Genomic DNA, 122,384 nt, shown 5'->3' with positions numbered 1-122,384 from the left:
CCCCGGCCGCCGGGGCGGTGGCGCTGTTGCAGCCGCGGTCTGAGAGGCAGTAACTCTCCTCCGCCACAGCCCCGTTCCTCCGCCTTTCTCTCCTCTCCCTCCCTCCTCTCTCCTCCCCTCGCTCGAGTGAAGGTGGCGCGGCGGTGCGGGACGCAGCCTCGGCCCCTGCCGCGGCCCCGCGAGCTCGTGAGGAGACCGGGCAGCCGCCGCCCCCCTGTGCTTCTCCGTTGCTGGAGAGGAAGAGCGAGGAGGGAGAGACGGCGGCGGGAAAACGGCTGAGGGTGGACACAGGGTTCCGGGGACAGTGGAGAAGGCGGGGAGGGAAGGACGGACGGTCCGACGGACGGCGCGGGGAGGGGGGCTGCCATCGCGCCTGCCCGGCTCCACGGCTCCGGCTCGAGGCGACGACGCGAACGAAGGGCGCGGCAGGCGTTCTCGAGACAATAACCCCGCCGCCCGGCTCTGGGGGTGGCGGCGAGGAGGAGGAGGTGGCGGCCTAGCGCGGCGGAGGCTCGCCGAGCGAGCGCCCCGGCCGCGTCCTCGCCCCCGCCAGCCCCGTTCGGTCGCCGTCGGGTGTGCCCGGCGAGGCGCGGCGGCGGCGGTCCCGAGCCCGCGGCTGTCGTTGGACGCCCCCTCCCTTCCCCCTCCGCGGCGCGCGCACAGCTAGTTTTCCGGGTTCCCCTGGACCGAGCTGGATCCTGCCGTTTGCCAAGGCAGGAAGTGAGTTTCGCACGGCAATTCCGGGCGGTGTCACGAGTGAAAAGTTTTTTTTTTCCCTCTTCTGGCGGAGGACCTACTCGGGGCTGGGAAACTCCTGCAAAACTCGAGACCAGGAAGCCAGCCCGCTTCCCAGCCCCCACCGGAGCCACCTACGCGGGCACCGCGGGAGGCCGCTCCACATCCGCTCTGCCAGCGCGAGAAACTCAGCTGGACCCCAAGTGACTCGGGAAAGGGGGGGAAATCATGTCCAGCGGAGCCCCGAAAAAGCTGCCCTGAGACCCCGTCCGACCGAAAGGTAATGTCCGCAGAAAGTGTCTCCCAAGTCCTAAAGTTGACGGGCCGGAAAACACGAACCTGTTCCGTGTGGCTCTCGTTCTGCCCAAGCGGCCCTGAATTCTTTTCTCGTGTCACCGTGGATAGTGTTTCAGGAGCTAAATCGTGGAACTGATTTCTCTTTCCCCTTCTCCCATCTGGACTCCGTTTTGTTTTGTTCCCCCCCCCCCCGTAAGAATGCGGTGGGACGAAAAGTTCTGAGGCATCGGAAGAAAGCGAGCCTTTGTTGAGCATCGGGTCCACAAGTTCTAGCTTACAGGACGTGTACAATGCATATGTCGTTGCTGAACCCGGCCACTTTTGTTTTGGGAGAAAGGTCGCTGCCGCGAGTGCTTTGCTGCTGATGAGATGGCTGCCACATTGATGTCGTGGCCGATTGTTTTGGTTTTTTGGAGTTGATCGAGTGTGCAGATATTTTTGTTCCAGCCGGTAGACATTAGGGACAAACCTTGATCGTCGTCGTTGTTTCTCCGGGCGGGTTGAAGCGTCTTTAGCTGTAGCAGTTGTTCTCTTCAGACAGGCAGCACGTTGTTTTTGAGGCTTGTTTTGCACCTTGGTTGGAGCCAGGTCAGCTAGGCTTCCCGTGTGAGCGGCGTGGGTTAAAGTCAGCGAGCACCTGTAAGGAGCCGGCTCTGAGGACGCCGCAGCTCGGGACGGTGTGGCGGAGGGGACGTGGGGCGCGGACCACGGTTTTCATGGGAGTCGCACTGGCTGTGCTGGGAGGCTGTGCTTTTTGGGGTGCGCGGTCTGCCAGTTGTGCTGGCCCATCTGCTGTGATGTGGCGGCTGAGCGGACCCGAATTCGGGGTTCTGAGCATGGCGGGACCAGGTGTAGTTTTTACCCAGCAAGCCAGAAACCCCAACTTCTTCCAGTGGTGTCGTAGCATCTTTTCAAGTTTACCTTTTTTCAGTGCTTTTGTGAAAAGGGAGGTGAAAGGTAATACTTGAAAATAAATAGGTGCGACATTCTGATGGAAGGTAGAACGTTTAGTTTAATCAGATGGTGTCAAGGCAGTTACTAGAAACCCGAGGAAAAAGAGTTGACTTTCTTTAGTTAAAAGAGAAAGGTAGGTTTTAAAGGTCAGAATGAAATATTGCACAACTTGTTCATTGCTGCTTCATTTTTAACTATTACTGTATACTTTAACTATTACTGTATATAGTTTTGTTTTTGGATTTGATTACTCTCTGGAATGGCTTTTTTTGTTGTTGTTGGTAAGAGTTTTGAGCCAATCAGGTAACTCCTGTTGAGTCAAGCTAGCTTTAGCAAGGAATTTAAAACGCATAACTGATCCATTTTATGATTTTGAAACATTTCAGTAGGCAGCAAGAGAGGTTATTCTTGGGCATCTGAAAGAGGGGAACAAAATAAATGACATTGAACTTAAGTTTCCTTATATGGCTTATACTTGGCCTTAGAGCAACAAAGCCTTAATAGAACAAGTCTTTTACAGAGAATTAACACTTTGCAAGGAATTCTCTGTTAGTAAATTTTATATGAAAAAGTATCTCAGCTCTTGAAAATGATTATTTAAATTCCTGATTTTAGAGGTACTTCTTGGTTTTTTTTTTTTTTCCCTTGAGGAAAGAATCGTTTTAGATTTTGACAACATATTTTTTTAAAATGAGGTGTTCACCTAGATAGTTGTCTTGTATATTTCTCCCCCTCAGCAAGGCATAATTTACTTCGTGGTTTATGTCAAATTATGTTAATTTAGCACCTAATGAGCTATTGTCAAATTAAATATTTTCAAAGCCTTGTTTAAAACGTGAGAAAGGTTTGAGTAGAGGTTTAAAAAGAGAGTAAGTTAAGATAGTTTTAAATTGCATCAGGATTTATATATTCATAATATTTTTTAAGATTAAATTGGCTAATATAAACTCCTTCCAAAGCGTTTGTGCATATTGTTTTTTTTAAGGGCTCTGTTTACTGAAAGTAATCATAAGTTTTCAGAGCTTCAGCTAAGTTAGGAAGTTTCCTTGCCACTTAAGATCAAGCTACTGGGAACTTCATGTATACAGAGTTCACAGAGGTTCAAGTATAGGAACTAAGTTTATATTGTTTGCCGTTTTCTTAATCAAGTGATACCAATTAGAAACATTTTACATATATCATTAGTAAATTCCTAAAATTTGGTTGTTTTACACATTGTTGGTATTGTGTTATTATTGCTAGTCAACAATATCTTCTAAGAAACATGCTAATATTTCCAAAAATAGAGGTGCATATTTAGACATTTATATGTAGTAATTGCTTAGAGATAATATGATCTCATGTTTAAGCTGCTTTTATCTTAGAAATAGGTTATGGCAGTACTTACAAAGTGGGATTACACAGAATTTTAATGATGTTGGATAGCAATGTAATGTAATTGTTACTTACCCACATTCTCTTTAAATACCTTTATTTAACTGTTCATGATAGGTTATTCAGTTTTTGAGTGCACACTATTTGGTGACACTGGGGTTTGAACTCAGGGCCTCATGCTTACTAGGTAGGTGCTCTACTACTTGAGCCACACCTCCTTAAATGCACATTATTTGTTGTTGCCATAGAAAATGTATATATGAATATGTTCTATAGTACCTGCTTTTGAAGTATCTAAAGAAATTGTTCATAATTTCTGCCTTCCACTTTTTTTTTCCCCTCCACAATATTATTTTTTCTTTCTGGGTGCCTAACATCCCTAACTAACTCTTTATACTACTCTCATTTTTCTGATTTATAGTTTCTCCTCTCTGTTTGGCTTCCTAATTTAAAAGAAACCCAACTATTATTTAGCTTTCTTCTCTAATTCCTTTGGCTTCCTATTTTTATTTTTTTGCTTTATTTACTTCTCTTACTTTTCTGTGTTTACCAATTATTTCTTAATTATGTTTTGCCTTTCTCTTCTTTCAAACATCAGTGTGTTTATCACCTCAAAAAAACTGTCCAAAACATGTAGTAGAAAAAATTTATTTGATCAGCCCCATTTAGTTCTGAGTAGCTCTTTTGAATTCCAGCTCAGTACATGCCAGTATTTTAATTTGGTACTCATTAGTATACTGTTTTGTTTTCATTTATTCCTTATTTCTTCAGTTATCTTGTTCCTCTTTAATGCCCCCAGAGTTAACTGCTGATATCATGTCCGATTATTATACAGTATTTTCTTATATCTTAGCACTCTATGAACCCCTCTGCCTTCTTGTGTTAGTATAGTTTTGGTTTCTCTACACATACAAACTCATTTTTCTGTATCTTTTTCATTTTGTTCTTTTCTCTCCTGTCTTACCTGTCAAGTTAGATGTCTTTTTTGTTAGTGTCCCTAAAATTTTGCAGTTCTTTTTTGCTTTCATTAAATAAGCACATTGGAATTCAATCACACATTTTATTTTTCTCACTTCAGATTTTGTTCCAGACACCGTTGGGTGAAGGGTTTGCCAAGCTTTATAAATGATAGCATATGAGACAATAGTGAAAAAGAATGTCTAAAAATTAATAAAGTAAAGCTCTACTTATCTTGAGGTCATCCATGAATTTAGGTGTATAGAATGTAAAAATGACATCTGTGTAATCTTCATAGATACAGTAAAGCATGGGAATTTTATTCATAAGGATATCATTATTCATTGAATTTTGTACATAGTTAGCTATTTCTTGGCTTTGTGGTATTGCTCGAAGGGATGAGAAAGGCAAATTGACAGTATACTTGAATTATGATCTGTGGGTAGTACAGTGAGGGAATAGAAAAATGGCAAAGAAGACTGAATAACTTAGAAAATACAGATGCTTCTCAATTTATAGTGGGATGACATGCTGATAAACCCATCATAACTGGAACTAAATCAAGAATGCATTTAAGGATTGGGAGTGGCTCAAGTAGTAAAGTGGTAGATGGGCCCGTCTAGTAAGCATGAGGCCTGGAGTTCAAATCTCCAGTGTGGGGATGGGGAGGAAATTGCATTTAATACACCCTACCAAACATCATGGCTTAGCCTAGCCTACCCTAACTGTACTTAGTATACTTACTAAGCCCACAGTTGGGCACAATCATCTAACACAAAGCTTACTGTATAATAAAGGTTGAATGCCTCATATAATTTACTGAATACCTGTATCTAAAAAACTCTGGCAACCCACTACCCTGTACAGTATTAATTAGTTGTTACCCTCATGATACCTTTCTGTGGCTTTCGAGAGAGTATCATACTTTGCATTGTGGGGAAAAAATAAAAATTTGAAGTACAGTTTCTGATGAGTGCACCATTGTAAAGTGAAACAATTGTAAACCTAATCATCTAAAGTTAGGGACCATTGTAAGGGTCCCTACAATGGGATGACTTACTTTGGGGCAGAATGCCTTACACATTTCATTTGTCTGTTGGAGGAGTTACTCTGTTATAATATGGTATAATTATGAGAAATAGTTAACAGCCCTAAGGCTGCTGTTCTCCAACTTTCTGGTTGTTGAATCCCTTGATATGCTTACACATTATTGAGAACCCTTAAGTTAGTTTGGGTTTATGTGGATTATTTATTATATTTCCTGTATTATAAATTAAAACAAATTGGGCTGTGGGGACATGACTCAAGTAGAAGTGCATCTGCCTAGCAAGCAGGAAGCCCTGAGTTGAAACCTCTGTACTGCTTAAAAAAAAAAAAAAAAAAAAAAGAGAGAGAGAGAGAGAAAGAAATTAAAACAACTTAAAAATTAATTTACTCAAAAATAACAGTAAATCGTTGCATGTTAATTTGAAATTGTTTTAATAAAAATATAAATATTTTTCAAAACTAATACAGTTGTGTCTTGGTATCCATGGAGGATTGTTCTAGGCCCTTCCCTTCCATACCAAATTCTGTGCATGCTCAAGTCACTTATGTAAAATATTAGTACTAGCATGTAATTTATGCACATCTGCCTGCTATACTTTGAAGCGTCTCTAGATTACTTATAATACCTAATACAACGTAAATGCTGAGTAATAGTTACTATACTGTATATTTTAGGAAATAATGACAAGAAAGAAAAGAATGTATATGAATATGCACAGATGCAGTTTTTCCTCGGAATATTTTCAGCTTGGAATTGGTGAATCTGTGGATACGGATGAACATATCTGTCCAAAGAGTGTCACTTTGATTCTTTTGCAAATCTCTTATGTTTGGCTTAATGGAAGCTTAAGTCTCATATCAGTTTCTTCATTCCATCTGTTGCAATATGTTGTTTAGTTGAAGTATGTGAAGAAAATCCAGCCTTACACAGACACATGGCTGGAAAAGGGAGGAATATTTTCATACCCTTTTTATATATTTATGAATATTCTTTTTTTTCTTTTTTGGTGGAACTGAAGTTTGAACTCAGGCCTTCTTGCTTGCAAAGCAGGCTCTGTACTGCTTGAACCACACCTCAAGTCTATTTATTGCTCTGGTTACTTTGGAGATGGGATCTCATAAACTATTTGCCTAGCTGGCCTGGAACTGAGGTCCTCCCATTCTCAGCCTCCCAAATAGCTAGGATTAGCTGGTGGAGTGTCTCAAGTGGTCAAATGCCTGCCTAGCAAGCATGAGGCCCTGAGTGCAAGTCCAAGTATTTGACACACCAAAACTTAACAAGTATAGTAGTTTTTTTAAAAAAGATTTGTTGTAATGTTGTATCTGAAATTGTATCAGTGAAATTTTCATTTCTTGCTTTTACTTTAAAGTCTTTTTGCCTACCTTTTTAATTTTCGTAGGACTGGGATTTGAACTGAGGGCTTTGCATTTTGAAAGCATGTGCTCTACTGCTTGAGCCATACCTCTAGTGTATTTTTTGCTGTGGTTATATTGGAAATGGGATCTTTTTAACTGTTTGCCCCACTGGGCCAAACCTCGATTATCCCTGATCTCAGCCTCCCAAGTCACTAGAATTATAGGCGTGAGCCACTGCGCCTGACAACCTTGTATTTTTGATAAGTCTTTTTACCTTTTATTTATAACATCATGTATTGGTCATTTGGAAAATACTGGTTCATTGATGTTCACTATGCAGTTGAAAACATCATAAGTTTTTTTTTTTGCCATTTCATTACATTTATTTTTTATTTTCATCAGTATTTTGTTTTGTTTTATTAAATACGCTTTTAGAACAAGTGGCATTTAAAAATAAATCTGGACTGGGTGTGGTGGTACACACCTGTAATCCTACCAGATGCAGGAGGATCTTGAATTCAAGGCCAGTCTGAGGTACAAAATGAGACCTTGTCTCAATAAAACAAAACACATCTGGGAATATGTAATAGTGCTACATATGGCACTGGCTTTGTTCTTGCTAAGGTACTGGCAGTTTTACTCACTGTTGCTTTTGTACTGTCAGTGTAAAGTGTTATGATGGAAATAGTTTTGACCTTGATGATTCCTTGAAGGTGTTTCACGACCACAAGCTGTGAACTTTCAGGACCTGTGGACCACATTTTTTTAGGTCTTAAGTAGATGTTGAGATTTATGGAGCTTTCATTATATCCTTTTAATTTTTTTTTTTTTTTTTTTGTCTTTTGGTGTTGCTTTGTGGGAGAATCTGGAGGCTTGACTTCCTTGGTTTTCAGTTCTTTTATTATTTTCTTTTAACACCTTTTTTTATAGTACTTGATTTTTATTTTTCAGCAGTATTTTTGGTTTACATCAATCTAGAGTTAGTCTTTGAGGTATTGGTTGTTATTTTAGCCTTGCTTTCTATTTCCTACCTCAAGTTTGATCTTACTGTTTTTGATATAATTGTTTTGTTATAATTTAATTTTTTCTTTAAATGTTGGGTTTTTCCTGGTGGTCCAAGTTTTATATTATGGCTTAACCTTTTCTGTGTTGGTCATTTAAGTATTTTCCCAGCTCAACTGAATACTTGTTTTTCTTGTTTTGGTAATTGTTTAGAAGAGGAAAGGTGTGTGTATATGTGTGTGAGGGGGTAACTAATGGGTTTCTCTTTTAGGTATGTGGATAGCTTGATTTCTTGGTACAGGTGTTTCTTTGTACCTTAGGAGATACTCTCCTATTTTCACAGTTAATGCTGTCTGTCAGATCTCCTACAATACAGAGAACGTACAAGAGGCTCTAATCATGCAGTGTTCTACTATAGTTTCATTAACTAGCTGACTGACTGACTAGGACACAGTTCTCCCCACTCTTCTTGTTAAAAAGCTTAGGATTTTTAGAAGTCACACTTCATACTTGTTTTTGGTGTCTGTGCCCTCCGATGTATGAGTGCCCTCTTATCCTCTGTGAATAAAAGTTCCAAGACTCCAGTGGATGCCTGAAACCACGAATGGTAGCAAACCCTATAATTTAATGTGTTTTCCATCTTCACCAAGCATTTGCTACACATTGTGGTTGTAACTTTTTTTTTTTTAAGTGCTGGGGATGGAGCCCAGGGCCTCACACCTGCAATGCAAGTGTTCTATTACTGAGTTATAGCCCTTTGCCCATAACTTGCATTTTAAGGTATGATAGTCAAACTAACACAAATTTATATTTTTCTTCTTTATGATTTCCCAGGTAGAAAATGCTTTATTTTTATTTTTTTAAGGTTCTGGGGATTGAATCCAGGGCCTCTGGCCTGCTGGGTAGATGCTCTGTCTACCCCACTCCTTTTGTTTGTGTTTTTTGTTTTTGAGATAGGGTTTCACTGAACTCTCTGGGCTGGCCTGGAACTCACCATTCTCCTGCCTTTGCCTACTGAGTAGCTGAGAACGCAGTCATGCAACACCATACCCAGTTGAAAGATACTTAATGTAGAGCTTAGCACCTTCAGGGTACATTTTTTTCTAACTTGAGTCTGAATCTGTTACTAACGTCAAAACCTGACCAGTTGTCCTCATGTATTATATTTATCTCTTTATGCTCCTTCAATCTGGAACAATTTCTGTCCTGTCTTTACTTTCAAGATTTTGACACCTTTGAAAATTACAAGCCTAGTTATTTTATAGAATACTCCTTAATTTTTCACTTTTCTGGTATTTTTCATGATTAGCTCTTTCATTAGATTTCATAATTAGATTTTTGTGAGTAAGTGTTTGGCAGGGTCCACATGATACTTCATTATTCCCATTGCATCTTAGCAGGTGGCAGGTAATTTTAGTTTGTCCCATTTCTGGTATTCACTTCCAGGGATAAAAGTTGGCACTACTAGACTTCTTTTTTTCAAGGTGTTTTTCCATTTGTAATTAATTAATTACTTGGTTAAGATGTAAATTTTTTTCCTCATTTTTAATTTATTTATATCTACATAGACTCATGGTTTGCTATTATATTTGCAGGGCTACAAATCCATTATCATATACTTTGTTGCTCAAATTATTTTGATTTGAAATGTCACAATGAAACCCCCTGTACAACTAGTAAATACTAATAAAAATGTTAAAAATTTGTTCCTTGTTTTGGCCAGTGAGAACCCCTTCCAGCTGGCATATTTTCTTTTTGGCATATTGTTTTTTAGGACTCCCATGCTTTTTAAACATAAAGATGTTGCAAACTCATGTTCTGTCTTGCCCAGCCCTTCTCTGTTTTGAAAATCATTCCCAAGCCAGTGACCCTAAGAGTTCTCTATCTTCTTGAAAGAAGTATCATTCTTACCAGTTCTGTCTTGTATCTATAGAGTGAGATACTTTAGGATAGGATAGGAAGGCTGCAAAAGGGACAAGCATTGAAGGACTTTGAAAGGCAAAGGACAATTTAATTTTTTTTTCTGATTGTAAAAATAATCTTGCTATAAAAATTCAAATACAGAAATATATAATGTGGGAAATAAAACTTCTTCACAGTCTTATCTCCCAGATATTCCTGTGTGTCTAGTTAAAAAATGAGCATGCCTGGCATGGTAGTTCATGATGTAATCCTAGTACTCAAGAGGCTGAGACGGGAGGGTCATGAGTTCGACGTCAGCCTGGGCTCTCTAGTGCTACCCAGTCTCAACAACAAAACAACCATACAGAAGTTAGATCAAATCAAATTCCCTTGAAATAGTTGGTATCAGTTCAGATTTCTACCAATAGCATATATGAATGCTTCTTTGTGTCCATTTTTTATTTTTAAATTTTTATTAGGATATATTAATTGTACAGGGGGAATTCATTGTGACAATTCTGAGTAGACTTACATTGTACATTGGTTAGATTGCCTCTACCATCTCCCCTCCTCGACTCCCTCCTCACCCCACTTAAAGCAATTGCAAGCTGTTTCTCTTTGTGTACCTTTTGATCTGAAATGGATATTATTTAATGAACTGCCTGAAATTGAGTACTTTAAAGAAAAGAGGTTTTTGGAGGCTGAAATTCTAAACAGCATAGTGCTGATTCTGTTGAGGGACCCTCCATACCTACATTGCCTTATGGTGGATGGTACCACAATGGCAGGAGAGTGTGCCTGAGGGAAGGACCACACGGCAGACAGGAAAAGACTAGAGTCTCCTCAGTTTCCCCAGTTAGGGCCACACCTCTTTTGGGTAGGGGAGGGGAAAAGGGAGTACAGTGAGATTGAACCCATCATATACTCTGGGCAAGTGCCCTAACACTGAGGTGTATCTCCAGCCCTCAGCCCCACTTCTTAGACATTTCACCCTACCACTCTGGAGAACAAGTTTCTAACACAGGAACCCTTGGGGGACAAACCACATCCAAACCATAGCCACTGTCTGTAATAGTTGTGCAAATCTGAGGCCACATAGTATGTGAGAACATAGATTTTGGAGGCAGAATGCCACTACTAATCATGATATTAGCAAGTGAAATACAAGAAGTTTTTAGGTATAATATATATTTTATCTTTTCTTTGTTTCCCATGGTTTTTATTAGTTTTTTGCTTATCCTTATAACTTCATTGTGGTGTTTCCAATATATAGAAGTTTAAATGCTGTTGTAATCAGTTTTGTCAGACCTTTTGTATTTTGAATTTAATTCTATTACTGGAAAGAATTTGCACTAAGATATAAAAGTAATAGTCTTTTTTGTATGTGTGTGTGTGCACTGGGGGCTGGTGTTTGAACTCAGGAGTTTGATCTTACAAACTTGGCACTCTACCACTTGAACCATACTTCCAGTCCATTTTGCATTGGTTATTTTGGAGATGGGGGATCTCAAGAATTATTTGCATGGACTGGCCTTAAACCTTGATCCTCCCAATTTTAGCCTCTCGAGTAGCTGGGATTATAGATATGAGCTACAGCTCTAAGTTTTTTGTTTTTTTTTTAAATTTTGGTGGGAGGAAATAATCATCTAGCTTTACTTTTCCTAAATTTCTTTTATTTTTAATTTCCCCTAAATTTCTAACTAGTTGTAAAACCATTTGTTGATTAGATCTTTTTACAGCTAAAATTCTGCTTTCCTCAGTAGTAAACTCCCAATACTTTTAATCCATGCTAAGATTTTCATTTTTATTTTGTTGTGTTCTTTATGATTCTGTGCTATCTGGATTTCTTCCTTTTATAGTACTTAGCATCTACAAATACTGCTTTATTAGTCTGTTTTAAAAAGAGTTTCCAGGTGGAGTTACATCATTTTTATCAGTTTCGAAAAATTTTACTGATATATTGAGGGTAAGTTGAATTTATAGATTAGTTTAGGAGGTAATTGGTGAGTTCACAGTAGTGTACATCTAGGAACATAGGTTTTCTTTTATTTAATATTTGATGCCCCTCAGTGGCATTTATGATTTATTCTCTCTCTCTCTCTCTCTCTCTCTCTCTCTCTCTCTCCCTATCTCATTTGAACATAGAGCCTTGGATTTAGTAGTCAAGCTTTCTACCATGTGTGAACCATACCTCCAGTTCTTTTTGCTTTTTTAGTTGTTTTTTGGATAGGATCTTGGGTTTATTCCTGAACTGCCCCAATTGACCCTCCTCTTTTTGCTTTCTGAATAGCTGGGATGACAGGCATGCACCATGCCACCCAGCTTTTTTATTAGTTGAGAACTTCTTGCTGCAACTGATCTTGAATTTCAGTTCTCCCTGATCTTCAGTAGCTAGGATTATAAGCCTTATAATCCATCTTTTTGACTACAGAAATCTTCCCTTGCTTGATAGAGTCCCCATACATTAGGATAGCAATTTGAGTAATGTAATCTTCAGTAAGAGACTAGGGAATTTTTATTGCCGCCCAAGAGTTTACATTTAAATCATACTGTACTTGTTTTCTCTAGCATTGTCTAGCTATGAAAAAAAGAGAAAAAAGGAGATTTGCTAAACTTTGAATGTATATTTTTTTTTGGTTAGAAAGCAAAAATCTTTGAATTGTTTGTTTCCAACGTTGGTCCCTGCTATTCTTTTACCCTTTAGCTGTCCCTTGGATGTATCTTTAGTCATCTTGAACCTTGTTGTTTCTGTACTGCTTTTTTAATTTATCTCTAAGAAAATAATAATTATAGACAATTTCATTGAACTCCTAAATAAGAGTCTTTTTTTGTTTGTTTGTTTGTTTGGCAGTACTCAGGACCTCACAATTGCTAGCCAAGCTCTCTACCAATTGAGTCACTCTGCCAGCCCAATGAGTATCATTAAATACAGTCATTTTGATCCTTTATTTGATTTTAATAGTAAACTCTCTATGTAATTCACACATTATGTAAATTTACATAAAGGGCTTTTGTCATGCATACCTTAGTGTTAATACTTGTCAGTTTACATGTTTTATTGACCATGATCTTAACCTTCTTGTGATATAGCTAATGAATGATTTGGAGTAAGTGAAAGGTGTGTTCCTCAGAATGTTGATTATTTTCCTCATATTCACTGTATCATTGTAAGTAAATGACTTAGAAATACTCCAGTTAGGATAAGCGTTCTTTTCTTCTTAATTAACAGAAAAGGAAACTATTAGCACAGAAGGGGAAGTAAAAATTGTAATGATAATTTTTATTGGTGACATTAAGTGAGATGAGAAAAATAAATCCAGGTTTCCAAATTCTGTTCATTTTCCCCTTAAATTAGCATTTTCCTATGTATGTTTTAAAGAATATAACTTCCTAAGAACAGTGCTATTTCTCATAGATTAGAGAGAGAGAGGGAAGAGAAGAGAAAAAGTTATCATTTACATAAGTAAGTATATTCTTTTTTATTCCCTTTTTGGCTGTTGCCAGTTTGTTATAGATGATTAAAAATTTTTTTTTAGAAATAACTGAAATACAGCTCAATTTACAAGAATGTCGGTATTAATGTTTGACCCAAGGAGTTAAAAAAAAGATTCATCCTAAAGCAGGGACTGGAGGGTGGCTTAAGGTGGTAAAGCACCTGCTTAGCAAGAGGGAGACCCTGAGTTCAAACACCAGTTTTACTGATAAGAAGAAGAAAAACCTTTTGGCTAAGATCAGGGTGTAGTATCCTAAAGCAGTTTGCAGTTCTGCAGCATGATCTCAGATTTTTTTTCAAATAGTTTTCTCCAAAACTATTTTTCAAATAGTTTTTTGGATTAGTTTTAGGTTTGGGAAAGAAATCTAGCAGAAAACTATACAAACTTACCATGCCCCCTTTCCCATTTCCTCTATTTTTAACATTTTGTATTCAGGTGGTGTATTTGTTACAAATTGATGAACCAATCCTGATACATTATATTGTTAACTAAAGTCTATTCTTTATATAAAAAGTTCCCTCTTTGTGCTGTATAATCTGTGGGTTTTGACAGGTGTATAATGATATCTATCCATCACTGTTGTCAGCAACAGTGTATTCAGTGATTGGGAATAAGTGAAATGATTGATAGCATTTTTATAAGGGATGGGAGGGAGGAATTAGGAATACTCTAATACACTTGTATTACCTGAGACCAGATTACTTTTTTTTTTTGGCACATATGTGTGAATAATGTATTACTAATGTGAAGATTATGTATATGGAGCATTTGGAAACTGGTTTTTTTGGAATTAATTATTCTTGAATTAGCAAATATTAGCATGAGGAGATTTCATTGTGATAATTCTATACATGCATACAATATACAGTGAATAAACTTACCCCCTCAATTATACTTCCATGCCCTAACTCTCTTTTTCAAACAGTGTTTTGTGGGTAGAAACACTTTTGTTGTTTTTTTGAGGCAAGCTCTCATTGTATATCCCAGGCTTGCCTCAAACTCATAGTCATCTCCCCAAGTACTAGGATTATAGGCATAAGCTACCATGCCTGGATTGAAAAAAATATTTTTAAACAAATGATAAACATTTGGTAATTTTTGTAGTTTCTTGAAAATTGAAATTTGGATATTAGTCTTCTTCAGTTCTGAGAAATAGACTAATAGGCAAATGATTATAGAATAGATGCAGTAAAGAATGCCCCTCACTGGGGGATGGAACCCAGGGTCTGAAGCATGCTAGGCTCTACCACTTGAGCCACACCTGAACCCTGAAAGCTCAATGTTTTTCATCAGTCTTTTACAACTGCTGGTTGACCTCCTTATAATCCAATAAAATTCAACTCAAATACTTTGTTTTCACTGAAGCTTCAACCCAGTATTTAAAATTTCTCTTTGGATTTATAACTTGCCCAATTTTCTTATTGTTGTGAGATACACAAAATTTACCTACTTGATCATTTTCAAGTGTATAGTTTCAGTGGCATTGAGTACCTTCACATTGTTGTACAACCCTCACTACCATCCATCTTCAGAATTATTCATCTTGTGAAACTGAAACCTCTCATTCAGCAATCCTCCCAATCCCTGTCAGTGACTGTTTAATGTTCTCTGTGATTTCTCACTATTTTACCTCATAAGTAACTTAGCATAATATCATCAAGGTTCATCTACAATGTAGTGTATGTTAGGATTTCCTTCCTTTTAAGGCTGTATAGTACTCCAATGTTTGTATATACCATATTTTGCTTATCCATTCATTTTTTGATGTACAGTTGGATTGATTTCACATTTTAATCACTGTGGATAATGTTGCTATGAACACAAGTGTACAAATACTTGGGAGATACTGCTTTCAGTTCTTTGGGGTATATACCCAGAAGTAAAAATATGTGGTAATTATGTGTTTAATTTTTGACAAATTGCCATGTTATTTCCCACAGCAGCCATACTATTTAACATTCACTCCAACAGAGCACCAAGGTTTTAGTCTTTCCATATCTGCACCAACATTTATGTTTTGTTTCTTTGAGAGTAGCCATCCTGATTGGGTGTGAGTGGTGTCTCATTGTGGCTTTGATTTACATTGCCTTCCCTACTAGCTGGTGATGTCATGCTGCTTTTCATGTGTTTATTGTGTATTCAGGTATCTTTGGGAAAATGTCTGCTTAGGTTCTTGGTTCCTTTTTTTTTTTTTTAAGTGGTGGTGGTACTGGTGCTCGAACTCTGGACCTCGCATTTGACCCCTTAGTTCATCCATGCCCCCAGTCCATTTTGCTTTAGTTATTCTTTGAATAGGGTATTGCTTTTGTGCCCTGGTAGCTTGGACAACGATCCTCTTATTTAGGCTTCTGCATAGCTGGGATGACAGGCATGCCTACTGTACCCAGCTTTTTTTATTGGTTGAGATGGGGTCTTGGACTTTTTTAGTTTGTTAATGTTTGATGGTACTGGAGTTTGAACTCAGGGCCTCATGCTTGTAGGCAGGCACTCTGTCACTTGAGCCATTCCACCAGCCCTTTTTTGTGTTGGGTACTTTTGAGATAGGGTCTTGCTTGTTTTTCTCCAGGCTGACCTCAAACTGCAGTCCTTCTATCACTGCTTTCTGAGTAGCTAGATTATAGCTGGGAGCCACTAGTGTGTCCTGCTGTGTCTTGGAATCTTGCTGGTTCTGGCTTCAAACCATAATTTCTGCCTCCTGAGTAGCTAGGATTATATGTGTAAGCCACTGTGTTCAGCTCTTTGCCCAGTTTTAAACCAATTTTTTTTATTTTGAGTTATAGGAGTTCTCTATAAAAACCAAATATTTTCTCCCATTCTGTGGGTTGCCTGTTTATTGTCTTTGATACACAAAATCTTTGAAATTTCAAGAAATTCAATTTGTTTTTTGCTTATTGTTGTTGCTGTTTTTGGTGCCATATTTAAGAAATCATTACCAGGGCTGGGCATGGTGGCTCTATACTGTAATCCTAGCTGCTCAGGAGGTGAAGATCAGAAGGATTGTGGTTCCAGGCCAGCTAGAGCAAAAAGTTCAAGAGTCCCCATCTAAACCAATGGGTGAATGTGGTGGTGCCTGCCTGTCTTCCCAGCTAACTGGGGAAACACAAATTATTAGGATCAAGGTTCAAGCCAGGCCAGGCATAAAGTCAGAGCCTATCTCAATAAGTAATCAATACAAAAAGGGCTGGAGAAATGACTCAAGTGGTAGATTGCCTGCCTAGCAAGCGCGAGGCCCTGAGTTCAAACCCCAGTACTTCTGGAAAAAAAAAAATCATTACCAGGGCTACAGGGCTATAGATCCCTAGCATGGTGGAGAGTCTGGGTTTAATTCTGGTATTAGGGGAGAAAAAAAAAAAAAGAGAAAGTCAAATTCAATGTTCTGCAGCTTTTGCTTTTTGCTTTCTTTTTCTTTTCTAACTTTTTTTTTCTTTTAATAATACAAGGGGGTTTCATTGTGATAATTCCCTTTATGCACAGAATGTATTTTGGACAAGTTCACCCCCTCCATTATATTCCCATTATCCCCCTCCTTCCTCTCGCCTGTTACATAGTGTTTGGTAGGTTTTGTTATGCTATCTTCATACACACACCATATTTTCTTTATCCATTCATCTGTTATTTGTTGTTGGGCACCTTGCTGATTCCATAGTATAGCTACTGTGAATAGAGCTGCAATAAACAGAAGTATGCAGGTATCTCTTTTATATGTTGATTTATGTTCCTTCCAATACATGCCAAAGAGTGGTGGAGTCATAAGTTAGGTCTATTTTTAGTTTTTTTTTTTTTTTGAGGAACTTCCATACTGATTTGCATGAGTTTACATTTCCGCCAACAGTATATGAGGTTCCTCCCCACAATCCTCCATAGCATTTATTGTTGTTTATTTTCTTGATGATTGCCTATCTGACTGGGGTGAAATGGAATTGTAGTGTAGTTTTGATTTGCTTTCCTTTATGGCTGAGGATGTTGAATATTTCTTGATGCATTTGGCCATTTGTATTTCTTCTGAGATGTGTCTGTTCAATTCATTTGCCCACTTATGAATTGGGTAATTTGTTTTTTAGTTTTCTGAGCTCTTTGTGTCCCTTTATGCATTGAAAAGTTGGCAAAGATTTTCTCCCATCGTGGGCTGTCTCTTGATTCTGGTAATTGTTTCTTTTGATGTACAGAAGCTTGTTAATGTGATGCAGTCTCATTTGTCAGTTCTTGCTCTTATTTCCTGGGCAATTAGAATCCTATTCAGAAAATAATTACCTATGCCTGTGTCTTCCAGAGTTTCCCGTAGTAGTTTCAGAGTTTTTAGGTGTTACGTTAAGGTCTTTGATCCATTTGGAGTTGATTTTTGTACAGGGTAAGAGATAGGAGTCTAGCTTCAGTCTCCTGCATGTACATAACCAGTTTTCTCAACACCATTTATTAAGGTTTTCTTTCCTCCAGTGTATGTTTTTGCCTTCTTTGTCAAAGATCAGATAGCTGTAACTTTTTTTTTTTTTTCTGGGACTTCTGTTCTGTTCCATTGTTCTTCGTGTCTGTTTTTTTTTTTTGTTTGTTTTGGCCGTACCAATGTTTGAACTCAGGGCTTCACACTTGCTATGCAGGTGCTGTACTACTTAAGCCATGCCTCCAGCTTCACGTCTGCTTTTGTGCCAGTACCATGTTGTTTTTGTTACTATGGCTCTGTGGTATAATTTAAAGTCTGGTATTGTGATACCTCCAGCATTGCTCTATTTGCTTAGAATTATATTTGCTATGTGGGGTGTTTTGTGTGTCCATTTGAATTTTAGGATTGATTTTTCTATTTTGGCAAAGAATGACAGTGGGGTTTTGATGGGCATCATATTGAATTTGTAGATTGCTTTCTGTAGTATCACCATTTTCACAATATTCTGCCAATCCATGAACATGGGAGGACTTTCCATCTTCTGGTGAGATCAGTGACAGAGCGTATGCTTAGCATGCTGGGTTGGACCCTATGCCCTGTGGTTCAGTCCCCAACTTTGAAAAAAAAAAAAAAAAAAAGCCAAGAAAAAGCCAAATTCAATGTCTTAAAGCTATTGCTCTTTGTTTTCTTTTAATAGTTTATTTTTATAACTCAAACATTGTGTAGCCACTCAATTAGAATTTAAATATACAAACTGTTTATATTATTTTCTAATTGCTACTGGAGATTTTGGTTACTTAACTTTCTTTTTTAATTTAATAAGTAAAAATTATAGTATTTTCTCCTCTTTCAGTTTATAAATGTTTCATTTCAGGCATTGTTTTGGGAATTAAACTGACGTTTTCTTTTACAGTACTGGAGTTTGAACCTTGGGCCTCACATTTGCTAGGCAAGCACTCTACCACTTGAACTACTCTGTCAGCCCTTTTTTGTGTTGGGTATTTTCAAGATAGGGTCTCTCAAACTATTTGCTGAGGCTGGCCTTGATCTGGGATCCTCTTGATCTCTGCCTCCTAAGTAGCTTGGCTTATAGGCGTGAGCCACCAGTACCTGGCTCACTTTTTTCTTTTCACAAGTGTTACTTGGGATTTGATTTTGTACTCTGGAGATTCATTGAACTTGTTTATAGTTAGTTTGTTCATTTTTATTGCAGCATAGTATTCCATCGCATGGATATCCCACCAGTTTATTTTACCATTTCACATTCAAGAGCATCTCAGTTACTTCTAGCAATGGAGAGGCATGTAGTTTTTGTGGTGGGGGTCAGGGGAAGGATGCATCGTTCCTTTCTGCTTCTTTATGCAGTTAGGTTGCTGTGTTAGCTTTCTGATGTATTTTTGTGATGTTTGTAGATCTTTTCAAATGATACATTAAGGATAGTTTTTTAATTTTTATTTTTGGTGGTATTGGGAGGTTGAGCTCAGGTCCTGTGCCTGCTAGGCAGGTGCTTTGCCATTTGAGCCACTCTACCAGCACTTTTTGTGTTAGTTATTTTTGAGATGGAATCTTACTTTATGCCCTGGCTGTCCTGGACTGAGATCCTCCTATTCGTGCTTCTCTGCACACCTGGAATGACGGGTGCTCAATCATTGGTTGAGATGGAGATCTCACAAACTTTTTGCCTGGCTGGCTTCAAGCCATGATCTCCAGATCTCTGCTTTTCAAGTAGCTAAAATTCCAGGCTTGAGCCACCACACTGGGCCCTCTTTTATTCTTTATCATTCTTAGAATTATTCAAAGCAGGATTCCTGTATATTCAACTTGATTATTACTATTTGGAGGGGGTTGATTATTACATTTAATATTTTTTCTTAAAGATAAGATTTGGGATGTCTTTTTTTTTTGGTAGTACTGGGACTTGAACTCAGGGCCTACACCTTGAACCACGCCACCAGCCCTTTTTTTGTGAAGCATTTTTTCAAGATAGGGTCTTGTAAACTATTTGCCTAGTCTGGCTTCGAACTGTGATCCTCCTGATTTCTGCCTCCTGAGTAGCTAGGATTACAGCTGTGAGCCGCCAGCACCCGGCCTTGGGATGTCTTTTAATATGTGGATACATAGGTATTAGAAATAGGAAACAAGATTCCAGAGAAGAATTGAAGAAACATGTAATTTTTAAGTAATTTAGCATAGTTGCTGTGATAGAACATTAGGCTTATCTAACATTCCTTGGAGCACTACCCTAAATGAAGATATGTTAATTTCTAAACTGAATTCCCATATGTAAAAACTAGTGAGTAATAAATGGACAGTGCTATTGGCAGTGATCTTACAATACAGATTGTATAGTTCTCAGATCTTCTTTATTGTGATTTCATAAAATAAAGAAGGGTAAAATATACATATAAGTAGGGAACATGATTATATGAGGGAGGTTAGTGTGCTTAACACGTGTAGATTATTGATTTGTTGTATTCTTAACTTGATCTGAGCATGGATACAATATTTCTTACTCTCCTCTAAACATTATTGTTTAGATTTAAACTTTGGTAGGTTGGGTAGCTCACAGGTTCAGAATTTTACTTTCTGATGAAAGGACGGCGTATTATCTGAATTCTATTTGCTTGTAGATGTTCTGGCAGTCAGTCGTGGAAATATTTTGATACTACATTTAGAAAGTTGAAGGGGCTGGCAAAATAGCTCAAGTGGTAGAGCCCCCTGCCTAGCAAGCATGAGTAAGGCCCTGAGTTCAACCCAAGTAACACCAAAAAAAGTTGAGAAGTATTCGTATCTGAGTAGAAGTTTACTTGTTCTCCATAAGAGAACCTGTAACTACTTATAATGTTTGTATTTCCTTAGGAATCAAGTTCATATTTGTTTCTTTCACTTAATGGAAGTGATTTAATTCAAAGAATGTGATACAGACGATATTGACTTAGATTTTCAGATGTTCAGCTAGTGTTACTGGTCACATGTCTGTGCTATTGAAAAAAAAAGTCCTTAATAATTACAGAAAATACCTAATTTTGGACAAAGCCGTGTTCCGCTTTGCTTGACTATCCAAGTTAGCTAAAAAGCAGACAAGGAATGATCACACTTCCAGGTAATTGAAGGGGATGACTTGCAATGAAGTGTTATTTAAAATACCAAATGATCGAATATTGGAGCATGAGTACTATAAATAGAGTTTGTAATTTCTGTAGTTGATGTTTATCCACTCCTTTTTTCACAAACTTTATTTTGAAATAATATGCATTTACAGAAGAACTGCTGAGATAGTTCAGAGGGTTCCTGTATATCAACATCTTAAATAAGCATGATATAGTTAGCAAAACTAAGAAAATAAATAGCTTTGGTACAAAACCATTGATTAATTTACAGTGTTTATTTGAATTTCACCAGGTTTTCCAGTAATTTTCCTTTCCCTATTTATTGTAGGATCTAATCCAAGATACCATGTAACATTTAGTTTTTGTGTCTTAATCGCCTCCAGTTTGTAACAATTTCTTAGTTTTTCCCAACCTTGACTGTTAAAGCATTCTGCTTAGGTATTTTGTAGAATGTTTCTAAATTTAGGTTTATCTGATTTTTTTTTCATTATTAGACTGAATTGGAGAGTTTTTCAAAGAATACTACACAATGTGAATTTTGATCAGCTAGGTAGTATCTGTTAAGCTTCTCCCCTATAATGTTAACTATTTTTACCTTTCCATAATCCATTAGTTAGAAATCCAGTGTACCTTCTGGGGAAGGGAAACTAAATTATACCGCCTAGAGAGAGAAAATATCAAGGCATTTGTTTAAACCACAGCATAGGTATTTTGGAGGAGACACTTTGACATTTTGTATATATACTGTTTCTTCTTAATTTTAGCATTCACTTGTAATTTTTCCCCTGTAGACCAGTTACCTTTTAAGGAATAATATATCATTGGTATAAAATGAAAACATGGCATAGCAGTAGGGCTTATATCTAGTTAATCTAAAAACTTAAACCAGGAAAGAATGAATTAGCGAAAAAAGGGGCAATCAAATATAGTCAGTTTATACTTTTGTAATTAATTTGACCTTTATGATGATTCTGGGTCCTGATTCTTGCTATGCTATTACAGTAGAATATGGATTTTTCTGAGGGTACTGATTATAAGTCAGGTGTGTGTTGGATTTAATGTAGAGACTAATGCCAGTGACAATCCAGTGGAAACCCTGAGTTTAACCTTCTTCACAGGCATCTTTTGTCAGTGGCAGTACTGGATATTGAACCCAGAACCTCACACTTCTTAGGGACGCATTGTACCACTTCAGCAATGCCCCCAGTGCAACAACCTAAAATTGCTGAAATTAAAGTGGAGGTTTTATCTTGACTGATTTGTATTTGACACATATATATGCTATTGAGTACATTATGATAATTTTCCCGTGTTACAAATTTTGCAGATAGGTGGTTCTTTTTTTTTTTTTTTAAAGTAGTACTGGTGTTTTGAACTCAGGGCTTCAGGCTTGCTAGGCAAGCCCTTTACCATTTGAGCTATGTCTCCAGCCATTTTTGCTTTACTAATTTTTCAGGTAGGGTCTTGGGCTTTTACCCAGGCTGGCCTTAGACTGCAACTCTCCTATCTCTGTTTCCCAAGTAGTTGGGATTATAGAGGTAAGCCACTGTGCTCAGCTTGAGTCTTATTTATACCCTTTCTACATCTGTACATCCTACTGCTTAGAGTTCCAATCTTCAAAACTGTGAGCCAAATAAACTTTTTTATAAAGTATCAGCCTCAGTCATTTTGTTACAGCAATGGAAAATGGACTAATGTAACATTTTTAATGCCCCTCTTTATTATTTGAAATGAAATTCATAGGTAGTTTAATCTTCCAACCTACACACAGGGTTGAAAAAGATAAAAAGCAGCATAAGTTCCTACTGACTGGAACAAAGACTATAAACAGAAAATTGTTAGAATACTTCTTTGTCATGACCTCATTAGAAAATGCCACTAAGTATTTTCAGGTTGTACATTGGTATTACCTGGAGAACTTAAAAAAAAATATTGATGCTTACTCCTTTTAAAATTAAACTAAGTATGTACTAAACAGAAATGAAAAGTGTCTCCAAAATACACTGGAAGCTGTAGAGTCTCCAAAATGAAGCAACTCAACTATTTTTTTTAACAGAAAGAATGAATAAACAAATTACAGTATAATCTAACATGGAGATGCCACTTGGCAATCACAAAGAATGAGTTTTTGATAAAAATGGACAAATCTCAGGAACTATATTTAGTGAAAGAAGTGAGATACAAAAGAACACATACTCTATGATATTTATATGAGGTTTAAAAACTGAGTTATCAGAAATATGAGGAGTTACTGCCTCTGGTGATCAGTGCCATTAACTGGATTGAGGGCATGAGAGGACTTTCTGGTAAAGGAAATGTTTTGTACCTTCACTGGGGTGTTTGTTATCCTTATACAATTGAATCCTTAAGACCCGTGCATCTCACTATACATAAAATTTGTTCCAAAAAATGAAACAAAACAAAGCAAAAACATAGAAATTGTACATTCCAGAAATTCTAATTTAATTTGCCTTGGCTTGAGCATGGAACCTCATGTGCGGCCAGAGTTAAGAACTCTTGAGTTCAGAGTTAAGAATCACTGGTGGGATGCTTGCCCTTCATTGTAGACCCATCATGAATGCAATTGCTGCACATGCAAATTGATGTAGATATGTTGTATTAGCAGCTAAATCATAATTAGAAGAGGCTTTGATGTTTGTGACAAGTTTTGACGAGATACAGCATCAACTCTTGGTAAAATTTTAAGCAAAAAATGTTGATCTTTTAATTTATTTGATATTTGCAGTCTATTATTAAAATAGTTTGCAACCAACCAATCATCCAAAAAACAAAACATGCTTTTGCATATTTTTTTCTAGCTTCATAACTGAAGGACCTTTCAAAGTTGGTGGGATTGATTCCTCTATTATAGGACAAATCCATTCACTGTGACAACTGTGAGGATCACTGTTGGACTGAAGTCCTTGCCCCTTGCTATATCTATATGTGTTTAATTTACATTAAATGGAGGGAATGGGGTGAAAACTAACTTGAAACATCTGAAATCCACATCTGCAATCCCTTCTGTGAAATTCTGGAATTCAGAAAGTTCTGAAGAATGAATTTTTCCTGTAATTCACTTGGTAGGCAAAATCTGACCTACCCTGAATTATGATGTAAGCCTGACTTTAGTATTTATTTATTATCATTCTCATTAGAGTTCACATTTGCACATTACACTTCTCTGCAGATATATTCTATTAAGTGAAAAATTACAAGTTCTGAAACATAGCTACTGTCCTGCAGGGTTTAAGTAAGAGATTATAGAGGTTAGAAGTTGTTAGGTGGTTAGCAGTTAGCATTAGTGAACATGTTATTTTTGGGGTGGTCTGATGCCCTGTATCTAGAATTACTTTGCTAGGAAATACCAACTTTATCTCATAAAATTACAGATGACTCTTGACGTTTTTGTCAGTTCTTTATTATTCAATGTACTACTTTTTCATTTGAGTGAGAGAATGGGTTGTGATAAATTTTAGGTATCTTTGAGAGAGAGAGAGAGGGTACTTTCTGGGTTTTAAAGCAAGCAGCTAATTTGACACTCTCTCTTTGCTGATATTGAGAGATAATGCGGATTAGAGTACTGAATCTTTATTGTGTTGCAGAAAGCTAATTACTTGACATTTGATTAGAGAGGAGTTGTAAAACCAAGAAAGGTTTCTTACAAGTCACCTGTCTATTCATATATATGAATGAAATGCTGGTTAAAGTAATTAGTAATGTTCTTGAATATGTCAAATTTATTTTTAAAGCCATGTGGATGGAAGAACAGTTATTTTGTAATTCTGTACTATATATTAAAGATGATATCTGAAGAAAGAAATTAGCATCAGTGATTCTATATTTGAATGAAAAAAGTTCTGTAGCTCAATGACTTGTTTCCTGACTTGTGTCCCAAAATTTATTTAATAAGTATTTGATTACAGCATATCTTATTTTCTGAGTTGTCATTTGGAAAATATTATTGGGAGACAGGAAAAATTGACTAAGCTACTAGAAAAATGTCATATCCATCTATGAGGCTTCAGAATTTAAAACACAGTTGGTGTGAGTGTGTATAATTTGTGTGTGAATGACTAAGACAAAATAATAGCACTTACACAAAATGAGAGGAGACAATTAATTTTTTTGCTATGATTCTGTTTAAATGTCTGTAACTTTTAAAATAGTGTAGTGTCTTAAGTCAAGGTATATTTATTTAGGCATTTCATAAATGAAGGTGTTCATATTCATGAATATATATTATATATTATTTTTGTAGAAATAGTTTTAGACATTGTCTCCCAAGTTCTGATATCCTAAGCTTTCAGTTCTGTTTGTTCAAAAGTGGTCATATATTGTTATTTTGCAGTAATCAGATGTAATTGTTTTACTATTCTTGCTAGGGAAATACTGTTTAAAAAAATTTAATGTCATCAATGTTTAATATTGCATTGTTTTCTTTTTAAAATCCTTGTTCTCATATTTTGAGTATCTTGTTTTGCCCAAAAGTAATTGAATTAGCAACAGAAGAAAACATGGCATTTTAATTGCCCACATCAAATTACGTAATCCAGCACAATATGAAGCTTTTGCTGTAAGATGAATATATTAATGATTTTGTTTTATTAAACCTAACAGTGGGAGAGATAGTATAGGGAAGCAACAGTGAATTTTGGAGCTGGGAGAATTGAATTCTAATGTGAGCTTTCTAATAGTAATCTTGGTAGAGTTACTTGCTGTGTTGGTTTCATCATCTTTTCTGTGAAGCATGAGTATGGTCCACTATGGGGATATATAAAAATTTAGTACATGAAGATGTCTGCCTTGGGGTAGGGGAATGAATAAATTTTTATTGAGTCTGTTGAACAGATTTTTATCTTCTTTGGCTTTTTGTATTTGTATGTGATAAGAGTGTGATTATAAAGTACTAAGTAACAGATAGTCCCCTCATGTTTTATAAGTCATATTATTGGCTAAATAGTACCAGTTTTGTTTTAGCTCTACACTGCTTACTGATTGACCTAAAACTTAAATTGGACTGTGCCACGCCTTTGCCTTTAACAAGCTTACCAGTTAGAGTATACATTACTTGGTATGGTCTTCCCTACTGACCACCCTTAACTCATTCCTATATATTTCAAAATCTACCGCACATACCTAATTTCATTTGCTAGCAGTACTAATTACTTTTTTTTCTTGTCTGCACAGAGCTGTAACAGATGCTATTTCATGTTTTTCCTTACCACCAAAATAGTAGGTCTTTTCTTTTCCTTTTTTTTTTTTTGAAACAGGGTCTAACTATATGCAGCCCAGGATGGCCTTGAATTCACAATCCTCCTGCCCCTTCCTCCCCACCACCCGTTCCCCACCCCCACTGCTGGGATTGCAGGGTTTTATCACCATGCCAGCTGTACTTTTTTTTTTAATTGACTGATAAGTCACATTATATCTTGCCTGTTTGTATCATGTTTTAATTAGAATTAAAAACTCCTTACAGGTGCTCTTACATCTTTTTTCAGTTTTTTTTTCTCCTGAAACAGGCTTTTGATATGTTGCCCAGGCTTGGCTCATACTCTTAATCTTCCAGGGTGAGCCTCCTAAGTAGCAGGGATTACAGATGTGTACTACCATGCTCCGCAGGAGCTATTGTATCTTATTTATCTTTATATCTTCAGTGCTATGCATAGGCCTCAATGCTTAGTAGTAACTTAGCAAATGTACATTTTCTTTACTTTAACTTTGCTATGTTTATATTGTTGCAATTAGCATCATAAAACTAAATGTAGTCATTCAACATTAATCTGGCTGATTCCGTTTATGATTTTAATCCAGAATTGCTATGTATGTGTTTAGGTTTGACCTTGTGCTCATGCAATCTAGTAACTTTGACAATAATTGTAAACTGGTTGAGGTATAATGAAAAAAGCAAAGTCAGTTGTCTAGCAGTACTGTGACAATTACAGATAATATCTTGTTTGTGTGTGACCTTTTTTTTTTTCCAATTTCTAAAATTTGTGTCGTGTCAAGTTGTCAGGTTTTAGTATCTTTTCTCTGGAACAGAAAACTCCCTGTTTTTAGAAGAGTAGGTGGTGAGCCCTTCAGGATGGGTGGAAAGAGGGAAACAGTGATTACCAAAGTAATTAATGATAGTATTTCTATTTGATTTTCCATTTTTTTTAAAATTATTTTTCAGATTTTCAATTCAGAACCCTTGGTATAAGTAAAGTGTATGAATGGGACTCCTTGAATGAAATCAGTAAAAACAGAGTAGTAGGAAAGATGTACTAGTGTCCTGTGGACACTCAAGGGCTAGAATGCGATTGGCTTGAGAAAAGAATTGGAACAAATGATTAGGACCATCATTCTTCTGTATTTTTCTCTTCAGAAAAGCAATCTCATTCTATGTCCGTGTAGTAAGATTCTGGCTTCTGATCCTACACTTTTGCTAACTGCAGAAACAGGTTTGCTATCTTTTGGTTTCACTCATACTGGGGAAGAGAAAATGATTTGAGTTTGGTACCCCCTTTCCCTCTTGTAGTTGGTATCATTACCTGGTACTAAAATGGATGTTAGGGGGCCACCATTTTCAAATAGAATAACCTTCAGGGCAGGGCTGCTATTTGGGAAGGCTGCTTATTGCTCATGTTTACTTGCAAAGCCACATAGCTGTACAGCCTTACATGTGTTTTAAAATTTGCACAAAGGTACTTTATGGGTTTATGGTGAAAAGAGAAGTTGTGGTGAGTTAAGAGGCTATTCTAAAGGTGTCTGCTATGTATTTTTTTTTTTTTTGGTATCTATTGACTATTATGGTATAGCCAAAATCTCAGTACTGAAATTTTAGAATGGCTCCTATTCATGGACTATAGAGTTTAATTGCAGAAAAACAAAAATCTGGTGTTTTCTCACCAGAAGTATTAAAGGTGGAATTATGTGAGTTCTTGTCGTTACTGGACATTTTGTAAGATGTCCTTGCACTCCTTGAGAACCATTGAGGTTATGGAAAGACCATTATATTTCAAATCTTAAGATTTGTCATCTAAGACCTTCTATTTGCCTATGACCTTTGCTTATATTCATTGTGCATAAATACCTAACTTAAATGATGTCAGAGTTCAGTGTATGTCAGTGAGTTTGGCACCTTGAAGTTTCTAGAGACATTTAAAGAATATTGTTACTTAAAATACTTTTAAAATAATGTTTTTCTGATTAGTTGATTGGTTGTTTTTGAGACAGGGTCTTGCTGGTATTGCTCAGGCTGGCCTCAAACTCCTGGGCTTAAGTGGGTCTACCACTTCAGCCTCTCTAACTGGGATCATAGGTGTGTACTGTTTGTCTAGCTCAGAATAATGTTTGATTAGTATGAGAAGCTTAAAATGTTTTCTTCTCTTCCTCTCTACATCTGTGAATTCTATTTTACTTAGAAAATTAATGAGCCTTCAGCCTAAGGGATGTTTTGAATGGTTTATTAGAATTAGTGGTATTATCAGCCTAATTTAGGTCTGAATCTAAAGATGATGACAACTCAAGGTGAAACTTAAAAATAAGATTTTCAACAAGTGGTGATATTTTTAAGCTTTACTATAAATGTTAACAGATTACCTTTAAAACCCTTTTGCAATATGGTGTTTAGTGATCCAATTTTCTCTGAAAGTTTGTGATGTTTATAATAATTCCTGCATTTGTGAGTCCCTACACAAATGTATTGGTTTACAGAAAAATGAGGATTTCTGCTTTTCTAATTCCTGGCTTTTTTCTGTTGTTTCCTCATGGTTCCTTCTTTTCCTTTATCGCTTATCTTCTTTTGAATTTGGAGAAAAATACAAAGAAATTCACCTTAAGAAATCAGAGAGCCTGGTGCCCAGAGGCTCATGCCTTATAATCCTAGCTACTTAGGAGGCAGAGATCCAGGAGGATTGCAGTTCAAGCCAGCACAGGCAATACCCAATACAAAAAAGGGCTAGTGGAGTGACCTACCTGGTAGAGCACCTGCCTGCATAGGAAGCTCGAGGCCCTGAATTCAAACCTCAGTAAGGCCAAGAAAGAAATTAGAACCTGTCTTTTCCAAGTGAATTTACGGATAATAGAGGTTGTTTGAAGAGGTCCCAGAAGAAATAACTAATAATGGGATTTCATGCATTATGGTATACATCCAGGATTCTCAAATTAAGTCATGCAGTACACATGACCTAAAAAATATTTACAGTTAGCTTTATTTAAAATACCATGTAAAGAACCAAAGAAGTAATTAGTATAGTGAAGTGGGCAGGTGGAATGAGCAGTCTGTAGTAAACCTTACCCGAACAAAGTAAAGTTGTAAAAGTTAAACTAGGAATGTACTATGAAGTTTTGGAAATTAAGTAATTTTAAGTTTTTAAAGAAGCAAAGAATTTTAAAGAAAAGCCAGATGCTGACTGAAATAGATTAGAAGTCAGTTTGAAATCTATTGTGTTAATACATAAAAGTGACATTAACTGGTATCTTAATTTTTTATAAAGATTTAAGAAACAGATATAAACTCACAACCTTTTAAAGTTTACAACTCAGTAGTTTTCCATGTATTTACAAAGTTGGGCAACTATCACTGATTCGAAAACAATTTAATCAGTCTCTCTCTCAAAAAAACAAAATCAAAACAAAACCTATATTAGCAGGAACTCCCCATTCTCCCCTGCCCCAAGATCCTGGCAACCAGTAATTTACCTTCTGTCTGTATGGATTTGCCTGTTAAAGGTATTTCATAAAAATGATTTCCAATACAATGTGTGGCTTTTTGTGTATTGGATTTCTTTCTTTCTTTTGGTACTAGGGATTGAACCCAGGGTCTTGCAGATGCTAGGCTAGTGCTGTACTGCTTGAGCTATTCTCTCAGCCCTTTTGTTTGTATTTGGTTTTCAAGTTAGGATCTCAACATTTGTTTGCCCAGGCTGGCCTCAAACTCATGATCTTCCTGCCTCTCTCTCCTGAGTACATGGATTACAGGTGTGTACCATCATGTCCAGCTGTGTCTGGCTTCTTTAACATAGCATAATGTTTCCAGAGTTCATCCCCGTTGTATCATATGCCAACCCTTTTTATAGTTTGAATGTAGTATATGGATATATGATTTATTAGTTAATGAGTCTTTAGATTTCTACATTTTGCAGATAATACTGCTATGAGTATTATTTACAGTTTTTCTTTTTTTTTTTTCCCTGAGAATGTGTGTTTTCACTCCTGGATTCTATACCTGGAAGTGAAATTGTTGTATCATGTGGTGACTATGTTTAACCTTTTGAAACTGCTGTCCTATTTCCAAAGTGGCTGTATCATTTTACATTCTCATCAGTAATGTATGAGACTTTTAATCTATTCATGTCCTTCTTGATAATTGCTGTCTGTCTTTATTATAGGCACCCTAGTGGATATGAATGATGTGTCATTGTGGTTCTGATTTGTATTTTCACTAGTGACTAATTAAGCATCTTTGTGAGCTTTGGGCACTTTTTTTTTTTTTTTAATCTTTGGAGAAATGCTTTCTCAAACCCTTTGCTTACTTACTGTTGAGTTCATTATCAGATGTATGATTTAAAGATATTTGCTCCCATTCTCTGGGTTGTCTTTTCAACTTTCCTAAAATAAGAGTATCTTTTAAATTATTATTATTATCATCATTTTGCTGTACTGGGGCTTGAATTTGGCCTTGCACTTACTGATCAGGCACTCTACTACTTTGAGCCACTCTGCATTCCTTTTTTGTATTGGTTGTTTTCAAGGTAGGGTCTGGCTTTGAACCACCATCTTTGTGATCTCTGCCTCCTGAGTAGCTAGGATTATAGGCAAGATCCACTGGCACTCAGCTCTTTTTAATTTTAGGGAGACTGTCTCTAGTGTTTGTTTTACTCTTGCACATGACACTAATGGTTATTTCTGAATTGAGGAAATATCCTATTCCTAATTTACTAAGATTTTTGTTATGTCGAGTTTTATTTAGATAGTTTTCAGTCTTTGTTAAGAAGATCCATTTTCTTCCTTTTGCATCTAATTGTGTGATGTATCGTTATTAGAGTTTTCTCATCTTTATTCATCTTCACACTCCCTAAATTAATTTTTCTTAGTTATGTTTTAATATGTTTTATGTTGCTCAATATAATTTAGTTTTGTTTATTTATTTTTTTAGATGGGGTCTTGTTATGTTGTCCAGGCTGGCCTCAGACTTCTGGACTTAAATAATTCTTTTACCTCTGCCTGAGTAGCCCAGGCTGGCCTCAAATGTGATCCTCCTCCTTCAGCCTCTCTTTTTGAAGTATTCTTGAGTCTGATTGTAACGCAGTCACTTTTTGTGAACTTTGGTAGATGTTGGTCTGTCACACATCTATGGTGGTTCAAAGCCAGACCCTATCAAAATCATGTTAATAAATTTATAATAGACTAACCCACCCTTTCTTCCTCCCAGCCTGTCCCCCTCTTTCCATCCCCTTGAACTAACTGTATGGCTCCAGGCTAGCTTTGAATTTGGGATCCTCCTTTGTCCATTTCCCCAGTGCTGGGACTACACACATGCAACACCATGCTCTGCTGTCTTTCTTATGAGTATTGAACATTATGATCAAATTCTGTTTCTTGAAAGTTTGCAAACACTTAGGTGCATATTATCTTTTAGAGAAATACTTTTGACACACTTCATGATTTTATTTATAATTCTCTATTTCTTGAGAAATTTTTATAATTTACATTTTATAGATAAAATGGCATATTTTATAAACACACCACTATTTGAATGTATGTAGTAATTTTTAATTTTTCCAAAATACATCTTATCTGTGTTATTAAATTCCCATTCTCATTTCTACTTCCTCTTCTGGGAAATTGCCTATTCTGTAATTTTTGGGTTTTTTTGTGAGACTAGGTCTTATTATAAAGCAGCACAGGCTGGACTTGAACTCAAGATCCTCCTGCCTCTGCTGGGATTACAGGCTTGCACCATCATGCCTGGCAAACAATGTGAAGTATAATGACAAAACTAGCTCTGCCATTGAGCTACCTTGTCTATGTTTTTTTTTTTTTTTCTTTCTTCTTTTGGTGGGACTGAGGTTTGAGCTCAGGGCTTCATGCCTACAAAGCAGGCATTCTGCCACTTGAGTCACAACTCCAGTCCAGTTTGCTCTGGTTATTTTGGAGATGGGGGGGTTTCGTGAACTATTTGCCTTGGTTGCCCTCTAATTGTGAGGCTCCCAATCTCAGCCTCCCAAGTCTAGGATTACATCTGTGAGTCACCAGTGCCTGGCCCCTTGTGCCTTCTTATGTTTCTCTATTCCCACCAAAACCAGAACCATTAGTTATCTTTACTCTTTCTCTTTTCTAAATCATTTAAATCCCTTCATTAAATGGAGATCTTGGATAGAGGGTTGGATATGCAAGTTTAAGGTTCAGAGAAGTGGCTTATTTCAGAATAGCAGCACTGGGGACTAGTGGTGTAGGAACAAAACTAGAAGGATATGAAGTATCACACTAAATGCAGAAAATTTGTGAATAAGGAGAAGCCTGTTGTTCCTAAGTCAAGAGAGGTATAAACTTAGATTGTCAGTTAGATTTGGTAATGGTAGACCACTGGTGACCTTTGAAGAGTAGTTTTTATTGAAATGATGGGATAAATGTGATTAGAGTGGATTTAAGAACAATTGGTAGAATAATTGAAGACAGTAAATACAACTTGCTTGAGGAATTTTGCTCTAAAAGCTGGTAGCTGGAGAGAGAGATGTTTTGTGGAAGAGAGATGTTCTTTTTAAGATAGAAGGGAAAATATACCTGCTTGTTATAGCATATGGTCAAAATCTATTGTTCCTTTCAGTATTTTTATTTTTTTTTAATGTGTTGAGGATTGAACCCTGGTTTTTGTGGATGCTAAGCACAGGATTTGCCCTTGAGCTACATCCCAGCTGCTCTTACAAGTATTTTAAGCTGGACTTGCTATAGTTGTACATCTGTAGTCTCAGCACCACAGAGGTGAAGATAAGGAGTTGCAGGTCAGCCTGGGCTATGAGACCCTGTCTCAAAATAAATACATAAATAAAAATTTAAAAAGGTATTTTAGGCTTGCTCATTTATTTATTTAATTTTTAAATTTTTATTTTTTTATTGTTCATGTGTGCATACAATGCTTGGGTCATTTCTCCCCCCTGCCCCCACACCCTCCCTTACCACCCACTCCGCCCCCTCCCCCTCCCCCCACCCCCTCGATACCCAGCAGAAACTATATTGCCCTTATCCCTGATTTTGTTGAAGAGAGAGTATAAGCAATAATAGGAAGGAACAAGGGTTTTTGCTAGTTGAGATAAGGATAGCTATACAGGGAGTTGACTCACATTAATTTCCTGTGCATGTGTGTTACCGTCTAGGTTAATTCTTTTTGATCTAACCTTTTCTCTAGTTCCTGGTCCCTTTCTTCTATTGGCCTCAGTTGCTTTTAAGGTATCTGCTTTAGTTTCTCTGCATTGAGGGCAACAAATGCTAGCTAATTTTTTAGGTGTCTTACCTATCCTTACCCCTCCCTTGTGTGCTCTCGCTTTTATCATGTCCTCAAAGTTCAGTCGCCTTGTTGTGTTTGCCCTTGATCTAATGTCCGCATAAGAGGGAGAACATATGATTTTTGGTCTTTTGGGCCAGGCTAACCTCACTCAGAACAATGTTCTCCAATTCCATCCATTTACCAGCGAATGATAACATTTCGTTCTTCTTCATGGCTGCATAAAATTCCATTGTGTATAGATACACATTTTCTTAATCCATTCGTCAGTAGTGGGGCATCTTGGCTGTTTTCATAACTTGGCTATTGTGAATAGTGCTACAGTAAACATGGCTGTGCAGGTGCCTCTGGAGTAACCTGTGTCACAGTCTTTTGGGTATATCCCCAAGAGTGGTATTGCTGGATCAAATGGTAGATCAATGTTTAGTTTTTTAAGTATAGGCTTGCTCTTTATCAAGATAAACATCTTGTTTTGTTCCCATCAGGCTCCCTAGATCATGCTTAATGCATTGATGAAGGAAAAGAAATTGTTACTTAGAAGTTACTAGCAGAAACAAAGGAGATTAGGAATTATGCTGGCATAGATAGGAACACTTGGAAGTAAAGAGAAGTGAGGGAATGCATTTAAGGAAGTTAATCCTGCTACAGGGTTGTGTGTTATGGAGAACAGTTTAAAATTCAGTCAAGACTGAATAAGAAAGTTAGAGGCGTGAAATAGTGCCATGATTAAATATCCCTCCCACATTAAGCAACAATGCATTTGTGATACAAATTGCCTAAAATGTCTCTTTGTACAGTTTTTATTGACTGGTTAAAAACCCAACCAACTCTATGCTAGGAACAAGTAAAATTTAGATAGACCTTTCTTGTCTGCAGTGTTTTACCCTCCCCAAGTTTGGTTATAAGACATATTGAACTGTTTCTTTCCTCATTCTCTCCCACTTCTTTCCCTGTAGATTGTAGAATAGATTTAATGCAAGTTTTTAAGAATTAATTATATCTACAAAGTATACTTGCAGTCTTATTTCTAATTGTGACATGAAAGACTTTCTGTAAAAATAATGAGGCTTTCTTGTCCTTAAGTTGTGCAACTCCTAAAGTTGTCCTTTAGGAGGGTGGATAATTCCGTCCTCCTAAACTGAGACAAGAATTCCAGATTCCTCTTTTTTTTTTTTTGTGGTACTGGGGTTTGAACTCAGGGCCTCCCACTTGCTAAGCAGGTGATCTAACACTTGAGCTACTCTGTTAGCCCCTGAGAATTCCACAGATTCTTCTTCTACTTTGGCCAAATTTCCTTCGCAAGGGGTTAATCCAGACTAGATATTTTACATGAGAATATTTTTTCTATAAATGAAATCATTTGAAAATCTACTGAGATTTCTACTTAAAATTAGGATATGGGAGGACACAAAAGACCTTTGTGTCTGGGCTAGCAAAATCAGTGGACGGGAATGGATTCCAGAGAGACACTAGTCCTATAATTTCCCTGCCTGGGGTAGGTATCTTATGTGAATATAGGTAGATGGGGAAGTAGGAATGCCATAAATGGGAAGACATTGATGACATGATCATTCCATCTATCTACCCTTCTTGCCTTTTTTTTCCTGGGGGACTAACTTTTTGCCTCCCAAGTAGCTAGAATTACAGGCATGTAATAGCTTTTTTGTCAGGTCCTGCCTCTTCTTTCATTTTGTGAAAAAATAGTAGAGGAGGTGGTGGAAAAGTTATGTATTTATCAGTGATAGTTTGATAATGTCTATAAGATAATTCAGAACTAAGAACATACACCAGAAACAAAGTAACAAATACTATGATATCCATGATTCAACAAAATGATCTTATACAACCCCTGAGTACTATTTAATAACTGGGGCTTGCCTGAGGAGCCATTTTGTTTAGCATTTTTACTTAGGAACTCATTTAGAAAGACCACATCTATGTAAGATTTCTCTTAAATCTAGCCAACTATAAGTTGTGACCCACAGTGTTAGACCCTTGATATCCATAGGTATATGGTTCTAAGAAGACCACCATTGAGTTAAAGGTGTGAATGCTCAGTGCTGTAACTGTGGATGCTTGATTCATTTTCCCCATAATGCTGCACAACTTCCACTAAAGACATGCTGCCTTTAACAAATCTTAAGTTTTGCTTTATCACTTAAGTTAATCATACTACATGCCCCCTTTGGCTTGGGAGATTACCATCATGGTTACTTTGCTGTTTGGAGACCATTTGCATTTTGGGAGGTAGATTTTCACAAAATTCAGGACAGGAAAACAGCAAATCACAAGAATTTGATCACAACTGATGATAACACACAGGACTGGCTGAGAGCTTCTCTGCATCAAGTCAGCTGCATAATGCATGTGTAGGAATTAAAATTTTTTGGTTTTGAAATTTCTTTTGATTTTTAAAAAATTATCTTTTGACTGTGCTTGGCTAAAGCTGCATGTAGTAAATCTGTGACTAAGGCCGGCATGCCATTTCAATAACTAGAGTAATGTACTATTTAAAAAAAAAAAACAAAAAACAAAACAAAACAAAAACCTTTATAGTGATTTTACTTCCCAGTTCTTATATTTTTACACTGAGAGTTCAGCCAAAATAATCCACATTTGAGAATGAGGATGACTAAAGAATGGTGACTTTAATATAGATCAAATAAGAATAACCATGTATTAGTTATGTTGAAACTGTGTGTGGTAAACAAGAATCACATGGGCATTTGTTCATGATAAAGAATATTTAGTTTTATACCTAGTTTACTGAATCAGAGTATCTAGAAAGAGGATGTGGTAATCTGTATTTTTAAAAAAAATTCTCTAAGTGAATTTTATTCATGATACTGGGGTCTCATGTGTACTAGACAAGTGTTCTACCAATAAGCTCTACACCTTTGGGCCTCCTGAGTGAATTTTATTCAGCTAGTTATACAGTTGCACCTAAGGTTTATTTTGTTCTGTTTTCTTCTTCATTAGCAGCTTTTTTAATAATAGGTTTTACTAGGGTGATTTATGAATGGTTGCTCAAATCCAATTACAAAAATTTATCATTGACCTTGTCTCTTTTGTCTTCTAGATTATTCTTACCTATTTACATTTCCATTGTTTTATCTCTTGACTAATACTCTGCTCTGGCAACTGGTTTGGTTTCCCAATGTCCTGTATAGCAAAACTACATGAATAATCTTTTTTCTATGTTCAACTTTTCTATCTTCCTTTTTTCTGATTTCTCTTTTTCTATCTTCATACTTTATATTTTACCTAATTATGTTGCTTTAAATATTATCTGTAAGCAGCTGACTTTTACATTTATATCCCCAGCTTGGTTCTTTCCTCACATCTCTGAATGCCCATATCCACCTACCTACTCAGGATTCTACTCAGATCTCTTTTAGGTATTTCAAACTGAATTCTCTAAACACAAACATCGCATCCCTCTTATTTCCAACCTTCTTCTACCATGATACTATTCCCTTTTAGTTTACTGGCAGCTCTATTCTACCAGACTATTGCATTATATGTGGAAATACACAAAATGATAAAAGATTTAGTGATTATCTTTGCCTACTGTGTACAAGGTATTTGTTTGGGGCATGCAATATATGTAGAACTCATGGAGAAGGCTGAATAATTCAGCAGTCCTAAACCATTTGGCACAGAGATAAATAGCTTGATATATTAAGGATGACTGTAAAATTCTGAAATATATTTATAGATATCATTGAATTTTTAAGAAAAAGATTATTTTATATATATGTGTTTTTTTGGGGGGGATGTGGGACTGGGGTGTAAACTGAAGGCTTCATGCTTGCAAAGCTCTACCACCACTTGAGGCCGTACCTGCAGTCCATTTTGTTGTGGTTATTTTTTTTTTTTGAAGATGACATTTCCAAACTATTTTTGCTGGCCTCAAACTGATATCCTCCTGATCTCAGCCTCCAAGAAACTAATATATATGCTTTTATTAAGACCCTTCTTTTGGACTTCACTGTCTCAACTAATGTGTTGGTTGCAACTAGAGTCTGGTAATGGTTTAAGCATATAGGGGATTTGATTTTATCACATTATAGATCCAGAAGTAGGCAGTAGTTAGCATTAATTTAGGTTCTCAGCAGTTCTGTTAGAGACTGCCAGTTTGTTTTGTTTTCTACTTTGTCACCTTTCTGTATTGACAGGCTTTTAATCCTCCTTTTTGTTGACTTAATGGTACAAGGATGGTTGTTGCAGCACTGGACATCATTTACAGATTCAAGGCCAGAAAAATGAAAGACTAGTAGTTTCAGACACATTTGTTCCCATTTATCAGGAAAGCAACTGCCATTCAACCCTGAAAGCAGATAAATAAGTCTTTGATCTTACTATTACTTCTCCCCTGTCCACTCGTACTGATCTGGAAAGCTCAGAAGTAGGTGTTTGGCTGGGTCCATTATCATCCTGAATAGTCAAGAGTTCTTAAAAAGAGGAATAAATTCTATGAGCAGTTAACAGTTGCCTGTCATGTAGAGCCATTAAAAGCTACTAGATCCACATATAATTGAGGATTAGAATTTATTCGCATGGAAAATTTTTTTTCTCTGTAGCCTCATATACATGGCATTTTAATGGTAGGTAAAAGGGTATTTGTTTTTGATAGATGAGACTTTCAGTAGTTTATAAATGTATAAAAACAATTCATTTGTTACAGTCTTTTATTTAGAAGTTACCAAGTTTGTATGACCAGATATGCCCATGTAGTTTTAAGAAGCTAATATTTTGGTTTGACTATTTGGGCCTATTTTCAATTTATAGTGGTTAATATTTTAAATTTCAATTTAGCTTTTGGTGTAAATTAGAAATTAGAAGAGATGTTTCTTAGTTGTTAATATCCATTTTTATTGTTAATTTTGGTTCTCTTTTGCTTTCAATAGAATGTTGGCTCAATTAAGAAACATCAGGGAGATAAATTCAACCCAGTGGTAAGTAGCTTTAATTCCTTTTGTTAAAAAGTTTTCTGTTTATTATGCCCCTTTTCTAGGTTGGATCTTTTTTTTCCCATTGTGATTAGAAGATCTTCTAAAGTAGCTCTTCTTTTCCTAAAATCTTAATTAGCAGTCCCCGTGTTGCTCAGTTCTCATTAGACCAGCTAGGCTTTCTTCCTGTGGATTACTTTCTTGAATTTTGTGTTAGAGAGGATGTCTTTGTGTTTTTACTTTTTTACTTTTCTCTTACATGGTACTATTCCCTTCTGCCCTCAGAGATAAAGACTTTTTAAAAAAAGTCAGCAGTTTTTATTCTGTACCACTTCATCTGCACACCTTTATAGAATGGGGTCCATTTTTATGTTAGTTTTGTACCTGCTCAAGTTTAATCTGAAGTCTGAGGCAGGAGAATCATTTGAGGCCAGCCTGGGCAACATAATGAGGCCCTGTCTCAAAACAAAAATAAAAACACCTGAATTTAATCTGAGGTCTAAAGTGCTCTCCTCATAGGAAAATAGGAAGTTTTCCTTTGAGTTGTAAAGTTTGTGCCACTTCCTAGAGCACTAAGTATCCATTTAATTCCTTTTCTGAATTCATTGTCCTTTCTCAGAAGTTCTACAATTTGTGTCCCTCTGTAGCAGGATTAGAAAAATCTTGGAGGTTGTTTCATTTTCTTTTAACAGTTACTCTGTAAGTGGGCTAATACCTCAGGTGCCCTATATCACACATCAAATAAATATGCTCTTATTAATATATTTGCTAATAATATTTCATATCCTTTATTCTTAGGCATTATATTTCTAAATCCAGAATGGTTTCTGGGGAATGAGTTTTTTTTAGGTCACACCTTTCAAGTTCTTAGATAATATCAAATTATATTAAGTCCATACATGTAACTGTGATGATATGGTATGCCAGAAACATAATTTGAGATATTAAATTAGCTCTATGTAGTAGAACTTCCTGTAATAATGGAAGTGTTCTGTATCTGTTTGGCCCACTCTAGTCAGTAGACATATGTGGCTATTGAGCATTTGAAATAAAATGTAACTGAGGAATTACATTTTAAATTTTATTTGATTTAACAATGGGTATAAGTTTAAATAACCATATGTGACTAGTGGCTACCAAGCTGGTCAGTGCAGGCAGAATTCTTTCCTATTGTTCTCAAGTATCCTTCTAACTCAGAACCAATTATATTTTTTAAATGTCTAGAATGAGAACTACATGTTTTGTAATTTTGAAAATCTCAAGCAAACAAGTATAAGTTAAATCTCCCCTTTGGCAATTAAATTATTATTTTTTTTTTCTCTGTACTGGGGCTTGAACTCAGGGCCTCATGCTTGCTAGGCAGGTGCGCTACCACTTTAGCCACTCCACCAGCTGTTTTTTTTTTTTGTTGTTGTTGTTGTTTTCAAGAGAGGAAGGATTTGTTTTGGCTCGCAGTTTTAGACATTTCACTACATGGTAGGCTGGCTTCCATGTGGGCCTACGACAAGGCTGAGCATCATGGTAGGGAGCATGTGGAGAAGCAGAGCAACTCACCTCATGGCTGACAACAAGCAAAGTGAGCCAGCAATTCTATATACTTATTAGAGGAATTGTTTAATCCTTTAGATACTTATATAACCATAGATTGTTAATAAGTATTCAGTAAGCTTTTCTAGATATTTATTTGTTGACAAAGATGTTAAATATGAACTTCTTTTTTTTTTTGCAATGCTGGGGACCAAACCCAGGGGCTTGCATGTGATAGGCTAGTGCTGTACTTCCCAGCAACATCTTCAAGCCCTAGATAGAAACACTTGATGTTTGACTTCTTAGTTTCTTTTTGTAAATTCTTTAGTAGTATGTAGCAAAGACCTATTGATACACAAAGTATTTGAAGCTATAGTTCAAATACATCTTATATATTGAGGATAGTATATATGGAGAAATGGAAATATATAAGACATGCCTTAGAAAGTTTTAATGAGATTGAAATAAGAATATACGTATAGTTTATCTAAAGAATTAAGCACAGTGACTGTCATATGGTGATTGAGGAAAGTCAGATTTTTAAAAAATTGCATGGGAAAACTTATCCTACCTGTTGCCCAGCCTATTTAATTTGGAATAGAAGAGTTAGTGCAGTGCCTTGAAGATTGGATCCTGAGGCATAAGGAAAAATCAGTAATGCTGAACTTGTCTTTATTTTGAAGTTTGGCATTTTGCTCATAAATAGATTATTATTCAGTAATTAAAAAATTGTTGGATACTGTGGGGTGAGAAGGATGGAAGTATGCTACATACATATGAAGACAGCGTAATGAAACCCTTGAAGCATTGTTTGAAGAAGGGGGAATGGAAGTACAATGGAGGGGGTGAACTTGTTCAAGGTACACTGTATGCATGTATAGAGTTATCACAATGAAACCCCCTTGTATCATTGTATGATAAGTCAAAAATCAAATAAAAATTTAAAAAATTATATTAAGGTATTTATCTTGGTTACTGGGTTTTTTGATACTTCCTTATTTTTTGTGCCTGAAGCTTTGCTAAATTTAACTTGAGCTTGGTCCTAGTTAGAAGTAATCTAATACCTTGGGTCTCTGGCTAGGGCAAGAATTTATCATTTATGTACCAAGAATTGATAACACTAATTATCAACCATTCTTACTTATTTTAGTAGGTCTTTCTTTGCTAATGTAATCTTATTCTAGTTGGAACTAACCTGTATACATACTTAAAATTGTATTTGAAAATTTTTACTAATTCAAAATTGGCTTGTTTTTACTCAGTTAATTTGAAGTCTATAATTTATTTAAGCAGGTTTATGATTGAGTGTGCAACCTTGAACACATTTAAAACCTTTAAGCTCTTAGAAATACTGTAAGGTGAATATTTGGACACTTGGATAAATGGGAATTTTTACGCAGGAGAATCATAGGAAAATTAAATGGTGGTTAATCCCTGATATCTGGTTAGGATGATCTAAAAATGTTTTTGCATTCTCATTTCTTACTCAAAACTGCACATAATGAAGTTCTTAGCCAAGAAATATAGAACTTTAGAGCCAAAAAAGATTTTGCTGTACTAGTGTGGTTTTTTTTTTTTTTTTTTTTTTTTTTGAGAATGAAGCAGTGGACTCATAAAGCATGTGTTTTGTAGAAGCATATAATTAGTAACTTCCTGAATTGTTTTATAACGTACTAAAGGACTTGAGTTTAATTTGAAATCCAGTAGCTACAGATACTGATACTAAAGCAATGTCAAATGGTTTCCTGTGGGTGTGTGTAGTAAGGGGGAGAGGTATTGTCTATCTGTAACATGTGATTGTGATAAATGAATTACACTAATTTGTTCTGAAAATTGTTATGTCTATGTTTTAATTAAATTTATTTTTATTTGAATATTGCAGTATCTAAAAATGACTACAAAACGAAGTTTGTTTGTGCGGTTGGTACCATGTCGCTGTCTACGAGGGGAAGAGGAGACTGTCACTACTCTAGATTATTCTCATTGTAGTTTGGAACAGGTTCCCAAAGAGATTTTTACCTTTGAAAAAACTTTGGAGGAACTCTATTTAGATGCTAATCAGATTGAAGAGCTTCCAAAGGTATGTTACTACTGTTGGGAATTACTTTTGGTGATTCCTATGCCTAGAAATTTTATATTCCAGATGTTGTTATAATGCTGTACATATGTAGATGTGTTGTTTCCATTTTTGGGGTTTCATTTTACCTTAAGATACACAGCACAATTAAAAAAATTTAAAATTGATTTTTAAACCTGTGTTCAAATTAATTACTTGGAATACTGTGCAAATAATTTAAAAATATGCATTTACTCCCATTATATTGTAGCCACTAAGGTATATAACTGACACTATGCAATTTCTGGAGGCAACAGATTTAAACTAGACAACTAAAATTATGCCATCTTTTTCTAGTTTTCACAAGACATTGATGTGCATTGTTGTAATTGAGGTAGTTGTCATTTTAGTTGATACATCATTGCTTATTGTTTAGCAACTTTTTCTCTATGCACAGTTTGTTTGGAAAGGTTTTGGAGAACTTATGTTTTTGACATCTCATAATAGTTGGAAGTAGAAAGTTTATTGGCATGAAATCCTTTCTTAAACTATTACCTTGTTTCTTAAAAATTTTTTAGCATACTTTTTTTTTTTGTTTGTTTGTTTTGGTGGAATTGGGGTTTGAACTCGGGGCTTCAAAGCAGGCGCTCTAATGCTTGAGCCACACAAGGGTACTTTTTCTTTTCCTTTCATTCTGTTTTTTTTTTTTTTTTTTTGGTGGTGCTAGGGTTTGAACTCAGGGCCTCGCACTTACTAGGCAGGTGCTCTGACACTTGAGCCACATTCCTTGCATTCCTGTCATTAGTTTCCTGTGTGTTATGAATAAAGCTGCAATGGCTTTAATTTAATTGTTAGGATCTTTAGCTACCCAAACAGTAGACTTTTTGAAGTTGTGAGCAGAGACCCATCGGTGGCCTATAAAACAATTTATGGCTGTGCATTCTAGCATTAAGGAGGCCTAGGCAGGAGGATAGTAAGTTCAAGGTCAGCTTGGGCTACATGGTAAGACCCCATTTCACAAACAAACAAATAAACAAAAATAAAATGATTGTATGTGTGACCAGCATTTTGAGAAATGAACTGCAATTTGCACTGTGAGAAACAGAAAATAAAAATGTAGAGCACTTAGTAAAGTAAGAATTTTCAGATGAACAAGAAATATTTCTTAATATAAATGTGTAATATGTAGTATATACTTGTACTAAAAATTATTCCTTGCTTATCTGGCATTCAAGTTTAATTGGGCATCCTGTATTGAATTTGACAACCCTAACTATAATATAATAGAAAATAGAGCATGTTGCATATAGCCTTTGTTTCATGAAATAATATTTTAGATTTTTTTATGTGTGTGAACACATTGGGTGACAGTGTGCAAGAGGCATTTTTTTCCCTGATGACCAGCAGTAAAAACATTTGAAAGCCATTGCTGTCCTAGGTAATTTTATAGAGAAATCTGTAATTGCTGTGGATAAAATATTAAAGGTTGTCAGCTGCATGTGGATTTCATAACTAGGTTGTGGTACAGTGTGCTTTGTCATTTGTTGTTTTTTTCTTGTGTATTTTTCTTCCACAAGTAATTTGTCTTCCATAGCCAGTTCTAGAGAATATAGAAGACTCTTCCTCCTTCCCTATCACAACCACTAGGGTCTCAGTCTGGAGGTTGTGTGAAAACAGAGAAAGATCGCTATAATAGTGCAAGTAATTGAATCATTTATTTATGTGATACCTAACAATTTTACATTTGTGGAAGAATTCTTTTCTTAAACATGACTTTGTTTTGGAATGAGGTTGCTTGACAGACAAGCTCCAGACTTTATCATATGTAACAGTTACTTATTTTTTGGCTGCCTCAATAGAGAATATAGCCATGTACTTATTCTCATTAAGTATAATTTGCTTAGGGTAGAAGTATGAGGATCTAAATCATCTTCAGTGATTCAGATGTACTCAGACCTATAATAGCATAACCAGAACAGTGAAAGATCTTTTCTGGTATTCATGTAGTTATATCTTATTTAGACTTAATATGACTAATAAAGGTCATTTGTATAAAATTGGCATATGAAAAACTTAAGGAAACTTAAAAGATAATCAAAATCTTTTCCTGTTTTTCCAATAGCAACTTTTTAACTGCCAGTGTCTACACAAACTGAGTTTGCCAGACAATGACTTAACAACGTTACCATCATCCATTGCAAATCTTATTAATCTCAGGGAACTGGATGTCAGCAAAAATGGTAAGGTTACCCCCACCTCACTGAATTTGTATATTTGGGAACATGTTTCATTATTAAGATTTCTATTATTTCCACAACTAGAAATGTAAAAGTAAATAATCAGATTTTAATGTATTATCATATTAGCTTCATCTAAGAATAAAACTTTTATAGAAATGTAAAAACTTTTTTTTTTTTTTTTACCATTTTAAAGGTTTTCAACCTGTTTTATATCAAATATAGTAAATTTTGGTGATATACTCTTGGCTTAGAATTTTTTTTTTTTTTTTAGAATTTGTTTATAATTATAAAATTTATCATAGCTCAAAGCAGGTGGAAAATAAATGTAAGTTTAAAAAAGATCATTATTTACTACAGTCACCATGATGTATAATAGATCTCTTGAATCTATTCCTCCTGTCTAACTGTAAGTTTGTACCCTTCTATCAACATATCCTAATCCTCCATCTTTTCTCCCCTTCCCCTGCCCCTGGTGACAACCATTTTACTCCCTGCTTCTGTGAGTTTGCCTCTTTAAGATCCTATGTAAGTGAGATCATGCAGTGTTTGACTTTTTGTTCCTGACTTACTTAACATAACGTACTCTAGGTTCATCCATGTTTCACAAATGGCAAGGTTTCCTTCTTTTTAAGGCTGAAGAATTTGTCTATATATATAGATATGTAGGTATATATGTAGATATATATGTCACATTTTCTTTATTCATTCGTTGATGGATACTTAGATTGATTCCATATCTTTATTATTGTGAATAATATTGTAATAATATGCTTATAAGAGTACATCTCCCTCCCTCTCTCCTCCCCCCTCTATTTCTTCTTCTTCTTCCCTCTCTCTCTTACTTATTTTGGATATTAACCCCATATAAGATGTGTGGCTTGTGAACATTTTCTCCCATTTAGAAGATTGTCTCTTCTTTGTTGACTACATATTCTAAAAAATGATTGTCTAGGTCATCGTCAAGCTATAGAGGGTCATGAAACTTTTCCCGTGTTTTCTTTGAGTGTTAGGTGTTAAAGTCTTTAATTCTTTTTGAATTTATTTTTGTATATTGTGTAAGATAAAGGTCTTATTTCATTGTTCTGCATATGGATATTCACTTGTCCCATCCTTTTTAAAGAGACCATCATTTTCTCATTGTGTATTCTTAGTACCCTGTTGAAATCAGTTGAGTACAAATGCATAGACTTATTTCTGGGCTCTCTATTCTGTTCCATTGGTGTGTGTGTCTGTTCCTAAGCCAGTACTATGCTGCTTTCATGATTATAGCTCTGCAGTGTGTTTTGAAGTTAGGTTATGTGATGTCTGCAATGTTGTTCTTTTAATTTAAGATTACTTTAGCTATTCAAAGTCTTTTTATCCCATATTAGGATTTTTTTATTTCTGTGAAAAATGTTACTAGAATTTTGGTAGTGAGTGCATTGAATCAATAAAATATTTTGGGGAAATATGGACATTTTAACAATCTTGATTCTTCTGATCTGTGAACATGATATGTCTTTCCATTTATTTGAACTTACTCAGTATCTTTAATCAGGGTTTTACAGTTTTCAGTGTATGGGTCTTTTACCTCCTTGGTTAAATTTATTCACAAGGTTTTGGTAGCTTTTATAAATGTGATTGTTTTTAAGTTTTTCTTGTTTGGATAGATTCTTGTTAGATTGTAGAAGGGTGTCAGTTTTTTTGTTAGCACATAGAAGTATATATATTCTGCAACTTTACTGAGTTTACTAGTTATGACAGTTTTTTGTGCAGTCTAGGTTTCCTATATATAAAATCATACCATCTTTAAACAAGGACAGTTTGGCTTTTTCCATTTCAATTTGAGTGACTTTTATTTCTCTTGCCCAGTTTTTCTGTCTAGGACTTAGTGCGTTTATAAGTTTCTTAGTGTCAGAGATATGCTCTGAGAAGCAGGTCATTAGTGATTTCGTTGTGTGAACATGACAGAGCACAGTTATACAAATTAAGATGATATAGGTCAGTGACTTGATGTGGCAAATATGAGATGTATGGGGCTGCAGCTTGCATAACAATGTAGTAAACTAAAAAAACAATAGGAAGGAGTGCTACATTAATTTTGGTTTCACTGTAATAAAAGACTTGAAAACACCATCTTACAAGAGTTCCATTGATGTCCTCAATACAAAGGAACTAATGCAGAAACTTTAAAGCGACAGAGGCCAATAGGAGAAGGGGACCAGGAACTAGAGAAAAGGTTAGTTCAAGAAGAATTAATTTAGAATGTAACACATATGTACAGGAAAGCAATGCGAGTAAACTCCCTGTATAGCTGTCCTTATCTCAACAAGCAAAAACCCTTGGTCCTTCCTGTTAGTGCTTATATTCTCTCTTCAACAAAATTAGAGATAAAGGCAAAACAGTTTCTGCCTGGTAGCAAGGGGGTTGGGCGGGGGGAAGGGGAGGAGAAATGACCCAAACATTGTATGCACATCTGAATAAAATAAATAATAATAATAAAAAAAGAGTTCCTTGGTTTTAGAGGTATATGGTTGCTTGACCCCATTGCTTTGGGCTAGTGGTGATGGAGTACACAATGGCAGGTACATGCGTTGGAGGAGATCTGTTTATTTCATGGCAGTCAAGAAGCAAAAAGTGAATGGGAGAGGAGAGTAAAAGGTCTTAATATCTCCTTGAAGTGCATACCCCAATTATCTAACTTCCTTCCACTAGGTTCTACTATCTAAAGCTTCCACTACTTCCCAATCCACAGACTGATTACCAAACCTTTAACATATGGACCTTTGGGGACATTTATGATCCTAACCATAATAAATGCTCTCTAAAATTGTGATAAGAGTATACCATATAGTATATTAAATACAGAAACATAGTCATTTATTACTGTTATGTAGTATTATGTGCTGAATATAACTGTACATTAGTAGTTTCATTTGATTGACGGCAGCACAGGGTTTGTTCGTATCAGTAACACCTCAAATGCTTGAGTAATGTGTTTTGTTCAAACATTATTAGAATGGCTACTATATCACTAAGCAGTAGGAATTTTTTAACTCCATTATGATATTTTTGGACCACTGTTATGTATGGAGTCCACTATTGACTAAAACATTTTGTGGTGCTTGACTAAACTGTGTGAATAGAAGTGGCAAGAGTGGACATTCTCTTCTTGTTCCTGATCTTAGAAGAAAAGCTTTTAACTTTTCACTGTTGAGTATTTTAATAGCTTCAGGTTAGTCCTGTGAGGCCTTTAGTGTGTTGAGATACATTCCTTTTATTCCTTTAGGTAGTCGGGAGTCTTTATTATGAAAGGATGTTGAATTTTGTCAAATGTTTTTTCTGCATTTATTGAGAGTTCCCCCCCTCATTCTCTTAATGTGCTATATCACATTTATAGATTCACAGATGTTGAAATTATTAACAAGAGTAAACAATCTTACTTAGTTTTATATACAATGAAGAAAACATAGCCTTTTCTCTGCTCCTGGCTGCATGATGGGAACTGCTGTGATCCACAACACCCTCCCCACCATGATGGACTGACACCTCTGAAACCATGAGGTAGAATAAATCTTTCTTCCCTTAGGTCATTTTTGTCAGATATTTTGTCACAAAGATGAAATAATGAGTACAAAAGAAAATATAGAAGGTAATCTAAAATTTTAAATCCTTATCTTAGAGAGACTGGGCAGGGGGAGTAACCTTTGAAATTTTTTAAATGAGCCTGTATTTCTTTTATAATTACAAAAAGAATCACATGAGGATACCTTAAATGCTCTGCCCAAAGTTATGATTTGAGTAACACTAAACTCTTAATAATTTTCAAATAATTATTTCTAATGTTTATAGAAAATTTGTACAAACATGTCCACCAACTTAATGTAGTAACATCAACACACACATAGAAATCATACAGAATTTGCTGTTTTTGAAGGCCTCAGGTCAGTTGGTTTTTGATTTGGGTGATTTCCTGTTGTGACTTTATTTAGCCCTTAATTCCAAAGTCACTCTTTCTCTTAATGACACAAGTATCTAAAAGTAAAGTATCGTTTCTCCTGAATTTCAGGGCTCATTATGAATCATTTTAGGACTGATTAAAATAGAATCGTTCTGTTTTCACAACAGTTAACTTTGACAAGTGAGTTAACTAAATATCTATCCATCTTCACCCCTCCAAAAAAAAAGAAAGTGTTAAAGTAAGAAGTGCATATATTATACATTTTCATTTATTAAATGCTACTTAATTGTAGTTTTAAAGAGCATTTCAAGTGGCTCAAGTGGTAGAGTGCCTGCCCAGCAAGCACCTTGAGTTTAAGCCACAGTATCGTTAAAAACAAGAAAAAAAAGATAGTATTTTATTTTTGTCTTTTGTCATTGAGTCATTTAACTTTAGGGCTAAATATTTTCTGTTACATATAAAAAATAATTTTTGTCAGATTGGATTCATTCATAGAGCTGACTGGCTTTTTTCCCCACTTTATTTTAAAATTTTTATACCCAAATGAAAATTCTTCATAAGTGTCAAAAGAACACCCATGGCTTCACTAATTGTTAGCATTTTGCCACATTTGCTTTATTTGTATGTGTGTGTGTTTATATATACACATATCATAGGTACAATATAAATAGTATAAAAATATGTAATGACTGTGTTGTGTAATATAATCATTATATACATCCAGGAAAAAGATATATACATTCTGTTGCTTATGTAAACTTTGTTTTTGCTAATCTATTTAAATAGATTGCAGATACCATGAACTTTCATCCCTAAATTTGGAATCTACATTTCCTGAGAACAAGGAATAAAGCTAACATCATTACCACTCTCAAAAAATTTTGATGCCACATTTTTCCTGTAACCATTCAGCTCCTTAGCCAACTTTCCATTCCCTTTCAAATTAAAGATCACATGTAGTATTTAGCAATTGTGTGTCATTGGTCTTTTAAAGTGAAGAACAGTTTGTCTGTCTCTCATGAATTTACTCATGACTTTTTTTAGTTTAAATAAATGTCCAGCATTTGAAACTTCTCTTTGAGGATCATGTGAAAAATTTGTGTTTCCATCTTTGGTGGTTACTGTTTGTGCCAAGTAGTGCTTGATAAATTCCAAAGTAAATGAAAATTTATTACCATCATATTTGTACATAAGTTGGCAGGTAATTTAAACTAAAGCATTAGAGAATTTTAGAATTACTGTGACTTTAGAAGTCATCAGATCTTCCCTTCCATCTCAAAGGAGAGGTATCTTTTCATCTTTTTTTGGGTTTTTTTTTTTTTTTTTGGATTTACTAGGGCTTGAACTCAGGGTCTACACCTTAAGCCACTCCATCAGCCCTTTTTTTGTGATGGGCTTTTTTTTGAGATAGGGTCTCATAAACTATTTGGCCAAACTTGGTTCGAACCTCGATCCTGCTGATCTCTACCTAGGATTACAGGCGTGAGCCACCAGTGTCTGGCATCTTTTTGGTCATTTAAAATGAGAGATGTTAAAGGATAAGGAAGGAGACTTGAGGTTATCTGGGTACTAATGAAATTATGTGCACCTTGAAGTGTATGTACTTAGCAAACTTTGCTACTAGTGTTCATGACATTTAAGTATTGCTTAATTAAGTAATAAAAATACTTTGTACGTACACTGGTTGAACACACAGCAACCTCAGGTTTATTACTCTAAAATAAGAATAGGATTATGACTATGTTCTGGCCCTGAACTGTCATTAAGTTATACTAGACTTTCATATAACTTTGTAAAGAGTTTCATATTTTACAGTTATGGCAACTTATTAGACCATAGAGGATCTCTTACATTCCTAGTTGTAGTAGTTCCTTGTTGCTAATATTGAAACCTGCTTCAAATGATTCTTTGATCCAGTGTTTTTGAGGAGTTGGAGATCCTTTTGTGATCAAAATATTGAGGATAAGTATTCTACCTTGACAGTGACATTACTTAATGCTGCCAATAAAATCTTAAAATTTATTTTGATGAAAATTTAAATTCATCTATTTCTATGTGATTGCTCATATTCCCTTGCCTTTTGCTTGTTTCTTGTATCTTTTTCACCTTCCCAGCTTTAACTGATACCTAAATAAGACTTCACTTCATTGTTAGTGAGAATAAAAGCAGGCAAGGTGAAATAATACACTATGATAGTGTCAGAACTATTCTCTTACTTAATAAGAATTACAGCAATCATCATTGGAGATGGTATAATTAACTTATACAGAGCTGAAGTTAGCCAGTCTGTAATATTTAACCTTAATGTGTCTGCTTTTACAAGTATACTTTGTTAAAGAAAAAGCCATAAGAATATAGTATGACTATTAGGCTGATGTGGCTGGTTGTGTGAAATTTGAATTTTGTTGAAAATTTTTCCCCAAACTGGGATTTCAGGTGAGGGCCTTGCACTTGCTAGGCAGACACTACAATTTGAGCCATCCTGCCCAGTTCTTTTTTGCTTTAGTTGTTTTTCACATGAGCTCATGTTTCTACCCAGGGTCAGCCTCAGACTGTGATCCTCCTACGTACCTTGGAACTGGGATTACAAGTACAACCCACCACACCCAGTTTATTTATTGAGAGGGGCCTCTTGCTAATTTTTTGTCCAGGCTGGCCTTGCGTACTTCCTAATCTCCACCTACCAAGTAGCTGAGATTATAGGTGTGTACCACCATGCCCAGCCATGGAATGTTAATTTCTTAAGAGTCTTGATTTACTGTTTTCTAACATTTGGTTTATTGTAAGCTTTTTTGTTTTTCCTCTTTCCCCAGTGCAGGTGATGGAACCCAAATCCCTGTCACATGCTAGGTACCCTTTCTGTCACTGAGCTATGTAGTTGTTAATGCTCTTGTGAGCATACTAAATAAAATGACAAGAATTACAAGACAGAGAAACCAGAAAGAGTTACTTAAATCTTTCTGTATGATATGGAAATGCTAGAGAGGTTAACCAAGACCTTTCCTTTTAATTGAGTCTAAAACCCAGTGTGAGAAAGTTTATGGGCAAAAACAGAACGTACCTACTTAAACCAGAGAAAAATCTAATGATGGTAACAGGCTGATGGGAAAGTCTTTTTGTCTTTAAGCTAAAAAGAAGTTAAATTGATTAAGAGAGTAAAACAAGCTGGCGCCTGTTGTGACTCATGACTGTAATCCTAGCTACTCAGGAGGTCAAGATTAGGTTAGGAAGATTGCAGTTCGAAGCCAGCTTGGGCAAGTACTTCAAGAGACCCTATCTCAAAAAACCCATCATAAAAAATTGGGCTGGTGGAGTGGCTCAAGGTGAAGGCCCTGAGTTCGAGTTCAAGCCCCACTACCACACACACACACACACACAAAAAGTAAAACAGGTTGCTAGGGAAGTCACTGTATTTTGTTTGTGTGTTTTAGATTTCTCAAATTACTACTTTGGTTTATACTGAACGTTTTTGGAGTTTGACTGTATATGTGTGTGTGTTTTGAGGCAAGTGTAGTCCAGGCTGGCCTTGTGCTTGCTGTTTAGTCCAGGCTGGCTTTGAATTCACTATCCTCCTTGCTCTGCCTCTCAAGTACTGGGACTATACAGGCATGTCTTAACATGCCTTGACGAGCTCAGCTGTTTTAGTATGTCAGTATAAAATAATGATAGAAGGAAGCCATGTTTCAAACTGATGTGGAATTTAAAATTAAGAATGGTTACCAATGGTCACTGCCAAGCAGTTTAATAAAACAGCAGGCTGTTACTGGGGTATACTCACTGCACCTTAACATAGGCCTTACCACTTACTCTGCTATACCTCCTCCAATACCTCCTCCAAGTCATATATCTATCATTTGTAAACTTAATAATCGTTTATGTTTGCAATTCCTAGTTTTGCATATTCCTAGTTTTGAGTTCCTGACTGGGACTCAATATTTTATTCTGTTATTATTTGTTAATAGCCTTTATAGTGCAAAAACATTGAAGGGCTACCATTAATTTCAGTTCAACAATAGGACATTGGAGGTGCTGATTCCCTCTAGACAAAGACCTAGGGAACTCACCTCCATCCATGATGATTCATGGGAATCTCAGAGTATGTTTTTAAAAAGACTGACAGGATTTGGGCATTTGTTTGGTAATTTAGGGGAAGATTTAAGAAGTGAGGGTTTATTCTAGATGTGATGCTTGAGAGCAGGGGTAGTTCTATAAGTGAGTATCTTAAATATGATCTACAGGAAAGACAGATTACAGCAAGGTTAAAGCTGTAATTGGTTAAGGTATTTATTAGATGAGAGAAGGAACACTATTGAAGTCATATCAGAATGAAAAAGATAGTTGGAATCATTAGAAAATTAAGAAGTAGGTTGTGGAGCTCAATCCCAAGTACCACCAAAAAAAGTAGTAGGTTGTGATAGAATTCAATGCTATGTACTTTTTAAGGGCAAAATGAGCCATTTTTGAGACTAGCTAACACTAGTGCTAAGGGTAAGTCCCTTTGAGTAAAGGACTTAAGAACTTGAGGAAGTTTACTACATAGATAGCTGAGGTAAATGTGTACCTAAAAGAGGGAACAGCTAGTGTAAAATTTTAGAAGGTATGCATGTGTGAAGAACATGGTCAGGGTAACCAAAACAGAGTGAGCAAGATAGGAGAGTGATAAGAATGAGGAGCAGCCTTATAGGCATTCATATATGCTTTGATGTTTAAGTTTAGAAAAAGTCTGGGTGCATGTGTGAAAATCAACCCATTCAGATGCTGTTTCAGTCATTTGAGATGATAGTGGTAGAAACAGTGAGATATGGACAGGTGGTGGATATACTTGAAGGTGGAATCAACAGCATTTCATGATGGATTGAATGTAAATGTGAGAGAAAAGCAAGGATGACCTCATTGATTTTTATCATGCAACTGGAAGGACAAGATTGCCATAAACATAAGATGGAGAAATCTGTGGCAGTTACAATTTTTAATGGAACAAATCAGTTTTTTGAGATATCTAGCTCATGTCCAGATATATGGGTGCGGAGTTCATTCAAAAAAAGCTGTGCAGGAGATACATATTTAGGCATGGTCACCATATAGATAATATGTAAATACTGAGATTATTTGTGTTCGTGAAGGGTATGAGTGTATAAAGAAAAAGCCCAAAGAGCCCTGGTTGTACCTCAACATTAACAGATCTAAAGAATAAAATAAAGGTACAAAAGATTTTGAGAAAGAACACTGCTGGGATAAGAAGAAACCAATATGATGGAAATACTGTTTTCCTTTCTACACTTTAACTTTCCACAGAGGACAGTGTCCTAGTATTTATACTTCATAGCATCGTGTCTGGCACTTGATGTGCGTTTGGTGCATACTTGTTGAGGGTATTAGCGTATTTGTTACAGAGTATAGAGATATGTTAAGTTTGTGGTACCCAAACAAAACCTAGTGGGCATTTGAAACTTCTTGGGTTGAGTTAAGGAAGTGATGAAAACTGGAATAAAGATTTTGGAGCCCAGAAGTACATGATGATAGGAATACAGTCAAAGCAAATATGTTGCTAGCAATTTGCAAAAACAGAAAATTGATAAGTATTTAAAAATTATTTGCCTAGGGCAAAACTATTATATATCTAAAAGCCAATGATGACACAAAGTTAGTAATTTCACTTTACTTTTTATTAACCACATGTTATGGAATAAAGTATTTTAAAATTTAATGAAAAATATGGAGTGTGTATTTGTGGAAGATGATAGCATTAATTTCTACTAAATACTAGACTTACAAATACTTTTCTCGCAAATAAATACAATATTTTTAACACAAGTTAAACATCACTAATAAGAAAATCAAAATCTGAAGTGCTCCCAACTCTGATTTTTTTTTTTGAGCATTGGTGTAACACCACAGGTGGAAAATTCCATTCTTAACCTCAATAGATTGCAGTCAAAGCATGCAAAATTATTTAAAATATTGTCTAAAGTTACTACTTAGTAACTTCATATACATGATTATCTGAGACATAAATGAATTTCATATTTAGATTCAAGTCGCCTTCCAGCATATCTCATGTGTGTATATATATATATATATATATATATATATATATATATATATGCAAATATTCCAAAATTTAAAAAAAAAAGTGAAATCCCAAACAGTTCTGGCCCCAAACATTTCAGAAAAGGGATGATCAACCTGCATTTATCCTGACAAGCATTTTTCTAAATGTTGGAAATAGATGAAAAGATTAAAAAAGCCAATACATTCTGTAGTAGGAATCTCCCTGCACCCATTAAGCAGTCACTCAACATTCTGGCCTCTGTCAACCCCTGGTAACCATTTTTTGTGTCTGTAAGGATTTGTTTATTCTGGATGTTTCTCATAAATGGAACCATACAATTCTAAATACAATACAAAAGGCCATTTGGTGGCCTTTTGTGACTGGTTCCTTTCTCTTAGCATAACATTTTTAGTATTCATCCATGTTGTACTGTGTACTGATACTCCATATTGTGGATACACTACATTTTGCTTATTCATTCTGTTTATTCATTCATTTGTTGATAGCCATTTGGATTATTTCTATTTTGAACTATTCTTAATAATTATATTATCAGCATAAAGTTTTTGTTTGTGAACGTTTTAAATTTTCTTAGGTATATACCCAATAGTGGGTCATAGGGTATTCTGTATTTAAAGTTTTGAGGAACCATCGAGCTGTTTTCCACCATGGCTAAATCATTCTATGTTTCTAAAAGCAATGTATGTACACAGTTCCCAACTTTTTCATATCCTCGCCAGTACTTGTTATTTTCATGTTGCATTTAGTTGTTAGTTCTCTTAAATCTTCTCTCCCAAGTAAGTAGTCCCCCTGTTTTTGTTTGGTTCTTGATAGTTTTGAAGAGTACTGGCCATTTCTTTAACAGAAGTTCTTTCAATATGGGTTTGTTTGGTGCTCGTGTATGAATAAATTAAGGTTTTGTGTTTTTGGCAAGTATATGACTGAAGAGATACTGCATGCTTTTTTAGTTGCCATGTGATGGTGCTAACTTTGAAGCATTTTGTTAAAGTGGTACTTGGCAGGTTCAGTTAATTTTTTTCTCATAATTTGTAAGTATCTTGTGGGAAGAATCTTTGAGACTGTATTAATATCTTTTTTGTACTTTTAACCCACTAATTTTGGCATCTTTGTGGTGAGACCTTTGGTTTTGGGTTTTGTGTGTGTGTGTGTGTGTGTGTGTGTGTGTGTGTGTGTGTGTGTGCGCTGTTTTAAAAGTTGGTTAGCATTCCTTTAGTCTAGGTGAGAGCAGTGCTACTTAAAGTTGATCCATGGAGTGGTGCTAGTAAATTACTTGTTACTGTATTTTTTGCAGTAGTAAGTTGAGGAAATGAGCTTGTGCTTAAAATCTTGTACCAAAATTTGATATTGTTACAATAATTATGTGGTATTTTTTAAACATAAAATCTGTAACAGATTGTAAATTTTTAAAAAGTTAATCCTCCACCTCAGTTGGTTTGAACAGTACTGGTCTAGTAGAACTCTTGAATATATACATCATAAAGTGCAGAAATTACTACATTCCTTACACAGTTATATTGTGAACATAGCACTGGGTCACATGAAGGAAAAAGGTTGAGAAAAAGAGAGGAATCTGGTAAAAGATAGAAAAATTGGGAAGCTACATGCAGAAAAGAGAAAATGTTTCATTTTATTATTTTGTGAGTAGATGGTATGTTTTCAGGCACATCTGAAGTCATAGCTGATACAGATTTTCCACCTCTTCTAGTGCAGCTTTGTTTTCAGCTTCGTTGTTTTCTGTATGTTAGGGCCAGCTTAATCTGAAGGCCAGCATTTAAAAAGCAATTATTCCCTTTATGTGAGAGAAATAGAATGTTGAGTGTTCTGTATTTTGTGTCCTTATCACCATCCCATTTCACTATAGAGAAGGTACTAATTTTCAGAAGCACTAAGAGAAGGAAAAGAAGAGCAGTAATTTAAGAGGTCACTGAAGGAAAGATGAAATTGCAAGGAGAAATTGTTGTGGAGGTGGTTCTCTTTGATTTGCATTAGTGGTGTCCTTTATCTAGTTCCTGCTTAGTTAGTAAACTGCTTTCTGAATCTACATTATCTAATCATTATTCATATCTTTGGCTCTGTTTTCTAGGAATACAAGAGTTTCCAGAAAATATTAAGAATTGTAAAGTTTTGACAGTTGTGGAGGCCAGTGTAAACCCTATTTCTAAGTAAGTCTTCTCAGTTGAATTATAATTTACTTTTTGGAAAAAAAATTATGAAGCAATAGCAATATTGCTTTACATATTTTAATGAAAAAGTTGTATCAATGTTAAAGCTAACCAATTCAGTTTTAGAATTAAAAAAAAAACCTGTTAATAATTTTTCTAACCCCACATATTACAGATGTAAAATTGAAGCTGAAAAGGACAATGCAAGTGTTTTTGTTTCAGATCTCACACACAGTTCATGTAATAAATGAGGCTAGAGTTTGCTAGATTTCCTTCTGTTACTTGTACCATATTGTAATCTTTAAATCAGAGATATGGCACATTCAAGCTTTTGAAAATGGTAAAAGAAACTGAAAGGTTAGGAAGGAAATGAAAAGAAAGAACCAGATGATCTTCTGTGGTTGATAATGGCTGTAGACAAAGTTTTCTTAGCACCAAGGTTGTTCAGTTTGTAAAAATGGAATGGCAGAGCTGAAGATGAATAGAGTGAAGCATAGCTTAATACAGCTAAGTTAAAAGTTGAAACCATCTTTCACATACTATAATACGTAGTTCTTTTTTTTGTTTATTTGTTTGTTTTTTTTTGGCAGTACTGGGATTTGAACTTAGGGCCTCTTGCTTGCTAGGCAGGTGCTCTACCACTTGAGCCACTCCAACAAAGTCCTGATATATCTTACTGCATGAGGATTTTATATTTGTTGAAATCTATGACAAATACACAAAAATGAAGTATATTCTCTTCATTTGAAATATTTTTCTAATATCAAATTCTACCCCTGTAACTTGTTTAAGAGTATGAAAAAATAGAAGTAAAGCTAATATAAATAGATTCTTACATGGCCTAAAAATATCTAATTTTTATATTATTTTTTATTTTCTTATTATAAAATTCTATAGTCTTAATTATTTAGAGACCAAATGTTGGAACTGAAAATAATCTAAACCAGTGGCTCTCAGCTGGAGGCTGTTTCATCCATGGGGATATTTGACAATTTTGGAAACATTTTTGGTTTTTACAGCGAGAGTATATGTGAGTGAGTGTGTGCACTCATACTGCTGGCATCTAGTTGGTAGGTGCCAGTGTTGTAGCTAAATATCCTACAGTGCACAACATAGATTCCTCACAACAAATAATTATTCAGCTCAAAATGTCAAAAGGTTAAGAAATTCTTTATGTAGTCCTTTGATTGATATGAATAAGTAAATTTGAAGGGTGCCTGCTAATTTCAACATTACATCTACATATATTTCTATGTGTCCAGGCTCATTCTTAGCTGACTACTTTGTGCATATTACATGTTACTAAGACATTATCTCATTTCCTTTCTACAAAGAGGTGAAGTTACATTTGAACAGGTAAGTTTATTACATAAGGTAAATCTGAATTTGAGGGTCCTTAATAAAAAGTAAAAAGGTGACAATTACCTATTGAGAAGTGACTTTATTACTTAAGTTCTTAGAGGGCTTTTGGTAAAAGACTTGAAATTCTAAGTGTGAGCTTAATTTAAATTCTATTATATTTTATACAGGCTCCCTGATGGATTTTCTCAGCTGTTAAATCTAACCCAGTTATATCTGAATGATGCTTTCCTTGAATTCTTGCCAGCTAATTTTGGCAGGTAAATTATAATTTCTTTTAGTCATTTATTATTATTTTTTGTAAAATTTACAAAACTGCTTTAGTTAACAGTATTAATTACAATTTCATAGGCTTTTAATTTGTAATTATTTCACAGCAGTATGAGTCTTAGTTACTTTGGATCTTTTTATTTTCACTTTGAATTTATTTTCCCAAGTAAACGATAAGCAGAGTTTAAAAAAAAAATTACAAATTGGTTTTTAAGGAGGCAAAACCAGAAGTTGTTTTTTTCATCATCATTATTATTATTATTATTGTTGCTGTTGTTGTGCTGGGTGAGGGGGTACATTGTGGCATCTACAAAGGTTCTTATAATATATCAAATATACTTCAATTCAACTCCATCCACCATTCTCCTTTATCTCTCCATTCCTCCATTCCTGGAATAGTTTCAACAGGTAACATTTTTCCATTTACATACGTGCGTACACAGTATTTGTACCATATCACGCTCCTGCACCCTTTTCCCACATCCTCCCCCATCTCACTGGTACCAGCCCCGCCCCGCCCCCACAGCAGGACATGTTCTGCCCACATGTTCTCCAATTTTAAGCCAGAAGGTTTTTAATGGAAGTAATACCTGTGTATTTGAAATACTGAATGTTGTATCCTTTAGTTTTATCACTTTCTAAAATGATTTTGCTATCTTCCTCATTGGAATCAAAAGTCTTAAGAGAACCTGTTTCTGGGATCTGTCTCATCTGTCTGCACTTTGCCCTAAGTCTCTGAGTAATTTTTAGAAACACAAATGAATGAATAATAGTTATCAAGTTATTACTGAATTTAAGTTAATTACTAGAAAAAGGGCTAGCAAATGATGTCTTTTGGGACTTGAACTGAGGACCTTATGCTTGCTAGACAGGTGCTCTACCACTGGGCCTCTGGTGCAGTATGCATTAATTTTATAGCCATCATTTGCTTAAAATAATTAGTATACTTGTTAGATTTCTCTTCTGTATCTGCCATTTGCATCACTCAATCTGCTTGTACCCCTGTATTTCATAGCAAAGTGCTCATCACTGAAGAGCCAGAAGTGTTCCTCTTCTCCTTGTCCCTTATGTCCTCCTATTTATTTTTTCTCAGAGCTGTACTCTAGAGTTGTATTATTATTGTTCTACAATCTGCAGTAGTAGGTAGTATTTGTGAATGTTTTTAGTGAAAGATGTGAAATATACTCTTGTATTAGTACTTAGGGACAATCTCTTTGTCCCTTTGAAAATGTCTACAAATGCTTACCTTTTTTCCCCCACCAGAATTTTGAGGAGCAGAAGTAGTCTATTCTTCCTTTATATTTTTTATTCCTCTGTAATATTTAATACATTACTCTTCACATAGTAATTATGGAATTAATTTTGGGTGCTTTAAAACTTTAGAATGATATTAATTTGTTAAATTCCTTGTCATGTATACTTGATTTGTTCTTTGTTATGCAGGTTAACTAAACTCCAGATATTAGAACTTAGAGAAAACCAGTTGAAAATGTTGCCTAAGTAAGTAAAGGTGCTATCCTTCTAAAATTCATTTTAGAATTTTTAATCCTTTAGCCCCTAAAAAGGTTAGAGAATTTTGTTTTGGTTTTTGAGACAGGGTTGCTTGCTTTGTAGCCCAGGTTGGCTCGAACTTGAAATCCTCCTGCTTCTGCCTCCTGAGTGCTGGAATTACAAGTATGTAACATTGTATGTGGGTTAGATTTTTTTTTTAAACAAAAGATCTCTTTTTATTTATTTATTTTTAATATTATTGTTGTGCTGGGGGTACATTGTGACATTTACAAAAGTGCTTACAATAGAGCTTAGTTAAATTCACTCCCTCCATCATTCTCATTTATCCCCCCCTTCCCAAAATTCTCAGAGTAGTTTCAACAGGTGTCATTTTTTTCCATTTTCATACATGAATATATAATATTTCCACAATATTCACCTTCCTACTGACTTAGAATTTTATTATCTTAAAATGTTAGTACAAGGTATTTTAAAATACTTAGATTTATGGTCATCACATTTTAATTCTTGATGTTAAATATAAAAATGTATGTGGTATTGTTTACCATGGTATTATGATCATAATGATTTCATAGCGCTCTGAAACATAGTCTTTTTACGTGACACTAGCTCTCTGAAACACGGTCTTTTTATGTGACACAAAAGTAAAAATAATCAGAATATAAAACCAACCTAATTCTCAAATAGAGGTCCCAGATTCATTTCAGAACTCATACATATCACCTATTAGATTCATAAGATCTGTGTGAAAACTTATAACTATACAACTTGATTATCTGCTTTTCTAGTCTATCATAAATAAATGAGGTGATTGGTCCTCTAATGGAAAGCTAATATCAAGAGAGGTGGCACAGCTGGGGATGTAATGTAGCTCAGTTTCACAGTGCTCACCTAGTATGCTCAAGGCCCTAGGTTCAATCCCCAGCACTGGGGTGGGGATAGGGAGTGGTAGCAGTTCAAGAGCAAAGAAGAAAATAAAACTATTTAAAACAAACTCAAAATGTATTATAGTCCTTGGCCATTTATTGAACATACATCTTTGGAACATCTTGGATACATTGCTATATTGTTTATAGTTTAGAGGTTGGCAGACTCATCTCTGATTAGATAATGGCCTGCTCTCTGTATTTGTAAATAAAGTTTCAGTTGAACACAGCTACGCTCACATTTACATACTGTTTATGGCTGCTTTTGCTCTTCAGTGCTAGAGGTGAATAGCACTGACCACATATGGTTTACAGAGCCTAAAATATTTGCTGTTTTGCCTTTTATATTAAAAATTTTCCAGCTTGGTAAAATTGGAACATGAAGACTTAATGTCACTTCTTGAGGAATAAAACATTTTTGGTTACCCCAGGAATTAGTAGTTTTGTTTACTCAGCTCCTGTAGCATTGTATTTGTATCTTTTATGGTACTTGTCACATAATTTAAATGTATCTACTTTTACATATGTCACTTTATTCTTCCCTGACTAATGTTTACACCTATATGCATGTGTGTACATGTTTACCCCTCTACCCCAGGTGATTGTAAGTCTTTGAGGACAGAGACCATTTCTACTTTTCATTCCCAAATGGTGGTATGTTTTAGCTGAGGAACTGAGTATTTAGTACAGGAATGAACTTTATAGTGGTGGTTGTGAGTATATATTAAGTGAGAATAACCCATCTTAAAATTTAAGGTCTGTATATTTTACCAGTTTTGACTTAGCTCAGAACTTGACTGATTTCTAAGAGATTTGAATAAACATATAAATTATTTACTATAATAGCTAAGCCTGTAACTAATGTGGTATGTTAGTCAAATTTCAGTCACTCTGACAAACTATCTGAGTTAATCAATTTATACAGAGGAAAAGGTTTATTTTGGCCCTTAGTTTTAGAAGTTTCTGTCATGATTGGTTGACCCTGTGGCTTTGGGGCCCATAGAGAAGCAGCACATCATGGTGGGTAGAACATGGTAAAACAAAGATGCTCACCTCATGGCTTCTGGGAAACAAAGAGAAAAATAGGAAGGGGCCAAGGTCCCAACAGCCCCTTCAGTGGCATAGCCTCAATGACCTCATTTCCATTTAGCCCTATTTCCTAAAGGTTTTACCACCTCCCAGCTGTGCCACAGACTGGGGACCAAGCCTTCAATATGCAGACTTTGGGCGACATTCAAAATCATAACTGTAGTATCTGATAACATAGAGACAAAATCTGACTTTTTGTTTATTTATTTGGTGGTGCTGGGGGTTTGAACTCAGGGCCTTGTGCTAAATTCATGGATTTTTTTTTTAACTCCTTTTAGAAATTCACATGAGGCTATATCAATGAATTTGCAAATATAATTCTTTTTAAATATAATTCTTTAATTTTTTTCTTTTTTTCTTTTTTTTTTTTGGCAGGACTGGGGTTTGAACTCAGGGCTTTTCCTGAACATATAATTCATTCTTTCTTTTTAAGATAAATGATTAAGACTTTTTTAAGTCCTCACAAACTATAAATATAGAGGTCACAATTTTAAATGTTAGGAAGGTCATTTGCATTCAGGTTATGTGTCGGTAGATTTTTTGATCAAAAATTGAAACAGGAAAGACCTGTTATTTTACCTACATAAATATGTGAAAGTTAATATCTTTTAAAACATTCTGGAGGGCATCATGCTAAGAATTCAAAATACTGTACTCTTCCTGTGAGACAGGAATGAGGGTAAAATGAGTTAGTACAAATGAATTTTATAAATGAAAGGGAGGAAATTTGAGGAATATTGTATGTACTTTCCCCTTGAATTAGGAAGTTAAATGATATTCTAAAATAAAATTTTATTTATGAGATTTCTGAAGTATATAAGTAGAATTAAACTTGCTATTAGCAACAGAACTGAGGTAGATACTTTGTTGTTGTCCCCCTTTTTATTACATACCTGTATTCACATTTTCCTAAATCTGTTTTAAAACATAACTTTTCTAGAATGTCATCTATTACTCAGTTTTTCCAGTGTACTGCTTTTCATTTTTTTATCCTTTTCTAAAATTTATTAGCTTTATTTTTATAAATCGTCCCATTGTTACGGTTTAATTAATATCTATTTTATTTGTGCTCCTTACAAAATTTTATTGTAAATTTTATGAGCAATGTGATAATATTTTTAGTATTCAAAATTAGTTTTCAGAGTTACAGTTATCTTGAAGGTTTATAAATATATAAGCAGTCTAAAAAAAGACCTTTTGAAATTACAGTACTGACTGTATATGGCAAGTAGTCTAATTCATTAACTGATTTATTTTCTGAAAATTTATTCTGTGAGAATGCAAGCTCATTATTCTTACTCTGGTTTGTGGATTTACATCTTTTGCAGTTATTTCTTAATAATATGAATGAAAATATTGATGAGAAGATAAAATTGAGAATAATTGATAGCTTAACTCATTTTTTCTTAATTATCTTATTTTTCTTAGAGAATCGACATTTTTACTTGTCAACATGTGAAAGCTTATATATTACATAAGTATGTTTTAAACTATGAAATTTGAAAGCATCCATGTAACTGATACTTTTATATAGTTAATTCTTTCTTAACCTATTGTGACTAGAACCATGAATAGACTGACCCAGCTGGAAAGACTGGATTTGGGAAGTAATGAATTCACAGAAGTGGTAAGTTCTCACCAATCTCTCACTATCCAAAAGTCTTATTTTTGATCAAGAAAAAAGGAGAAAATAAAAGTATTTCTCTTAAAAATTGAATGGAAGTCTGTATATTTTTGAGATATAAGATATTAAAGTTCTTAACCTGAACTTTTCAGACAGATAGAAAAATTAACCAGACACATAGGAAAATCTGGCAAAAGTGTAGATAAAAATAGGAAATTAATGACATGTCCATACAAGTGATACTTAAAAGTTTCATTTTTTTTTGGCATAAGCAGAAAATTTAAGAGTATAAGTGAAAAAGTATCAGTGTGGACTACAGCCGAGGTAATGTAGTTCCTTGTCAAAAATTATTCCCTGAGGTATGGGCTATGAATTTATTCAGTGATAAGATACTTGTCTAGTTTTACTTAATAGCAAAACAGAAAATCACTGTGTAAAATACCTATTTTTTTTTGAAGTTTGTATTGAGAATGATCAGTTGTGTTTGTGTCTTATGTATGTTAAGTGCACTATGACAGGAATCTAAAAGGAAAGTGTATGCAGTTTTTTTGTCTTTAGCTTTAAAAAATAACTCAAAAAATAAGCCAGTTTTTTTTTTTTTTTTGAAGAATTCATCAAGCCTGGATATCATTAATAAAATTTAAAATTTATGTGTATAAGTTTGCTGTTCAGAATTCTGGTGGTTTTCAATATATGTATTTTTTGTTTGTTTGCTTGTTTTTGAGGGACGGAGAACTGGAGTTTGAAGTCAGGTCTTTGCACTTGCCAGGCACACACTCTATGGCTTGAGTCACATCTCTAGCCTTTTTTGCTCTGGTTATTTTGGAGATAGAGTGTTGCTTTTTGCCTAGGCTGGCCTGGACTGCAGTCCTCCTATTTTATGCTTCCTGCCATTGCTGGGATGACAGGCACATGCTACCTGCCTAGCTGTTTTCTACTGACCTGGAGTCTTTCTGTTTTCCTGGGCTGGCCTGGAACTGTGATCCTCCTGATCTCAGCCTCCCAAGTAGCTTGGATTATAGGTGTGAGCCACCAGTACCAAGCTTCAAATAATTTACAAACATTTCTTAGTATAGTATGTTTCAGCATTGCCCTGTGAATATTGTGGGTAGTGTAGTATGCATTTCAGCTGTGGTCAGTGGAGTAACATGGTGTTCTGAGATACTTTATATTTTCTCTTAAATACAAATTTATTGTCTTCGTTATGTCTCAACTGAAGATGATTTCAGATGGGGTTCATTGTGTTTGTGAAGTTTTTACTCTTTGTGAAAAAGTACATGCGTTGTTTCCTCAATTATCTATTGTACCCTTATCTGTCTTTTAAAATACATGTTAACTCTTTCATATTAAATATGCAGAAATTCTAAATTGTTACTTTCAAAATCATCAATTTTTGCAACATTTGGTCTTTCAGCATTATACATTTTTTTAAAACTTACTAATGGAATTAGAACAGTAAAGCACAAAAGAAAATTTATTTTAATCTAAGTTACATTTAGAATTCTTACCTGTATTTATATGTTAGCAGTACATTTGAATGACATGACTTTTATGTGTATCTCATGTTACTGTGACTAGATATGAAGATTGTACTAGATATGATGACAGTACTTTTTGCTATTGCATGGCCATTGATTGCATATGACTTCCTAAGTTGACAGAAATATCTTCAAAGGAGACGTTCAAACCTTCAAACTTGGCCCAGTGCCAAAGAGCAAATTTTACCTGACTACCAAGGTTTATGACAACATATGAGTTAATTAAAATTCTCAACACCATGTTACAAATAATTTTCAGCCATATAAATAGAATTTTCTAGTAGTTTAACAGAATACTCTTGTCACATGCAAATGTGTTTGCTTGTGTTGCCTTTATTATTGGACATTCATGATACAGATTGCTGCTGACAGAGTGGCTCAAGTGGTAGATTGCCTACCTAGCAAGCCTGTGGTCCTGAGTTCACATCCCTGGACCACCCAGAAAAAAAAAAAATGCCTTTTTTCCTTTCTCTTTATTAATAACATCACCAGAAAACACCTTTGGGATATTCCAAAAACCTTTATTCTCTTTTTATTTATAGTGAATGAGAATATCTTTTTATTCTACATTTCCAAGCAGTAGATCCTGTTTTTTTTTCTTTATTAGTTATACATTTATTTGATTCTATTGTGTAATCCAGTGCTTAAATGAATTTTATGTAGTCTACTTTCATGGAATTTCTGTGATTTCCCTTTAATAATAATATTGTAGTGACTATAGTGCAATGGAATGACTCACATCTTGGCTGTGCTTCCCTCTCACCTTTTCTTCTTTATTTAATGTCCTGAAACTGAAGATTGCTTTAGAAATTTCAAGGACTTCCTTTTGCATATATATATATATATTTTTTTGTGGGGGTCGGGTGGGGTACTGGGGTTTGAACTCAGGGCCTCACATTTACAAAGAAGGCACTCTACCACTTGAGCCACTCTGCCAACTAGGGCTTCTTTTGCCAGAAAAAGACATTCATTAAATTAATTGGATTTTCCTCCCTCCTAACTAGCCTGAAGTACTTGAGCAACTAAGTGGATTGAAAGAATTTTGGATGGATGGTAATAGACTGACTTTTATTCCGGGGGTATGTATAGGAAATTTTAAGTGGCTTTACTTATTGCTCTCTTTCCTTTGCAATATTTGAATTATGCACTTTTAAATTACTTTTAATGCGTTAAAAATATAGTTACTTAATTACACTTTTTACTATGAGTACCTTCTTGACTAAAATCTGGAAATTCCCATAACTTTTGTAAAACAATCTATTTTAATACTGTAGATGGTATCCTATGTAGTATTAGCAACTGAATTTATATCCTAATTCAGTTTGCCTAAGAAATTGCTGAACTAAGGATAATTTCCATAAGCTTTCTGACTTACCAGCTAACAAAATTATATATTACCACATCTAAAGAAGCCACAATAAACCCCATTTGTGCTATCTCGAGGAGGTAATGGGTAGTTAAGTTCCCAAATTAAAATATATGTCCTTTGTCACTCTGCTGGGCTTAAATTTGTAGGAATTCTAAAAACTGGACATTCTAGCGGCATTTAAAAATATTTGAGTCTTCTTTCTCATGTTTTAATTGGAATTAAAATTTGGTATTTTTACTTCTTAAACTTTATAAATTATTTGGTAATTACATTTTCTGGCTTTTACTTACAGTTTATTGGTAGTCTAAAACAGCTCACATATTTGGATGTTTCTAAAAATAATATTGAAATGGTTGAAGAAGGAATTTCTGCATGTGAAAACCTCCAAGACCTTCTGCTGTCAAGTAATTCACTTCAACAGCTGCCTGAGACTCTTGGTTTGTATTGCTTTCAGATTCAAATCTTTTTTTTTGTCATTTTTACATTTACTCACATGTGTAAACATTGTTTGTCCTTCCTCTCCCAGCTTCCAGACAGAACCTGTTCCGCCCTCTGGTTATCTGATTTTGTTGAAAACATAAGAGATAATAGAGAGTTTTGCTAGCTGTAAAGACAGATTCCTAGCATTGCTTCCATGCACATGTGTATGACAACCCACATTAGTTCATCTCCACCAGAGCTCTTCACTACTCACTAGGCCCCTTCCCATGGTGGCCTCGCCAGTTTAAGTTTACTATATTCTCTCCTCTACATTGTATGTGTTAACCACACTCAAATTTTAGGTATCCTTCCCTTTTTCTGTTCTTCAGCGTGTGACCCATGTCCAGTAATATTACTGCATTTGGTTTAGGTCTGGAATCCACATACGAGGGAGAACATGGGATTTTTGGCCTTCTGAGCCTGACTAACTTCACTTAAGATACTGTTCTCCAGTTCCATCCATTTACTTGTGAATGACAAAATTTCATTCTTCTTTGTGCCTGAATAAAATTCCATTGTGTGTAAATACTGCATTTCCTTAATCCATTTGTCCATAGTGGGACATCTTGGCTGTTTCCATAGCTTGGCTATTATGAACAGTGCTGCAGTAAACATGGGCATGCAGGTGCCTTTGTAATAACCTGAGTCGCATTCCTTTGGGTATATCCGTAGGAGTGGTATTGCTGGATCATATGGCAGATCTGTGTTTAGTTTTTTAAGAAGCCTCCATTTTGTTTTCCAGAGGGGTTGTACTAGCTTACATACCCACCAGTAGTGTATGAGGGTTCCTTTTTCTCCTCATCCTCACCATCATTTGTTGTTGGTGGTGTTCTTGGTGATAGTTATTCTAACAGGAGTGAGGTGGAATCTTAGTGTGATTTTGATTTGAATTCCCTTTATGGCTACGGATGGTGAGCATTTTTTCATGTGTTTTGGCCATTTGGACTTCTTCCTTTGAAAAAGTTCTGTTTAGTGCGGTTGCCCATTTCTTTATTGGTTCATTGATTTTTGGGGAGTTTAGTTTTTTGAGCTCCCTGTATATGCTGGTTATCAATCCTGTGTCTGATGTATAGCCAGCAAATATTTTCTCCCATTTTGTGGGTGGTCTCTTTAGTTTAGAGACCATTTCTTTTGTAGTACAGAAGCTTTTTCATTTCATGTAGTCTCATTTGTCTGTCCTTTCTCTTAGTTGCTGGGCCGCTTGAGTTCTACTGAGGAAGTCCTTGCCTACACCTGTTCCTCTTAGAATATTTCCTGCTCTTTCCTGTACTAATTACAGGGTTTTGGCTCTGATATTAAGGTCCTTAATCCACTTTGAGTTGATACTAATACAGGGTGATATGCATGGGTCTAGTTTCAGTTTTCTTCAGGCACATAACCACTTTTCCCAGCAATATTTGTTGAAGAGGCTATCTTTTCTCCATTGTATGTTTTTGGCACCTTTTTAAAAAATAAGGTGGGCATAGCTTTGTGGATTCATATCTGGGTCCTCTGTTCTGTTCCACTGGTCTTCATATCTTTTTTTTTGTGCCAGTACCATTCTATTTTTATTGCTATGGCCCTGTAATATAGTTTGAAGTCAAGTATTATGATACCTCCAGCATTGCTCCTTTTGCTGAGTATTGCCTTGGAAATTTGTTGTCTTTTGTGTTTCCAAATAAACTCTAGGGTAGGTTTTTCAGTCTTTGTGATGAATATGATTGGGATTTTTATGGGAATTGTGTTGTACATGTAGATTGCTTTTGGTAGTATAGCCATTTTTACTATGTTGATTCTGCCAATCCATGAGCATGGGGGAGATCTTTCCACCTTCTGTAGTCTTCTTCAGTCTCTTTCTTAAGTAGTTTGTAGTTCTCCTTGTAGAAGTCATTTACATCCTTTGTTGAGTTTATTCCTAGGTATTTGATTTTTTTGAGGCTATCGTAAATGGAATTGTTTTCATATATTCTTTCTCAGTTTGTTCATAGTTGGTGTATAGAAAGGCTACTGATTTTTGTAAGTTGATTTTATATCCTGCTACATTATTTAAGCTGTTTATGGTGCCTAGGAATTTTTCCGTGAACTTTTTTAGGTTTTTGAGTATAGGATCATCTTGTCTGCATACAGGGATACTTTTCAAGTCATTTTTATCAAACCAAATTCAAGGCTTCCAACTCAAATTTTGTTATTAGATAGTTTTACTGTGCTATTGCCAAGTAAATCTTGCTTGAATTTTTCCTTATGTGACGAATGGTACAATTAACTCTGTTGGTGTTACTATGTTTTTATTTACTGTAAGGAAATCTAATTTTTATAATTTTAATACGGTAAGCCTGTCCTGTTTGCAAGTTTATTATACACGGTTTGACCAAAGTGTGGTTAAAAAAAATTCTCGCATGGGCATTATGCAGCTCAGTTGACACTGAGAAGCTCTCAGTCAGTTCCACATTATTGTCAGCTGTGTTTAAAGTCTATGTATCCTGAGCATTCATTGGTTTTCCTTAGTGACAATCTTCTCGTATCCATATACCTGTCGGTACTAAAAATGTACTGTAAATTAAATTCTTTAAAAAGAAGTTTATTTAATTTTATTTTTACTCTTACTCATAGCCCTTATTTGGTAACTTTTTTTCAGTCCTACTTGGCAGACAAGAAAGTGGATTTGTTGAAACACTCCTATGAGAGATCTTTAGTTGTTATTTAATCTATATTTTTGAAGTTGCTTATTCAGTGAACTATCAAGGGAATTTTATTATTTTTATGAAAATAAAAGCTTAGCTATTATGTCATAATACAAAATAAAAAATATTTTTACACATTAGTTGAATTACATAGTTGTTTTAGCCAAGATACATTTTTCAAATTCATGAGACAGGATCTCACCTTATACATACATAGTCAGTGCAGAAATAATTTTTTCCAGATATTTTTTATCTGAGGTTGAATTGACCTCATGGGTACAAAGCTTTACTGCACATTTTTTTTTCCTGCTGTACTGAGAACTGAACCCAAAGCTCTGCACATGCTAGGAAGCAAGTGCTCTAACCTCCAGCCCAGGGTTCTTGCTGTGTAGCCCAAGCTATCCTCGAACTCTATCTTTTTGCTTCAGCCTCCTGAGTGCTGGTATTACAAGCATGTACCATCATGTCCAGCGGATTCCATTCTGATTTAATCAACACTTTTAATTTTTAAAGTAAAATGTATATTTTACTGTTTTAATGTTTATATACACAGAATATTTATATACATATAAACAGCTTTCATACTCCTGTTTCTTTAACATTAATTCAACAAGTTTGTACTGTTTTATTGCTTTTAGGACCAGAGCTACAACAGTGAAAAATGTAGACAAAGTCTGTCCTCTTATGTACCTTATATATTAGTAGGGGATTAACAGTCAAACTTACACTATGCTAAAAGGTGATGTGGGTGAAATTGAAAATGTAGGATGAGGGAATACAAGAAATGGAGTTGGGATGGTGTCTCTTAAGATATGTCGAGTTGGCAAAGTTCTTTGTCATTCTTGTCAAATGTATGTAATGTGTCTCACAGTGACTTTCTAGTTTGAGCTGAAATTTTATATATTTCTTAATAGGTTCATTAAAGAATGTCACAACTCTTAAAATAGATGAAAACCAATTAATGTATCTACCAGACTCTATAGGAGGGTAAGTCTTTTTTTGTGAATGTACAGATCCTTGAATATTTTATATTTAATTCAGAATGTCATACGTATTTTGAGATATTTGCATAAATAACATCTAGAGGAGAGTTCACAAACATTTAATTGGCATATAAGTTGGGTATTTTTATATTAAGCATAGACCTGTTTATTGGTGAAATTTAGTTTAATGAAATTTCACTAGGTTTGTTACAGTTAGCTTCAAATGTTCATATGTTCTTAAATTTTGGATACTATATAGGAAACTTTTTTTATATAGAATATGTTTCAATTTAAAGGTTAATATCAATAGAAGAACTGGATTGTAGCTTCAATGAAATTGAAGCATTACCTTCATCTATTGGACAGCTTACTAATATAAGAACCTTTGCTGCAGATCACAATTACTTACAACAGTTACCCCCAGAGGTACTATATTTTAAATATGTTTTTGGATTTTTGTCTTTTCACCTTTTTCTAATTATCTTTACTTTAGTTGTCCAGTGTTACTTCATTTATTTTCTTTCTAAAATATTTTATTAATTAACATATTTTCTGAATAGTAACTAGTTATGTTAATTTAGATGTTCCTAAAAACTTCCCTTTCTTTCTGAAAGTATGATTAAAGTTACTCTTCTTATAAATGCAAAGAGTATTTTTTATGTTTCCAATATGATATTAGTCCTGTGTTTATTAAATTGTAAGCCAAATTTTTGATGTCCAGTTTATGTTTCTCTTTCAGATTGGAAACTGGAAAAGTATAACTGTGTTGTTTCTCCATTCTAATAAACTTGAGATACTTCCAGAGGAAATGGGTGATATGCAAAAATTAAAAGTCATAAATTTAAGTGACAATAGGTTTGTAATATTATATTCTTTAATTGGTTTATAGAGTATACTGAATAAAATTAAAGTTTCATATGCAGTGTGATAGACTAGCTGATGGGTGTTCTTATTTTTATATATATTTAAAAGGTTTTTTAAATAGATCTAATTTTATCTGATGTTATCATTGTTCACCGCTGTTCATTTTGTGTTCACTTAACTATACATCTTCTGTTCTCTCCTTATGACCTTTTTATTCCTTAAGTTAGTTCTCCTTAATTCAGGTGTTGAATAACGCAATTTTTGAATCAAATCTGTTGCTTACATTTTTTTGGGCAGAGGTATGCACGTTCAAACAGCATAGACCACAGACCTAAGGTGCAGAGCAAAATGATTGCTAGGCTACCAAATTTGAATGGTGTTTGCATTTAAAATATTCATATATTCATAACTTTTCCTGTGTTGAAGATAAGATGATAAAACACCATTTTGTAGAGTGTTTTATATTTTACCGTCTTAGTATCTTAGGAAATCTTCAAAACAACCTTATGAAATAGTACCACAGGGCCAGGCATCAGTGGCTCACGCCTGTAATCCTAGTTACCAAGGAGGCAGAAATCAGGAGGATCTCGGTTCAAAGCCAGCCCGGGCAAGTAGTTGGCAAGACCCTATCTTGAAAAACCCTTCACAAAAATAGGGCTGGTGGAATGGCTCAATGTGAAGGACCTGAGCTTAAGCCCCAGTACTGCAAAAAAAAAAAAAAAAAGAAAGAAAGAAAAAGAAATAGCACCACAGGTATTTCTCTTGTATGTAGGAGAAATTTAAGACTTATATTTAAACTTACAGTTTGTAAGATAGAACTTTTTGCTAATTAATGATACGTAAATTATTATATTAAAAAAGAAAAATCCATTGCTTTCTTATTAAATCTCCATTTTGTCCTATGCCTTGTCTTTCCACTGTCCAGAGCACTGGGTTCTGACAAATTGCCTTAAAAGTTAAGCATAGAAGACTAGTGAGGCGTCTCATAGCAAGGTTGAAGAGACAATCTAGTATAAATAGGGTACTATTTTAATTTGTCATTCTAATAGGGCACTAGTGGCTCATGCCTGTATTCCTAGCTTACTCAGAAGGCAGTGATCATGGCCTGGGCAAATAGTTTGTGGGACCCTATCTCAAAAATACCCAGCATAAAAAAAGGGATGGTGGAGTGGCTCACCTGCCTAGCAAGCATGAGGCCCTAATGTACTTTTATATTATTTTGTTTTTACTTATCATCTTAAAATAATCTTCTGGATTATAGAAGTAGTGGCTCACAAAAAATACAGACCAGTGCATTTTTTATAATAAACTGTCTCTTAAGACTATTTATTGTAACAGTTTATTCTCTCTAAATACAAATTAAAAAAAACAAAGCAATTTTATGAGCTAGAGCTTAAATTGTCCTTGTTTTTTCTCTTGAGGCAAGGACTGTTGACTGTTACTTTTTAGCACATAATTTTTTGAAGTTATTAGATTATGTTTATTTTCTTACCTGCTGAATTCATTCAATTGAAAAATTTATTATGTTTTTAAAATGAGATAACATTTTGTCTTATATCCTATACGAGGCCTGTATTGGGCATTTCTCTCCTTTTTATCCTATTTACATATACTATTACATAGCATTGTTCAGACAACCCTTAGATTTAGCTTTCATTCATTTTAATTTAATTTTTTTATTATTTGTATTTTTGTGGTGCTAGGAATGGAACCCAGGGCTTTGCATATGTTAGGCAAGTGCTCTACCACTGACCCCAACTTTGTATCATTTTAAATATTCTCATTTTAAAGTTTAATTTTTATTTGTATTTTTTCCCTGCAGATTAAAGAATTTGCCCTTTAATTTTACAAAACTACAGCAATTGACTGCTATGTGGCTGTCAGATAATCAGGTGGGCATTCTGATTTTGTAAATTACTGGGATTTCATTTGTGTTACAATTATGCACTCTAATTTACATTGGGTGATTTAAGAGCAGTTGCACACTGGTGTACATGTGAGAATGCATTATATATAATACATATTTAAGAAAAACCTTAGAAATACTTAGAAAAATAATTTTTATAACAGGTATAAATTTGTAAATAATATATTTTGTTGAACTTGTCTAGTTTCTAAACCCATAAGAATATAGAGAGATTAGGAAACCAGACCCAGTAGTCCCTAACTTTAATTATTACCTCATGTACTTGTCATTTTTTGTGGTGAGTGTACTTAAAATCTACTCTCCCAGCAATTTTCAAGAATACACAGTATTGTTTTTAACTGTACTTATTGTGTGTAAGAGAGCTCCTGAATTTATTCCTTCTGTTGATCTGAAATTTTCTACTCTGACCAGTATATCCACCCAGTCCACCCCTCCCTAACCCCTATTCAAACTACCATTTTTACTCTGTGAGTTCTCCTATTTTAAATTTCACATATAGGCCAACAACATGTGATATTTGCCTTCCTATGTCTGTCTTGTTTCACCTAGCTTGATGGATTCCAGGTTCATCCATTTTGTTGCAGCTGTCAGTAAAGGCTGAGTAATAGTTCATTGTGTATATATGCCACATTATTCTTATCCATTTATCCATTGATCGGCACTTAGGTTGATTTCTTATCGTGGCTATTGTGAATAATGTTTCAGATTTGTAGTGGTACAGATAAACAAGAAGAATAAGTCTGTAATAACAATGGAAAAAAAGGAAATGATTCTTTGAACAGTAATTTTGACAAGTTCCCGAAGGGCAGGTTTTATGGTGCTACAAACTAAGTTAGCTGTGTGATAATAGAGAAAGCACACAATTGGAATGGTCTGGGCTGCAGCTTTGCCATGCCAGGTGTACCAAAGGAACAGTGCAGCAAGGAGATCCTGGCTGTTGACTAGAAAGCACTTGAAATGAGGTAAGGTGTATAACGCAGAGAAACTAAAGCAGATACCTTAAAGCAACTGAGGCCAATAGGAAAAGGGGACCAGGAACTAGAGAAAAGGTTAGATCAAAAAGAATTAACCTAGAAGGTAACACCCACACACAGGAAATCAATGTGAGTCAATGCCCTGTATAGCTATCCTTATCTCAACCAGCAAAAACCCTTGTTCCTTCCTATTATTGCTTATACTCTCTCTACAACAAAATTAGAAATAAGGGCAAAATAGTTTCTGCTGGGTATTGATGGGGGGAGAAGAATGGGGCGGAGTGGGTGGTAAGGGAGGGGGTGGGGGCAGGGGGGAGAAATGAACCAAGCCTTGTATGCACATATGAATAATAAAAGAAAAATGAAAAAAAAAAAAAAAAAAAAAAAAAAAAAAAAAAAAAAAGAAATGAGGTAAGGTGTAAAGCACCAAAAGGGAGCAAGGACTGGAGCAAATGATAAGAATGTTGGAGTCAGGCTGTCTTGGGGAGTGTGATCAGCAAGGGCTGTAGTTGTCTGTGTGGTGTCTGCTGCCATCCTCTGCTACTCATTGCTCACTACTCTCAGTCTCCTCTGCAGGCCTGTTTCTTCTCCCATGCCTTATGTGATTATGTGCTTGTGTTCCTCACAAACCTCTAGGCTCTGCTTTAGTTTCTCTTACTTACCCTCCCTGTCACTTTCTGCAACCTCATGATTTCTGACATCCTCAGCCCAGTGCTGTGCCTAAACTTCCCATTCATATAGTTCAGTGTCTGTTTAACATTGCCTAGATGTCCTGAATTCAGGCAGCCTAAAATTGAGTACACTGTCCTCTGCCCCATATACTTTCTTACTGAGATCCATAGCTCAGTAAGAATTATTTGATGGAGTCGGAAATGTGGGAATGTAGCTTGTAACTAATGGATTTGCCTGGACTTCAGTTTGTTATCTAGCCCAGTTGAATATAAAAGACCTACTGCTCCTTCTTTTAACTGCTGTCCACCATCATCTTCCACTCCATTCTGCACTGTCCCGTGCAGTAGCCACTAGTGTCATATGATTGGTGAAAGTAAAAGGCAAACTGGATTTTTAACCTCAGTAGGAACAGAAAATGTAAAATTTTACATTCATAATTTTTATATTGGACTACACATTAAAATTATATTTTAATAGGTCAGGTTAAATTGAATGCTTCATTGAAGTTAATTTCATCTCTTTTGTCCCCTTTTTTTGATTTTTAGTGGTACTGGCATTCGGACTCAGGGCCTTAAACTTGCTAGGTAGGCAGTCTACCACTTGAGCCACTCCCTAAGACCTTTGTGCTTTAGCTCCTTTTCAGAGTCCTGTGGTTTTGCCTGGGCCTCCCTGTTTATAACTGGGATTATAGGTGTTCAACACCACATCTGGCTTGTTTGTTGAGATGTGGTCTCACTAGCTGTTGCTTGGGCTGACTTCAAACTGGGATCCTGTGGATGTCTGTCTCCTGGATAGCTGGGATTGCAGGAGTAAACCACTGTGTCTGACTTATTTTGGTTTTTAAGACAAGGTCCTACTTTGTAGCCCAGATCAAACTCATGATACTTTTACCTCAGCCTCTGAATTGCTGGAACTGCAGACATTAGCCCCTACATCTGCCTTAAAATAAGTTTTTTCCCCCTGTACTGAGTATCAAATCTAGAGCTTCATACATGGTAGGCAAGTGCTTCACCATTGTTTTTTTATCTATTTCCAAAGTACTGGAGTTTGAACTAAGGGCCTTGTACTTGCTAGGCAGGAGTTCTACCACTTGAGCCATGCTGCCAGCCCTTTTTGCTTTTTGGGGGCATTACTTTTCAGATGGGATCTCATTTTTGGCCAAGGCCAGCCTAGGACCATAGCTGGGATTACCACTATGCCTGGCTTGTTTGTTGAGATGGTGTCTTGCTAACTGTTTGCCCTGGCTGGCCTTGAACCTCAGTCCTCCTGCTCTCTATCTCCTGAGTAGTTGGAATTACAGGTGTAAACCACCATGCCCAATCAGTCCTTCTGCCTTTTAAAAAAGTGTAATAGACCTGGCAAGGGAGATAACCATGATCACGAAGGTGGTTTTCCCAGGGCGAGGCTTATCCATTGCACTCCTGATGTACTGACCCCTGCGATTTCCCTGAATGTGGGAAACTCGACTGCATAATTTGTGGTATTGGGGGACTGCGTTCACACTCTCCCCTGAAAAAAAAAAGTGTAACAGAAAATTATAAATTATCTATGGTTCTTATTTTCCTGTCACATTATGACTCTGTTGGACAATGCTGACTTAGACTATTCAGATAGCTTCCTGACAAGTCTCTACCTCCAGTGTTGCCAGCAGTTCCAACACCATATTGCCTCTAATAAATTGAATGTAGAGGCAAGGTTTATGTGCCTCAAAGAAACAGGAGTTTAAATTTGAGGGTAAAACAACAAAGATCTCAGTGTTGTAAATGCTGTGCCCACCTCCCGCCTTTGGGTGGATAAGGTGTGGGAGAATAAGCAGTCTAAATCTCAGACTTGAAGGAAGCACTGTCTTAGGCAAAGGATACTTGCCATTCTCATTGTCTTAGGAAGTCAAGGAAAATGTTCTGAAGTTTGGGATGTTGGACAGTATGGTTATTTCGGAAGAAGGAGGGAGATGCAGAGCTTCGAAATGTTTGAGAGTATGATTACAGGCTGGAATTAAGTACCTATTAGGTTTTCATAAAACTGTATCTAGAGAATTGACTGATACGATGGCACAGGTGGGGGAGGATTGAGTAGTTGTCTGCCTACCTGGACTCAGTCAAGGCTTTCATTGGTAAGATTTGAAGTGAATAGGTTGGAAAAAAAAATTAGTCATATTATGAAGTAAATTGATAAGATTTGTTAAGGAAAAATGAGCATCAAATGTTAAGAAAAAATGAAGTCCATAATATTTGGGTGCAGACTGGAGCTGTGGCTCAAATGGTAGAGTGTCTGCTTTGCAAGTTCAAAGCCCTGAGTTCAAACAGCAATTCCACCCAATATATATATAAAGCTGGCACCAGTGGCTCACGCCTATAATACTAGATACTCAAGAGGCAGAGATCAGGAGGAATGCCATTTGAAGCCAGCCCAGGCAGATAGTTTGCAAGACCCTGTCTCAGAAATACCCAACACAAAACAGTGGTGACATGGCTCAAGTGGTAGAGTGTCTGTCTAGCAAGCCTGAGGCATTGAGTTCAAACCCCAGTACCAGCAAAAAAAAAAAAAAAAAAAAAAACAAACCAAAAAAACCATCACTGTGTAACTTGTCATGGCCATTGATGGTGAGAGGAGATAGAACACCTTACCTTATAACTTAACAGTTGTTCTAAGCACTTTTATATTTAGCTACTAACCATAAGAAACCTTCCAAATGATTTTTTCCAAAAGCATCTTTGCAAAGGGAAATACTAGAAAAAGAAAAAAAAAAAGGAAAGGTATATTTTATAACTTTATTTATTAATCGCTGTAATGAAGTCATTCTTGAACTATAGAAAACTTGATATATGAAATATTTAAAAACTAATTATTTCAGTGATAATTGCAATACACTGTGAATTTGCCCTATACTAAAAACTCAGTTGGATTTTTATATGGTTTCATTCAAATTAGTGTTTAAAGTGTTATGGCATATACTTAAATTTGGTTTCGTAACCTACGCCTTGAGACTTTATTTTAAAAATATGGTGAATTCTTATATAGAGGAATTGCTAGATATATATTTGCTTTAGGGTTATTAAAAATTTAACATGTATTTTCTTTCCCTAGTCCAAACCCTTGATACCTCTTCAAAAAGAAACTGATCCAGAGACTCAGAAAACGGTGCTCACTAACTACATGTTCCCTCAACAGCCAAGAACTGAGGATGGTAGGAATTTAAGAATTCCTTTTCCTTTCAAAAACAAATGTGACTAATCAAAGCAAAGGTACCCAGTGAAATTGAAGTCTCAAAGACTTTTAATGGTTCAGTGAAACGTTGGAGAATTGATCAGAGAAATTCTTTAAAAATAATGAGAAAATAACATAAATGGGATATAATTATTTGAACTTAGAGGACAAGTGTATCATGTGCTTCCTTCAATAATTCCTTTAAATTAGATTGCTAGCATCATTAATTATAGATCTCCTTATTTTAAAAATAACATTTAGTTAAATGATGGAATATATTTTAAGCGTTACATGATTAAAGTATTAAACCCAGAAATATTTTGTCCCCTTCTGTTGTAAACTTAATACTACACTTGGAATCTCTGCATTAGATTAGAATGCTCTATGGAACTCTGATTATAAAGATTACTGCTAAATTATTTCCTGTTGTTTGCCTGACAAGGTAGAATATATTCTTTACTACTGGCTACAAATGTATTTTTGTGGATTATTGTATGAAGACAGAGGAGCAAATTATTTCTCATATATTGTACTCCTGTGTATGTGTATATACATATATATATACTTATATATATGCATCTCCTTTCTGAAACTGGTAAAAATACCTGTTGTCTAAAGTTATTTATAAATTAATTCTTAATGCAAAACATTGAAGAAAAATGTAATCATTAGCTTCTAAAATATGCTATGAGCAAGTTAAGTAGTTAAGCTTCAGTTTTCTTTTCATAGCAGCTCCATTTGAACACAGCCAACTTCAGTCATCTATGTACTGTCTATGGCTACTTCCAAGCTACAGAGATGAGTGTTAGCTGCAGAAACTGTGGCCTATAGAGCCTAAAATATTATATGGCCCTTTACTGAGAGTTTACCAATCCTTCCTCACAAATACTTTTAAGTATTAGCATTCTATTCTGCCACATAATAGAAAAATTATGGACTGGAACATAGGTCAAGTGGTTGGCCCTTTGTTCAATCCCCAGTACCACACACATATAAAAAATAGTTATTGGAGCATAGTACATAGCTGATTGTATTGTTTACATGATCTGTTGATGTATCCAAGTTATTTGCTGTGATTCCCTATTTTGCCTTGTTAGTGGCATAAGTATAATTTATACCTTTTAACTTCTAATGTGAAGGTTAGAAGTGAATGTAAATAACCTTTACTTTAATTCAGTACAAAAGTTTAATTGTTTTTGCTATACCTAAATATATGTTATCAAATATACCCAAGAAACAGCAATTTATCAAAGGAAATCTTTTTTCTGTTAAGAGTAAGAAATAAACCAGCTGAGGTGGTTCGTGCCTGTAATCCCAGCACTTGGGAGGCAGAGGCAGGAGGATCATGAGCAAAGGACAGGCTGGGCTACTCAGCATGACCCTGTTTCAAAAAAAAAAAAAAAGAAAAAGGCCTGGTGTGGTGCTCACATCTATAATCTCAGCTATGGGGAGACAGAGATTGGGAGGATTGTGGTTTGAGACCATCCCAAGCAAAAATTTAGCAAGACCCCATTTCAGCCAATAGACTAGGTATGACATGCCTGTCATCCCAGCTACCAGGGAGACATAAATTATAAGGTTACCAAGGCCAGCCTGGAAAAACCCGGAGACCCTATTTGAAAAATAACTAAAGCAAAAGGGATTGGAAGTGTGGCTCAAGTGGTAAAGTGCCTGCCTAGCAAGCACATGGGCCTGAGTTTAAATCCCTATACTGTCAAAAATTTTAAAAATTAAAAAATAGGAAATAATGAGAGATGATAAAATAATTATCATTAGTTACAGAAACAAAGTTAAATGAATTAGGTTTTGTGTCTATTTAATTATTTCAAAGCTATTCATTAAACCTTTCATAGGAATATTACAATATAGCCAGTTTGATTGAATCTGACATAGAGGTAAGCACTTTATATCTAATATAAATATAGATATCTAATAATTTCTCATCTTACAACAATCTTCCAAAATAGATACTATTATCATCAGTTGCCTCTGGCTCACAAAACTTAAAATATATTAGGATCTGGTCCTTGACAAAAAGAGTCCTAGCTCCACTAAACTATCTTATCAATTCTGTTTTGTTTTGTTGTGATGCTGGAGGTTTGAACTCAGGGCTTCAGGCTTACTAGGCAAGCACTTACCACTTGAGCCACTCTGCCAGCCTCCTCTGAACTGTCTTAATCATGAGGATATGCATCCCTTGAGCTCTCTTTTTACTCTTCCATTTCCATTATTCAAATCCCCCTTGCCTTCTTTTCTCATTCTCTCACTTCACAGTTTATTCCATTCCTATTTCTTCTTAAAAGAGATCATAATTCAGGCAAGAAGTTCATTTCTGATAGGAAAATTCTTCCTGTTTTCTATTTTGAGTGTTTTTTTTTTTTTTTAATAGAATGGAAAGGTCTGTAGTGGAAAAGTTTTCAGTACAAGAATCAATCGTGATATTCTGAGTCCTCTTGAATTTATGGGTCACTTAAAATATCTCACTGTGATTGTTACAAACAAAGCCCTGAATGTAATACACTCACAATCCTGAATGAGAAACTACATCGGTGTCTTCAGAAAGGTGACTTTCCTTTCAGCTTCAAGGAAAGCATTTCTTTTATCCCCATGCTCTAAGAATAGATGAGTCAGATAATATATGTTATCCTTTGTTGGAGTTTTACACCAACTTGAGAGAAACACACATTTTCTTCACATTTAGTTTGTTCCACTTTTACTTTTCTACCTGTGTGACAGGTATTATATTAGAGCTAAGTGTTTAAATACAAAAATTCTTTGCCTTCAAGAATCTAAAAGCAAATAATGAATAAATTTGAAAGAGAAGGAATGAGATTTTAAACCTACATATAAGAATTAGTTGTATGCTCCATAACAATAAACTTACAGATAGCAAAACAGGGTATTGGTAGGTTTCAGTCCAAGAATTTTTATTGCATTTCTTTTCATAGTGATGTGAAAGAGATTTACTTGCCTGTGGAGACTAAGAACGGGCATTTGAAGGAAGTGGTAATGATTAATATATCTTAAGTTTTACTAGATAAGGAAGTAAAATCTGGAGTGTTTTTACAGGAAGTAAAAGGAGATGGCTAGGAACTGAAAGTTTAAGGAAGTGAATTATTTGGTGGTCAAAAATGTGGAAAAGTTTTATGAAAGCCAAAGTTTTGAGTATGACCATGGTTTTCAGTCACTTAGCGGATATACATATGGACATTGGAGTTGAAGAAATCCAGGAACTATGAAGTTGCCATGTTGGGAGGAATCATCACATATTGACATCATTTAGGATATTGGAGGTTTTGGGAGAGAAAGCACCTGTAACCAGGTGCTACACAGGTGCTAGAGTTCTCAGTGAGTATGTCTGGTTGATCAGATCAATTGGTGACTAGAATGGGAAGAAAGTAATAATACTTGCTGTCCTAAATCTTTGAAGATATGAGATTTATATAAAGGAATGAGTGTAGATGACCAGAAGTTGAAAAGAATGAGTCGCATGGTCAGTTACTTCTGGAGTTGAGAATAGATTCTTATACAAAATTGCTTTGACATAATTAACAACTTTAGACATTTTGGGGGCTAGCTGGTGGTTGAAATTACCACGCAAGATAGGTGGGGGAATTATACAAATTCTAGAAATAGTTTGTAGGCAGTTGCCTGTCTGTGCTTGCCTTTCTAATGATACCATATACAGGGAAGCGAACCACATCGCATTTGTTTTGAACAAAAATAGTCTGATTCATTAAGTAAATGTGAAGCAGTTCGAATAAAAATCTTGATCTGCATAATGAAAACAAAGAAAAAAGAAAACCAAAAAATCTGATTCTCGCTGGGCATGGTTAGAGCAAGCATATCAACCCGGAACACTCTGGAGGATGAGGCAGGAGGAGCTCAAATTCCAGGCCAGCCTGCATTACAAAGCAACACCCTGTCTCAAAAACAAGTGAGCAAATAAAACCAAAAACAATCCCACTTCCATTGTTCATACTCTCATATTTGTTTCATGGAATCCTTAGTCTGAATACATTTCAAAAGAAATCCTACACAAGAGCTTAATATAAGTGATAAAGTTTTTCTGTGTTATGCTATTTTTGCATAAATATTCAAATTGACCATATTTGTATATTCCAGGATTTCAGTTAGTTAATTTTGGGTGCTTTTAATCTCATTTTATTTTGAGTAAGGATAGTCGTTTTGGAAAAGTGGTGATCTTTTTATTTGTTGGTGGTAACTGGAGTTTCAGCTCAGCGCCTCACACTTGCTAGGCTCATGCTCTACCACTTGAGCTACTTCGTGGTTTCATTTCATATTGTATAATTTTTATAGGATGATGTATAATAGTTAAATGATTTCAGTCTAGAATTTTTTTTGTAAAGCAGGAGTTTATTGAGAAAGAAAAGAGTAAAGTGGGAATATTACATCTGATGTGTTGAGTTTACATTAAATTTCAATTTTACGTTTTATATAGAATACACATTGTAAGTATTAGTAAATATAACCTATATCATGTATCATGTTTAATGCAAAAATAGTTACATGCCATCAGGATTTTTTTTTTTTTAACCAAAATAGGTCTTTTTGTCATCAGACTTTTTTTTACCTGTCTCTATGCATAAGAAACTATTGGAATTAAGAAGATGTGAAAATACAAAATTTGGATGAAAGGATTTATATGCCAGGAGTATTACCAGGTTACTTTTTTAGGTTACTTCACAAAACTACAATGTTTTTAGTATCCCTTCTTGTAACAAAATAAGACAAATCAGCTTCAGGGGAAAAAAAAATTATGACGGACACTGTAAAGAAATCTTAAAATCAAAGCCTAGTTGTTTACCCTAGGATTTATTGCTACTGACATTGACCATCTTTAACTGTCTTGTCTTATTGTAATAAATTACTCATAATGAAGATAATGAGCAAACCATAGTTTTCTGTAATTTACAGTAAGATATAGTAGGATTCTTTGTGTTTTTACCTTTTTCTAGTTATGTTCATATCAGATAATGAAAGTTTTAATCCTTCATTGTGGGAAGAACAGAGGAGACAGCGGGCACAAGTGGCATTTGAATGTGATGAAGACAAAGATGAAAGGGAGGCACCTCCCAGGGTAAGTCTGTTTTGCTTCCAAACTTGAAATAGGTCTGATGATATTTAAATGGTACTGTATACGTATACTATATTGTTTTGTGGTTACAAAGAAGTTTTGGATTCATTGTTTGTCCTCATGTCTATTAGTGATCTAGAATAGTTCACATATGAAAGAGCTTGAGAGCAATATAAAGGCTAAATTTTGCCTGGGGATATAGCTCAGTGGTAGAGCTCTTACCTAGCATGCTAAAAACCCTGGGTTCTATCCACTTGGAAAAGAAAAACTAAATTTCAAGTACATATAAATACAAGAGAAAGGTTATTGTAGCTAAAGAAATTAACCAAAAGTTTAACCTTTTAAATTTTTTAAAGGGTGCTTTTTAAAATTCAACTCCAGAATTCAGTAATTCCTTCCCCTCATGCTCACTGGGCAGGCTGTGTACCACTTGAGCCACTCCTTCAGCATATAGTTTGATTCTTTATGGGATTAAGAGTATGTGTTTCAGTTGTGAGCCCCAAATAACATTTTCAAGATTCTTACAGATGTATTTATTTGCCACTTATGTAAATTAGTTAAATCCCAGAAAATGACAATTAAGCTGACATTGCAAGAGTTTGTTTCTGGCATATGAGACATAAGTATATGAATGTCTAAATTTTATATGTGTGCTGGCAAGCATATATGTATTTTGTAGCCACATGACAAGAGGTTTCTTTCGTAGTATCTTCACTGTATATTTCCAAATGGAAAAAAAGATTTTGGTTTTTTTTTTCCTTGTGTGTTAAGCCAGATTATCTTTCACTTTCAGCCAAGGCATTTCTGGCTGATACACACATTTATGTTTTATTTTATTCATATGTGCATACAATGTTTGGGTCATTTGTCCCCCCTCCTCCCCCATCCCCTCCCTTAACCCCCCTACCCCCTCCCTCTCCCCCCAATCCCCTCACTTCCAGGCAGAAACTATTTTGCCCTTATCTTTAATTTTGTTGAAGAGAGAGTATAAGCAATAATAGGAAAGACCAAGGGTTTTAGCTAGTTAAGGTAAGGATAGCTATACAGGGAGTTGACGCGCGTTGCTTTCCTGTACATGTGCTTTCCTTCTAAATTAATTCTTCTCGACTAACCTTTTCTCTGGTTCCTGGTCTCCTTCTCCTATTGGCCTCAGCTGCTTTTAAAGTATCTGCATTAGTTTCTCTGCACTGAGGGCAACAAATGCTATCTAGTTTTTTGGGTGTCTTACCTATCCTTGTACCTCCCTTGTGTGCTTTAGATTTATCATGTGATCAAAGTCCAATCCCCTTCTTGTGTTTGCCCTTGATCTAATGTCCACATATGAGGGAGAACATATGATTTTTGGTCTTTTGGGCCAGGGTAACTTCACTCAGAATGTTGTTCTCCAATTCCATCCATTTACCAGCGAATGATAACATTTCATTCTTCTTCATGGCTGCATAAAATTCCATTGTGTATAAATACCACATTTTCTTGATCCATTCATCAGTAGTGGGGCATCTTGGCTGTTTTCATAACTTGGCTGTTGTGAATAGTGCTGCAATAAACATGGGTGTGCAGGTGCCTCTGGAGTAACCTGTGTCACAGTCTTTTGGGTATATCCCCAAGAGTGGTATTGCTGGATCAAATGGTAGATCAATGTTTAGCTTTTTAAGTAGCCTCCAAATTTTTTTCCAGAGTGGTTGTACTAGTTTACATTCCCACCAGCAGTGTAAGAGGGTTCCTTTTTCCCTGCATGCTCGCCAACACCTGTTGTTAGTGGTGTTTCTAATGATATCTAACAGAGGTGAGGGGGAGTCTTAGTGTGGTTTTAATTTGCATTTCCTTTATTGCTAGGGATGGTGAGCATTTTTTCATGTATTTTTGGCCATTTGAATTTCTTCTTTTGAGAAAGTTCTGTTTAATTCACTTGCCCATTTCTTTATTGGTTCATTAGTTTTGGGAGAATTTAGATTTTTGAGTTCCTATATATTCTGGTTATCAGTCCTTTGTCTGATGTGTAGCTGGCAAATATTTTCTCCTACTCTGTGGGTGGTCTCTTCAGTTTAGAGACCATTTCTTTTGTTGAGGAGAAGCTTTTTAGTTTTATGAAGTCCCATTTATCTATGCTATCTCTTAGTTGCTGTGCTGCTGGGGTTTCCATTGAGAAAGTTCTTGCCTATACCTATTAATTCCAGAGTATTTCCTACTCTTTCCTGTACCAACTTTAGAGTTTGGGGTCTGATATTAAGATCCTTGATCCATTTTGAGTTAATATTGGTATAGGGTGATATACATGGCTCTAGTTTCAGTTTTTTGCAGACTGCTAACCAATCTTCCCAGCAGTTTTTGTTGAAGAGGCTGTCTTTTCTCCATCGTATATTTTTAGCGCCTTTGTCAAAGACAAGTTGGTTATAGTTGTGTGGCTTCATATCTGGGTCCTCTGTTCTGTTCCACTGGTCTTCATGTCTGTTTTTGTGCCAGTACCATGCTGTTTTTATTGTTATTGCTTTGTAATATAGTTTGAAGTCGTTTGACGTGATACCTCCAGCATTGTTCTTTTGACTGAGTATTGCCTTGGCTATTCGTGGCCTCTTGTGTTTCCATATAAATTTAACGGTAGATTTTTCAATCTCTTTAATGAATGTCATTGGAATTTTGATGGGAATTGCATTAAACATGTAGATTCCTTTTGGGAGTATAGACATTTTTACTATGTTGAGTCTACCAATCCATGAGCATGGGAGATCTCTCCACTTTCTGTAGTCTTCCTCAATCTCTTTCTTCAGAAGTTTATAGTTTTCCTTGTAGAGGTTGTTCACATCCTTTGTTAAGTTTATACCTAAGTATTTGATTTTTTTTGAGGCTACTGTAAATGGAATTGTTTTCATATATTCTTTCTCATTTTGTTCATTATTAGTGTATAGAAATGCTAATGATTAAAAAGCTTTTAAAACATTGAAATTTACTTTGAAGTCTTTTACTATTTTTTGATAAAACTGTGTTTTTATGGAGCCTAAAATGCTTTCACAACCTGTCCTTTATCTTCACAGTTATCCCTGTGAGCTAGATATCCAGTGGTTCAGATGGATTAATACTTTATATTTCACTTGTTTTCCTAGGAGGGAAATTTAAAGAGATATCCAACACCATACCCAGATGAGCTTAAGAATATGGTCAAAACCGTTCAAACCATTGTGCATAGATTGAAAGATGAAGAGAACAATGAAGACTCTGGAGGAGATTTGAAACCACATGAAGATCAGCAGGTTGTAAATAATGATGTGGGCATGAAGGTTAGAAAACTCAATTGAAAATAATTGACTAAAAATTATATGATAATTGATGAAATGATCCTTTGTATACACTAAGTGTACCTCTAATTTATGGACTTGTTCTCAGCCACCTGAACTGGGAAGTAAGCTTACTGAACTTCCTAATTGCTCTTATTACTATTCTCTGGCCATAGAATGTCCAGATTAGCAGGATAGTCTCAACACAGCCTTTTAAAAAAAATGATAGACTGAACAAAGAATATGATGATTGTCAGAAAAATCATTATTATGGAAATATTATCTCCCCCCATTTTAATGGTACTGATCCACTTTACTCAATTCTAATTTTAAATATAATTGCTATGACAGATACTTGACAGTTCCTTGGGATCTTTCAGAAACTTTCACAAATTTCTTTAAAAAATTTTTTAAATTATTTTACTGGGGGTACATTGTGACATTTACAAAAATTCTGACAATATATCGTAGTTGAATTCCTTTATCCCTCCCCACTACAAATTTCTTAAATTGTATATTCCTTTAGTGAACTGCTCACACACATACTGTATGACGGAAATAAAAGTTTTTTCATGTCATTAGAGTTACTGTGTATTGCACAATACGCAGAGAACAGTTTGTTGAGTGTGCTAAGCTTAGTGACACACTTGGCCACACCAACCTTGCCACTTCCATGAGGAAAAGTACATTGGGTAAATTACAAATTTTAATATAGTTCATGGATCTTTATAAGCCATCAGTCTCCTCAAATGGGCATTTTTATCTGTGAGTGTTATAGCTTCTATGTTTATAGTTTAAGAATTATCTAGAATTGAAGTTGATATATTACTTGTAAATTTTATCTGAATTTTAATGCATGAAAAGATATAAACCTTAAAGAATATGAGGTCTTTAACTTTTCTTTTACGTAGACTTCAGAAAGTACTACAGTAAAAAGCAAAGTTGATGAAAGAGAGAAGTATATGATAGGGAACTCTATACAGAAGATGAGTGAACCTGAAGCTGAGATCAGTGCTGGGAATTTACCAGTAACTACAAATATGAAGGCCTCTGAAAACTTGAAGCATATTGTTAACCATGATGACGTTTTTGAGGTATGATTTTTGATTATTCCACAGTAATCATAATTTCAGCATTCATTGTTGGTATCTCAAAATGGAAATTTGATATTATGATAATAGAAAATAGGTTAGTGAATTGAGAAATTTTATAATATTTGCTAAAATATCACCTATCACGTTAATTTAGGATTTACATATTCTTTATGCACAGATATTTAACTACTAGGTAAATTAGATTATTGTCTATTTCACTGTAAAATACATAGTTGCAATTGCTTTCTTATTTATTTTTCTTTGAGTTAAAAAAAGAAACATTTGCAGTGCTAGGGACTGAACCAAGAGTCTTATGCATGCTAGATAAGTGCTCTACTGCTGAGCTACATCTCCAGCCCTTTCTTTTTATTTTTGTAACATCAAAATGAGAAAGACTGGAGGTAGACCTCAGTGGTAGAGCGCTTGCTTAGCATGTGCAAGACCCTGGATTCAGTCACCAGCAAACACACACACACACACACACACACACACACACACACACAGGCTATCATAAGTGTGCTTAAATGTGCTCAGTTATTTAACTTACCTAAGCACTTAACTGAATTTGAAGGGTTTTGTTGTTGTTAATGTTTGCAACCTTAGATGTAGAAATCAATAAAAGCCAACACTTTTTTTTATTTAGATATAACTCATGTACTATACAATTCATCCATTTAAAATGTACAGTTCAGTGACTTATAGTATATTTACATACTTGTATAGCCATCAGCACAATAATTTGTGGAATATTTTTATCAGCGCAGGAAGAAATCCTGTACTCTTTAACTTTGACTCCTCATTCTCTCCATCCCCTCAACCCTAGGCACCAAAACTCTAATTGGTGCTATAGATTTGCTTGTTCTTGGCGTTTTGTATAAATAGAACCATATGATATATGGTCTTTTATAACTAGTTTCTTTAACTTAGCATATTGTCTTCAAGTAGCATCATTCCAATTATAGTATCATCAATGCTGCATCCATTTTTATGGCTGAATAATATTCCATTGTCTCTATATACTACACGTTGTTTATTCTACAGTTGATAAACATTTGGGTCGTTTCTGCTTTTTGAATATAATGAATAAGGCTACTGTGAATATGTGTTTACAGGTTTTTATGTGGATATATATATATATATACACACACACACACACATATATATATGTGTATTTCTCTTGAGTGTAAGTGAAATTACTAGAACATATATGTACTTTTGAATTGGCTGTTTGCACTAAACAGTTTCACCATTTGTATTAACCTTTACACTGTTAGTGGTAATGTAATGAAACTAAATTTTAATGCAAATATTTGAAGTATTTTTTATTTGAAACCACATTGTCTTCTGTAGTACACACTAGTTATAAGTGGTTATTTAAATTTAAATTAAGGTAAGTAAACTTAAATATTGAGCTTTTCAGTTACAATACCACATTTTGAATGGTCTGTATCCACATCTGGTTGGTTAGTAGCTCCTGCTAACACACATTATCACAGATATAGAACATTTCCACCATTGTAGAAAATTCTGATAGATAGGCATTGGTATTCAGAAATAGTGATGTTTGGGGTTGCAGTAGCATCTTTTTCTCTGAAAAAAATTGAAAGGAATTCAAAGTATATCATTTATTTCATGTTATCTTGTGGGCTAATATTACTGGGGGGTGGGAACTCGTGACTTTTGAATGTGCTTTAAGTGGATAAGATCACTTAATACACCATTTATGCTGGTATAACACAGTCTATGAAAAGTTTCGGGATTTATTTTTGTGAACTTACAATTTATTTAGTGTAATTTCTGAATTTTAATAGATAGTTTTAACTGTGCATATTGTTTGTACAGTGGTGGAATGTAAATACAATCAAGATTGGACTGTGCTAAGTGTATAAGAAAGTAATACATGTTACAGAAATTTAGAAAAGAGATCTCTGTGATTCTGAGGATTTGTGTCCTTTAAGGAGAAGGAAATACTTGACCTAGTTGTGAAAGATTTCAGTTGACAGAAACAAGAGAACTGAATGTGGAAGGGATAATAAAAGCAAAAGAATGGCATTTGGAAAATGGGAAAAGGACATATTCTGTCGGACTAAATATGGCAGAGACAACATTCTGAAATAAAATCCATAGAGTAGTAGTGTATTAGATGTTGTGTTAAAATTGCTACCTAATTCTCCAAGCTTATTGCCTTTTGGATAAGGATAGTTGAATACACAGGTTGAAAGTAAGTGGTGAGTATATTACAGGCACTATGGTATGTGAATATCTCTGGCTATAAGGAAGCAAGAAGAGGGAAGAGTCACAGAATCATGATTGGCTAGGTTGATGGTGCCATTAACAGGACAGGTTTGTTTTTAGAATGTGGAATTTGAGCAATTGGCAAGACCATCACTGAGACATATCCAACATAAGTGTATTTTTAGCTCAAAAAAGAAATCAAAGCTACATTATAAATTGTAGAATTGTCTGTTGTAAACAGTTATTGAAGAAATGCAATATCCAGGGGGAAAGAATAAGAAAGGAATAAAACCTAGTTTAACTGCAAGATTCATGAGCAAATGAGACAGAAAGGTGGAAGGATTTAGGATTTAAGAAATAGCAGTTCCCCTGAACAGAGATTTTTCAAAGGAAATAGTACAAATGGCCTAAAAATACATGAAGAAATGCCCAACATCCCTGGCCATAAAGGAAATGCATATCAAAACCATGTTAAGATTCCACCTCCCTCTTGTTAGAATGGCTATCCTGAAGAACACATACAACAAATGTCGACATGGATGTGGGGGAAAAGGAACCCTCATACACTAACGGAGGGAATGTAAATAAGTACAACCACTATGGAAAACAGTATGGAGCTCCTCAAAAAACTAAAAATAGAACTGCCATATGATCCAGCAATTCCATTCTTAGGGATAAACCTGAAGGAATAGAAGTCAGGTTACAATAAAGACATCTGCATGCCCGTGTTTATTGCAGCATTATTTACAATAGCTAAGCTATGGAAACAGCCAAAATGTCTCACAACTGATGAATGGATTTTAAAAATGTGATATTTATATACAATGAAACTTTATTCAGCCATAAAGAAGAATGAAATTTTGTTGTTTGCATGTAAATTGATGGAACTGAAAGAACATCATCTTAAGTGAAGTTAGCCAACTTCAGAAAGCCAAAGGCCACATGTTTGCTGTCATATATGGAATATAGGCCCAATACAAATAGAAGAAATATTATATATGCATACAAATACATACAGAATTTATACCTAAAAGTGGGACTGGTATAGGAGACTAAAGGAGGAAGAAAAGAAGGAAAGAAAGATACAGCAAATAATAATGAAACATATCACATCTGTGTAGGAACAGGACATAATGAAACACACTGAAAACTGTTAACACAGGATTGGGGAGAAAAGAATGACAAAGTGCAGTGGAGGGGGTTACTTCGACTTGAGCACAATACCTATACAAGTATAATGCCAAAGCAAAAACCCCACTCAGCAACAGACAGACACCTAAACAATGAAAGACAAGAATGAAAAACAGGGAGGGCACTAACAGGAGAAAAGGGTAAAGAAGGAAGTAAAGAAGGTAAATATGGTTGATGTACTTTCTATACAAGAATGAATGTAGAATTTTTAAACCTGTTGAATTCTCCATAAAGAGGATTAAGGTAGAAAGGAGAAAAATGGAGGGGATGAACCAATTCAGGATATAATACATATGTACATTTGTCATAATGAAACTCCCCACATAGCTATCTTAAACAAACAGCAATGTCTTTTTTCATAAACAAAGGACAGGAAGGTAAAATGGGTCCTGTCTAGGGGTTGGTACCAGCGTATTGGTGGTGGTGGGGGAAGATATAGGGGAAGAGGTGTAGGAGTGTGAATATCATGGAAATGTTATGTACTCATGTGCAAATGGAAAAATGAGACCTGTTGAAACTATTAGAAGAAGTGGGGGACAGGGATAAAGGAGAATGATGGATGGGGTTAATATAACTAAGATACATTGTAAGAATTTTTATAAATGTTACAGTGTACCCCAAGTTCAGCAATAATATGATCTACAAAAAAAAAAAAAAGAGAGAAATTGCAGTTCTGAAAAGCCCTTCTGTAACATAATTTTATGAAGGAGAAAGTGTGGTCAGCAGCATAATGGTCAGTTGACAAAGATTAAAGTAGACCATTTGCCCTTCTCCTTTATTCTCTCATTCTTCATGTTCATTCTGTCATTAAGTTCTGATACTCCTAAGATTTCTGTGATTGACTGAAGACAGGCATACTTTTATTCTTGAGGGCTATGGTAATAGCTAGATTCTTTTCTGCCAGTCTCTTTTTCCTCCTATACCTTCTTAGTAACAATCAATACGTACAAAAATTGGGTCTGTAGTCATGGAACAACTTTTCTCCATGTCTTGTCTTTTTTGTCTCTCTTGCCACTTCCTATGAACTACAGCTGCATGGAGCTGACTCATCAAAACCTTTTCTTTTTTCCATGTTTCTTTCTAATTAAATGCCATTGTCCCCTTTATTCACTCTTGAAGACTAAATAAATTATCTTCTTTTCCTGCTATACTAAATAACTCTATTTTAGTATAATTTGAACATGATTGGCAAACTATGGCCTGTAGCCTAAATCTAGCCCTTTGCCAGTTTTTGTTTGGCTTGCAAGCTGAGAAGAGCTTTTATCTTACCTAAAAATTGATCAGAAGTCAGGAGAAGAATACTCTTTTTATGATACAGAAATTACACAAAATTCAGATTTTACTGTACATAAAGTTTTATGGAAACATCACATTCGTTTGCTTACGTATTGTCTGTAAATATTTTTGTTCTACAATAGTAGAGTTGAATAGTTGAAACAGATTTTGTGGCCCACAACACCTAAAATGTTTACTGTCTTCTTTTACTGAAAGTTTATTAATCACTATCTGTATCTTTATTGGGGCATTTATGAGCACATCAGAGTCTTAATACTTATAATGGAGCACTTTTTAGTTTCATCAAAGCACTTTTTTTTTTTCATTATATTAACTGGAAGTGATTTATCTTATAGGAGATCTCATTTCATATATGATATATGCAGTATTAAAATTTTCTATTAATATTTGTTGACCAGCAGGTCATTTTCTTTGCTGTCTTACAACACTCGGGTAATCTGAGACACTTGCCAAACACGAGAGAAAAATATGGAAAATAATAAAAATTCTGTCTTCAACTGGGTAAAAATTGCTATTAGTTCATTTTGATAGTAGACTATTTCAGTCCATCAAATCCTTGGAACCCATGGATCTTTTACAGAATAAATTTGAGAGGGCTGGGATGTAGCTCGGTGGTACAGCGCTTGCCTAGCATGCCTGAGGCCCTGGGTTCGATCCCAGCACCAAAAAAGAAAAGACAAAAAAAAAAAAAAAAAAAAAAACCTCTCCCCAGAATAAATTTGAGAATTAGGGAGAGACTTTTTTTGAGGTACTCTCACTAAGCTGAATTTTTCAAAGGTAGGGATTTGTTTTTTGTGTTGTCTTTCACATGATACATAGTAATCATTAATACTTTTGGACTTAAGACCTGCCACAGAAAATTGTCCCATACATACTCTATCATATTCTTGTAAGTAGCCTAGATTTATTGCCATATCTTAAAAACATTAAATCATACAAGTTTTAGTCAACTATTTTACAATAAAAATGTGGTTTCATACATGTTCTAAATATTATTTGTTTTCCATTTGAAGTTCTTATAACATCATATTTAATCATTTAAAGAGTCCAGAATTTAATTTTTATATTTTCCTCCTTTTTTCTTCAAATTAGGAATCTGAAGAACTTTCTTCTGATGAAGAGATGAAAATGGCAGAGATGCGACCACCATTAATTGAAACCTCTATTAACCAGCCAAAAGTCGTAGCACTCAGTAATAACAAAAAAGGTTAGATGCTTTAGGAAAGTGCTAAGAGTAGAGATGGCCTGCACAAAATTTAGAACAATTTCGGAATCAATTTTTTCTTTTTTTTTTTATTGATACTGGGGTTTGAACTCAGGGCCTCACACTTGCAAGGCAGGCAACTACCACTTGAGCTATCCCACCAATCCCCTTATTTGTCATTTTTAAAGAAAGATCTTGGTAGATCTTTTCTCTCACTTCATGTAGATTTACTTGCCAGGGCATGTACCTTACAGGCAGTTAATCCCAGATTAACTCTTCTTGGGTTACTTAGTTAATTTTGTCTGTGTACATTGCTAATTTGACATGCAGTGAGGCTAATGCAGGATTTTGTATTCAATGTACTAGATTATGGAAAGTGTTTAGATCTAACAGAGTATCTGATACATAGTACATATTCACTGTTACTTTACTCTTATCTATCTCCATTTTTTAATTACTCTCCCCCAAATTCCTGCCTCTGTTTTTTATATGTAACAGAGACTCAGACTTCTTAGAAGTGAAATGGATCTTGAAAGATATCTACCTCTTCATTTATTCCTTGCCACCAATGCCTGATTTTCTTTACATTATCTCTACCAAAAGTTTTATCCATGCCTTTGACTTAATGTCATAAAGATAGCCTTTGGGTAGCTTGGGTGGATAAGGATTGTGATAGTGATAACCTAGTATTTGTCAAGCGCTTTACTTACTAGTTGCTTAGGTACTATGCTGATATTTTACATGTTATTATCTAATTTTCATAGTAACCCTATAAGGAGGAGAATGAAGAAGGATGTAGCTAATGCTATTTTAAAAATTAAGAATCCAAGATTGATTTACCTTGAGGTTGAGATTGCAAGACTACTTGAGTTGTGCTTCTAAGGTCTGAGAACGGCAAGAACAACCTTCCTCCTATGTTCTTCAGTGGATGTGTTTATATTTCCATGATTTGACTGGAATTGAATTATAAACAGTCTTTTATGATGATTTTCTTAAAAGAAAATACTTTTACACTTCCTGCCTTTAAAAGAATATGAGTACTGTTTCTGTTTACAATAATTGTTGCATACACACCATCTCACATATTGAGAGATTACCATTTAGAAACAATTCTATGAAATGCTTTAAAAACATGAAGAAATAGGAGAGCTGATCTTTGAAAATTCTTGATTTGTTTGTTGTCTATTTATGTATTGATGGCATTACTCATTTTTGTTACCAGAATAGATCGAAATAACATTCCATATATGTATAGGATAATTTCTTAATCCAGAGAAGTTTAGAAAGTCTGTGAACTATAACTATATTTTTAACATTTTAAAAATTATAAATGTGTAGAAAGCATGCCAAAATTAATTGATGTCCATAGAAAACAGTGTTTTCATGTTGTTAGTAAACTAAATCAGGGCTGGGGCATGGCTCACATGGTGGAACACCTGTCTAGGAAGTGCAAGACCCTGAGTTCAAAGCCAGTGCCATCAAAGACAAAAATCTAAATCAAATTCTGGGTAACCCTAACTTTGATTACTTTAAAAAAATGGTATCACAATTTAAAAATTTTTCAATCTTTGTGTGTATTTAAGACTGAATTTTTGGGGGTGCCATGTAATTTATTATGCCTCATGTATGGAACCAGCACAATATAAATGCCATTTGGCGTCACTATAAAGCATGTCCCATAAGTTTTGTTGAATTTATCATTGGTCTTAAAATTTTTGTTGTTTCAGATGATGCAAAGGATACAGATTCTTTATCAGATGAAGTTACACACAATAGCAATCAGAATAACAGCAACTGTTCTTCTCCATCTCGGATGTCCGATTCAGTTTCTCTTAATACTGATAGTAGTCAAGACACCTCACTCTGCTCCCCATTGAAACAGACTCATATTGATATTAATTCCAAAATCAGGTTCGTGAACATTGGAACAAAATTATTTACTTGTATAATAAGTAGAATTAATAAGGTAAATAATAAATATATGACTAAACATAAAGAGTTTCCCAAATAGTATTATAGAGGTGGTTTGGGCAATAATGTTTTCTTCCTCCATTTTACAACTAACTGAATATTTAGTTTATAAATTTCCAGTTTTAAAAGTTTTTAAGTAGGGAAGAAAAGATTAAAGTAGATTCTTAATCTCTTGATGAAATGATTGAACATTTTTTCAGTAAGGGCTGGTGCTTATGTATTTGGCATACACTTAATTTTGAATGATAAACCCTCAGAGAAATGTAAATGTTAATTTCCATAGCCTGGAATTTAGCAGAAGTTTAAAACTAATGTTATTATCTAAGCTATTAAGAAATTTGGTTATAAAACTAAGATCAAACCAAGACCTTACCATTCAACCTTGTTTCAATCTATAGGCCAGAGTCTGCTTGAGAGTAGCTATAGAACTTAATGCTGATTGTACAGATAGTTTAAACTATCATTTAGAGTTAAATTCCTAAGTTCCAGGCATATTTAAGGAAAATATATTATATTTGTACCATTGTAGACAGAAGATGAATTTACTGCCTAAAATGAATTTTAGGTATTCTGTGGTTATAATTAGTTAATCATCTATATCTATCCTCTGAATTTTAGGCTGTGCCCTAGTATTTTAAAAATACTAATTTTATAGTTATTTAGGTATTAAAATAATGCTTAATTTGTTGAATAATAAAATTATACTGATTTTATTGTTGTAAAGTAGTATGATATTCTATAAATCATGGTTTTTATAAAGAAGTAAAGGTTAAACAAGGAATATACCTTTTTGTGCTGTATTTCTAATAATGAATGCTATCTTTTGTCTAATGGGGAGGACAGTATTAAATATTTGTGGAAACATAAGTTAAATACAAGAGTACACAAATATGTTTGTGTACCACCAAGTAGAAATAAAATATTTTCTATAATTTTGGAATGGCACATTTATAAAGTATTTACCAAATGAAATACAGCCACAGAGAATAATGATCATATTTAGATTATCTTTTGATTTATATATTTAATGCAGAGTGATTTTCCAGTTCTTTCCTTATAACTGCTTAGTTAATATTGTTAACAATGGGTGATATGATTAATATCGTAAGGCCTTAGATCAAAATGTTCTGTGTCCTTCACTATATCACGTTACTATCTTCTTCTCCACCTATCTGCCAATCTTAAAGCATTTCATTTTCTAACACATTTGTGAAAAGATAGAGCAAAAGATAACATAATTCCACTTTTGCTTATAGTTTAGCCCAATTCAATGATTTTTGTAACAAATCAGATTGAGTATATTGAAGAAATTAATCTTGATATTAATGAGTTTTAGTTTTACTTGTGTTCAATTTAATATAAAACCTATTTACTTAAGTTCATTTTTCATTTAAATTTATTTTTAATATATAAAAACATGAAAATTATACATATTAAAGGGGTATGGTGACCTTTTGATACATGTATAAACTGTAATGCAGGTAGTATTTTAAAATTGCATGCTTGATTATAAATACCTTTCATCTGGGGTTCTGTTAGCTCTTTTAACTTGTGTTACCTATACATTAAGTAGTAGTAATGGTTCCTTATTACCAAGAAAACTTGGCTTTATTACTTTTTCATAAAATTATTTCTATTTTAGGCAAGAAGATGAAAATTTTAACAGCCTTTTACAAAATGGAGATATTTTAAACAATTCACCAGAGGAAAAATTCAAGGTTCATGGTAAAAAAGATTTTAGCTTACCTCAGTATGATTTGAATATTGAAGAGCAATTAGTTCTAATTGAGAAAGATGTTGACTCAACAGCCATGTCTGATGAATCTCACAAGTTAGACCATATCAACATGAATGTTAATAAACTTGTAACTAATGATACATTTCAACCAGAAATGATGGAAAGATCAAAGACACGGGACATAGGGCATGGAACAGACTTTTTAAGCAGTAATTCTAAAAGGGAAGCTGAACACTTGGAAAATGGAAATAAATATCCTAATCTGGAATCTGTAAGTAAGGTAAATGGTCATTCTGAGGAAACTTCACAGTCTCCTAAGAGGATTGAACCACAAGACACCAGTTCTTCTGTCGACATGGCTTTTTCTAAGAGTACTGAAGATCTCTCCCCTCAGAGAAGTGGTCCAGTTGGATCTGTTGTGAAATCACGTAGCATAACTAATATGGAGACTGGAGGGTTAAAAATTTATGACATTCTTAGTGATAATGGACCTCAGCAGCCAAGCACAACAGTTAAAATCACATCTGCTATTGATGGGAAAAATATAGTAAGGAGCAAGTCTGCCACATTGTTGTATGATCAACCATTGCAAGTATTTACTGGTTCTTCTTCTTCTTCTGATTTAATATCAGGTACAAAGGCAATTTTTAAGTTTGATTCAAATCATAATCCTGAAGAGGCAGATATAATAAGAGCCCCCACAGTAAGTGGCCCACAATCTACACCTCAAATATATGGTCCTCCACAATATAATATCCAGTATAGCAGCAGTGCTTCAGTCAAAGACACTTTGTGGCACTCCAAACAGAGTCCCCAAATAGATCCTGTCAGCTTTCCTCCTCAGCGCTTTCCTCGATCAGAAAGCACAGAAAATCACAATTATGCTAAACATTCTGCCAATATGAATTTCTCTAACCATAACAATGTTAGAGCTAATACTTCTTACCATTTACATCAGAGACTTGGCCCAGCAAGACATGGAGAAATGTGGGCCATCTCACCAAATGATGATCGACTGGTTCCTGCAGTAACTCGAACTACAGTTCAGCGACAAAATAGCGTGTCCTCGACAGCCTCTATAAATCTTAGTGATAGAGGTCCCACAAGGCGTGCCCAAATACCTGAAGGAGATTATTTATCATATAGAGATTTACATTCAGTGGGAAGAACTCCTCCAGTGATATCAGGATCACAGAGACCTCTTTCCGCACGAACATACAGTATTGATGGTCCAAATGCATCAAGGCCTCAGAGTGCTCGACCTTCTATTAATGAAATACCAGAGAGAACTATGTCAGTTAGTGATTTCAATTATTCACGGACTAGTCCTTCAAAAAGACCAAATGCAAGGGTTGGTTCTGAACATTCTTTATTAGATCCTCCAGGAAAAAGTAAAGTTCCTCATGATTGGAGAGAACAAGTACTTCGACACATTGAGGCCAAAAAGTTAGAAAAGGTAATTGAATATGAGCTTTTTATTCTCTTCTTTATGAATTTACTTTTTCGTTAGAAATGTTTGGCATTCTTTATTTTTTAATCAAAGTGAAACAAGATACTCTGAGTTCATTATCTACTTGTATTCTAGGAGATTTTTCCTGGTACTGGAACAGTTCCATGTTTAAATTTAAGACAGTTAAGATGGTAGTGTATGCTTCTTTCTCCTCTTTTATACTCCAGTGTTTCTAAGGTCATGTAATCACTTCATGTCTTTATGTGTCTCCTTTAGATCGTACACACATATCTAATACATATGTACCTCTATTTAGCATTTTCTGCCTTGCTGTTCACTACCAGTAATTTGTGATTATATAAATTTAAGAAAATAGTAGTTTACTGTGTAGTTAACTAAATATCAGGAAATGTATTTGCAAATGTAAATATTTCATCTAAGATTTTTTTTCCCAGTCCACTTTAAATGAACTAACATTGTCACTGACATAGACAATTTCTGGCATGGCAGTTATTCTTGACTTTTCTGAACTGCATTTCTGATGTACTTGAATTCAGTTGAGTGTTTCTATGGCTTTAGCATGGCTTAGAAATTGTTAGTAAAATAGCTCATGTTCCGTGAATAAATTTATGTATAGATCTTCATCTTTTGAAAGGAATTAAGAGTTTTACAGAATTCTGTAAAATTCATACTCGTGCTTAATCATGTGGCCCAAATGTATAAAGAATTTAAGGCTTAGCTTTTTCTCACTGGGTTTTACTCAACAATTATCTCTTCTTTCATTTATTAAATGTCAAATATGTTTTTCAATGTAGCTGAAAATATATATAGTCTCATTAGCCATTGTTTTTTTAAATCCTTAATTGTTTTGAGAAATACATGCCTAAAATAGGATTAGTACTTTATTCAATTATTTCATTACATCTCAGCCTGTAATTGTTAGCTCTTTTCAGTGAGGTTCTCACCTTGGAATAACTGAACATCTGTAAGCAGCAGCTACTTCATTGTCATGTTTTATTTCAGCTATAACTCTTTGCACACTGTTGAGGCTATTGGAACTTGTATACTTTTTCTTAGGAATTTGGAAATTTCTTTAGTGAGGGAGAGGAGTAATGTAACTGTCTTATAAATAAACTTCCGGTGGCAATGTGGAACTGCATTTTAGGAGGAAGGGGATATATGGTTTAAGGATTGAGTTATAGTCCAGATAAGAAATGAAATTTGAGCTGTTAATCAGTGGAGCTGAGATACAGAAATCAAAAGAATGTTCTGAAATAAGACTTTATAAGAGTTTACTTCTGATTCAGTATTCCTATAATTGGTCATTGAAGGAAAGGGATAAAGCTTGAGACTTGTGCTAGAAATGGCACTATTACTGGATAGAGAAGAAGTTGCAGATTTGGAGGAAGAAATGCATTTGGTTATTCTATGTGTGTTACATCTTAGATGATTTATTCTCCCACTGCTTTCCTGGACTTTGATAAATAGGAAGCACGTAGCAGCTGTTCACTGTGCCACTCAACTTTTGTTTCTTCCTTTGCATAAAATACAGAACTTTTCAATTTCGTGGAGAGTATATGATGGTAGTTGGGTCCTTAGAGGCAAAAGTTAATGTAGTAAAACCAAGAGAAGCCTCATGAGGAAAGAAACAGGGCAGACTGTGTCTGAACACAAATCCGTACTAGCTAAGGGTAGACAGATCCCATGTCTAAGGGTACATATATTCTGAAGCTGAGAGGTATACTTTTTCCCATAATATGTTAGCAAGACACTAACCTCTCAGATTACTAGTTGACTATTTAATGTGCTGTGATATTGGTTGGAAACATCTCCAGCAAATATACTAGAAATATATACTGCTATTATGATAGCTCTTATGTTTTATTTTATTCTGTAGTTCTTTCTTAAATATATTTTTGTATTTGATTCTCTCTAATCTTAAAAAGTGTTTACATGTGAGACTGCTTTTACCTAGTCTTCTGTAAATGTTTTATCTTGAGATATATTATAAAAATAGGTTCATGTTTGATGTACTATACTTAGAAATAATTTATCAGAAAATGTTACCTCTCTTTTACTTTTTAAGTAAAAAATACTAGCTGCTATATTGTATAGCATTTAGGTACTATAATTGTTAAGAATTCTATCTATGAAGCTAATTGGACAAGGAACTTAGATTTACTTTACCACAGTTGCTTCATCTGTAAAATAATTGCGAAGAAAGGGACTACTCTAGGACTGTTTTTAAAAATTAAATTAGTTAAAGCCAGGATCCATAGATCAAACCATTAATCCTAGCTTCTTGGAAGGCAGAGATTGGGAGAATCATGGTTTGAGGCCAGCCTGGGCAAAAAGTTTGTGAGACTCCTATCAGCCAACAAAAAGCTGGGTGTAGTGGCATACACTTGTCATCTCAGTGACAGAAGCATAAAATAGGAGGATCAAAGTCAGGCCATCCTGGGCAATAAAGCAAGGTTTTATCTCAAAAAATAACCAAAGCAACCCTGGTGCCAGTGGCTCAAGCCTGGGGCCAGTGGGTCATGCCTGTAATCCCAGCTACTTGTGAGGCTGAGATGAGGAGAATCGTGGTTTGAGACTAATTTAGACAAAATGGTTGGGAGACCCCCATATTGACCAGTATCTGGGCACTGTGGCACACACCAGTCATCCTAGCAATAGCTGAAAGCATAAAATAGGAGGAATGTGGTCCCTGCCAGCCTGGGCAAATAGCAAGACCCAGTCTCCAAAATAACCAGAGGACAGAGAGCTGAGGGTGTGGCTCAAGGCATGGCTCAAGAAGTAGAGCACCTGCCTAGCATGTGTGAGGCCCTGAGTTTAAACCCCTGATATTGCCAGAAAATAATTTAAAAATAAATTAGCAACTCATGAAAGGCACATAAGTACCTGACATGTGTAATTGATAGTGTTTATTGCTATCCTCCTCATAACAGTTACTAAAATATTTTTAAAATCAGCAATTAAAAATTAACGATTTTTATTTAGAATACCAAAGTAGTTTGTTTATAGGTTCTGTTATTCTGTTAAAACAGTTATCTTAAATTAAAAAAATTAAGCCAGGCCTGGTGGCTCACGCCCCAAATTTCAGCTATTTGAGAGGCAGAGGATCAGGAGGATCGAGGTTCGAAGCCAGCCCAGGCAAACAGTTTGTAAGACCCTATCTCTACCAGAAAGGGCTGGTAGAGTGGCTCAAGTGGTAAAGTGCCTGCCCTGGCAAGTGTGAAGACTAGAATTCAAACCCCAGTATAGCCACACACACACACAAAAAAAGAACCAAAATTAAAATCGCAGTTCTTAATTTGATAAGATTTCTTATAGCAAACATAAAAGCCTTTTAGAAAGCTAATTATGTTTTTTTTAACTTACAAACTTAGCCGTTTGTCAAGGATGATGATTTTGAATAATGTTTCTATCATAGATACTAAACTGACAGGAAAAATACCAATACAATATCAATAGAGACGTTTGGCTGGGCTATATGTTCATTTATACACAAGACTACTAGCAAAAATCGAAATTTTAAAAGATACTTGCCTGTGACTTCATTATTAGTCACCTCGTTGAGAAAAATATTTTGTATGCTATATAGAGGAAAGGGAATCACTTTAAAAACTCAGGAGGAACATTCCAGTTTGACACAATAAATGATGGATGACCACTTCATGTTCTGAACTGAAGATTGACATAATAAGAGAGGTATTTTAAGATATCTCAGGCAACAGTATTCATGATGAATTGATAAGAGTTAGTTTAGGAAACAATTTCAGTAATAGAACAGCCAAATAATGCATACCCTGGTTAGGATTGTGACTATAGTGGAGGTGAATTTGAAAGATATCCTAGTGAAATTTACAGTTGGATAAGAAAAAGGATCAAGAAGCAGCCAAGTTTCCTAGTTTGGAATATTTGGTCATCAATATCTTTTTTTTAAGTCCTACTAATAGAGAATGGAGTCCTTGAGCACTGTGGTAGAATATAGAGATTTAGCAAAAAGTAATTTCCTTGGTTTTGAGTATACTGAATTTAATGTGACGATAGGGTATGCAGATATCACAATATGAAATTGGGGTTACTGATTTAAACTTGAGATATAAGTCACACAAGTGTATTTATCTTTTCTCTTTCTGAGAGATACCAAAAGGGTAAATACATTGTTTAAGGAATTTTAAATTGCTAGTCATGTTAGACACATTTATTATTCCAAAGGCAGAGTCTCTTTGAGTTCCATAGTATATATACACATGAAGACTTCCCCACTAAGTTCAAACCCCCGTACCATCAAAGGGTGAAAAAAAGCTAAAGACAACATGGCATGAGCAGCCAAATATTTATGTAATATTTTACCTTTGTTCTTTTAATTTAGATCAGTCCTCAGATTTTACCACATGGGTTCTATAAATAAACCACATATACTGTACATTTAGAGGGATTTCAGAGATTTTCAAACATTAATTTTGCTCATTTCGTTTTTCATTTTTTACTTGGTTTGCAAAGCTGACCCTAATTCCTACAAATAATGTTTTGTATATATATGTATATATTTGCTTTTATTTGATAGTAATTTGCTACTATTCTTACACAATCCTCCTAAAAATAATTTCATTCAATAAAATAATTTAGGATTCTTAACACTGCGGCATAATTTGTATAATGAAAACTCACCTTGTATTTTAACTTTATTTTTATAAGACCAGAGAGGCTTTCTCTCCATATGTTCAAAAATGTTCTGAATGTGATTCCAAAAGTTGTTATTTATAGAAACTACCTTATGCATTTTTGCTGTTATTCATTATATATGTGAATCAGAATGTTTGGGCAGCCTAAGCATAATGAAAGTGCTACATAAATAACATACTCATTTTAGCTATGTGATTTAGATTCCAGACTTCAAAGCATTGGTTCAAAGGTAATAGAGGATCTCTATTCATTCCCTATATGGACACACACACACACACACACACACACACACACACACTCTCTCTCTCTCTCCAGTGGCAGAGTGGGCATTTGAATTTTTGCCACAGGATTTCCATAGTTCCCATCCTGTCTTGCGAGGTAAGTCCCCTGGTATTTTGCACAGCTACCAGTTTAGTATTATTAAACAATTTATTGACACTTACATGGCTTTTAAACCTTTTAGTAGCAACCCTGTCCTTCCACTATTCATAAAAACTGTGTCAGGAATCAAAACATACAAAATAGATCTACCCTTGAAAATGTCAAAACTTAATTAAGATAATAAGCAAGATTTGAGATTTTTTAGAATTAAAGTGTCTATTTTTTTCTTTTGGTAGTACTGGGGTTTGAACTCATGGTTTTGTGCTTGCTAGGCAGCTGCGCTACAAGTTGAGCCATTCCCCCAGCCCTAATAAGCAAGATTTGAAAAAGAAAACCTTTTTATTTCAAAGTCGAATTATTACTAATATCAGTATTAGGTAGTATTCCTTCCTATATAAAAATTCAGAATATGAAGTACTCCAAACCATAATATGATTAACATGACATTATAAATGCTATGTTAAACTTTATTTACTTTTGATACTGGAAATTGAACCCAGAGCTTTGCTAATACTGAACAGTCAACCCCAGTCTTGTTCACTTATTATCCAACTTTCAACATTGGCGAACAGCATTGCCCAGGACATTACGTCTGGCATTTACTTGAGCTCTGTACTTTGTGTTGTGACAAGGTGCAGTTTTATGTGGATGTTTATGCACAAACATGTAATCCTGACCAGAATTGTTTTGGTCTTTTGCCTTATTAGGAACTTTTGGCAGTAAGCACCCATATGTTCAAAGATGACACATAAAAGCTTTGTTCTGGGATATGCATAATATTGAAAGCATCTGTCAGACCATTCAAGTTAACATGTTAAAGCTCTGTGCATAACAAATATGTGTATTATTTACATATGTTTATATATGTGTATGGTTTCTTTATATTCTAATAAAATACTCATGAATCCTGAATTACCTTTGCTAAATCCTTATCCTTGGTGAAATGGTTTGGGAAAATGGAAGTCTTGGCTTAATATTAAGTTTAGCCAGGAGTCAGTGACTTACACCTGTAATCCTAGCTACTTGGGAAACAGAGCAGGAGGATTGAAGTTTGAGGCCAGCCCAGGCAGATAGTTCACAAGACCCTATCTCCAAAATAACCAGAGCAAAATGGACTAGAGGTGTGACTCAAGTGTTAGAGCTCCTGCTTTGCAAGCATGAAGCCCTGAGTTCAAACTCCAGTCCCACCCAAAAAAAGGAAAATTAAGTTTAGTTTTTCTTCTTTAGTCATTATCTTAGAATCTATAAAACAACTAAAATGTATATATAGTAATTTTATATAGATCCTTTTCTTTCTGGAATCCTGTATTATTTCTTAGTAGATATCAACTTCAAAATCTAGAGAAGGTAGCTGGTTCCTAGTAGAAATGCATAAATGCTTATTACAACATTTTAACTAACAAGCCATACCCAGAATGTGGTTTCCCCAGTTTGGCCATCAAGCCCTCGCTACTCAGGGACATGACTAAAAGCATCTGCATGAAACAACGGCAGTTAACAAGGCTGGGGATAGTCAAGTAGAAAACTGAGTATCAGAGCACACTTTCTTGGCAGTTAGGATATTCCCAGACTGTGGGAGGACTCCCTCCGTAGCCACCACTAACTCCTAAAATACAGTTCGTGCTCTTTAATAGTCATTTATTTGAATGGGAATAATTTGTTACACATGCATTTTTTAGGTTTTTTTTCTTATAATGGTAGAGTGTATAAGCTAATTCTCTTGCAGACAGAATCTTTAAAAGGTTACACCCTAAAATTTTGCATGTTTGTTAAACTTAGAGATTCTCCAATGTAAGATAAATTTTCTAAACGTTGAAGACAATTTTTTTTTTAAAAAATTGAAATGGCCACCAGCCAGGTATTTTTCACAAATACATTTTATTACAGTATGTATGTTTAAATGCTTATTTTTTAATAAGATAGAATTCATTTCTGTAAAATGAAATAAACTGTAGAAATTCACTTGATTTAGGGTTACTAGTTGTTGATAAAACTCATCTTTATATAGAGAAATTAGCTTATATTTAACTATGTAGCTACACATAGTTTGGTGTATCATCAATTCTATTTTCTGACATAGATAATGTGTTAGGAGTAAAGGAAATAATAGCATTTAACAAATAAAAGCAGATGTATGTTTGACTTTCTCCCTTGGTGCTCAAACGTGAATGGTTGTATTTACATGTAATTTATGTGTGTATGTGGATGTTGTCATGTAATGTAAATAGTGCCAGTTTCTTTCAGTGGCTCTGAAAATTCAGTGTTGCATGATATTTCAGTGTAGTATGGGTGGGGTCACTCTTAAGTAAATCTATGTGTATAACATGTCTGTGGGTTTTGCATGCTACACTAATCTCTGTTAAATCTGTCCTCTTTATTCAGAGCATGCTGTCACGGTCCTTTAATTCCAATTTTACTGCTGTCAGCAGCTCTCGCTGTGGCAGCTCTAGGGATCTGCATGGCAGCCAGGGCAGTCTTACCTTGAGTGTTGCAGATGGAAGAGGTTCTGGTGGGCACGTTTTCCGAGTGAGTACCTATGCTAGACCAGTACTGTTAGTGCATAGAAAGCTCAAAATTTGTAATGTTTTAGCATTTCTAGAAAAAAGGTTTTCTATGGGTTAGAAATACTCATTTCCTCTGAGTTCTTCCATGGCTTAGTTATAAAATTTTTTTCAAAACTGATGAACTGATTTAGTCTTTATTTCTTCATTTTCTTCCATCAGAAGCTAAGGATGCAGTCAGCTCTTGTTTATTTATGCAAAAAGGTGTGAGCAATAGAAATAACTATCTGAAAGGTTTTTAAAAATTATTTGCAGTATTTTTTTCTTAATATTAAAAACAACATGCTTTTCCTAACTCATTTAATGCTGTGCCATAGATAATTCACAGCTGTTGTAAGGAGGAATAGTTTTAACTCCAGTAATTGAGAATTGACTAATAAAAAGCATTACATGTATGTAAGTTTAACCATATTTTGCTGAATATAATTAAATATGAGACTGGAGAAGTTGTAATAAGTATCAGTGAAAAAGACAAAACCCAAATACTTAATTACCCACATTATATCATAGTCCTTAATAATGAAAGATTTCTTATTCTGTTGAAAGTTAAGAGTAAGTCATAAGGATGGCAAGAAAGAACAATTTTGTTTGGCTCAGTAATAAGATTTTTCTCTCTATAAGAGCTTAAGGCCTCTAAATAAATACTTACTTCCCTCCTGAAAAGATCTTTCTCCTCTTGTAACCTTTTTTTATCCCTCTCCATAGTTTTGTTTTCATTTTGATTCTTTGTTTACTTTGGGTCTTTCCTTTTTTTCTGAGCCCCTCTGCCCCTTTCAATATGTACCTGGCTTTGATCTGTTGTGCTCTACAGTAGTAGTCTGCTGGATTCAGTTTACCTTGGCTTTACCTGAACTAATCTTGCTCTGACCTCTGTTACCTGCCATCACTTGCTTTCTGTGCTTTTACAATGGCAGCAATTGTTTTGAAATTTCTTCATTTGAAAGAGGGAGAGAAGGGTGCTGACTATATTGAATCCTCATTTCAGCAGAGTTCATGGGATACAGATCAGTGACTTTTATTAACTCATAGTTAATCTTTGCCATTGATAGTCATCTGTAACAACTGTTCTTTACAAATTCTTTTATAATAACATTTTGTGCTTATTTCCTTTAATTCAGAGCCTTCAAGTATGTTGATTTTACTTTCCCATTCGTGATATGTTCTTTTAAAGAGTAGATAATGCATAGTTGTACATTCAGGCTTGGGTTCAACTTGTGTGCTAAGTTGATTATTACACATTGTAAAAGCACATTGCAAGAAGAGAGAAGCCGAGCATCAGTGACTCACACCTGTAATCCTAGCTACTCAGGTGGCAGAGATCAGGAGGATCTTGGTTTGAAGCCAGCCCAGGCAAATAGTTCATGAGATCCTATATTGAAAATCCCTTCACAAAAATAGGGCTGGTGGAGTGGCTCAAGGTGAAGGCCCTGAGTTCAAGCCCCAGTGCCACAAAAAAAAAAAAAAAAAAAAGAGAGAAGGAAAATGAAGTATATACACTGTGTAAATACATAAAATTAGATCAAACTGCATCCAAAAATGCCAAGCCATGTGTGAACTAGTAGTTACTTACACTTGATGGATCTGTTGCAAATACATTTTTTAATATTATTCTTAAATGTATATATTTTCTGTTAATACCTCATCGTGAAGTGATTTCAGGTTATTTTTTAACATGATGATGTACATTACATTTCTTTGTTTCTAGTCATAAACTATTTTGAAAATCACAATCTGTTTTGTTTCCAAACTGTATCTAGGTGTGTTAAGAACTAACTTAAGGTGAAAACTACAGATATCTTGTTTTCTAACACATTTATCCTAAGAAATATTCAGAGATAATGACATATTGAGTGTTACTTTTTCCTTTAAAACTATCAGCAAGATAAACTGTAATATAAGAATGTTATTTGGCATATGAAGATCTGAGCTAGCTCATTTTTAAAACATTTCTCCAAATCAGTGCTTTAAAATACTTAACTTGGGCTGGAGGCATGGCTCAAGTGGCAGACCACTTGTAAGGCAAGTAGAAAGCCCTGAGTTCAAAACCCCAGTACCAGCAAAAAAAAAATCTAAAATATTGAACTAATGTTAATGTGACAGAATTAAGAGATAGCAAGTTTTATAAGACTGTAAATTTATTGGTACTACTTATCATTTCAATTTAGAAAAAAAGCGGGGAGGCTGGTGGAGTAGCTCAAGTGGTAGAGTCCCTGCCTAGCAAGCATGAGACCTTAAGTTCAAATCCCAGTACTCCCCCCCTCCCAAAAAAAAAAAGAAACAGCCTGTATGGTACTATGCTGTTAAAAGGACAGGAGTTAATTTTGTATCATTTTAAAAACATTCAACAGGAATATATTAGTTCCTCTTAAAAGTTGAGAATATTAAGGCAGGGTGTGGTGGCTTATTTCTATAATCCCAGCTAGTTGGGAGGTGAAGGTTGGGAGGATTGAGGGTCATGGCCACCTTAGGCAAAACGTTTGAGAGACTCCATCTCAACAAGCCAGGGCTGGTGTACATCTGTAATTCCTACCACAAGAAGTGTAGGTGGGAGAATTGTGGTCCAAAGCTGGCCCTGGACAAAAAGCATGAGGCCCTATCTAGAAAATAGTAACTAAAGCATAAAAGGGGGTGGAGGCATGGCTCAAGTGGTAGAGCTCCTCTGTAGCAAGTGCGAGGTCCTGAGTTTAAACTCTTAATACTTTCAAAAAATTTTGTTTTAAGACCATTGACTTTAATAACTACATTTATTGCTCAAAGATGCTTACAGCTGGGTGTTAACTATAAATAAAACTAAAAAGGAAAAGAGAACATATAGAAGAATTTGTCTTCTTCATGTATACATTGTAAAGAAAGAGATGGGCAGTGTGTATCTGTGCATTCCTCACGCTTTGCAAGAACAGCCGTCTTGCCACATACTTGGAAGGTGCTCACTAAGGGCAGCGGTAGATGTAATACCTGATTTGGGTCTTCCTGTTTCTGCTACCTAGCAATATTTTTTTCTAATGTTCTGTAAAGTGTCATCATCATTTTGGTTTCACATCTTAAAGAATACTACTTGTTTACTTTTTATTTCCCCTGCATTTGAATCATCCCCAGACATCCTGTCCAGGAGATCCTTGTCAAGATGATATATTCATTTCAGGACAGCAGAACTACTCATCAGCTTCACTTAGTCACAAAGATGTTCTTCCAGACAGCTTGATGAAAGTAGGTGCTCAGGAAACACTTGAAGTCGTATTTTGGAGCTTACATGTTGTTTGCTTTTGAACTAGAAATTTCATTAGTCCTTTAACTGAAAATACTTTGATAAGGGCTTGCCCACTTTGATTAGTAAAGATTGTTTAAAAAATAATTCAGAAATACAAAATAGTATTTGTTCTCAGTTTGTTCCATGACTTTTCCACACTGGAGAGTCATTTTATTGTTGTGTTTGGATTTCTGTAGTACCACCTATTATTTTTTTTGTATCTGTTATAATAAACCCATTTGGAGAATTGAAAGTAAACTTTTCTTAAATTCTTCATTGTAGGATCTTTTACTATTACTAGAAACATTTTAAAATTATTTAAGTGTAATTAGAAATCACCTTGAAAGACTTCTGTAGGTAGGAAAATAGATCATGGTTATATTCTTAATATGTTGTAGTAAAAAAGTAGTACTCATTTAGAGATAGATTATTTGTGCCCAGTGCCAGATAGATAATTCTTTATGGTCCCTTCAGCTATTCTTTCTCATTTTCTTAACTAGTTACATGCCTCTAATACAGCCAGACAAAATTGTGAAGCACATTTATTGTATAAAACATTAAACTGTTGCATTGCTCTTGAGGGGAGGTCCTAGCCATCTAATATGTATTAGTTCATTCAGTCCTATTGATTTTACCCCTTCTTCTTTTAACTGTGCACTGTCGTCCAGTTTTGTAGTTTAGGTTAGTGAGTTTATTTTACGCATTATTATTTTTATCTCCTGAGGCATCTGCTAATCATAGTTTAGTATCTTTCATGTGTATGTTTAACCCTGGCCTAAGTAAGACCAAATATCCAGGTGGCAGGGAATCTTAGGAATAGATCAGTCTAGGTGTAAATGGCACATATCTAATCCAAGCATTCAGGAGGCTGAGGCAAGAGGGTTGAGAGTTCAGGGCTAGCTGAGCTACAAAGAGAGACCTAGTCTTAAACCCCCAAATAAAAAAGAATATGCCAGGGATCTGTGAGTATAACTCAGTGGTAGAGTGCTTGTCTAGCATGTGGGAGGCCCTGAGTTAGAACACACACACACACACACACACACAAAATAAGTCAGTGGTAATTAGTAAATATTGTCTAGATTTTTCTCAAGAGAAATATACTGAATTTGCACATAGGAATAAAGAGTAAAAACAGAGAAAAGCCAGGGCTATTAACAGAGTTGTATAGAAGTAATAAAGCAACAGCACAACTGGTTAATCACTCCTGTGCAGATCAGTCGCTTTAAATCAAGCGATTAAGTAATAAACCACCATAGGTGGGTTTTTTTGTTTTTTTGTTTTTTTTTTACAAAAAAGTTAAGGGTAATACAGCATTTCATTTTCCTTCTCTCACCACTATAAGATTTGTCACAGCGTAGTATAATCCTTGTATGCTATCATAAAACACCCATGTAGTTCCCAGACTTCAGTACTAACTGGACAGTACTAGGATTTGAACTCAGGGCCTTTGCTTCCTAGGCAGGCACTCTACCATTTGAGCCATGCCTCCAGCCATGCCTCCAGCCAAAAAAAAGAAAGAAAAAAAAGTATACTTTTTTTTTAAGAGTTACAAATTTTCTTCACCAAAACCAGACTTCTTTGTATCTTTTAGCAAGATACAAGTTCACAACAATAATAATGTGCAGTTTTGAAACTTTGCCAGACTGTTCTCCATAATTTTAGGGAGGTGGGGCTCAACTAGTTCCCTTACAGTTTTCTGATAATTTCCTTTTTATCTTTCTGTTAACAACCAACAAGGAAGTTTTAAACTTCCCATCTATACAAAAAAAAATTTTTTTCAGTACTAGGGTTTGAATTCAGGGCACTTGAGCTATGCTTGTAGCCCCCTTTTTTTAGTTTGTTTTTCAGATAGGAGCTCCTGCTTTTGCTCTGGGCCAGCCTCAGATCAAGATCCTCCTACCTCCAAGTAGCTGTGATTACATGTGTGAGCCACCACACCCAGCTGCAAAAATCTGTTTATATGCAAACATTTATAAGTGTAGCCTCTTATTTTTCAGCCAGCTTCCTCACACTAACAAAATAAGCTGTTAGCTACATTTCTACAAAGGTCATTTTAGGCCTAAAGTTCAGGTTCAATCTACAAAAACTGAGGTATTAAAGGTAGCTCATTAAAACAGCAAAATAATTTTAAGATTTTTGTTCAGCTTGTGAAAAATAAAGTAGAATATCTGTATTTTAAGTTTTGTGGTTAATGTTCTGTGTGAAATTAATATTTAGAGTTTGAAAAATACTGATATACATACACATACAGAATAAATCAGTTTTCCATTACAATCGTAGCTAAATCGAAAGAAAGGAATAAATGTGGAAAAATACAAATCCGGAAAAATTGCACCAGAATTATTTTTTTGTCTGTAAAAAATATTAAATGCATTTTTTGTATGTGTGTTTTGATTTAGTATGAGATGTGATTTGATTTACCCTTCTAATAGAGTATCCTTTCTTAACAACTTAAAACTTCAGTGTTCTATTTGGCATTTTAACATTTGGTAATTGTAAGGAAGGATAGGTATATCTATAAGAAGCAAATAATTTAAAGTAAGACTTTCATTTTAAAAGAATGACTATCAGCAAGCACTTAAGCAAGTTTAGAATTAAGACAATGGCTTTTTTTTTTCTTTTAAGGTTTTAAATTAGAAGAAAATAGTAAGTGATCTGGCATTGTATAATTTGGAATGTTAAAACTTTAGTGCTTTTGTAATGCTCCCAAAAGAAAATCCAAATATTTGTAATAGGACATTACTATTAGCCATTTTAAGATACTTCATGTTTTTCTTAGATGCCTTTGAGTAATGGACAGATGGGCCAGCCTCTCAGGCCTCAGGCAAATTATAGTCAAATACATCACCCCCCTCAGGCATCTGTGGTGAGGCATCCCTCTAGAGAACAACTAATTGATTATTTGATGCTGAAAGTGGTCCACCAACCTCCATATACACAGCCCCATTGTTCTCCTAGACAAGGCCATGAACTGGCAAAGCAAGAGGTAAGAACAACTGTTTGAAATATGAGACTGAGCTTTTCTTGTGTTCTTCCAGGTTTTTTAATTATTAGCAATAAATCCATATAGAATTTTAACATAGATTTTACCATTTTGTTTAAAGTTTTAGTTTTCTGTTCAATTTATTCAGTGTTAAACTTTGTAGTTTTTAGCTTAATTTTATGATCATATCACACAGAATTTAGTATTTGGGACATAGGTTTTTTTTTTTTTTTTCTTTTTTATTCTAAGGCAGTTGCTTTTCCAAAACATTGATGATGTTTCAGTAATTAGACCTTTTTCAGGAATGTAAATAATTAGACCATTAAACTGAAATGGCATATAATTCTCACGAGTTTTAATTCTCAGATTGAAATTTGACTGTAGTTTCCAAATTACTTTTGAGTATTTAATCTTAAAAAGTTATGGGCCATTCACTCATGTATCTTGATAATTTATTAATAGCGATCAAACACTATTCATTTTGGTTTGGTAAAACGGAGTATTCTTTAACAAAATTTTAGTTTTTGCAGTCTTATAAAAGCGACTGTCAATTTTTCAGATTTTAAAATCCCAACTCCTTTGAAGCATTCTTTTATCTTAGAAAAAAGCCAGTAGGCAGAGATACTGTGTAATTTGAATGTTCCGCAAATGAAAACAGATAAGAATATACATGTCTGTGTGCAAACACTATATCAAAACTCATGATACCTAAAACATAAAATAGGGTCAACATTAGTTGATTCCTTATCTCCATAAAACAAGGAATAAAGTTAGGAGCTATGCTTTGTAATCTCACTTTGCCTTTAACTCACTAACTCATTAACATGATGTTCTCTGTTGTTTCACTTTACCTGCCCACATGTTGATTTTTGATCAGTCCTTACATGTTCTTTGCTTGAACTTAGTTAATTCACCAGTGTTTAAATATGGATGTTCTTATGTTGTAAGTTTTTCTGAAATAGTAACGTTTCCTTTATTTTCATATTAAATCAGATTCGAATAAGGGTAGAAAAGGATCCAGAACTTGGATTTAGCATATCAGGAGGTGTCGGGGGTAGAGGAAACCCATTCAGACCTGATGATGATGTAAGTTTTGTTTATATGTTCTTGAACAATCATAAGGTTTCATTATTTCAACACTTCTTATATGTAATTGAAAAATCTAGTAGATACTTAGGTAAATCTAGTTCCTTTTGTATTGTTTAGTTTTTTGTTTTGAAATTTGGATCAGTTCTAGTTAATTGAGGAAAACAGTTTAACCAAAAATTTAATTGCAATTTTTAATATTCTTACTGCTTTTCTACAAATGTATAGAAGTAATATCACTTTAACCCAAATCCCTAGACTCACAGAATTACTAGAGACAAAAATTACTCTGAATAATACATAATATTTCCCAGAGAAATCAGGGAGACAACTTGTACCATGATTCAAATTTCTGCATGGTGTGAAAGAAAAATTGCTCATCGCTACTCTGTTTTTTGTGCATAATGTTTTTGTTAAATACTTATCTTTTTATTATTATTAAAGGGTATATTTGTAACAAGGGTACAACCTGAGGGACCAGCATCAAAATTACTGCAGCCAGGTGATAAAATTATTCAGGTAATTAAGATAAAATCTCACTGTTTTCTTTCACTTTCAACACTGTTTTTATAGCTTAAAATTTTTCACTTTATATCTTGAAAATCATGCTTATATGTTTGATATAACATTTTGTATCAGTTCAAGGATGTTAATTTTTATAAATTTAGAGGATCTGAGTACTACTTCTTGGAAGTTGGCTGTCAAAATTGAGAGGAAAATTTCAAAATCTGAGAAACGCTTTTCATTTTCCCATGTCCCCTCCTTTTCTCTATTCCTTCAGCAACTCATTTTACCTAAACACATGCAGTGTAGTACTTTCCTAGGAAAAAGTCAAGCCTTTGACACAAATGTAGCAGTCCTTCATACCTCACTGTTAGTTCACATCACAGTGAGAAGTAACTCTCAAACCAAAAGCTGGTAGTTATTGGAGTTTAGTAGTTGAAAGCACATTATGGACCCAGACCACTTGAGTTTGAATCCTGGTTCCAACACTTTTTAAAAACATAATTTAGTACTAAAATGGGAATGATACAGAGAAGATTAAAGTGGGCTTCTGTACAAGGATGGCACACGTGAAACATTCCATATTTTTTAGAAAAAATACATTAAAACATACATTTTTAACTTTTAAATTTTTAAATAATTCCAAGCTCAAAGAATATCTGCAAAAACAGTGTAACAAACTTCATTTGGTCACCAGTTGTTAATACTTTTCCACATTAATGTTCATATTCTTCCTTTTTCTTTTTTCCTTTCTCCCTCCCTCTACACACATGCATGCACACACATTTTTCTGAACCATTTGAGAATCTGTGGTTTCAGTTTTGTGACTGAGGTGGTTTATTTAACCTGTCCACATCTGAGTTTTCTCTTTTCTTAAATAAGATGACCAAATCTTTGAGTGTTGTGAGAATTGAAGAATTTAATTCATCTGAAGCACTTGGAACTGTGTATCTGGTGCAGAATAAGACTTAATTAAATGTTAACCTTAATTATAATAACCTTAATTATAATAATTAATTATAATTATAATATAATGTTAACCTTGATCTGATGGCTTCCCCCTGTTATCCTTGCAGTTTGGTCACCTAGGTGCACATCATCAACACACACACAAACACCCTAGGTACATGTCAGACACACACACAGTACACACTAGGTACACATCGACACACACGTACACACACACCCTGTCTTAATACTCTCTTAGATGAGAGCTTCATAACATTGATTGGGCTGGTATGTCAGAATTGTGTGAAAACACGGACAAAATACAAGTTCCTAGGCTTCATCCTCAGAGATTTCATTTTCTAGGTATGAAATAGGGACCATTACTCTATTGTTGTTTTAAATTACTGAAGTGGTTCTTTTATCTTTATTAAACTAGCAAAAATTTATATTGATAAATGCAAATAAATTACCATGAAAAGTTCTTCCTACAAGGATTTTTTTCTCTTTCTTCTAGGCTAATGGCTACAGTTTTATCAATATTGAACATGGACAAGCAGTGTCCTTGCTAAAAACTTTCCAGAATGCAGTAGAACTCATCATTGTACGAGAAGTTTCCTCATAAGCACTGTGGAAAAAAAGGGGGGAAAGGACAGCAAGATTTGAAGAGACTTGCAGGGGAAATTAATATTTTGACTATTTTTATATATAAAGAACTCAGTTATGTTCAAATTTGTACATTAATGAAATAATGAAACTTGTGCTTAGAGGGAAAGAACCACTGTACAGAATATAAAGGAGACTGTTGAATTCATACCATGTAAAATTTGTTAGGTTTTTAAATATAGCAATCAAGGCTACAAAAACAAACATACATTGTTTTTGTATAGATTGTAAGTTTATTTTTGAATTTCATACACATGACTGAACTGTATGCAAGGCAATAGTTAGCCTTGATTGTAGCCAGAGACAGATGGCAGAGCTGTCTATCTCATAGCTTTTATGCCCTTATTTTTATTCAACTGGTATTAATGTTTTTCTGCTGAAAGTACTTTTTTTTGATGTGGGCAAGAGATTTGAAGTGTTGGCTTTTGCTATGTGTATATTGAATTGAAGAATGAGTAGGTGAAGGTGGTGCTGGTAGGTTCACTTTCCAAGGCCAGATTAAAACAGTTATATCCTATAAAAATCTGGAAGCAAAGAATGAAAAAAGTTAATATGTTAATATGTTTTTATGAATAAATAATGCAATAAAATATGTAACGTCTTTTTAAAGAGATAAAAAGACAATAATTGCATTTTATGAGCTCTACAAGATCTGTACTTGTCATAGCCATTGAGTATACATTTGCTACTGGTGATTCAATTTTTAATTTTTTAGTTACAGGAAATTTTTAACTCTATTGTAGATGCATGTCCATGCATTTTCTGTGCTATGGAAATTCCCTGATTTTTTTTGGCAAATGGTGGTACTTGCAATCTGTTTTATAATCAGTATCTAATTTATAATTTTTTGTTTTAAGCAGCAAAGGAAACAGAAATGGCCAGTTTTAAGGTTGTGTTGCCTGTAACAAAATGTACGAAGGTTTAGGAAAGCCTCAAGTTTTGTTTGGCCTTGCATTGCCTTGGGAAAGTAAAAGGAGACATGGGTTTACGTATGGAGCTAGCAAACCAAAGCAAGTTTGTGAAACTGGCCCAGTGATAGAGAATTGCTGTGGAAAGTTGTAGAGCAGAGGGATGGGTCCTGAGGCCTACCAGTGTGTGAACATGTTCAAATAAAGGGCTGTCCTACAGGTAACATTAAATGTGAACTCGATAGAGTCTTTAAAGGGTTTCTAAGTTGTAATAGTGTTTTACCACCAACTGCCTTTGTTCTTAGTTACTGTAACAAATATTGGATAATAGAGACTTATTAATATTGTTTATCCAAACCATTAATTTTATTTTTGTTCTATGTAATCAAATAAAATTTGAGTAACATGCAATGGTAAGAATTAATGCATGGTTATTTGGACCAGAAAAATGTGCCATAGAAGACCAATAACTGTTTTTAGTTGAGGCTAGTCTGAAAACTTTTATTAAAGCAATATATGCAGTTCTTGCATTCATTTTTAATTTCTAAGAAATGTAATGAGAATTTTTAATGTGTTTTGCTTTTTTCTTCAACCTTGATTTAATTAAGACTTATAGGACTAGCTAAAATACCAACATGCATTATTTTTGCAAAAATGAGTTGGACTCACTTTCCATTCTTTATAGTCAAATAGGCAGCACTTTTAAAACTATGTGAACTCAAATATTGCACTTCTTTCAAGATATTATCAATGAGTTATTGTACTGTATAGTTTTAATAATTTTGATTGAAACCCTTTAACAACTCTTTGTAAATTTTAACTCATTTTAGTTGATTTTCAGTACTATTTACATAGGAATTGATTTTTATGAATATAGTAGAAAAATGTGCTGTATTTTGATAAAATTCACTTGTATGTGTATTGTAATCTCTAAACAAACAATGACAAATAGCTTCTTTAAGACAAGTCTCTGTGTTCCCTTCATTAACTTTGGCATTGTAAAATAGTCACATTGTCCTTTTATTGATTGCAGATTTTCACAGTAACATTATACTTTTCATTAAGAATTCATAATTGCAGATTTCATGTGCGGAATTTTCAACTACTTTACCATGACTAAGATATGTAGGTTATAATTTTGGAAAAGGAATCAAGGTCCACAAAATTGGGCTTCTTCAGTGGTCTTTAATTTCACTGTCTACATATTATATTGAAATGCTTTAAGTGTAACACATTATGTATGCACTGTCATTTTACTTCAGTCTAATTTTAAATTTTGTAATGATCTTGAAACATACAAAGTTGAGTAAGAAGGTTTATATAATATAACATTAAAAAAACAAGTTTCTATATAAACTAATAGGCTAAGTTTTCCTCCAGAATATTTGAAAATTAAAATTGAATGATAAGGACTCATCAGAATTTTTGTGATAGTAGTACTAAAGTTTCAAAATTTGAATAGAGTGATAATTTAATCATTTAGTTGGGTGCCAAGTGGCTCAAGCCTGTAATCCTAGCTGCTCAGGAGGCAGAGAGCAGGAAGACAGAGATTGGAAGTCAGCACAGGCAAATAGTTCACTAGACCCTATCTCAAAAAAACCCAACACAAAAAGGGCTGGCAGAGTGTCTCAAGTGGTAGAACAAGTGGCCCAGCAAACGTGAGGCCCTGAGTTCAAGCCCTAGTAATGCCCAAAATAAATCTTTTAAGGAAATGAAGAAGACATTTTTATTTTATATTCTGTTCAGTAAAGTACAGTGAAAGCCTGTGCTCAGAACTGGCTTTTAGCAAGTATTATGTAGCAAATTTTTGAAACCAGTGTTTAAATTTTCCTACCCCAAATGGTAAATTTTATTTCAATAAAAATTATTTTATTAAGAATGATTTATTCAGTATAGCATTACTGCCACAAAGTTTTATGCTGATTAATTAAGGAATCATCAATTCATCAGAATCAGTAAAGTCTAAAATTCCCTACATACTTACTTTATATTTTCCTGATCTCTTTGGACTAGACTTGGAGATGTACATATACTTGAAAATTTCTTTTGAATACAAAGAGAACTAAACCTTTAATTACTAATTTGCTATACTTAAAAAAGGATTCCCATTAGCAGCTATATAGTATTTTTATCTATTAGCATTTTTTAGCATTCCAAATCTTTGTGAATATGTGAATTGTTGGAAGTAACACACAGAGGATCGATAACAAAATAGTGCTGTTTAAAGTTGTGTGGCTTATCTTATGAAAATTCAGAGTTAGTGGAATTCTCATAGAAAGAAATATATACAACTATGCTTTTCGCACATTAAAACCCCTCTATTTCTGAGTATGGAACAAGTGGTGTGTACCTTAAGTTACTGGCTTTTTATTTCTGAAGGAAGCCATTAAGATGGGAAATGTTTGCATTGATGACAAGTCAAATCTACATTATGCTGCATTTTATTAATATATTCTTGTAATGTTTAGTGAATAGATTCCCTATGGAAAAGTCATAAAATTTAAAATATTTTTGATTCATTAAGCGCATTGATGAACACACATGATTGATGATGACAGAGGAACAAGGTGCCTCTAAATAAAGGGGGAGGGAGAGAATCTAGATTAGCTCGGCAGCAACTCGAGTCTTCGTATATTTCCTTGTATCTAATAAAAGCTTCCATGAAAGTTTGGCCATTTTACAGATTTACCTGTGAATTTTTTACCTTTACAGAATTTACAAGTCCACAGGATAGATAGTCACTTAGTTTAAAGGAATGCTGTGTTTTTAGGACTATGTAGTCTGACCTTCATGACACAATTTTTCAAGATTAAAATGTTTGATCTTCCATAACATACTTAAGCTAAGAAAGCTTATGATAGAGAAAAACACCTAAACATTTTTGTAAGAGAATTATCAAAATAACCCTGAACTTTTTTTTTTTTAGGATTGTTAATGGAAAGCAACTGAGGAAAGGATCTTCCTTCTGTTAAAATTTTCTTTTCAAATATAACAGCTAGAAGCAGTGATGATTTCCCATCAGACTACATGTGTATGACCTATCTAGTTTCTCCGTCAGCCCTCAATCTAATTTCAGGATAAAATTTGAAAAACTCGTATATTACCCAATTCAAATAAAACTTACTTTGCATGAAATTAAACCTATTTTTTCCTAAGTTGACCTTCCTTAAGTGTAATCAAACTTCTTTCAAGGTATGGGCTGGGAACATGGATTTTAGGATAGATGATTATAAGTCTCATCTTCAGTACTCTTGAAAAGTAATGCCTGTCCAACACAGATACTAAATATGTCTTACATTTGTGCTATCCTCTCCTCACAGCCTCCCTCAAAGGAACATTCATTCTACTGAGAACAACATGAATCATTCACAGACTTACTATCACAAAGTAGATTGCTTAAGGTAGCATGCTTCCAGTTCCCACATACCTAGAAAGGACAAAAATTATTAGTACTTAATATTATTATAGGTAAAAGTATTCTTTAATCTCAGTAATTTTGGAAAGCAAGAAGGTAGTGTGCTGGGTCAATAATTTTTTTTTTTTTTTGAGACAGGATTTTGTGCAGCCCAGGATGGCTTTGAACTTGTGATCCTTCTGCTTCAGCCTCGCAAGGGCTGGGATTTTTACTGGCATGGGCCACCACTCCATACTTGTATCAATAAATTTTGAGTAATCCTTTGAAGGCCAACGGCAGATAGGATAAGAGAAGTTTTTTTTCTTTTTCTTTTTTTTGGCAACATTGGCGTGTGAACTCAGGGCCTCATGCTTGTTAGGCAGGCTCACTGCTTGAGCCACTCTGCCAGCCCTTTTTTAGTGATGAGTTTTTTGGGGTAGGGTCTTGTGAACTATTTCCTTGGGTTGGCTTCAAACCACGATCCTCCTAATCTCCTGAGTGAGTAGGATTATAGGTGTGAGCCACTGGCACACAGCTTAGGAGTTTTAGCGTGAAAAGTGGGTTTGGCTTGAGAGCAGTCCCAAAAGTGAAGACAGGATGAAGGATCATGAAAGTTCTAAATAATGGTTGAGACGTCACATTATAAGAACTCGGTTAGGTCAGCTTCCTTTTTTATGCCAAGCAGTATGCAGGAGGGACATTGGGTTCAAGGGAGGAGCAATGGATGTGGACACTTAAGATTAAGAAGATCCTATTGAGCTAGTGTGGTCTGCCCAGTTGTACTCCTTTGCCCACCCTCAGTTTTCAGTGAGCAAGAAGCATAGTTTCTAGACTTACACACCAGTGAAAAATCACTGAAACATGATGAAGAGAGTCACCAGACAAAAGCATCAATATTCATAATGACACCTGCTGGGGGGTAAGTTAGGATACTGAATTTTTTAAATGTATGACAGGTGAAAGAACCAAATTTTTATCTTTTTTTTTTATGGTGGGGATTGAACCAAGATTTCATAAATACTAGATAAGACCTTCCATCACTTATTCAGATCCACATCTCCTAAATAATAATAGAATTAATGTAAAACAATTGTCAAGTTCACAGATGGGCTGAAGAGTAGGAAGGAGTCACTTAAAGAGCAAATCTGTAAGCTCTTTAGATTTAAATGGAACATAATGCAAATGATCTAAGAAACAGAAGGGAAATGAGACATTAAAGAGAAGTCTTCATGTTCCCATGTGAATCTTCCCTCGGAGGGAAAGTGTGGACCAGAATGAAGGGAAACGGTACTCAAGAAATTGTCTAGAGTTGAAGCCTAACAGAGGTTCTCACACTGAATGGGTACCAAGTTAGAAACAAACATGCACACACTTCTAGACACATGGTATCTTCATGACATGTTAGATGAGGTAGGAAGAACATTCTTACATGGTTCTAAAACATGGAGTGACGGCTAAGTAGGCAGAATCTGACATCAACTCACCCAAGCAGCTTTAGATGCAAGTAGTCAGAAAAATAATAAATATGTCAGAACTTGAAAGTTACTCCAACCAGAAGGCAAAACTAAAGACAGTTTCAGGAATTCAAGGACTCACACTTTGCTCTCCATAAAAATTAGCAGGGGATATACAAACTGAAAAATCTCAAAACCAGATTTGAGCTTCAAGAAACAATGTCAAAGCCACATACAGTGGGGCCAGAAATGTAGTTGGTATTGTTAGTAAACAAAAGCAAATTAACATCTCTATAAGGAGACAATTTGATTTTTTTTCTAAAACTACATACTGGTTAATTTTAACTGCTCACAGAAAAATCTAAGATGAAATTTATGGGTGAATAATAACTAGGAAATTATGGGAATTCCAAGATGGCGGCTAGACGGAGGAAGCAGAAAGCGAGCCTCCTATAGTGAAATTTTGGAGAGACGCTGGAGACACACCTTGCAGTCAAGGTCACCAAGAAGAGGCAAAACTTTGACTCCTCCACACCTCTAGCCTGCGCAGAGAATCTCCACTTCACGTTAAAAGGAGAAACCAGGAGGGCCCCTGGGCTGCCAGTTGCCCACACCCAGACAGCTTGGGAAGACGGGCAAGGTGAGCTAAGCTGTACGCGGTACTCCCACAGACAACCCTGGGCTAGATCAGCATAGCCCCTGGATAGACCAACCCCCACCCAGGGAAAAAAGAGAAACTGAGTAATAAGAAATAAGAACAATAAAGACACATGGCAAAGAGGGTGGGGCGCCCTGAGCTCGGAAGAGGAGGGGAGGGGAATCCTTCCTGGAACCATAAATAAACAAGCCGGGCCTCGCTGGAGAGGCTCCGGCAAGAGCAGGGGCGGGCGCCCAGCAACCAGGAGTGGGAAAGCTTGTGAGAGTGGAGGGAGGAAAACTCCACACGAGAGGGGGGAAGACACACTTCCCATGTGAGCTGTAAGTAAACACACCGGCCTGAGAAAGCAGGTGCAGTGTCACCTCCTCCAGTGTGCTTGGAAAAGGGAAAGCTTGTAGCAGCGGCTTGCGCACAGGAGAACTCCTGCAGGACCAGATGAGTGCTAAACTCACACCTGAGATCTGCATAAATAAAGCCTCCAGCAACAGCAGGCTGACAGCAGCGGGCAGCAAGCTACGGCTGCAGATAGCCTTTCACAGAACTGTCTCCAGACTTTTTTTTTTTCTCTCTCCCTACCTGGGATGAGAAAACAACCAAACTACACCTGCTTGCTGAAAAACTTAAAGTATTGCATTTGAACTTGGGACACTTGGTGGGCTTTTTTTGTGTGTGTGTGTGTGTGTTTTGTTCTACTTTATGTCTGCTCTTTGATGAGACAACTACAGAACAACATCTGAGGTACCATCTCCAGGTTTGGAGACTGAGACCGACACCAAAATTATTAAGACTGAAACTTCATTGGATTTGACTTGGTTTTTATTTTTTATTTTGTTTTATTTTATTTTACTTTATATAT

At 35.1% G+C, this 122,384-nt stretch overlaps 1 protein-coding gene, 1 non-coding gene and 1 pseudogene across 12 annotated transcripts; all 3 read left to right on the top strand.

The window, feature by feature from the left end:
• The first annotated feature begins 776 nt into the window (after positions 1-776).
• Positions 777-118,700, top strand: Erbin (erbb2 interacting protein). Of its 11 annotated transcripts, none has more exons than XM_020165920.2 (27): positions 777-1,015; positions 38,004-38,051; positions 41,455-41,652; positions 43,751-43,868; positions 55,965-56,043; positions 57,573-57,662; positions 59,116-59,172; positions 62,763-62,826; positions 65,366-65,440; positions 66,023-66,167; positions 69,785-69,857; positions 70,150-70,279; positions 70,593-70,708; positions 72,540-72,609; positions 77,378-77,477; positions 82,477-82,598; positions 85,697-85,870; positions 86,779-86,961; positions 92,776-92,890; positions 94,615-94,798; positions 96,501-98,052; positions 105,505-105,648; positions 108,780-108,890; positions 111,710-111,916; positions 112,907-112,999; positions 113,444-113,518; positions 114,966-118,700. In XM_020165920.2, the coding sequence occupies exons 3-27, from the start codon at positions 41,464-41,466 to the stop codon at positions 115,071-115,073; spliced, it is 4,374 nt and encodes a 1,457-aa protein (XP_020021509.2). In that variant the 5' UTR covers positions 777-1,015; positions 38,004-38,051; positions 41,455-41,463; the 3' UTR covers positions 115,074-118,700. The 11 variants fall into 11 exon arrangements, with proteins under 11 accessions (XP_020021509.2, XP_020021504.2, XP_020021506.2 ...); XM_020165915.2 differs by having other exon boundaries at positions 930-1,015; positions 85,697-85,843; XM_020165917.2 differs by lacking the exon at positions 105,505-105,648 and having other exon boundaries at positions 930-1,015.
• LOC141424345 (U1 spliceosomal RNA) lies at positions 75,638-75,802 on the top strand. The gene has a single exon (XR_012449295.1). It is a non-coding gene; the product is annotated as a U1 spliceosomal RNA (small nuclear RNA).
• On the top strand, positions 113,994-114,092 carry LOC141424469 (U6 spliceosomal RNA; annotated as a pseudogene).
• Positions 118,701-122,384: the final 3,684 nt, after the last annotated feature.

Source organism: Castor canadensis, chromosome 6 (assembly GCF_047511655.1).
Source record: "Castor canadensis chromosome 6, mCasCan1.hap1v2, whole genome shotgun sequence".
Classification (NCBI taxonomy): Eukaryota; Metazoa; Chordata; class Mammalia; order Rodentia; family Castoridae; genus Castor; species Castor canadensis.
Note: the sequence above shows the minus strand (reverse complement) of the source record. Positions and strands in the feature narration are given on the sequence as shown.

Coding starts and splice junctions, on each gene's coding strand:
- Erbin (XM_020165920.2), top strand. CDS start 41,464: ATGACTACAAAACGAAGTTTGTTTGTGCGGTTGGTACCATGTCGCTGT. Junction 65,441..66,022: donor GACTGACTTTTATTCCGGGG/GTATGTATAGGA, acceptor TTTTACTTACAG/TTTATTGGTAGTCTAAAACA. Junction 98,053..105,504: donor AGGCCAAAAAGTTAGAAAAG/GTAATTGAATAT, acceptor CTCTTTATTCAG/AGCATGCTGTCACGGTCCTT.